Source organism: Oryctolagus cuniculus, chromosome 7, assembly GCF_051225735.1.
Source record: "Oryctolagus cuniculus isolate XC-2025 breed Fujian yellow rabbit chromosome 7, ASM5122573v1, whole genome shotgun sequence".
NCBI lineage: Eukaryota > Metazoa > Chordata > Mammalia > Lagomorpha > Leporidae > Oryctolagus > Oryctolagus cuniculus.
Genome location: NC_142873.1, coordinates 54,801,548 through 54,923,443, shown reverse-complemented (window position 1 = coordinate 54,923,443; position 121,896 = coordinate 54,801,548). Strand labels below are relative to the sequence as shown.

The 121,896-nt window shown below is 49.2% G+C and overlaps 1 protein-coding gene, 1 long non-coding RNA gene and 1 pseudogene across 10 annotated transcripts; 1 reads left to right on the top strand and 2 right to left on the bottom strand.

The window, feature by feature from the left end:
- The first annotated feature begins 263 nt into the window (after positions 1 to 263).
- Positions 264 to 54,715, top strand: MAB21L3 (mab-21 like 3). 7 transcript variants are annotated; one of them, XM_089336986.1, is made up of 8 exons: positions 33,849 to 34,193; positions 34,690 to 34,866; positions 35,590 to 35,818; positions 45,802 to 45,942; positions 46,813 to 47,104; positions 49,530 to 49,708; positions 50,177 to 50,371; positions 53,404 to 54,715. In XM_089336986.1, the coding sequence occupies exons 3-8, from the start codon at positions 35,771 to 35,773 to the stop codon at positions 53,635 to 53,637; spliced, it is 1,089 nt and encodes a 362-aa protein (XP_089193112.1). In that variant the 5' UTR covers positions 33,849 to 34,193; positions 34,690 to 34,866; positions 35,590 to 35,770; the 3' UTR covers positions 53,638 to 54,715. The 7 variants fall into 7 exon arrangements, with proteins under 7 accessions (XP_051712087.2, XP_089193112.1, XP_089193115.1 ...); XM_008264611.5 differs by lacking the exon at positions 33,849 to 34,193 and adding an exon at positions 34,405 to 34,540; XM_051856127.3 differs by lacking the exons at positions 33,849 to 34,193; positions 34,690 to 34,866 and adding an exon at positions 264 to 909.
- Positions 44,519 to 44,946, bottom strand: LOC138850567 (small nuclear ribonucleoprotein G pseudogene; annotated as a pseudogene). Its single transcript, XR_016237104.1, has one exon. The product of XR_016237104.1 is annotated as a small nuclear ribonucleoprotein G pseudogene (transcript).
- A 1,544-nt stretch (positions 54,716 to 56,259) lies between the features above and the next one.
- On the bottom strand, positions 56,260 to 66,963 carry LOC103350087 (uncharacterized). 2 transcript variants are annotated; one of them, XR_016237103.1, is made up of 5 exons: positions 66,339 to 66,963; positions 65,507 to 65,740; positions 57,381 to 57,570; positions 56,715 to 56,851; positions 56,260 to 56,493 (listed from the first exon to the last, which is right to left on the bottom strand). It is a non-coding gene; the product is annotated as an uncharacterized LOC103350087 (long non-coding RNA). The 2 variants fall into 2 exon arrangements; XR_016237102.1 differs by having other exon boundaries at positions 56,715 to 57,570.
- Between the last annotated feature and the right edge of the window lie 54,933 nt (positions 66,964 to 121,896).

Below are 121,896 nucleotides of genomic sequence, written 5' to 3'. Positions count from 1 at the left end.
CTCTTTTCCTTTCTGCCTGCCTTTCAAAACACAAATACAATTTAGAAGTAGGTGTCAAGGAAGGGTTTTTTGGGAAAGGAGACCTCACGCTGAGATTTCTTCTGGGTCCAAGAATTCCAAGCCACAAAGAATTTTAACTTCTAAGCTGTCCCTCTGGCCTGTGCTTTAATTATGCTAAAACCTATTGTCTGGGGAGAGGAAGCTTCCGCTATCTGCACAGGGCACATAAACATTTCCTCTTGGGAGTACCCTCTGCCTTATCAGATCAGCCACACTGCGAAGGCCCAGAGCAAAGTAGACCTTCCCAGGAGCCACCAACTTTTCTTTCACCTTCCTCTTCACATGTAAGTGAGGCTTAGTAGCTGCTGGCTTCAGAGTAGTTCAACATATTCCCCAAAGACACTTTGAGTACCCTCGCAAGTCCTCATCTGTGTTAGGAAATGTTAACAATGCTGCCTTTAATTTTGCTGTGAGGATTACTGAGAGACGCCTGTGTGTGAAATTCGAAGTGCTACAATCAGTTGTAGCAACAGAAACCGACAGTGATTTTAAAACAAAAGGTCGTGTTTTTATTGAACTGGCCGCAGTGGCATACTTTTCCCCAAAAATGCAATTGATGGGAAACTGTTGCAAGAAAACTCAAGCTGCTTCACTTGCCAACCAATAACGTAACTGAGGAAGTATGACTTTTAAAAGAACATTTCCCTCTTCTTTATTGTCTGTGGTTTTCACTACGGCCGTGCGTGTTGGCTGCCTTCCCCCAGAGGGAAGTGACTGCCCTCCCCTTTTCCCAGGAATCCGGGAGGAGACTGCAGCCTCCTGGCGGGAGCAGTGGATTATATAAAAACTGTCGCCTCTGACCCTGGCCAACAGACCTCTCTCTCCCTCTTTTGGACTCCGGTTGGAGGGGTAAGTGTTGGGGGCACAGGTAACTGGGACTGTGTGTGTGTGTGTGTTTGTATTGGGTCTGCGGCTGTACAAGGGAGCTGGAGAGAGAAAGCCAGGAGTAGTGACACGGGCTGTGTCATGCTCTGGAGAGAGGAGGATCCTTGAAAATTCCTTCTGGCCGCAGGGGTGCTCAGGAAGTGTGACCTGTCCAGAGCTTGAGCTTGTGTTTGAAGTAAGGAAACCTGAGAGCCGTGGTCCCTGCGCGAACAGGAAACAAGCTCAACCACACATCAAATATGACTCCTTAAGGTCTTGGGATTTCAAGGACAAAAGAATATTAGAGGGCTCAGTTCCATCTCGTGTGGGTTCTGTCCTGTGCCCTGTGCCCTTTCCACTTTATTCACTCCCCTAGCATCTCGACACCCTCTGCTCTGGATACCAAGTTTTAGTGCTTGTATATTATTTCCTCTTTTATGTTTATAAAAATAACATGTTCAATTTTTTAAAAAATGTTCGATAACACAAGGCTAAATGGAAAAGAAAAATTAAATGCAATCTTGCTGTCCAGAATTAATCACTCCTAACCTTTTCTCCAAGAATGTTTTGTGATTTTTTTTTCATTTGCCTATATATAATGAACGTTTTTCAGGAATTAAGAATTTTTTTTGTTTTATTTTATTTTACTTATTTGAAAGGCAGAGAGACAGAGAGTTCTCCCATTCACTGGTTCATTCACAAAATGCCCGCAACAGTCAGGGCTCTGCAAAGCTGAAGTCAGGAACCTGGAATTCACTTGGACCTCCCACCTGACTCGCAGGGGCCCAACCACTTGAACCATCCCTTGCTGCCTCCCAGGGTGCACAGTAGCAGAAGGCTTGGGTCAAGAGAGGATCCAGGACTTCCACTCAGCCACTCCAGTGTGGAGTATTGCAGGTATCCTAAGCACTGCCCCGCTTGCTAAGCCAAATGCCCACTCGTCTGTGGGTCTCTCTCTCTCTCTCTCTCTTTTTTTTTTTTAAGATTTATTTATTTATTTATTTGAAAGACAGAATTACAGAGAGGCAGAGGCAGGGAGAGAGAGAGAGAGGTCATCCATTGACTGGTTGACTCCTTAGATGGCTGCAACGGCCGACCTGAAGCCAGGAGCCAGGAGCTTGTTCTGGGTCTCCCACAAAGGTGAAGAGGCCCAAGGACTTGGGCCATCCTCTAAAGCTTTCCCAGGCCATAGCAGAGAGCTAGATTGAAAGTGGAGCAGCCAGGACTCGAACTGGCCCCCATATGGGATGCTAGCACTGCAGGCAGTGTCTTTACCCACTACGCCATGGTGCTGGCCCTTCTATGGTTCTTTTTAAGGGCCGCAAGGTCTTGCATTACATGGCTATATTATAATTTATTTAGCCAATGTCTAATTGCTAGATATTTTAGCTTAGTTTTTCCTTTTGTAAGTGAGGCATACAGAAGGTTGGCATACCTCCCTTGTTTCCTTCAGATAAATTAAGATACAAACTCACTGGGTCAATGGGGATGATTTTTAAAATTTTGATGAAATTCTTCATATGAAATTATAATGTCATTGTTAATAGATGAGGGCCAGATTTCCCATAGCACCCTAAAACACTACCTTTTTCTTATCTTTGGCAGATTATCAAATTATGGGTGGAGTAGATGAGGGGGATAGCTCATTGTTAAGGCTTAATTTGCATGTTTTGGTAACTAAAGTTGTGGTCATTTTGTTTATTAGCCATTTGTATTTCTTTTATGGGTTCCTATTCCAGTTCTTGGCTCATTCTATATTTTGAAACTTTTTTCCAATTTTGAAGTTTAAAATTGTTATCTGAAGTTTTTACCACCTTTGGCTTGTGGCACTCACATACACAAATTCAGATGAATGGTTATCTCCATCTTCTGACTCTTTTTATGGTTTTAAAAAATATTTAATTTCCTTATCTTTTCCTTATCTTCTCTGAGCGCCTGAGTGTTTTCTCTCCCAGGCTTGCTCATCTTTGTCTTGTCCCCACCAATTATAAATGCCAGCTTTATCTCAGGGCCTTGAGGACCCATAGCCGGGACAGTTGTATTTCCTTGGACAGAAGAAGGATTAGGTTGAAAGGAAATGGAAGTCAGGAGAATTCAACTTTATGAGTAGCATTTTGTCTGTTGCCCTTTTCAACAAAAGAAGAGCAACAAAACATGACAAATGTTTTGATTTATAAAGTCTGGATATGTGGACCCAGGAGTGTTTTCTGTGTTTCTTTGGTGCCCTATAAAAAATTTTATGGGAACTGTGTATTCCCTAGAAGCTGAAAAGAATCATCAGTAAACTGAGACCCATATTGTCTAAGAGACAGTTTGGGGAACAGTTTTATAGTGGTTTCTGTAGTGGTTTTGCTTAAAATATTCTTACTTTTTTTTTTGAGTCAATTTTTCTAATTGATTTTCTTCTGAAATGACATCTCTTGTTGAAATGTCTGATTTTCCTTTGAAATGTCATCTCTCAACCAGATTTGAAATTGCTTAAGTATTGGTGTAGCAGAGTAATTTTTCTATATCATTCTGATTTCTGTTTTGTGTACTATTATTTTCTTTACACTTGCTTGTCTTTGAGGGTCTTTGTTGTTGTTGTTTTATTATTATTTTTAAAATCCCCAAGTAGTTGGAGTTATTATGTTCATAATGTTTTCTTACTGTTTTGCTCTGTGGTCAGAGGATATAGAATGCTTAAGGTTCTCTTCGCTGTGATGTTTCACATTTTCTTGGAACATATAGTAAAATTGTCCATCTATTTTCATAATGCTGTACCTACTTGATCTGTCAAGGACTGAAAAGGGATGTGTTAAGACCTACCTCCTAGGACCATTGTATTCTTGCCAGCTTCTTTTTCTACTCAGTAATTTATGCTTTATATGATTTTTTATAAAGGATTTATTTGTTTATTTGAAAGGCAGAGAGACAAAGATCTTCATTTGCTGGTTCACTCCCCAAATGCCTGCAACAGCTGGGATTAGCCAGCCCAAAGCCAGGAGCTAGGAATTCCTTCTGGAGCTCCCACATGGGATGATTCTTGAACCATCGTCCACTGCCTCCCAAGTGCATTAGCAGGAAGCTGGATTGGAAAGGCAGAGTAGCCAGAACTTGAACCAGGTACTCCAGATGGGTTGAGGATGTCCTAAGCAGTGGCTTAACCCACTACACCACAACACCCACCCCATATATGGTTATTCTTCATATTTGAAATGGTACATAAAATATTTTGCTTGACTGTTGCATTTTCATAATCTCTATTGTTGACAACAGAAAATTGAGATATTTTCTCCAACAGTCTACAGCGATTTTAACTCATTGACATCTATTGTCATGATTGATGTTTTGAACTTCTGTCCTCTTATGTTTTTTTTTGTCTATTTCTTGCTATATTATATGTTTTTCAATCTTTTTCTATATGGATGGTAGACTTTTTATTATGTTAAAATATACATAGGAAAATTTACCATCTTGGGCCATTATTTTGGTTCAGTAAGCTAAGCTGCCGCCTGCAATGCTGGCATCTCATGTTGGAGCACCAGTTCAAATCCTGGCTGCTCCACTTCCAATCCAGCTCACTGCTAATGTACCTGGGAAGCCAGCAGAGGATGGCCCAAGTGTTTGGGCCCCTGCTACCCATGTGGGAGACTTGGGTGGAGCTCTGGTCTCCTAGCTTCAGCCTGGGCCAGCCCTGCCTCCATTTGGGGAGTGAACTAGCATATGGTGATCGATTGATCCATCAGTCTATTTATCTATTATCTATCAAATAAATCTGCCTTTCAAATTAACAAATGTTTTAAAAATTTATCATCCTAGCCATTTTCAAGTGTGCAGTTCTCTAACATTAAGAACATTCATACTGTTGTGCAGCCATCACCACCATCACTCTCCAAAATGCTGTTCATTTTCCAACACTGAAACTGCTCACCTACTGAGCCCCAAGTCCCCATTCTCCCTTCCTGCCGCCTTTGGGAACCACCATTCTAGTTTCTGAATCTGAATTTGACAACTCTAAATACCTCATATAATTAGAATCATACAATATTTTTCCTTTTTTTAAAAAAAGATTTTTATTTATTTATTTGAGAGAGTTACAGCAGTGAGAGGGAGAGACAGAGAGAAAGGTCTTCCATCCTCTGGTTCACTCCCCAGGTGGCTGCAACAGCCAGAGCTGCACCTATCCAAAGCCAGGAGCCAAGTGCTTCCTCCTGGTCTCCCATGCAGGTGCAGGGGCCCAAGCACTTGGGCCATCCTCCACTGCCTTCCTGGGCCACAGCAGAGAGCTGGACTAGAAGAGGAGCAGCTCGGGGGATGCCGGCACTGCAGGCGGAGGATTAACCTACTGCGCCACGGCACCGGCCCCTATTTTTCCCTTTGTGACTGGCTTGTTTCACTTAGTATAAAGTCTTCAGGGTTCATCCATGTGGTAGCGTGCTGTCAGAATTTCCTTTCTTTTTAAGATGTGCAGAATTTCGCTGCATGTGTGCATTAAATTTCTCAATTTCTTCACCATCAGTAGACACCGTTGTCTCCACCATAGCTATTGTGAATAGTGCTGCTATAAATACGGGCATACCGATGTCTACTGGAGGCCCTGCTTTGATTTCTTTTGTGTATATACTCGTAAGTAGAATTGCTGAAACATAAGGTAATTATGTTTAATTCTTGTTTTTGAGGACATGCTATGCCAGTTTCCACAGCAGCTGTACCATTCGCATTCCCAGCAGCAATGCACAGGTGTTACAGTTTCTCCACATTCTTGCCAACACTTGCTATTTTCTTTTTTTTAAAGATTTATTTATTTACTGAAAGGCAGAGTTTACAGAAAGAGAGAGAGTGGGGAAAAGACAGCCAGACAGCGAGCGAGCGAGCGAGCTTCTATCCACTGGTTCACTCCCCAAATGGCCACAATGGCTGGAGCTGGACTGATCTGAAGCCAGGAGCCAGGAGTTTCATCCAGGTACCCCGGGTGGGTGGCAGGGACCCAAGCACTTGGACCATCTTCACTTCTTTCCCAGGCACATTAACAGGGAGCTGGATTGAAAGTGGGGCAGCTGGGACTCAAATCTCACCCGGATCAGATGCTGGCTTTGGCTCTGCAGGCAGTGAGTGGCTTTACCCGCTACCAGCCCCTTTTCTTATTTTTTAATTACAGCCTTCCTGGTAGGTGTGGCGTGGTTTCTCATTGTGGTTTTGATTTGCATTTCCCTAATTATCAGGGATGCTGATTACCTTTTCTTGTGCTTGTTGGCCGTTTGTGGATCATTCTTGGAGAAATGTCTACTCAAGTAGTTTGGATATTTTTAGTTGGGTTTTGTTGTTGTTGAGTAGCAGGATTTTTTATATCTTCTGTATATTAATCCCTTATCAGACATATGATGGTGTCTCCTGTCCTTTACATAATCTCTTCACTTTCTTGACTATGTCTTTGATGCATGTGTTCAATTTTGATATGATCCAAACTCTCTATTTTGTCTTCCTGATTGTGCTTTTGGTATCATCTCCAAGAAATCCAAGGTCATGAAGATTTCCTCTGTGTTCACTGCTAAGAGTTTTGTAGTCTTAGTGCTTAGGTTTAGGTCATTCTTCTATTTTCAGTTAATTTTTATATTTTATGGGATAAGGTAAGGGTCCTACTCAATTTTTTTTAAGAATTTGATTATTTATTTGAGAGACAGAGTTACAGATAAAGAGAAAGAGAGAAGGAGAGACAGAAAGAAAGGCCTTCCATCTGCTGGCTCACTCTCCAAATGGCTGCAATGGCCAGAGCTGGGTCGATCTGAAGCTTGGAACCAGGAGCTTCTTCCAGGTCTTTCTTGTGGATGCAGGGACCCAAGCACTTGGGCCATCTGCCACTGCTTTCCCAGGCCATAAGCAGAGAGCTGGATTGGAAGGGGAACAGCTAGGACACAAATTGAGCCCATATGGGATGCTGGCACCATAGGTGGAGGCTTAACCTACTATGCCACAGCATTGGCCCTGTGGTATGTGGTAATCCAGTTGGTATGTGGTAATCCAGTTGGCCCAGCATGAATTTGAAGAAAATGTCCAGTATGGGAATGTAGTAGTTATATGCTTTCTGAATCCTTATATATCTGAAAGTGTTTTTGCTATCTTAACAAGTTGATTTTTAGTTTTTGTCTTCCTTCTCCTTCCTCCTCCTTCCTCTTCCTCCTCTTCCTCCTCCTCCTCTTCTTCCTCTTCCTCTTCCTCTGCTTCTGTTTCTGCTTTAGCTTCTGCTTCTGCTGCTGCTGCTGCTGCTTTTTGAAACGCAGAGTGAGAGAAGGAGAGAGAGAGATACAGGGAGAGAGGGAGATCTTCTATCTGTTGATTCACTCCCCAAATGGCCACAGCAGCCAGGTCTGGGCCAGGCCAAAGCTTGGGGCCAGGAACTCCATCCAGGTCTCCTACATAGATGACAGGGGCCCAAGTACTTGGATCATCCTCTGCTGGGACCTGGATCGGAAGCAAAGCAGCTGGGACTTGAACAGATGCCCTGATGTGGGATGCCGGTTGTCTCAAGGCAACACCAGTCCTGTATTCACAAATTAATCAAACCATTCCCATTTTGTCAACATGTTGGTTATAGTCAGTCAGCTGTTGCCATAAAGAAGTCTGAGGTTTCTCTGTCCTGTATGTTTGTAGAATTTTATGCTTATCATTAAATGTTATAAATTTGCTTGCACCTAACTAATTTTGTCTTTTTATTTATGTTGCAAGGTTTTGTGAGGTCATCATTCTGTGGAGTGAGGTCATTTTTTCCTGGAGAAAGCGTTCTTCTATTCTTTGTTAAATTGATTCTGTTCTATTTCTTGTACCAGTTATCTACGTGCTGGCCCTCCGTTTCTGTTCTTCACAACATTTTGCTCCTTTCCTTTGCGTTAGGGGAGGTTCCTCAAGTTAGGCTTCCACGTGGTTATATAGTGCAGATTTTTCTCTTTCTGTTTTTGTTTTAAAATCATTTTTTGACTATTTTATTCACTTTTCTCACACTCCTTTATCAATGCAGTCCAGTCCACTCCCTCTTTGTCACCTTGGGATGTCATCGTCGGCCTTTTATTTAGTCAGTTTCAGGTTTCCTGAATTCTGTTTACATCAGGGAACAGAAGGGGCCTGCATCTTCCTTCTTGGGGTAAATCTTTCATAAACAGCCTCATGCCCCACTCCCAAATGATGGTTTTCCTCTGTGGTTTAGGTCATGTAACCTTTTCACAATCTCATTCATCTTTCTTGTCCACTGATTTGTGAACGAAAAGAACAAACCCAGTCCTGATACTGGACAGACGGTTTGTTGGATTCTCATTGGACCCCCTCACCTGAATGCTTAGCTCCTTAGATTTTTTTTTTTTTTTTTTTTGACAGGCAGAGTTAGACAGTAAGAGAGAGAGAGAAAGGTCTTCCTTCCGTTGGTTCACTCTCCAAATGGCTGCTATGGCTGGCGCTGCACTGATCTGAAGCCAGGAGCCAGGCACTTCCTCCTGGTCTCCCATGAGGGTGCAGGGCCCAAGCACTTGGGCCATCCTCTACTGCCTTCCCGGGCCACAGCAGAGAGCTGGACTAGAGGAGGAGCAACTGGGACTAGAACCCGGGGTGTTGGCCCTGCAGGCATAAGATTAGCCTAGTGAGCCATGGCGCCGGCCAACTCCTTAGATTTTAACTTTGGTTTTGGTGATAAAACTTTTGCAGACTAGTCCAAGGCGCCCAGCCTCCAAGCATGGAGCTACAGAGCTGATGCTGCAGGCTGTGCCACCAGGGGAACTTTGTCTCCTGTAGGCATGGAGAAGCCTCCAAACCAGGGTCTAATGTCAAATTTCATTTTCTGTTTGGCCTGCCTGCCATCCCAGTGGTTTATATGGCAATAGCTGGGTTCCTGCCCGCTCACTCTCCCAACTATGGAAGGATCTCTTCGTGGATGGGCTTTCTCCCTCCAGCAATTTCCAGTGCCACAGCTCCTGAGACTGATGCGCAGAGAATGAAGGATGAATCGAGAAAGGTGCAGCACCTCTCCTCTGGCTGGATCCCACCCTCTCTTTTCAAATCAGGGAACAGGGGCCTGATTAGAACCCCTACATAGGCTGGTGCCGCGGCTCACTAGGCTAATCCTCTGCCTAGCGGCGCCGGCACACCAGGTTCTAGTGCTGGTTGGGACACCGGATTCTGTCCAGGTTGCCCCTCTTCCAGTCCAGCTCTCTGCTGTGGCCAGGGAGTGCAGTGGAGGATGGCCCAAGTGCTTGGGCCCTGCACCTGCATGGGAGACCAAGATAAGTACTTGGCTCCTGCCATTGGATCAGTGCGGTGCGCCGGCTGCAGTGCGCCGGCCGCAGCGGCCATTGGAGGGTGAACCAACGGCAAAAGGAAGTCCTTTCTCTCTGTCTCTCTCTCTCACTGTCCACTCTGCCTGTCAAAAAAAAAAAAAAAAAAAAAAACAAACAAACAAAAAAAAAACAAACCTACATCTATAGTGTAACATGTACCCTAGCATCACATTGCTATCATGGGGAATTGGCTCCCAATCTTGTGATGTGTATCCATTTGCAGTTCATGGCATGGTGATGGTGTCACTCCTCAGTGCCAATGTGAAAAAAAGGCAAAATATTGGTTTTCTATTCCACTGATCGTTTCAATTAGCTTGGTGTGGAAATAGAGGAAGAATTTTGATGTCTGGACTTGACATTTTAAATTTTTTTTCTAATTTATTTTATTTGTCTGAAAGGTAGAAAGAGACAAATAGACAGAGATCCCTTATCTTCTGATTCACTCCTGAAATGCCCGCAACAACCAGGGCTGATCCAGGCTAAAACCAGGAGCCAGGAGCTCTGTTCAGGTCTCCTTCATGGGTAGCAGTAACCCAACTATTTGAACTGTCACTTCTGCCCCCGGGAGTGCACAGGAACAGGAAGCTGGAAGCAGGAGAGGAGTTGGAACTTGAAATCAGAAAGTCTGATACGGGGTGCAGGCATCCCAAGCAGTGGTGCCTTAACTGCTGTGCCAAATGCTTGCCATTTTGCCGTTTAATTGGAAATCTGCTGCCATTCGATGGCCTGCTAATTTCTCCATTCTGATGCCTTCTTCCTTCTTGCCACTAGGGGGATTTGTTTCTAGATGCAAATGCTATCATTTCCTACCCAGCTTAAAAACTCAATGGCTCCTCTTCCCTACAGGTCAAGTTCAAAACAAGCTGCGTGTTAGACCCAGCTCTTATCTGGACACTGCTGATCTTTTTATTTATTTATTTATTTTTTTTACAGGCAGAGTGGACAGTGAGAGAGAGAGACAGAGAGAAAGTTCTTCCTTTTGCCGTTGGTTCACCCTCCAATGGCCGCCGCGGCCGGCGCGCTGCGGCCGGCGCACCGCGCTGATCCGATGGCAGGAGCCAGGAGCCAGGTGCTTTTCCTGGTCTCCCATGGGGTGCAGGGCCCAAGCACCTGGGCCATCCTCCACTGCACTCCCTGGCCACAGCAGAGGGCTGGCCTGGAAGAGGGGCAACCGGGACAGAATCCGGCGCCCCGACCGGGACTAGAACCCGGTGTGCCGGCGCCGCTAGGCGGAGGATTAGCCTAGTGAGCCGCGGCGCCGGCCTGGACACTGCTGATCTTAAAGGCCTTAAGCCATAGCAGTCCCACTGGACACCACCAACAACAAACAAACCCCTTCCAGCTTCCTTAATACCCATATTATAGGTGCGTTTGTCTTTTATAGACTATTTGACACTATGCTAAACTCTGGGAAAACAAAACCCTGTATGAGAAGTTCTACTTTGAAGGATCTTATAAGACTGATAGAGTAGACAGACAAGTCTCCCATCTGCTAGCTACTATGCTTTATGCAGGCAGAAAACACAGAGAATGCTTTAGGAAAGATGTCAAGCCTCCATGTTTTCTCTGTTTTTTAATTAAGATATAAATCACATACTATAAAATTCACTCTTTAAGGTATGTCAGTGTTCTAACATATCCACAAGTTTGAGCAGGCATCACCACTGTGTGGTTTCAGAATATTTTTCTCACTGAAAAAGAACCTAACCATTAGCAGTCCCTGTCCATTCCCATCTGCCCCTAGGCACTACTGATCACTCGTTCAGTTTCTTTCTCTTTTATTTAATAGAGACATGACTTATCATCAGTGGAATCAGAGGGTATACATCCTGCTATGCTTGACTTCTTTTACTTCCTGTAATGTTTTTGTTTCTTTTCTTTAAGATTTATTTTATTTATTTGAAAGAGTTACACAGAGAGAGAAGGCGAGGCAGAGAGAGAGGTCTTCCATCCACTGGCTCACTCCCCAGATGGCTGCAATGGCCAGAGCTGCACTGATCCAAAGCCAGGAGCCAGGAGCCCTTTTCCAGGTCTTTCCACATGGGTGCAGAGGCCCAAGCACTTGGGCCATCTTCTACTGCATTCCAAGGCCATAGCAGAGAGCTGGATTGGAAGCAGAGCAGCCAGATCTAAAACTGGAGCCCATATGAGATGCCGGCACTGCAGGCGGCAGCTTTACCTGCTATGCCACAGCACCGGCCCCAACTTCCTATAATGTTTTCAAGGTATGCCCATGCTATAGCATATATCAGCACTTTATTCCTTTCTGTTGCCAAATGATATTTTTCATTTTGTGGATATATCATACTTTAATTAACTCACTTGAGAGAGAGGAGAAAAGGAGAGAGAGAGAAATAGAATGACCTCTCATCACCTGGTTTACCCCCCGAATGCCCTCGACAACTAGGACTGAGCTAGGACTGGGCTGGACAAAGTCAGGAGCTAGGAACACAATCCAGTTGGATGTCAGGAACACAATTACTTGAGTCATCACTGCTGCCTCCTAGAATTTGCTTTAGTAGGAAGTTGGAGTTAGGAACTGGAGCCTTGATCAAACCCAGCTACTCCAATATGGGACATGGACATCTTAACTTCTAGGCTAAATGCTCATCCCAGATTCCTCACATTTTATTTATTCACTCATCAATCAAAGGATATTTGGATTATTTCCACTTTTGGTTATGAATAATGCTGCATGGACATTTTATGTACACATTTTTACATGACATATGTACTGTGGTCTAAATGTTTGCAATCTACCACATTCATATGTTGAAATCCTAACATCTTAATACCTAAGATGATGGGGGCTGGTGCTGTGGCATAGCAGGTGAAGCCTCCACCTGCAACACTGGCATCTCATATGGGTGCTGATTTGAAACCTGGCTGCTCCATTTCTGATTCAGCTCCCTGCTACTGGACCTGGGAAAGCAGCAGAGGACAGCCTAAGTGCTTGAGTCCCTGCGCCCACATGGGAGAGTTTGGCTGGAGTTCCTGGCCCCAGCGTGGTCCAGCTGTGGCCATTGCAGCCATTTGGGGAACAAACCAGTGAATGAAGATCTCTCTCTCTGTCTCTCCCTCTGTCTCTCTCTGTAACTCTGCTTTTCAACTAAATAAATAAACAAGTCTTCTTAAAAAAAAAAAATGGGGCAGGCACTGTGACACAGCAGGTTAAGCCACTGCTGGCATCCCATATGGGCACAGGTTCAAGTCCTGGCTGCTCCACTTCTGATCCAGCTCCCTGCTAATGTATCTGGGAAGACAGTGGAAGATGGCTCAATTTCTTGAGCCCCTGCCACACATGTAGGAGAGCTGTATAGAGTCCCAGGCGCTCGCTTGCTCTCTCTCTCTCTCTCATCCTCTCTGTAATTCTGCCTTTAAAATAAATAAAATAACCCTTTAACAAATACCTAAAGATGATGGTTTTAGGAAGTGGGACCTTAGATGTGTGATTAGATCATGAGGGCAGTGCCCTCGTAAGTGGGATTAGTGCCCTTACACAAAGAGTCTGAGAGAGCTCCCTTGCATGCTATATCTAAGGAATCATTACTGCTACAGAATCTGAAGATTAATACCTGTACAAATATTTTCTCCTGAATTTTATCGTTTTAATTCCTAGAGGTAAGTATTTGTTCCACTTCTAGTTAATTTTACATATGGTGTGGAAGACAGGCCCAATTTCATTCTTTTGTGTGTGAAAATTCATTGTCCTTGTACTATATTTGAAAAGATTATTCTCCTCCATAAAGTTATCTTGACACTATTGTTGAAAATCAGTTAACCATAGAGGTATGCGTTTTTTTCCCTAATTCTGAATTCTACTCCATTGTACTCTCTGTGTGAACTATGCCAGTCCCACACAGTCATGATTATAGCTGCTTTGTTCTAAGTTGCAGAAGTTGCAGTCAGAAAGCATGAATCCAACTTTGTTCCTGTTCAAGACTACTTTAGCCTTTCTTTGTTCCTTGAAATTCCTAGTGAGTTTTAGAATCAGCTTGTCAATTTTGCCCCCCCAAAAAGGTGACAGGAACTTTTATAAATATTGGGCTGAATCTGTAGGTCAATTTGGAGAGCATTGCCGTCTTAACAATAGTTGAGTCAGTTTTCCATTCCATGAACACAGACGGTATTTCTGCTTATTTAGATATGTTCCTATCACTGATGTTGTATAGTTTTCAGTGTACAAATGTTGTACTTCTTTTTAAAAATGCATTCCTAAGTATTCCTAAGTATTGCATTATTTTTGATGCTGCTATAAGTGGAATTGATTTTGTGTATGTGTATTCCTTAGGATTTTTTCTTTTTTAAAGATTTATTTACTTTATATTTAAAAGGAAGAGTGATCATATAGATAGGATCAAGTGTTAAAGTGATCATATAAATAGGATTAAGTGTTTGGTAATAATAATAGATAGAATTAAAAAGGAGTGAATGCTCCAGCATGGGAAGGAGTCCATTCAGCAGACTCATAGAATGACAATCGCTTTAACTGGATCGGAGGCGGAGGAGCCAGGACTTAAACTAGGCACCCCGACTCGAGGTGCAGGTGCCCCAAGCAGTGAGTAAATTCAGTTTTGTAACTGATCATCTCTATTGAGTGAGTCATTGCTTCCATATTTTCCTTTAGTTCTTTATACATAGTTTCCTTTAGTTCTTTGAACATATTTAAAATAACTGCTTTAAAGACTTGGTCTAATACGTATTGTGTCTGGGTTTCCTCAGGGGCAGCTTCTAACGATGGCTGTTTCCTGGGTATGGGCTGCCATGTCTTATTTCTTTGCATGTGTCATCATGGTTTTGTCGAAAACTGGAAATTGTCAATAACATAATGTGATATCTTTGGAAATCAGATTCTCCCTTCCCAGTGCTTGTTGTTGGTGTTGTTCCTGTTTGCTATTTGCTGTTTGTATAGTGACTGTTGGGAACTAAATCTGTAAAATTCTTTATTGTGTGTGTGGTCACAGAAGTCTTTCGTCATGTAGCTTAATTAGTTGTCATCTAATGATTGTACAGACATTCTTTTCACTGTCAGAAACCAGTAAGTTTCCCAGGCTTTGCCAAGAAGCCCTGTTATCTGCTGGGTCCTGTCTCTAACAAACAGCCAGAACTTAACAGCTGGGCCTCGGGCTTCACTTTGTCCTTGTGCAGAGACTCAAGTCAGCGGAAGAGTTCAGGGCCTTCCCAGGTCTCTGCTGGGCAGGTGTCCAGCCTTGGGCACACATGCAGTCCTACCCTGAGGTATGGTCTTCTGATCTTGGAAAAATGTCAGAGCTTTTCATAGCCACTGTGGATATCTCACGCCTTTGCTTTTCCTTTCAAGTTCTATGGTTATTGTATTGTTTGCCCTCACTTCTGTCCACTTGTTCAGGCAGCCATAAAGTTAAATAATTACTCCTAATTGTTCAGACTAATGCTTGAGGGAAGAGATTGTTTGCCACGGGGAGCAATGAGCCAGGTGAAACAGAGGTAGCAAATGAGGCCTCCCAGGGATGCACCCGCAGGGTCAAGGGTAGAATTCTGCAGGAAGGAGGCTTGGAAGGAACTGCAGCTCTGCTCTGCCTCCTCTAGAGACTGTTCAGGTGCTGGTTCTCACCGCGCCTGTGAAGGCTGCTGCAGAGCTGGACGGTGGATAGGGCACAAGTTCATGTGGTCGTCTTGTCAGGGTTCCTGGTTTTCTTGAATGAATGCTTCCCCTACTGCTGCATGTCTTTAATTCCCTCATTTCTGAAAAAGTTGATTCTGTGACTTTTTGCCGGTTTTCTCATGATTATTATGGGCTGGGGAACTTTTAAAGGTCTTTGCCATTGTCACTGACGTCACTGCCTGCCTGCTTTTGGGCCTGTTTTGCCTTCCTCGAGCACTCTTCCCTTCCTAGACAGCCCCCTGAATTCTCTCTGCGTTTTGTGACTCAATCTAAATTCCCCTTCTTCAGTGAAATTTTAGTTAATATGCCGGGAAGTAATGGTTTTCATTTGTATCTATTACCACTGTTATACTTATTATCATCCTGTGAAGTGTCTATGTCCTTCTCATCATTAACATGGACTTTGTATTTCCTGAGTTTGCAACTTTGTATTTGGTGCCAAGTTCAGTATAGAGCAGAGTATTACCAGTGTTCCACAGCTTCACTCAGATGCACACAGCTATCCTGAGAGACTTTATGTAAGGCTTATAGGAGAAAACATAAACTCCTGTTACCAAGAGAATGAAGCCGAGTTACTGGTAGACCGCCAGATGGCAGACAAGTGTATCGAGTATTTATTCTTCTGTCTGCCCTCCCTATCCAGCAGCCTTTCTAGGAGTAGCTGGTTCTTATTCAACTCAGGGTTACAGACCACATCAAGAAGAGTGACTGTGTCTCCGGCTGGGAGAGGAAAACCACTATAATTCCCTAATAATTTCAGCCATGGCTTCATAGTTCTTTAACTGGGTCATCTTCGTGAACCTGAAATAGTCACAAAAGATGTTTTGGTGAAAAACCTTCTAGACATGGAGAGCTGCGGATGTGGTTGGCCGTGCGCTGTATTTCACTTCCTCATTGATAGGGCCTTTGTATGATTAATCTGCAGCTCAGTGTCATGCTATGCTGCCTTTCCTCTTGGGCCATTTGAGCCTCATTTAATGATTGAGGCCTAGAGCTCGGAAGCTGAGGATTTATGTAATCGTGTTCTTAATTGGATGTTAAAGAGAAAACCGGAATCTAGATAGTCCTTGGTGCCAAGAGCCCAGGAGCCCTTGGTTCCCTCCCGTGCTAATGACTTGCTACCTGGTGCTGTCATATGGCAAGAATTTACCACGAGACAAGATCATTATTTGAAATAAAACTGCCTGAGCTGAGGATAAAGGCTTCCTTTTCCTTCTGATTAACTAACAGTGGCTGTCACGGTGATAGGGGAGAATGAGTTGGGAGGTGGCCGAGAGAGGCACGGCTTTGTGGAAGATGGGAGTTTAACTTCCATGTTTCTATGTTAACAGCCTTTCTTTGAAGAGGGCTTGCAATAGGATGTTGCCCCTCCTGGTGCTGGGTGTGGAATGAGGACAGTGAGTGTGTCCTCCCGCTCAGCAGGCAGACTTGGCTCTGCCTTTACCTCCTGAGACTTGGATTTGGTAGCAAGATAACAACCAGTGTTTTTCTACTAAGCCTAGGAACTAAAGCCAAATGCAAAACAGCTGTCTCACCCAGGCCCAGGCATTTGGCAAGGTGTCTCCCCTCCCCGCACCCCGCATTTTTATGATATGTTTAATAAACACTAATTGATGCACAGGTAGCAAACGTCACTCATTCCTTTTCTATTCTTTCCTCTCCTTGTTGCTGTTTGGTCTGGGTGGGCCGAGCCACTCGCTTTCATTGAAGGGGCACCTGGCCACAAAAGGCCAAATTTTATTTCCTCAACACTGATTGTAGATTATAAACTCTCATAATCCTATGGTAAAGTGCCACGTTTTCCTTGGCATTTGGTTTCCTCGAACGTGTTTCAAGAACAAATATTGTGGTTTCTGACCGGTGAAACTGAGCGGTGGGGTCCATGCATTCCCTCGGAGAGGAAGGACAGCACTGCCTCTGGGGGGCTTTCTTCACTTCCCGACCTGCCCAGGGAAGGCTTGGAAGAGAGCTTCTGCAGCAGGTTTCTGATTCACGTGCATCCATCAGAAATGACACGTTACCATCTCTGACATCGGGGGTACCTGCTAGGTTCCTGGAGAAATTTGCTAAAGGAGGAATTGGGCTGGTGCTGGTACTAGCTTCCTGAGGCTTCTGAGTCAAGAGGGAAGAGAAAGCCATCCCCAGCTTCTGGTGGAGGTGGGAAGAGGAGCAAAAATATGTCCCAGAGCGGCCAGCCCTGTGGCACAGCGAGTTAAAATCTCTGCCTGAAGCTCTGGCATCCCATATGGACACCAGTTCAAGTCCTGACTGCTCCTCTTCCAATCCAGCTCTCTGCTGTGGCCTGGGAAAGCAGTAGTAGATGGCCCAAGTCCTTGGGCTCCTGCACCCACGTAGGAGACCCAGAAGAAGCTCCTGGCTCCTGGCTTTGGATCAGCTCAGCTCTGGCTGTTGCAGCCATTTGGGGATTAAATCAGTGGATGGAAGACCTCTCTCTCTGTAACTCTGTCTTTCAAATAAATAAAATAAATCTTTAAAAAAAATGTCCCAGAAAAGCAAGGAACTCCCCCTTCAGAGGGCACCAGCTGAACGTGGATGTGGCCCCTGCCTCCGGAGACTGGCTGGTGACAGGAAGTGCAACAGAGGGCCAGGGCGGAGCCCTTCCGTTGTCACTGTGCTGGCTGCTCGTCAGCAGGGGTGTGTTGGTCTGCTCAGCTAAGTCACTGAACACCTCATACCAGGGGCTTCAACGAGGGAAGTTTGTTTTCTTACGGTTTTGGAGGCTAGCAGGCCAAGGTCAAGGTGCCGTCAGGGTTCAGGGTTGGTTCCTTCCGAGCCCTCTCTCCTTGGCTTGCAGACGGATGCCCTCCTGCTACGCCCTGGTGCAGCCGGTCCTCTGGGCTCCCACACAGCCAGGCATCTCTTCCTCTTCTTCTGAGGACTCTAGGTCTATTGGATTATCATCTCACTTAACCTTAAGTACTTGTTAAAGGCCCTGTCACCCAACAGCCATATTCTGAGGTGCCCGCGGTTAGGACTTCAACATGCAAACTGAGGGGTGTGAGTCAGTCTCTGAGACGAGGTGGAGCAGCTGGGACTCGAACTGGCACCCATATGGGATGCCTGCACTGCCGGCAGCAGCCTTACCTGGTATGCCACAGCCCCGGCTCCTAGACGATTGCATTCTATTTTATTCTATGCTATTGACAGCTTCTTTTTCTCTATTATAAATCCTGCTATAATTAGTATTATAGTTGGCTATCCTTGTATGTATATTTTCCAGTCCATTTGTGTATAATCTCACTGGGTCATCATGTGGGTAAAGTGGGTTAATATTTGTAGAATAACTAAAACACTGCCTGGCACATCAAATGTGTCTAATGTCAGCAATTATTGGTGGTATCATTATTACTTATACCTGGTCATTTTTTCTCTTGAGTTGGTTTCCCAAGTATAGAATTAGTGGAATATGTTTGTCTTCAATATTTTGATAGATATTGTCAGATTATTTGCCAAAAAACAGTAGTAATAATTCTTATTTATACCAGCAAAGCTTCAGAAGTGGCGTTTCCCTACATTCTTGCCAGAGGGAAGATTTTCTACTTTGTTTAGTATTTGTCCATCAGACAGATAAGAAGTGTGTTACTTTGTGTTGTTGTTGTTGTTGTTTTAAAATTTATTTTTAGTTGAAAGAGTAAAGTGTGTTAATTCAGTGCATTCGATACGTATCACATTGTGCAGTGATCAAGGAGAAGTAACATATCCATCGCCTCAAATATTTATTACTCTTTGGGATTAGAACATTTAAACCTTCTTTTGGCCATTTTGACATATATATTATCACACCTATAGTCACCCTGCTTTGCAATGGAACCCCTCCTACCTGACTGTAACTTCACAACTCATTGACCAACATCTCCCTTTCCCCAGCCACACCCCCTTCCCACCTTAGGGAAGCATGATTCTACCCTCTGCTTCTATGAATTCAACATTTTTCAACATTTTTAGATTCCACGTAAGTGACATCAGGTGGTATTTGTTTCTCTGTGTCCAACTCATTCACTTATCATAGATGTCTTCTAGGTTCATCCATCCATTTTGCACAAGTGACAGAATTTCCTGCTGTTGTTTTTTTTTTTTTTTCATTAAAGCTGAGTAGTACTCCATCTATGTGTATCTAATCTGTCTGTTCCTCTGTCTGCCTATCTGCCTTATGGATATAGCTGTGTGTATAACTCACATTTAAAATCCATTCATCTGTGTAAGGACCCTTAGGTTGTTTGAGAATCTTGGCTATTATGAATAATGATGTGCACTGACCATGGGAACGCACACATCACTTTTCCCCCTGATTTCAGTTCCTTTAGATATATACCCAGGAGTGGATTGGAGTGTTGGATCAGATGGTTAATTCTATCTTTAGTTTTTTGAAGAACCTCTATACTATTTTCCAAAACGATTGTACTAACTTACTTTCTCACCAACAATATGAAAGGGTTTCCTTTTCTCCACATCCTCACCAGCACTTGTTATCATGATCTTATACACAGGAAATACAAAAGACTCCACCAAAAAACTGTTAGAATATACAAATTCACAGTGAAGTTCCAAGATACAAATCAGTAGCATTTTTTTCACTATTGTTTTTTCACTATTGTAGTATTTCTATCTGGCATCCTACACTAACAACAAGGAGTCTGAAAAAGAAATCAAGAACATAATTCCATTTATAGTAACATAGAAAATAAAATAATATTTAGGAGTAAATTTAAGCAAGGAAGTAAAAGACCCATATACTGAAAGCTAAGAAACACTGAGGAAGGAAATTGAAGATGATATAAATAAATGGGAAGATATCCATGTTTGTAGGTTAGAAGAATTAATATTGTTAAAATGTCCGTACTTTCTCAAGCAGTCTACAAACTCATTGCAGTTGCCATCAAAATCCCATTTCATTCTTCACAGATATAGAAAAACTCTAAAATATATTTGGAAGCACAAAAGACCCATATAGCCAAAGCAATCTGCTTCAAAAAGAACAAAGTAGCAGATATCACATGCTGGATCTCAAAATATGTTACAAAGATACAGTAATCAGAAGAGCATGGTAGGGGCCCACTTTGTGGCCTAACAGGGTAAACCTTTGCCTGCAACTCCGGCATCCCATTTGGCACTGGTTTGTATCCAGCTGCTGCACTTCCAATCCAGCTCACTGCTAATGCTTCTGGGAAAGCAGTAGAGGATGGCCCAAGTTCCTGGGCCCCTGCACTCACGTGGGAGACCTGGAAGAAACTTTTAATTTGTATTTCCATATAAAAGAAAGTGAGATAAGAGAGAGAGAAAGAGAGACAGAGATCTTTTGTCTATGTTTTCTCCTGGAACATTTATCTTTTTTTTTTAAAGAATATTTATTTATGTATTTGAATGGCAGAGTGATGGGAGAGTGGGGAGGGAAGGAGAGAGGGAAGAGAGAGAGAGAGAGAGAGAGAGAGAGAGATCTTTCTTCTGATAGTCAACTCCACAGATGGCTATAACAGTCAGGGCTGGGCCAGGACAAAGCCAGGAGCCAGGAACTCCATCTGGGTCTCCCATCCGGGTCTCCCACATAGATGGCTGAGACCCAAGCACTTGGGCCATCTTCCTCTGCTTTCCCCAGCACATTAGCAGGAAGCTGGATCAGAAATGCAGCCAGGACTCCAGCCAGCACTCTAATAAGGGCTGCTGGTGTTGTAAGTACAGGCTTAACCAGCTGAGTCACCGTGCTTGCCACACATCTTTTTCTCCCAGTGAGAGTTTGTTGACACATATAGTGACCTTTTTCTTTATTTACCTTGTAAATATTTTATGCCAAACTATTATTTACCATTTTGTGGTACCTTTTGCCATACAACCAGTTTACATGTTTATATAATTACCCAACATATCATCTTTCCTTGTATAGCGTCTTGACTTCTTGACTAGAACCTTCTCCTTGGTTCTTAGATTATACATATATTCTCTTACAATTTATTTCAAGATTTAAAAGTTCTAAATGTATTCTACACTAGAAATACGGTGTGAGGTAGGGGTTTAACCTAAGCTTTCTTCAAGATGGAGAGGCAGTTTTTATAGTACCCTTTACTAAATAAGCTCTTCTTTCTAACTTGGTGCTTTCAGAAGAACGAAGAATGGGCATTGGAATAAGACTTTAGAGATGGAGGAGAGAGATAGTAGTCAGAGCTGACAGTTTTAAAGCAGACAAGCATCTATCATACAGGATCATGGAGGCATAAAGAAGGACTTTGGAACTTTTTTTTTTTTTTTTTTAAGATTTATTTATTTGAAAGGCAGAGTTACAGAGAGGCAGAGGCAGAGAGAGTGAGCAAGAGAGGTTTTTCATCTGCTGGTTCACTCCCCAGATGGCCACAACGGCTGATCTGAGGCCAGGAACCAGGAGTTTCTTCCAGGTCTCCCACGTGGGTGCAGGGGTCCAAGGACCTGAGCTATCTTCTACTGCTTTCCCAGGCCACAGCAGAGAGCTGGATTGGAAGCAGAGCAGCCGAGACTCAAACCAGCGCCCATATTGGATTCCGACATCGCAGGCGGTAGCTTTACCCGCTGCACCACAGCATCAGCCCCAGAACTTATCTTAGCAGTGCAACCTATTTAAGGGGGTTTTAGCAAGAAAGAGATGTGATCTAATAGAAAGTTTAAGATTGCTCTGGTTCCAGTGTGGAAATGGCACAGTGACAGGCAAGTAGGGAAGTGGAGAGAGACAGAAGTTAGAAGACATTGCCGCAATAGGCTAATCCTCCACCTGCAGCGCCAGCACACCAGGTTCTAGTCCCGATCGAGGCGCCGGATTCTGTCCCAGTTGCCCCTCTTCCAGGCCAGCTCTCTGCTGTGGCCTGAGAGTGCAGTGGAGGATGGCCCAAGTCCTTGGGCCCTGCACCCCATGGGAGACCAGGATAAGCACCTGGCTCCTGACATCGGATCAGCGCGGTGCGCCGGCCGCAGTGCACCGGGCACAGCGACCATTGGAGGGTGAACCAACGGCAAAGGAAGACCTTTCTCTCTGTCTCTCTCTCTCACTGTCCACTCTGCCTGTCAAAAAAGAAAAAAAAAAAGAAGAAGAAGAAGAAGACATTGCCATTTTCATAAAGATACGCTAAAGACAAAGAGAAGCAATGGCAGTGATCTTCAAGAGAGATGGATAGATAGACTGAAGAGCTATTTAAGAGGCAAACAGGATTGAATGGAAGATTAATTGTGGAAAGTAAGGGATAAAGATAACTTCAAGTTGGGGATCATGATGTTTCTTTTCTTGTTTTTCGTAAAACTGGAAGAAAAGCATATCTGGAGAAAAGATCAAGAGTTTTGTACGAAAGATATCAAAAGAATCATAAAGGAATATTGTGTAAAAATCTATGGTAATAAATTTGACAATTTGGAGGAAATGGATGATTTTTGAGTCAGTTGCCAACACTGATTCTAGAAGAGGTAGACAACTTAAACCCAGCAATAGCCTTGGAAATGCTAACAAGCAGATTTGTTAGTTTCGGTGGCTGGTTTGTGGCACTGCAGTGTAAATCGCTGCTCGGGGCACCGCATCTCACATGGAAGTGCTTGGAATTGAGTGGCATCTCCACCTCTGCTTCTGCTCCAGCTCCCTGCTAACGCATCTGGGAGGCAGCAGAGGATGGCTCAAGTGCTTGCGTCTCTGCCACCCACTTGGGAGACCCACGAGGAATTCCTGTTTCCCGACTTCAGCCTGGAACAGCTCTAGCTGTTGCAGGCGTTTGGGGAGTGAACCACAGCATGGAAGACCTCTCTCACTCTGCTTTTCAAATAAAGATTAACAAACACTTTAAAAATAGATCTTACACTTTTAAAAGCAGCGGGACGAAGTGCTTTAACAGCTGATTTGTATCTAAAGAAAAGACAACTCTTACTTACGCCATTTTAGTTTACTGAAAAGTATAGATGAATGGCAGAATTGTTTGTTTCCAGGCAGAAACCTCAAAACAAAGAGTGTGCCGCTCAGAACTAAATTGTGGCACAACCACACAATAGACTATTAAGTAGCTATTTGAGGAATGAATTTTGTCTACAGCAGTAAATGTGACAGAGTGAAGGGGTGGGGTGGGAAATTTTATATTATGTTTTTAAGAATAAAGTCAGGCCGGCACTGCGGCTCAATAGGCTAGTCCTCCACCTTGTGGCGCCGGCACACCGGGTTCTAGTCCCAGTCAGGGCGCTAGATTCTTTTACGGTTGCCCCTCTTCCAGGCCAGCTCTCTGCTGTGGCCTGGGAGTGCAATGGAGGATGGCCCAAGTGCTTGGGCCCTGCACCCCATGGGAGACCAGGAAAAGCACCTGGCTCCTGGCTTCGGATCAGCGCGGTGCGCCGGCCGCATCGCGCCGGCCGTGGCAGCCATTCCATTGGAGGGTGAACCAATGGCAAAAAGGAAGACCTTTCTCTCTGTCTCTCTCACTATCCACTCTGCCTGTCAAAAAAAAAAAAGAATAAAGTCAGAGAAAGTATGCACAATATTATCCTATTTTTTGTTGGGGAAAAAACATTAAAGCAAAACCTAAATGTTATGTGATGATATTAGCTTGGGTTTTTTTGTTTTTTTGTTTGTTTGTTTTTGCTGTTGTTGTTTTGTTGCTTTTTAAGATTTATTTATTTGAAAGAGAGAGAGAGATCTTCCATCTTCTGGAACCAGGAACCCCATCGAGGTCTCCCACAGGGGTGGCAGGGTCCCAAGTACTTGGGCCATCATCTGTTGTTTCCCCAGGCACATTAGCAGAGGGTTGAATCAGAAGCAGAGTAGCTGGGACTCAAACCGGTGCCCTGCCAATGTGGGATGTAGATGTCCCAAGGGGAAGCTTAACCGCGGCACCGTGATGCCTGCCTGGTGTGATTTTTAACTTTCCTTTTTCTATCTTTGAGTGGTTTCACTTGTTATTATTATTTATTTATTTATTTGACAGATAGAGTTAAACAGTAAGAGAGAGAGACAGAGAGAAAGGCCTTCCTTCTGTTGGTTCACCCCCCAATGGCCGCCACGGCCGGAGCTACACCCATCCGAAGCCAGAAGCCAAGTGCTTCCTCCTGGTCTCCCATGCAGGTGCAGGGCCCAAGCACTTGGGCCATCCTCCACTGCTTTCCCAGGCCACAGCAGAGAGCTGGACTGGAAGAGGAGCAACCAGGACTAGAACCTGGCACCCATATGGGATGCCAGCGTCGCAGGCGGAGGATTAACCCAGTGAGCCATGGTGCTAGCCCCTCACTTATATTTTGAGAATATGTTACTTTACTGATAAAAATGAAAGCTAGTTGGATAGATTTCAGTGTGTAGATTTTGAGAAATTTTCAAAGTCCCTATATGGAGATACCAAGACACTGTGAGGTCCGATTGGAAGAGAGGTGTGGGCCGAAGTTGGGGGGTGGGGACTGCTGGATAGGGTGTGTAGGTGCAGGGAAGTAAAATGCAGAACCAAGCCAGCAGGAACCCCAGTGAAGTATTCAGTGGTGGAAGAGAAGCCACCGAGAGAGAGAGCTGGAGCAAGTTGAAGCGCCACAGTGTTCTAGGGTGGTAGACCTGCAGTGAGCTGCTCGTGAGATGAACTTGGCTTTGGTCCAAGAGGTCTTCGCAGGTATCTCAGGAGCCGGCAAGAGAAGTGAGTCTCTCTCCATTTCCTTTCCACCACAAAAGACAATTATTGCCAACCAGTTATTGCTTCACAGAATTTTCCACAGCACCTTTCACAGTTTCTTAGCGTGAGAACACACCCTTACAGGTGTGGCCCTCGAGAATAAACACCATCAACCAAGAGTGGAGGAAGAGGGGGACAGTCCCAGGGAGAAGAGGGGGACAGCCCCAGAGAGAAGCCGATGCTTGGAGACGAGACGCTGAGAACACAGTTTTCCGGCTGAGGCATCGCTGAAACCCTGAGCAGCGCAGGTTTGTTTGGGAGGCCTGTGCTTGTGCCCACACCATCCAGGACCTCTTGGAGCAGTGCAGGAAAGTGGTAGAGGCTCTCAGACTGCTCCTCTCCCTTCCAGTCCAGCTGTCCTATCCTAGTTCAGTGCGTGATCGGATCACCTCTGAGCACGCCCCTTACCGTGGTCCCTCAGGGCCTCCACCTAACGTCCCATCCGGACGCCTGGGTGAGGGGCCGGGTGGGCTGAAACCCAGCCCGGTACTCACTTGCGTGGGCTGCTTCTTCCCAGAAGAGCTTTCCTTCCCAGCTAAGCATCGGCTGTCTAGGGACAGGATTCCCCAGAGGAGCTGCCTTTTTCTGTTTGCACGGTGATACGGAAGTGACCAGTAGCAACCCTGAGTCCCATGACACAGTGAACCAGACATAGTCTCTGCCCTCAGGGTCAGCCGGCTAGTAGGGATGGAAAATTCCACAGACAGCCAGCTGCGAAGTAAGCACTTTTAGAGCACAACTACTCTCAGTATCAGTCTGTTGTTCAAAGTCTTTTAAAGGCGCTCTATTGCCAACTTTGGCCTTGAGTTCAGAACATTGTGTCGTCTTTCCAAGGTTACCTGGCACCCTCCAGGTGAACTGCTTTGGCCATTGTCCCTGAGCGCTCAACTCTCTGCCTGTACTTAGGTCTGGCTGAGGATACCCAGCGCCACCTGCTCAACTTAGCCCTCTCCTCATCCGTGTGCAGTCAGCCTATTTTTTTTAAAAAATATTTACTTATTTATTTGAAAGTCAGAGTTACACAGAGAGAGGAGAGGCAGAGAGAGAGAGAGAGAGGTCTTCCATCCGCTGGTTCACTCTCCGATTGGCCACAACATGGATCCAAAAGCCAGCAGCATGGATCCAAAGCCAGGAGCCAGGAGCTTCTTTCAGGTCTCCTACGTGGGTGCAGGGGCCCAAGGACTTGGGCCATCTTCTACTGCTTTCCCAGGCCACAGCAGAGAGCTGGATTGGAAGAGGAGCAGCTGGTCCATATGGGATGCTGGCGCTTCAGGCCAGGGCGTTAACCCACAGTTCTCCTTTGGACAGAATCACTGTCTGGGCCAGCTGGGACTTGACCCATCAATGCACGGCCGGGGACACCCATTCCTATGCTTTGGCCTTGACTCTCCAGTTCCCTTTCAGGGAGGAACCTAGGGAATAAAAAGTGGTTGCTTATCTGGTACCTAGTGCCAGATTTGTACCAGGCAGGAGTGCAATGAGTTCAGTTGTGTATCTGAGGGTTCTTTTAAGATTTTCCAATGTACTTTCAAATATTTCTGTGAAATGCCCTTGAAATTATGTAGCTACCTTGAAAATATACATGTACCACCAAATGATTTATGTTCTAGTGTTCTAGTACTGCCTCTGACCTACATATATTTTTGATTCTTTTTTATTTATATCCTTCCTCCCTCAGCATGATACATCTTAATAAAGAAAGCCAACACAGGAATACATACATTGCAATCATTCTAATGTTTTCCTACTTTCAAACATTTATGTATTGAGATTGGATCTGTTTTCCAATTATGCAGATGAATGTTGGCAAAACTGGAGAACAAATAAAATAGAAGTTTCAAGAAATAAGTTCACCTTATTTTATTTAAATAGCATTTACAGCACCTGCACCTTTTTCTGATTATATCTAGCATATGCTTATTGTAGAGAATCAGTTAAAAACAAATATACTAAAAGTAAAAAAGTCCAATTATTCCACAACCCCAAAACAACAACTCTTGAATTATTTGTTCTCTCTCTCATTCTCATCCCTCCTTTTTCCTACATACTCTTAACGCTTTCCAGAATACCTGTTTATTAAAATATATCGTTCACAAATGATGCTGTCCAAGGTTTAAACAGAACATTGACATATCCAGCATGCCCTCCTGATGTCTCACTCATCATATTATATCTGATGAGTCTGCCTGGTTACCTACCTGCTTTTAAAGTTTAAAAATCACCATTAGCAGAGCCGGCGCCGTGGCTCAATAGGCTAATCCTCCACCTTGCGGCGCCGGCACACCGGGTTCTAGTCCCGGTCGGGGCGCCGGATTCTGTCCCGGTTGCCCCTCTTCCAGGCCAGCTCTCTGCTATGGCCAGGGAGTGCAGTGGAGGATGGCCCAGGTGCTTGGGCCCTGCACCCTATGGGAGACCAGGAAAAAGCACCTGGATCCTGGCTCCTGCCATCGGATCAGCGCGGTGCGCCGGCTGCAACGGCGGCCATTGGAGGGTGAACCAACGGCAAGGGAAGACCTTTCTCTCTCTGTCTCTCTCTCTCACTGTCCACTCTGCCTATCAAAAAAAAAAAATCACCATTAGCAGTTTAATAATTAGCAATATTTGAGATCTAACAATGAGAGTTCAAAACAGACACAGTTTGAGTACTTCTCACAATACCTGTATTTCTCAACAAGATAATACAGAAAATATAATCTATAAGGAAACTGGTAACTTCATTATATTTACATTGTAATCAATATCCTTGAGTAACTTTGCTTAAAAATTATAAATCTCATTTTTTGAATTTTAGTGCGAGGTTCTGTGCACTTCAACATGTGTGTAGATTCAGGAAAACCCCACCAACATCAGGATACAGACAAACTCCACCATCCTCCAAACTTCCCTGTCCCTTTGCAGCCACTCTGCCACTCCACGTTTACCCGGCAGCCCCTGAGCTGTTCTCTGTCACCACAGCTCAGTGTTTTTGAGAATGCCAAATAGTGTGTACACCTAGTATGTCACCTTTTGAAACTGGGTGCTCTCTCTCAACAGAAAGTCTTTAAGATTCATCCAAGCTGTGTGCATCAATATTTGTTCCCTTTGGTTGCTGCATAGGAGTCTATGGTATGGGTGTGTTACAGTTTGTTTTTCCCTCTTTCTTTGGAGGGACATCAGTGTTCTGTCCAGCTTATGACTGGCATAGATGAAACTGCCACGAACTACTCGTGCACATGTTTCTATGTAAACCAAGCTTACATTTCCTTAGAGTATAGGAGGGGACTTTTAAAAGCTCATGGAAAAGTGGAATTAGAAGATTAATTTATTTTGGTACAAAAACTGTTGAGATCCATGCATAGTTTTTTCATAATATGCACTTTCTATGAACATTTTGAAGACCAGTCAGATGCATGGATTTCAACATTTTTGCACAAAAGTAAATATATTTGAGTCCCACTTTTCCATGAGCTTTTTTGAAGTACCCTTGTATAGGAATAAATTGCTGGGGATCATATTGTAAGGACATATTTAATTTTCTAAGAAATTACCAAGCCACTTCCCAGAGTGCTATACCTTTCTGCATTCTTTGCAGAAATGTGTGAGTACTCCAGTTATTTTGTACACTTGTCAACACTTGATATTGTCATGTTTTTCTTTATTTTAGCCATTCAGGTCAGTACATGATGGTATCATGTTTCTAATTTGCGTTTTCACAGTGGTTAATGATGTTGCCCATCTCTTTATTTGCTTACTTGTCACCTTTCCATCCTCTTTGATAAAGTGTCTATCCAAGTCCTTTACCCATTTTAAAGTTATATTATTTGTTTCCTTATTTTGAGTTTGAGACTTTTTAGATAGTCCAGATACACACTCTTTGTTAGAAACATAGTTTTTAAATATAGTCTCATAGTCTCTATTTTGTTTCTTTATTCTCGCTATAGTATCTTTGGAAGAACAAAATTTTTGAAAATCTACTTTTATTTTTAATGGACACATTAGTAATTATACTTGTTTATGAGGTACAATATGGCATTCAGTGGATAATGACAGATCAGGTGTATGTATCTATCGCTTCAGACATCCATCATGTCTTTGTGTTGGGAATGTTCATGATCTTCTCTACTTATTCTGAAATATCCAATTCACCGTTATCAACCATAGCCATCCTACTGTGCCATAAAACATTAGGAGTTATTCCTCACATCCAACTGCACCCTGCAACCATTAACCATCCTCTCTCTGCGGCTGCTTCTCACCCCCACTTCCCAGGTTCCGGTAATCACTATTCCATTCTCTGCTTTTTTAAGACCAAGTTTTTTAGCTTCTGCATATAAGTGAGAACATGCTTGACTTACTTTACTTAACATAATGCTGTACAGTTTCATCCATGCTGTTGCAAAGACAGAATTTCATTTCTTGTAAATGGCTGAATATTCCATTGTGTGTCTATAATCACAACTTTCTTTATCCATTCATCCATCAGTGAACTACTAGGCTGATTCCATATCTTGGATATTGTGAATAGTGCTTCGATCAATGTGAAGTGCAGATGCCCCTTTGACATGCTGATTGCAATTACTTAGGATCTATATTCAGTAGTGGGATTGCTGGATCGTATGGCAGTTCTATTTCTGTTTTTTGGAGGAACCTGCATCCATACTGTTTTCCAGAAAGACTGCTAATTTACACTGTGTCCCACAGTGTATGAGAAGTTCCCTTTCTCTGTACCCTCACCAGGATTTGTGTGTGTGGTTTTTTTTTTTTTTTTTTTTTTTTTTTTTTTTTTTTTTGTCTTTTTGACCATAGTCATTCTAACCGGGGTCAGATGATATCTCCTTGTGGTTTTGATTTGCATTTCCCTGATGACTAGTGATGGTGTTTTCCACATAAATGCTGTTGGTAAATGTATATCCTCTTTTGAGAAATGTCTGTCTGATCATTTGCCCATTTTGAAATCAGATTATTTGTGGGTTTCTTTTTTCTTTTTTGCTGTTGTTTGACTTCCTTGTATAGCCTGAAAATTAATCCTTTGCTGTATGAATACTTGATAAATATTTTCTTCCATTCTGCAGCTTGTCTCTTCATTTTGTTGTGTTTTCCTCCGCTGTGCATTTGTGAACTTTTGCTTCTGAAGTCATTTCCAAGCAACCTATGCTCAACACACTGTTCTAAAGCATTTCCTCTATGCTTTCTTCTAGTAGTTTCATAGGTAGTGTTTTACATTTAAGTCTTTGAACCATTTTGACTTAATTTTTGTGTATGATAAGAGACAGAGGTCTAGTGTATGAGTATCCAGGGTTTTTAAGGTGCCCTTTATTGAAGAAACTTTCCTTACTCAAGTGTATGTCCTTGCTGCCCTTGTTGAAAATCAGTTAGCTGTAAGTAAGTGGATTTACTTCTGGAATCTCTATTCTTTTCCATTGTGCTATGTATCTGGGTTTGTGTACCATGCTGTTTTGGTTACTGTAGCTTTGGAATGTGTTTTGAAGTCATATGTAGCCATGCTCCAGATTAAGAGCACACTTTTTTTTTTTTTTGGATGAAGTCTAATTTAACAACATTTTTTCTTTTTTAGATCATCTGTTTGATGTCATTTCTCAGTATCCCCAGTCATAAGGATTTACCCTATATTTCTCTCTATGACCTTCATAATTTTATGTGTTTCCTTTATACCTACACACCATTTTGAGTTCATCTTTATGTAAGGTGTGAGCTTATATCAAAGGTTGCATCTTTCTCTGTGCATGGTGGTAGATGACCAATGTTCCACCAGCATCTGTTGAAAAGAATATCTTCACTGAGCTGTGTTTATACTCTGGCAAAGACCAAATGTGTATATCTGTGTGAGTCTGTTACTGGGCCTTCTATTTCATTCCACGGGCCTCTGTGTCTCTATCTTCAGTCTGGGTCTCCTTTAGCTAAAACACAGGCAAATTTTGCTCTGTGCCCTCAGCAGTGCATGGCAGGGAGGGAAAGCAGTTCCTGTGTTGCCCAAGAATTGGCAACAAGCAATTCCTGTCCCCTCCTCTCAAACACCTCAGGAACCAAGGTAAGCTGTTCGGTAAACTTACTGGGTAGCTTCAGGTCATAAGAAATAATGAAGCCAAGAGCCTGCTTCCTTGAATGCCCTTGTCACTCTCGGCTTTGTTCTGGTGGTGCCAGCTTTATAAAGTGCCAGCCTCACGTGGCTCAGGGCACAGTGAGGGAGCTGGCCCAGACTGAAGGAGAGGTTTCAGATGGAAATACAACCTTTTGTTTTTAACCAGGAATGAAGATTGGAAGACGGAAGCACCTTTCACTGTTGGATTTGAAAATGATGTGGCATCCAAGCCATAGCAGGGGTTTTATTACATTGACACTCGGTCTCTGTAAAAACAAGTTCTGGGTCACCTTCCAGCGAGAGCATGGGGAGGAGCCAGAATAGCTTTGTAGTGTGCAGAATAATGGACGGATGGACACATGACAGATGGACGCAGGGGCAGTCTGACCTGTCCCAGCCCACACTGCTCGTTTATACCAATCTGTCACCAAAACAGTTCATCTTCGCTGCACGGGAAGCTGGGGCTGACAGAACTAGTTGTTTCTCATTCTTTTTCATTGATCTCAGGCCATACAAGTGGCAGAACCATTGGTGTTAAGTTTTGTTTTCTTTCTGCAGACTAATGTTAGCAGACTACCCCCTCTTTGTGGCTATATTGAGATAATAAATGTGGTTAAGAAATGGTGTAGTTTTTATGGATCAGCTGGAAGCAGGACTTTTACAAAGAGAGATGGGTCCTTGGCCTTCAAGCTCCACATGACATGTTTTGATCACTGGGCAGATTTTCCGCATTCCTGGCAGTTTTGGCTGCAAATAGTGGCTTCCTTCAGGTGCAAAGCTATCTTATCCTGTTGTTGCTTTGGGCTTTCTGAGTTGAAATCTGCTTCTCCAAGGGACATTTCTCTATTCCCTGTCCACTTTTGTTAATTGTGTACACATTTACTTTTCTCACTTTATCTTATGCCTGTAGATAGGATGGGATTCAGTTGTGGAATGAGAAAAGGGCTGCTATGGTTTGAATATGATTTGGTCCCCACATGTATGCAGGAATTTATACCCCAGAGTCATAGGTTGATAGCATTAATCCCGTGAAAACTTAATCCCATTATGGTGTTGGGAGATGGAGCCTGTTGGAGCCCCTACGTCATTAGGGGTATGCCTTCAGAAGGTAATTCCAGTGAGAAGCTTGTTAGAGAAGCCTGGGTTTGGTACAATCTGTCTCTCTGTGCTTCCTGCTTTGCAAGATAATTCTTCCTCCACACGTGCTCTGCTGTTGCTATCTGCTCCCCTCACTTGATGCCAAACCAATGGGACTGCCTGACCTTGGCCTTGAACCTGCAACACTGTGAGCCAAATAAACCTTTTCTCTTTATAAATCTGGTTTTGCCTTGGGGATGGCCTTGTGGTACAGCGAGGGAAGCCACCACCATCTGAGACACTAGCATCAGAGCTCCAGTTTGAATCATGGCTGCTCCAGTTCCCATCCAGTTCCCTGCTAATGCACCTGGGAAAGCAGTGAGAGTGATCCAAGTGCGTAGGCCCTTGGTGGGAGACCCAGATGGAGTCCCAGGGTGCCTGGCCCAGGATGTTGTGGCCATTTGGGGAGTGAACCAGAGGATGGAAGGTATCTGTCTCTTCTCTCTCTGTTGTTATGCCTTTCATTTGAAGTAAATATTAAAAAAAAATTGTTGTCTCAGGTATTTTGCTGTAGTCACAAAAAGTTGATTTGGGGTCAGTGCCATGGTTAATCCTCCACCTGCGGCATCGGCATCCCATATAGGCGTTGGTTCTAGTCCCGGCTGCTCGTCTTCCAGTCCAGCTCTCTGCTGTGGCCTGGGAAAGCAGTAGACGCCAGGAGCCAGGTGCTTTCTCCCGGTCTTCCATGCAGGCGCAGGGGCCCATTAACTTGGGCCATCTTCCACTGCTTTCCCAGGTGCATTAACTGGGAGCCAGGACTCAAACTGGCGCCCATATGGGATGCTGGCACTGCAGACAGCAGCTTAACCCACTACACCACAGCACTGGCCCAAAGACAAATATCTATAAAGGTCCTTCCATGTGCCAAGTACTATGCTAATTCTTTTATAAAAGGCTCTTATATAAGTGAAGTAGCCACAGGTGTATTATTTAAATTTATAAAGTGATTTTATGTATCTTAAAATGTTTCATTAGAATGACTGTTTCATGTTTAATGCAATCCAATGAACATCCAATATTTTTTTAAGATTTCATCCATTTATTTGAGAGACAGAGTGAGAGTCAGAGTAAGAGACTGAGAGAGAGGCATCTGCTTGTTCACGCCCCAAATGGCTGCAGCAGCTGAAGCTGGGCCAAGAGCCAGGAGCTTCTTCCAGTTCTCCCATGCTGGTGCAGGGGCCCAAACACTTGGGCCATCTTCCACTGCTTTCGCAGGCAGTAAGCAGAGAGCTGAATCTGAAGAGGCATAGCTGGGACTCAAACATGCACCCATGTGGGATGCCGGCGCCACAGGAGAAGGCTTAGCCTACTGTGCCACAGCGCCGACCCTCCACTATTTCTTGAGGGTTACATGCTAGGCCCTGAGGCTTCCCTAACAGAGTCCCTCCTCTGATGGGTCAGCGCTGTGGGTGTCACCTGATGATTATCTCAGTCAGATCTTTGAGGCATCAGCTTTGAGTCAGCCCAGAATTACAGGCAGTCTGTGAAAGAGTAAACTGGAGTCTCACCCTGGTGGACTCCAAGACATCCGCACATTTGAGACGTTTGGGTCCCCTTGAAGTTCTCCATCACGGAGAAAATCCGTGGCAGACACTTCTGCGGAGCGAGGGCGTTCCGATCGTCCCAGGACTTCTCATGTTGACAGCTTTCGGGTCGAGACCTTTAAAAAATATGTTCCGGGTCTCCACAGCAGAAATACAGCCCAAACTGGTCCGCACTGTCTTACTTGCGTTTGGTGTGCATCATGGGACATGAGGGAGTTTATCGCCTGAAGAAGAGGTGGAATCTGGGCCAACTTTGAACCTCTAGTGTTCTGGCATACTGCCCTGGACATGCTATGGCCTGAACTCCTGCTAATCCACTGTTAGCCAGAGATCTCTTATCTGCTAGGAAATCGGTCTCCACCAGTCTGTCTGAGGGCCTGTATTTGCAGGACCACCCTGTATTTTGGAAGCTTTGCGGAGGTAAGGTGTGTCATACAATACCCCTGCTACCTGGAGCTGGCATCCTGGGGCGATCAGGCTGAAGCTAGCCGCCCAGAGCACCTGCTGCCCCTTTCTTCTCCCAGGCTCCTCAGGTGGCCCTGTTTGTTTTTTCTGCTAAGGTGGGGCAGCTGTCTCTGGGTCTTAGGGCAACAGGAGATTCCAGTTGTGACATTCTGAGCAGTCGCAGTACTGGAGCAAGCGAGATACAGCAGGCGAAGCTGCCAAAATGATGAAAGTTTGCACATCTGATGACGGGGGTCTGCGGTAACCATGGAGCATTAGGAAAGCCCCGCCCAAAGAAGGGGACTCCCAGGTTAATGATTACAGTGAAAGCAGACGTGAGGATAAAAAACAAAAGCACAGGGGGAAAAAACCGGGGGCTTCAGTGCTGTGAATTCGAAGTTCAGAAGGTTAGGCTCTTGTTTCATCCGTGAAAAACTGATAGTGTGGCACGATTGTCCAATGGTAAGAGACTCTAAAGGGGAAGAAGATGCTGGGCTATTTGGGAGCATTTGATATAAAAAGGAGATTATGGTTACGTAATGGAAAGTCATGGCAGTTTTAAGGGAGACCATTAGAGGGCCATGGGGAATGGTTTATAATATTCACTCCAGACGACAGATTTCTGGAAGGTCTCTGTAGAAGCTGACTGAAAGCTGGAGCTAATGAGGTGGGTGGGGCACGAGCAGCTGGGAGCCCCGAGGTGATCTAACCTGGGAAGATATGCAAATGCTGAGGCAGCCAGAAGTGGAGTGGAGCAGGCCCCCCGAGGCGCCCGACAGGTGCTGAGTCACTGGAGGCGGCACTCAGAGGTGGGTTTGGAGAGCCTCTTGCCTTGTTGGCTCACGAGGGAGCCGGGATGGCAGAGGCGCTGAGATTCCCTTAGCTCAGCTGCGAGCAGGCTCTGGGATGTTTACCAGCTTCGGGGAGATCAGGCCATTGTGATTTTTTTTTTCTGTAGTACAACTAGCCCCAGCCAGCCAGACCGGGAATTTACTGCCTGAGCTGTTTTCCAACATGAATTTTACCGGCAAAACATGAGTGGCTCCTCGACTCTCAAGGGGTCTGTTTACACTGACTTTATTTTTAATGGCAGCTTTCAAGTGGGAAGAGGGGAATTACATTTAAGGCTCGGCAGGTGAGCAAAAGGAGCCCTGCCTTACTGTTGCTCGTGTGTGTGTGTGTGTGTGTGTGTGTGTGTGTGTGTGGTGTGTGTGTACGCATGCTTCTGTGTGCGTGTGTGTGTCTGTGTCTGTGCATACTCACGCTTCTCTGCGTGTGTGCGTGCGTGCGTGTGTGTGTGTATGCACGCGCTCATGTGCCTGTGTGTGTATGTTTTTCAAAGGCTGACTGTTTTGCCCTAATCTGCTTGACGAGACCTGATCACTTGTTTGTAGGCATAATGGGGGTGCCAGGCCAGCTGTTTGGCAGATCCCTATTTGTGTACGGTACAGAAGGTAAATCAATCTGTGGGATTTTGTGGATTGGAGGGCAAGGGATATTTACTGTCAACAGGATACAGACACTGAGGTATAAGCTCCAGGGTGCAATTAGTGTCAGGACAAGAGCATATAACCAAAGGGAGAAGCCGACTACAGGGCTTTTCTGTCTTCAGTGAAACCTTTAAACTTGGGGTGGGAAATACAGCTTGGAAAATTGCCCTCTGGGCCAAGTATCAGGCCATAGAACTACCCAGGATAAAATTAGGCTGGACTCAAATTCATCAGCTCTCTCTTTTACATTCTTTTTTCTTTTTTTCGTTCCCAAAAGATGATAGCTGGAAATTAGAACTTGAGTGGAGAGTTCAAAAATTCATCAGCTCTCTCTTTTACATTCTTTTTTCTTTTTTTGTTCCCAAAAGATGATAGCTGGAAATTAGAACTTGAGTGGAGAGTTCAGAGCACCAGTCTCTAGTCTGTGTATACAAAGAAATTTAGCACCCAGAGACTGACATCACTGGGAAAGCTGCCCACAGGTGTTGCCATCCACTGAGGAAAAAAAAACAAGAAGTTGCCACCCTACTCCAGATTCACCAGGAAGCCATGAAATCGCTGCCCGTGGGAAACTTAGAAGACGGCCTGCTGAGTAAGGTAAGGACGGACGTGGGCTCCCCTCACCCTCTGCACTACACGCCCGTCTAACCTAGATCCAGAGGGATCTCGGGCAGCTTCCAGACGCACCTAAGAAGCCCCTCAGAAATGGAATCTCATCCCCCGGGACAGCGTGGAGGGACTTGACCTATGCCTGTCTTTGAGTTCTGGGGGTCAGAGGCGTGCTGGGTCTGCAACCTGGGCTGGGGCTCCGGCTCTGCCAGTGGCCCTCGTGTGACCATGAACGAGTCACGCAGCCTGCCTGAGCCTCAGCTTTCCTTCTCATTACGTGGGAGTGACCACCGGGTTTCAGTGGGGTCACCGAGGATGAGCAAGTGAAATTAAGACGCGACGGTGAGGAAACTGCTCGGTGTTCAGATCTCAGGACATTTTTTAGTATGTGTCAGTTAAGAGCTAGCTTAATTCTTCCATACAGAGTCAGAGCCTCTTAGGACGTCAGAGCTGAAAGGGACATTCAGTACTATCTAATTTAAGACTTAGAGTTGAAGCCAACCACAGTGATAAGTAAAGCACACCCGCTGTCTCTTAGGCAAAACCATTGACAGAGAGAATGAAGGGAAGCCTGTTATGGTGACAGTCACAGCACACAGAGTGGTTTCCGCGATTCCTCCTTTTGGGTGGGGGTATCGGGATGGAAAGGGTGTTGGCTGGCATCCTTTCATGGGTCCTGTATTTTCTGTATGAAAAAAGTCCAAATATTTCGGCCTGGTATGCAAGTAACGTCTATGGCTCTTCCCTGCCCTCTGCTTCCACTGCATTTCCAATAGCAGAAATTCTAAATAGTGCTCCTCAGATTGAGTTCAATCTGTGCACGTGATTTTGTTTTTGTTTTGTTTAAGATTTATTTATTTACTTGAAAGAGAGAGAGAGATCTTCCATCTGCTGGTTCACTCCCCTGGTGGCCATAATGGACAGGGCTAGGCCAAGCCAAAGCCAGGAATGAGGTCTCCCACATGGATGCAAGGGCCCAACCACTTGAGCCATCCTCTGCTGCTTTCCCAGGCCATTAATAGGGAGCTGGATAGGAAATGGAGCAGCCGGGTCTCAAACTGGTGCCCATATGGGATGTTGGTGTTGCAGGCTTTACCTGCTATGCCACAAAGCTGGCATCACAGAATCTATTTTAAATTTTTCAATTTTTTGGACAAACTTTTAGAATATGAGATTTTGCATAGAAATCCAGATTTCATCCTTGCTGTTAAAAAAAATAAATCAGGGGCCGGCGCTGCGGCTCACTAGGCTAATCCTCCGCCTAGCAGCGCCGGCACACCGGGTTCTAGTCCCGGTCGGAGCGCCGGGTTCTGTCCCGGTTGCCCCTCTTCCAGGCCAGCCCTCTGCTGTGGCCAGGGAGTGCAGTGGAGGATGGCCCAGGTGCTTGGGCCCTGCACCCCATGGGAGACCAGGAAAAGCACCTGGCTCCTGGCTCCTGCCGTCGGATCAGCGCGGTGCGCCGGCCGCGGCGGCCATTGGAGGGTGAACCAACGGCAAAGGAAGACCTTTCTCTCTGTCTCTCTCTCTCACTGTCCACTCTGCCTGTCAAAAAAATAAAAAATAAAAAAAAGAAAAAAAAATAAATCAGGACATCTGGTAACTGTAGGCCCCAATTTCTTGCCTGGGGACCCCAGGCTGGAGCTGAGTGAGTGAGCTGCCAGGCCTCAGGGGGCTCCCACTTCTGGCCTGACTCCTGCTCCTCAGCCCCTCCCAGACCCCCACCCCCACCCCACTTGTGTCCCCTGTTTCTCCTGATAGAAACTGTGCGCTAAGTAGTTCCTAGGTCTCAGTTCCTCCTTTCCACTTTATTTTGGGCTCAATATTCACCCTACAAATTCAGCTTAGAATTCAATTACTCAAGAAAGATTCTCCCAGGGGCTGGCACTATGGCATAGTGGGTACCACCTGTAGTGCTGGCATCCCATATGGGTGCTGGTTCGAGTCCTGGCTGCTCCACTTCCGTTCCAGCATCCTGCTAATGCACCTAGGAGAAGCAGCAAAGATGGCCCAGGTACTTGGGCCCCTGCCACTCATGTGAGAGACCTGGAAGAAGCTCCTGGCTTTAGCCTGACCTTGCACTGGTCATTGTGGCCATTTAGGGAGTGAACCAGCAGACAGAAAATCTCTCTCTCTCTCTCTCCCTTACTTTTTGTAACCTTGCCCTTCAAATAAATAAATAAACCTTTAAAAAAAAAAAAAGAAGAACTATTTCCCCCAACACTGGCACAAAATTTTTGTCCTCCAACGAAACGCCCATTATCATTAGCACAGATGCTGCTTATTTGGCAATTAGTTAGATATTGACCTGTGATACCTTTCCCAGAATTACCTTAGTTGGCGACTTAAACATTACTTTGTTTCCAAGTTTCTGGAGGATAAAACAGTGTTATCCCCAGGGTGTCTCACACACATGGTCAGAAGTATCTCCAGGGTTCATTGAAGATAAGGCAAGAGCAGTGTAGAAGATGCTGACTGATTGCGGCACATATAGTTCTTATTTAATCCAACCAATCACCAGCTCGTGGAGTCGACATCACTGGTCCAAAGTCGCAAAGGTGGTTGGTGAAGGTGCTGAGGGCTCCACCTGCTCTCCTTTTACCCCAGAGGCTGTGTTTCCTCTCCCAAGCCATTGGCACCTCTGCAGCCATGCACTGAGCACCTGCTTTGGGCAAGTCCCTGTGCTATAGCATGAGGGTAGGCCAAGGCCGGAGACATACAGCCTGCTAAATCAGAGTCTCAGCTTGTCTCAAAGACCTGTATCCTACCTGCAGATTCCGCTCATCCCTCCAGAGGGAGAAGGAGGAAGCTCCGTGTGCAGACAGCGAGGACAGCAGCAGGGCTGTCAGCGCAGTGCAGGAAGAGCTGTGGGGACAAAGCCTGGGTGGATGCAGAGGGTTTATCAAGTGCAGAAGTAAGGAAAGGGGTGGGTGAAGGGAACCAACCCCGTTCCAGCCTTTGAGGTGGGTGTCATTCTCAAGCACCTTTTGTTGTTGTTGTTGTTGGGAGAAGGCAGAATAGTTCAGTAGTTATGAATTGGGCTTTGGAATCCACTGCCTGGGTATGGAGCCCTGTTCTATGACTTACTAACTCTGGGACCCTGGACAAATTACCTACACTTCCACAGGCTGTTTCTCCATCTCTTACCTGGGGATAATCAAGACAGCCACCACAGAGGATTAGTGGGAGACTCCAATAAGCCTTCTCTTACAAAGTGGCCCACACACAGGAAGGACTTAGCACCCTTGGCTCCGCTGTGAGACTGCAGCAGGTGTAGCCTCTGAGACACTGGGTGGCCCAAGCATTTGGCTCATAGAAGACTTAGTGTGGAAAGGTAGGGACATGATGGTGGAAGACTCACCGTCTTCTCTATAAGTATTCCTGAATTTAAATACTCCATTCCTTTAAGTCGTCAGCCCCTGGTAGACAGAAATGATGACTTTTTCCCTTACAACCAGTTATTGGATTTAAGGCAGTTAAAGGGCTGACTGCCTGTTTCTGGAAGGAAGTTCTCAGCCTTGTTTCCCTGTGTACTCACCATGGAGGAGTTTTCACAGAGCACTTGCCTGTGGGTGGGACTGGCCCCTGAGTGGCATTCCCGACATGCTACTGCGCACTACCTCCCCAGCTCTTTCAAGGAAGCATGGCGTAAAGCCAGTGAGTCAGAGGGATGTTATTATAGGAAACAACCTTGAATTCCCATTTATATTTGTTAATGATTTTTAAAATTTATGCATTTGAGAGGTAGAGTTATAAACAGAGAGAGGGAGAGACAAAGGTCTTCCATCCGCTGGTTCACTCTCTAAATAGCCACAGCAGCCTGGGCTGGGCCAATCTGAAGCCAGGAACCAGGAGCTTCTTCTGGGTTTCCCATGTAGGTACAGGGCCCCAAGCACTTGGACTATCTTTTGCTGCTTCCCCAGGCCATAGAGGAGAGCTGGATGGGAAGAGGAGCAGCCGGGACTAGAACCAGCGGCCATATGGGATGCCAGTGCCACAGGCAGAAGCCTAGCCTACTAAGCGACAGTGCTGGCCCCAATCATTTATATTTGAAACAGTAAATGATGCAGAAACTTGAGCTACTAATAGCAGCTCGGGACTTGGTGTATAGCATAGGCCAGACTCTGAGGCTGGGGAGAGAGAGGGAAAGGTGGCCCAGGGAAGTGCCCAGGCCAGATGGGTGGCACCAGGACAGAACCTCGCTGAGGTCACTGCAGTGGAAGAGGCCATCTAACAACATCTAACACATCAGCTTCTGCGCTGATGGATCTACAAATGCAGTCTTTGAAAGGGCAGAATGTACCTTTGTTCACCGACCTTCAGAAGGGAGTGAAACTTGGACACCCGAGGTTCAAGTTTGCCCCTAATGTGCTTTGATTCAGTTTTCTTGGATTATTGCATTTGCCCCTTTACATTTGTTTCAAAGATTTGCCGTGACATAAATTGGTGACAAGGCTCCCTCTCAGACCGCGACTGGGACTTGGCTTGCCTCCTTGGGAGGCTGGGCTGGGCTTGTGCCGGGGCTCTGCTGCTGCTCAGTCCTCCTCCTTTTACCCGGATCAGTGTATACCTGTAGAGCTCCGTAGAGCTGCCCTGGGCCCTGCGCCCTGCTGTTCCCCACCCTGCCAAGGAATCCTCTTGCTCTGTCTCTGCAGGCTTGTGGTCAGGCGGGAGCGCGGGAAGATAGAGCGGGTGCCGAATTGGGTTTGCAGTGTGAGGTTATGTAACAAGAGGTACGTGGGACAGAGCCTGGAAACCCCTGGCATAAACTGCTTCTGGGGCTGCTGCGTAGCACCGTGACCCTGTGGAGCTCAGGGCGAGAGATGTGGGGAGGAAGGGGGCTGTGGCTCACCTCACCACCAGGAGGCCCCACCCCACTCCCTCGGCTTGGGCACCATGGGCACAGGTTTATCCAAGACAGAGCGGCTCTCCCCAGAGCTCTGGCCCAGGCCTGGCCTCACTGTCCATCCCCTGTTGTCTGGCCCCCTTTGTGTATCCAGAACAGTCCATGCCTCTGAACTCATGACTTCGCAAGCCTTGACTCCACACCAAGGGCTTTTGTATGCTCAGGATGAGGACAGAGGTGCTATCGCTTGTGGTGCCTCTGGACCTGGTGGTGTGGCGCAGTGTGATGGTGAGGGAAGTTGGACAACCTGGGCATTCCTTTCAGTTTTACTTCTAACTGCTGCTGCGATGTTAGCAGGGCCACCTCGCTGCTCTAGGCCTCTGTGAGGTGACACCACACACACCAGCTTCAGAGATCTCTTCCCATTCCACCATCTCGAGTCTAAATGTCAGCAGAAGAGATGGAAGAAGAAGAAAATCAAATCCAGAATGTGTGGCTCTAGGTCCCAAAAAATGCATTCCCTTATCCTGACTTTCACCTTTGGAAGTCAAAACAGGTCATAAAGATGAGCCAATGACTTTATGTAATGATGGAAAATTATAGGTGCCTCCCAGGATGTGTGTGATCTTGTCCTTGCCACTAAGAAAACCCCAGCTCGAATGCCGGCACCACGTGAAGACAAGTGCAGCGACGAACTTTCCAACAGGCTGCTTACCGTGGGTGTTGGTGTCCTCCCCTCTGGCCCCTTCTCTTGAGCTTTTGTCTGTTAGGAATGATTTCAGGGTGTGCCAGTGTAAAGGATGGCTCTCGGTTAGCTCAGGAAACACACGTGCTGTACACAGTCATCACTGTGTTACTGGCACTGAAGTTCTGTGGGATCACACCAGTGGACTTGGAAGATCTGGGGAGTTAGCCTTGATCTTGAACACATTCTGAGAAGCTAGCCATTAGAGAGTACTTTTTTCGGACCACTCTAACTGTACTGCTCTAAATGGATCATTCTTGTATTACTTGTAAGTATCTTATGTTGCATCTTCCCACTGTACCTGATCATATTTGCCATCCTGGAACTGGCTCCATGTTCCCTAATCTGCCAAGCTGGCCAAAGCATTCGCTATGCAGGCTGGAAAATACAGCCCACTACTGAAACTCCCCTTGCTCTTTTAGTCCTCTCCTGTTCTTGCCTAGCAAACTCCAGCCCTAGTACCTCCCCTGTTACCTCTGGAGGACCGAGAGGTGCTGGAGAACATCTCATGGCTGAGCCCTTAGCTACCCACAACTCAAATGCCCACCCACAGCTGAGTCTTGGTACTGCCTGTCCAGTTTTACACCTATGCCTAAGCAGTCCTACATCCCTTAGGAAGCTGTTTGAACAGGCTGTCGCCTCCCTTCCAGCTCTCCACCTTGTGCTCAGCCCCTGGCCCCATGTCCTACCCCAGGCAGCACATCCCGCACCAGACAGGAAATCACTCAGATTCCCACCATTCCCCGCCCACTTACCTGCATCTGAACTTTATCTCTTTCCTTCCTTCTGACACGCCTGCACGAGCTCTTCACCCAGGGCTCTGGATTTGCATGACTGGTTCAGTCTGGGAAACTCTGACTCAGTGGTCTTCCCTTTGCTGAGTCTTCCTTCTCCAGGGACTCTCTTCTCTTAGCATTTAACAGTGTTCAAGTCCACGCATCCCTGGAAAAGCTTGTTGGTGCTGCCGTTGCTTGATTTTGTTGTGTTTGCTTCCATAGCCAAGCTTCTTGGAGGGGTTGCTCGTCTCTGTCTTCACCTGCGTGTGTCCCGTTTGCTCTGGACCCACCACCCAGCACCCTCTGTTCGCCACCGTACCAACCCTATTCCAGCTGCCAAAGTAGACACAGTTGTCGAGCATTCTTGAAATGCATCTCCCTGAATTCTCAAGCCCTCTTGCTGTCTGTTCCCCCAGCGCACTGCCCTCCTCCAAGGCCGTCTCTGCTCAAGCAGCATTACTGGAACACTACAGCTCTCCTGCGCCCGTCATGCCTTGATACCTGCTGTTTTCTCTTTCCAGGACCATGCTCGTTCCTTTGTCTTCCAAGCTAACTCCTACCAACTTTTCAAGATGCAACTCTAATCTATGCTGCCTCCACTAAGGCCCCTCAGTCTCCAACCTAATGCTTTTCTGGGTTCCCCCATAACATCCTGTGCAGATCTCTAGCTAGCACGAGACTGCAGGGAGTTCAATTTCTACTTTATTTGTCTTGCTTGTCCATCCATCTGTAAAGCTCTTGACAACATGCCTGCTCAGAGCTCAGCATGAAACAGATGTTCAACAAAAATTGGGCAAGTGGCACTGAATCACAGCACATAAAGGGAGTCCTACACTGGGGAGGACCCATAATCATAAGCCTGGAAGAGGCCCTTCCTTTATTTTTGGCACAGCAAATACCCTTCCCCTCTGTGGTCATCTTTTCTCTCCCAGTTGCACAGGCTGGAGGATGCAGCCTCTCCAGAGGTTAACGGTGTCCAAGGAGGGCACTCTTGACCCCTGCGCCCATGATGAATGCAGTGGGATGACATCACCGGCGTGCAGGGGGTGGGTGGCTGCTGGCAGCAGAAAGAAGACGTCGGCAGCTAGAATAGACTTGGTCCCCATGTTTAAGTCAGGTGAGACACCTGGATGTTGAAGACAATTTTATGTATGTCACATATTTTCTAAGAGGCTATGAGCTCTTTAGGATCAGGGGCCTCACCTTAGGTTTGTTTGTTTTTTAATTACTCATTGCAGTATTAGGTATCTGTGAAGTGTTGGCTTGATTTTCAAAGATAGTCCTCTGTGTGGGGTTGCATATATAAAACAAGCCTCAGCCTGCTGGCTGGCTCAGCCGTCTCCGCTGCACTCAGTGGCACCCAAAGCAGCCCCAGGATGCCTGCCCACACCTGTGTCTGTCTCCCCCATCACCCCAACTCCCACTGTCAGTGGGCGGCTGCATTGTCTCATTCATTGTGGGATTAGTGGCAAGCATGTATACAGCAGGCGCTCCATGAATGTATCTTTGTGAAATGACCCTGTGTGTGTCATACAACACGTGTGCAAGTAGATCCACACTCACTTTTGCAGTCCATGCACACATGTACACACACAGTTGGTTCATTGGTGAGTAGGAGGCCTGTGGGCCCTGATGACTCACTAGTTGTTGACTTAGATTAGGAAAACACATAAGAATTCTCTGGGACTTGGGCTTTTTTGAATGACTGTCTTGATCAGTTTCTGGGCATCTCAGACCTGCTCTAGAATATGTAGACATAGCCATCATTCCCAACTCAGAAGGCTCATGCAAATCTATGGATGATGGGGCCGGTGCTATGGCGTAGCGAGTAAAGCCACTGCCTGCAGTGCCAGCATCCCATATGGGTGCCAGTTCAAGTCGCAGCTTCTCCACTTCCCATCCAGCTCTCTGCTATGGCCTTGGAAAGCAGTGAAAGATGGTCCAGGTTCTTGGGCTCCTGCACCTGTGTGGGAGACCTGGAGGAAGCTCCTGGCTCCTGGCTTCGGGTCAGTGCAGCTCCGGCCGTTGTTGCCAATTGTGGAGTGAATCAGCAGATGGAAGACCTCTCTGTCTCTCTCTGCCTCTCCTCTCTCTGTGTAAAACTCTTTCAAATAAATAAATAAATCTTAAAAAAAAAAAAAAAAGAAACTCCATGGATGAGCACTGTAGCAAAGAGCATCTTCCAGTTCAGAAGAAGTTTGCGGATTCCCCCATGCCTTCTTTCCCTTGGATTGCTCTGTCCCTCCTAGAGTTTACAAAACACTTCCTTGTGTTTCTCACAAACATCGACTTCCCTGAACTTCAAGTATCTTATTGCTGTTCAGTTTTCTTTTTTTTTCTTTTTTTTGATTTTTGACTCACAAAAGTTTATTTAACAAAAAATTTAATATGAAAATGTACATGACCCAACTTTTACATCATAGTAAAACAGGTCCTTTGGAGAGGGAACACGGGTTTCTTTGTTGAACAGTCATACTCGTTTCAAGGCTTCTAACATGATGATACTATTTCCTCGTATTACCACCATTCCAATATTGTTCTGTTGTCCACTATTTGCCATCTCCACACATTCATCTATCACGAGGTTCATAAAGGGATCAAATCCCCATAGGATTCCCTGGACATGTCTGCCACCATTTAATTTCAATGACAACTTCTTGTCCATAAACTTTTTCAACTCGGGAGGGTGAGCTTTGCTCATGGTGTCTGCTCCAAGCGCTGAGATTCTGCTGTTCAGTTTTCTATGGGAACTCCCCAGTTCTCAGTGACTCACCGTGTAGAGTCGAAGAATCATCAGTGTGTGCCTATTGCAGCGGCAATAGGAGGGGGTGAGAGGCGAAGGGAGCCGTCATTCATGGACAGCAGCGGTGGGGAGCTATCTGCTAGGTGTGTACCCACGTGAGACTGTTGGCCGCTCAGCAGCCTGGTGAGAGGCGTGGTAGGCCATCCTGTGGTCCCACCACGGTTCACCAGTCCCTTCGTGTTGGTCTGGCCCCTGCTGTGCTTTCCAAGTTCACATCCGATCCCTTGCCTTTTCCTTTGTCAGCCTCCAACCATGGTGGCCTGCCTGCGACCCTTGTGTGAGAAGCCTGGGAGTCTGCCCTCTCAAGTTGTCTGCTTGGCTCCTTCAACCAGCTCCCTGGGGAAGGGAAGCCTCCCCTGGGCACCTTTTCTAGAAGTCCTTCTGTTCTCTAGTCCGTTATCCTCCTTGTTTCCCATGCAACTTGTAGGAAGGTGTCTGTGTGTGTGTGTGTGTGTGTATGGTGCAATATCAGGTATATTTTCAATAGAGAGCAAGTCTCTTTATCTTGTTTGCTATTGTCTTGATTACTAGTTTTCCCTAGCACCTGGTCTGGCACCTGCCTGTGGTGGGAACTAGATAAATACTGAACGAATGCATCCTTCTCAGAAGAGAACACTGAGCACTGACAGATGTCTCAATCGGAGTCAGACCTACTGCATCTGCCCCGGAGTTCTGGGAGAGCAAGATCTGTGCCCTAGACTCCTCCAGCCACCTAGTTCTATGCCCCTGTCTTGTCACTTCCTGATGCCAGTGTCTCAGGGCCCACCCAGGAAATAACCACCTTTGCTGATCTCTTCCATCCAGGTAGACCTGAGGCGCCAGCAGGTTGCCCAGACTGTGGAGGAGGTGCAGAAAGTTGTCCACCGTCTGACCACAGAAATCAGCCACCAAGACATTAGATTTCAAGCCGTGCCTTACTGTGATACCCACAATGGGAACATTAAGGTAAGCAAGGCTCACTGTCTCCAAGTGCCTACCAGCAGAGCAAGGACGCTGGATGGGTGCAACTTGGCATGTGACAGGTGCTCACCCCACTAAGAATCTAATAAGGCTTCCTGTTTCTGCAGGTGCTCTTCGTCTTAACCATTTGCAGTCTCATTTCATAGCTGCTACCTCATTCCTAGCTGCTAAAAACCAGCCTTAGAGAAGTAAATGACTTGATCAGGCCACACTAGCGCCAGCACTCACACCAAGGCGTCTGAGTCCAAGCATATTGAATTGTAATGCCTAAAGCTCAGTAAAGTACACGTTCCTTTATTAAGCATCTACTTAGATTAGGACATGGTGGGGGAACTGAGGACTCTGATGACAAAGTAGTTGAAAGCCACAGTGTATGGGTTGCAGGTGGGGAAGGAAGTGGACGTGTCCTTCAGACACCACAGGGCAGCCTTGCCATTCTCCTGCTGAGGATCCCACCCAGCAGGAGGGACCGGGGCAGGGCATGACCACCTGCCTTTGCGCAAGACTGAAGTGTGCGCAAAAGCCATTCTCAGAGAAATGACCTCACTCTAGCCTGTTAAAAACCTTGTGTTAAAAACAAGATAGTGGGGCCAGCCTTGTGGTCCACCCCCCACCCAGAGTTCCAAGTCTGTTTCAGTCTTTGTACCTGTGACTCAGGAAACCAGCAGTCCCAGCAGGTAAATTTCCCTGCCCGCAGCGTCACAGTGGGTTCCTGGTAGAACAAAGACCGAATCCTCTTGCAACATCCATGTCTCGCTCTCTGTCCGCCTCATCACATTGCTGAGCTGTGAGTGGTACGTGAGCTGCCGACCTCTAAGTCTGTGAACTCACAGCCGCTCTCTCTCCTGACCCTAGGTTTTGGCCCCCAGCCACTTCCTCGTCACCGTCCCGGTGAGAGGCCTGGCTGGGTACCGGGAGGCCAGGGAGCAGCGCTGGCGGTACTACACCCTGCAGGGCACCAGGCTCCCCTGCCCCTTGCGGGACCCAGAGGGTCTGCAGCAGTGGCTGGCGGTGGAGCAGTTTATGAAGAGCCTGTGGCAGTGGCATGAGGCCGACGTGAACATTGAGGGGGACATCGTGCCCGCCAAGGTCCTGCAGGTGTTCCAGAAGCTGGTGGAGAATGCCATCAGAACCTGTCACCTCTCAGGTGAGCTGATCAGGGACCAGCACGGAGCAAATGGGTGGCGCTTTCCACGTGCTCTCAGCCATGTGGACGTCACCTGAGACAGTTGTCACGTGCTTCCTGCATCTGTTTAAGCCCCATAATGTGAAGGAGCTCTCTTTTTGCTTTCTTTTCTGCTGGGACACAGGGAAGAGTGGAATTCGTACTTAGCAGACACCCGCTGCATTTAAGTAGATCACTGCTCGGGCACAGAGCTATGCATGCTGTCCAGGGTGGTGGCTTCGAAGCCAAAGTGTACTTTTTAAATAATGCACATTTTTCACAAGCCCCAGAGCTTTATCTGCACCCTCCATCTGACTGCCACTGGACACTGCTAAGTGGCACCGAGACTCAAAATCCAGAAGCCAAAAAGACCAATTCTGGTTGCTAACCCCCAGATTTTAAACTGCTGTATAGTGAAGCAGATGCGCATCACACACACACACACACACACACACAATCCTTGTTGTCATATAAGGTGAAAGGTAAACTTCAAACTGCAAACAGGGGCTCGTGTTCTGATGGATAAAAAAGAACATTCATAAACCAAGAAGAAAAAAGATGAGCTGACCAATGGAAATAATGAAAGTACAACAAAAGAATCACACACACACAAAATAGATGGCTGATAAAAATCAGAAGAATGCTCCATGCAGTGTGTGTTTCCAGGAGCATACATGAAAATACCTAACAGATTGACAGAGAGGAAAAGCGTGAGTGGGTTCAGAGTGGGGCGAGGCAAAACAGATCTTCTCATTTATTCCTCGAAATTCTTGGTGCCTCATTTTTCGTGGGTAGTTTGTCCATTTTTTTTTTTCTTTACAATGTGTTTATTTGGCGATTCAGCAATTCCAGCTCTAGAAATAATCTCAGTGGCTCACAAAGGACACCTGGTGAAGTAAACTTTGCTGCCCCTGCCTAGGGGACTACGGTGCAGCCCCCAAGAGGAGAGAGGAATGCTTGCACACGAGTCCAAGTGTGAGACAGGTGCCTGCTCCGTAGTGAGGGGACAAATAAGACTGCCAAGCAGTTCGCACCTCTGTTCATGTGGAAAGAAAAGGATGCATTTGTACTTGTGTTTGTCTAGGCTGAATGTTTCTGGAAATTTCCCTAGTGGCAATCCTTCATGTTTAACGAATTTTTATATAGAGGACGCCTTCACAGATTATTTAATCCTCATAGCAACCCTAGAGTACGAATTCTTTTTCCTCCCTAATTTGCAGATGAGAAAACTGAGGCTTAGAGAGATGGCGTGGCTGGCCAAAGGCCACACATCCAGGCAGCAAATCAAAGTGCAGAAGCAGGGTGTGGGCCAGGCAGGGTGTGGGCCAGGCAGGCTGGCTCCGGCACTTGCTCTCCTCGAGTACTCTGCGACATCATCAACAGTGAAAGTGCAAATGTGAGATTCAAGCCGGGCCAGGTTGGCGAGGTGCTTTAGGCAGATGATGGGCCGGTGCCAGAGAGCAGCCCGGTCCTGGATCGGATGCAGATAGAAGCCCTCCATCCCACCCCAGCTGCCTTGAGAGCCGGGTTCTCCTTTCGAACAGCCTCACACAATTAGGGAGCTCTCATTTGCTCCTTCGAGCAAGGGAAAGCAAGATAATAGATCTCAGATTCAAGACAGTTTGTGTTTATCGGCAGTGAAGGCAAACAAACCGAAAGGACTGGATCATTTGAGAGAAGAAATGCGAGCTGAGGACATTCTGGGCCGGGAGTGGAAGACCTCCCAGATACACTCATTTTCTCTCCCTCTCGTTGCCTGGTTAGAAATCAAGGCAGGGAGGGGCTTTTTGGCGCGCCCTGGGCCCTTTAAACAATGGCCCTGACAGGCTTTGAAGTGTTTCATGATTACAGGGGCTGATGATGATAAATACGTCTGCGGCTAGTCTGGCTTAGTGGATGATGGGAGCAAATACCATGCCATCTAAGAGACTGGGGCTTGGATAGGAGAACAGGTTAGCCGAGCTCCACCAAGGGCATGTGACTAAATAAGGGGACGCAGGCTGTCCTCAAACAGTGTCAGAACTATGGGTGAAGACAAGTAAAACAGCATTGGCCATCTCTGCATTTCCAACAGCCGGGCGCCTGGGTGGAAGGGAGAAGGCTGTCGAATGGCTAGAGTTCATTTCGCAGGAGCGAATCCTCTGCTTCTTATTCCCTAACTCTCTCTCTCGGTTGCCCTTCTGAAAAGAATGAATTGATATAAAAGAAAGATACAAAAGACTGCGGGCGGTGGGGAGAGAAGGAGAGCCCGCCCACCCTGAGGGTCCCCGGGATGCTCACACAGGGCGCACCATGGGGTTAAGCTGGTCGGAGCCCCGGCCCCCCGCCCCCTGCCCTGAATGCTGTGCGGGGCGAGGCTGTCCCTTCTCACCGGCCCTGTGCTCACCCTGTGCTCATTGCCCCGCAGGTAAGGTCAGCCTGCTGGCCAACCGCGCTGCAGTCTGGGTTGCCGTGGAAACGTCCGCCTGCCAAGTGGAACTGGAGCTGGCCCCCATGGTGGAGATCCCCACCGCCTGGTCCCAGAAAGCCCAGTGGCCTCGGTGTCTGAAGCGCTGGCCCTCCCCGGAGAAAGTGGGGTGCATCAAGGTAGGAGTGGGGTGGGGCCCAGCTCCCCCGAGCAGAGACCCCAGCAGCTGCCCGGGCACAGCATTAGCGCTGTCACCAGGTCACTGCTTCTTGAAGTTCGGCCTGCATTAGTAGCGGCGGCACCTGAGAAGTTGGTAGAAATGCAGGGTCCAGGGCCCCGCGCTGGCCCTGCGGAGTCTGCATGGGGCTCCGTGCAGGGCCGGGCAGCCTGTGCTCTGCCCGTCCCAGGGGAGATTCTGATGTGCGCTGTAGGTGATCTTCAGCAGAGAACGCAGGCGGAGCCTTCTCCTGCCAACGGCCCCACCCAGGCCGGCTTGTGTCTTCCTCAAAGTGGGTCGTCTTGTCGCCTTGTAGGAGGCACCGCCTTTCCCGTAGTGGGTTCCCCAGGCTGGAGGCCTGCTCCCGGAATGACTTTTGACATGGGCAAGCCGCTGCCTCACTCCTCTGCCATGTCTCTCCCCCGCGCAGTCGTTTGGGTTCGATCTGCTGGCCTGCTCAAGTTACCACTGGCACCTGAGCTTCCTGCAGGCCGAGAAGGTGCTGCTGCAGCAGCTGGACGAGGACGGGGGCTGCCGCAGGAGGTGCTTCCAGGTCCTGAGGCAGCTGAAGGAGGACGTCTGGTGTCCAGGGAGGCGGCCGGTCATCACGGCCCACCACCTGCAGGTGAGCCGCGGCGCCCCCTTGTGGCCACTCGGATGGCGAGTGTGTGAGATCAATTTGAGAAGAGGCATGGTCTTCCTAGATGCCTCCCACAACTTGGGATTCACTTCGGCAACGTGCAGCCTCAGGCCATGTGTGTGTCCACCGCACCCTGCGCAGGGCAACACATCCTCTGTGTCCCTTCCTTCCGTTTTCTGTCCCTCTCTTCTCTCCTCCACTCCCCACCTCTTGAGACCCAACATCCTCCCCCCCTTTCTTTTTTTGTATATCAATGATAGTTCCTTGATATTGTACATTGACACACATTTGTATGTATTTATGGGGTACAGTATAATTTGATTCATATATGCAATGTGTAATGATCAAATCGGGGTGATTAGTGTTTCCTTGTTTTCCTCTGCGGGGGGAGCTTTGGACTCTCCCAGCTATTTGGAAATAAATGATAACTTGCTGTAAATCCACAGGCACTCTGCTGGCCCGTGGAACCCTAGAACTTCTCTTCCTGTCTAACTAGGGTTTGATATTGGTTATCCTGCCTGCCCCCCTACCCTGCCCAGCCCATGGGGACCACTGTTCTATGTCTGCTCACAGGAGAAGACGTGCAGTGTCTGTCCTGTGTCTGGCTTGTTCCACCAAACGTGGCATCCACCGGTTCCATCTGCATTGCTGCACACGCCAGGATTTCATTCCTCTTTATGGCTGAGTGTCTAACACAGGTCTTCTCCACCCTTTCACCTGTCAGTGGGCACCTGGGCTAATTCAGCACTTTAAACAGTGCTGCGAGGAACCTGGGCTTGCAGGGGGTTCTGATACGCTGTCCTCGCTTCCTTTGGATGTATTCCCAGCAGTGAGATTGCTGGTTCGTATGGTGGTCCTGCTGTTTTCTGCTGTTTTGAGGAGCCTTTACATGATCTCTGTGACAGCTGCAGTAATTTATGTTCCCACGAGTAGTATGGCTGAGAGTTCCCCCTTCTCCACATCCTTGCCAGGATTTATCTTTTGTCTTTTTGATAATAGCTGTTCAAGAGGATATTACGTTGTGTCTTGTTTATGAAAACAATTTTTCATTTGTCTGCTTGAGAGACAAAGACAGCAAAGCAGATACACACACACACACACACGGAGAGAGAGTGAGAGAGAGAGAGAGAGAGAGAGAGAGGGAGGGAGGGAGAGAGGACTTCCATCCACTGATTTACTCCCCAGATTTCTGCAGCAGCCGGCGGGGCGGAATCTGGGAACGGGGAATTCAGGGCAGGTCTCCCACAAGGGAGGCCAGGACCCAGTGACTTGAGCTATCCCTGCTGCCTCCTGGGGTCTGCATTAGCAGGAAGCTAGAGTTGGGAGCTGGCGACAGGCAGTGTAGTCTGGCGCTCTAATATAACTGGCAGTGGCTGATCCACAGGCCACGTGCCTGCTCTGTTGTTGTGTTGTTGGTTTGCATTTCCCTGACAAGTGGTGACGCTGAGCATTTTCCCTACACTTAGTGACCATTTCTCCAGCTTCTTTTGAAAAGCGTCTACTTAGATAATTTGGTGTCTCTGAGTCCCATCGTTTATTTTTTTGCTGTTGAGTTCTGACCATTAATCTCTCGCCAGATGTGCGGTCAGCAGGTATCTGCTCCCGTTCTGTAAGCTGACTGTTCACTACGTTGCTGGTTTCCTTCCTTGTACAGTTTCTATGCGCTATGAAACCGTTTGTCCACTTTGAGTTTTTGCTGCCTGTGCTGTGGGGATCTAACCGGCAACATCTCTGCCTGTGCCAGTGTCTTGCAGTGCTTCTCCTGTGTGTTCTCCGGGCAGTTTCAGGTCTTCCGTATACGTCTTTGGTCTATTTTGAGTAATTTTGCACAGTCAGAACCGGGGATCCAGTTCCATTCTTCCTACTATGAATATCCGTTTCTAGAGTAGACCGCCCTTTCTCCAGGACGTTCTCGGTGCCTTTGGCAAGAGGAACCAAACCTTATGGGCCAAACCATCTGAAGGACTAAATGGGGAAGATTTTGGCATAGTTGAGAGCAGAGAGAACACAGATTAAGATTCACCAGGATCATAGTGGCTGTGGAGGGGCAGGGAGAGGGGACGGAGTGGCTGGTGGTAAGAACTGGCGCAGACTCGCTGGACAGCTGCTGCGGAGGCCTGGGAAGGTTCCGTGTTGTCGTGGAAGAGCGTGATGACGTTGGAGATGAAGATGCATGGACTTGAGAAATGCAGGCAGGAGGATTGGCAGGACCTGGCTGGGGTGGGAGGTCACGAGAAGGGTGGCTCCTGGGTCTGTGTCTTGTACAACCGGCTGGAGAGGCGAGTCTGGTGGCCCATCCGGTTTGTGAGGAAAGACTGGGAGTTCGCTGGGGACAGGCTGAGACACAGATCCCTGAGAGACACAAAGCCAGGAGGTCAGAGGCCAAGTTCCAGCTGGAGGAAGTGCTGGGCCCCTCCCCTGCGCATTCAGGAGTCAGAGCCTCCTCCTGCCCCCCCAACTCTCCACCCCCCCACCCCCCCCACCCCCCCACCCCCCCACCCCCGCCCCGTCGGGTCGTAGAAGGGACGTAGAGCTGGAGAGTGGATGTGGGGGAAGAAAAGGGCGGGGCCTGGCCTGCGCCTCCAGGGAGTGGATTGAGGCAGGCAATGGCAGGAGAGAAGTGAGGACAAACGATGGAGCTGGCTGGACTTCCAGGGAGGTGCAGGGCAGGAGGGAGGCGAGGGAGCTTTGAATGAACAGGTGGAAAGACACTGAGGCAGAGCTCAGTCAGCTTCTGGGAGGTGGGGGCCTGAGAGCCCGGGGAGGGATCAGTCTCAGCCGGGAGGGGGCAGGTGCAGCCAGTGGGGCTCGGCAGGGTGAGGGGTTCTACTGTCCCTGGCATCGGCTGGGAGTGGGGTGCTGCAGAGGGAAGACCCCTGGCCATCCTTGGAACGCCAGGAGGACCGAGGGCCCAGCTGAGGTTGGAGCTCAGGACGGGTCCCCTGAGCCTTCCCCGGCCCCTGGGCCATTGTCTCTGCGGCTGTGACCGCGGCTCACCGCGCCTCTCCCTCCCCCAGACGGTGCTCTTCTGGACCTGCGAGAAGTACCCGCACCCCAAGGACTGGCAGGGCTTCGGCACGGCGCTCCTGCGCCTGGTGAGGAAGCTGCACAAATGTGTGAGCCAGCACTTCCTGAAGCACTACTTCGTCCGCAACACCAACCTCCTCCGTGGGGCCAGCGCCAGCGAGCTGGACGCCGTGGCCCAAAAGCTGGCCGTCTTCCTCAAGAACCCCCAACTCGGCCCGCCCTGAGCCCGCCCTGGCACGCCGCCCTCGGGCTCCATCCTTCCCCCGGCCCCCGGAGATGGCGTCGGGGCAGAGAACCGGGCCAGCGGCCAGCTGGTGGCGCTGCGGCCCTCGCTACCTCTCTTGGGGACGGCGCTCAGCCACCGTCCCTGAGCCACAGATTCTGAACCGGTAACCGGTCGCCCGTGCTGTTCCTTGTCCCTTGCTCAGGCTCGGGTCGCCTGGCAGTGGCAGTGGCCTGCGCTTCTGTCCCTCCCCGAGTCTGCTGCAAACACGGAAGGCATTTCCATGACTTGTGAAAGTCAAGGACCAAAGTGCAGCTCGGCCTGCTGCGGGCTGCGGGCTGCCGGCCGCAGCGCTGTCTTTGGGGCAGCGATGGAACCTTCCTCCCGTGTATGGAGCGGACTTGGTTCTGGGATCCGTGTGGAGCGACCTCGGTGTCACTCACCCCTCCGTACATCCGTTGTGCGCCTCATTCAATTCACTCACCAAGAAATGCTTCCTGGACACTGTGGCGACAGGGCGGAGCGAGCACTGACCGGGCGGGGATGACGCCGCCTGGTGGTGGGGACGAGAAGTGAGCCACAAATAGATGCACACAGTGACTCCTGAAGCGTGGAGCTGGGGTCCCGCAAGGATCCCGGCAGGTGAAAATGCACGCAGCGGAAGGGCAGGGTAGCCACAGGCAGGCCTGCAGGTCTCGGGCCACCTGGCCCTGCCCAGCGGGTGACGAAGCAGGGTTGTGATCTGAGATGGACGGCGTGACTTCGGCCCTCTCCCTGGAGCAGAGGGTGTGGTGACGTGACCTGCTTTCTTCGAGAATGTTCTGGTAACTGCGTAAGGAGGGCCCGAGGCCCACACAGCAGTGCACGCTGAGCAGCCAAGCGCCAAGCGGGAGTCCCCAGCTCTTCTGGCCCTTAGTGTTTCTCCAAGGGTCGGGCTCCTGTTTGATTTTTGAGCATCTCCCCCAAAACATACCTGTGTGTGTGTGTGTGTGTGTGTGTATGTTTGTTGCAAAGTGAAGTTTCTGAAACCATGAACCAATGATTTTGTTCTAATAAAAATTCATACTTAAGGTGAAAATAATTATTTTTCAAAAGAGCTGTAACCCTAGGGTGGGGTCCCTGGGCTATCCCACAGGAGATCGTAGCTTTAAGATGTTGAGAAAACATCTTTTCAAACACGCAGTGAGTCCGCAGCTGTGGAAAACACGGGCTGCAGAACCCATGTCCTGTGAAACCGTCAGAAGCTGCGTTCTGATTCTCATATTCGGGACCCTTGGGGAACATCACTTGTGAGAAGGTAGCAGGTGTAACAAGAGGAAAAGACCCTAAGCACGTTTTTAAAACCCCCCACAGTTACAAAACACGAGAGGGAACTTCACCTAAATGCGCGCGTGTGGGGGGAGGCGGTTTACACACTCCAGTCTGACTCCTGTGGATTCCTCTCTTCCCCCAGAGACCTGCGGGTTTTGGACGCTGCCCATCATCAACCGATTCCCGAGTGTTGCCTCTGCTGACCAGCAGAGGGCAGCAGGGGACCACATAAGGAAAGAGGAAGGTCCCGCCCACGCTCTCCCCCAGAGCCCAGCAGGTGTCACGCTTCTTGGCCCGGGATAGACAGGACCAGGTTCCTCCGAAAAGGAACAAGGACAGTGGGTTTCAGCTGATGCTAAGTTGTTGGCCGTCCCCCGCCATTTTAGCCATTTTAGATTCTAGTCTTTGTGCTTGATGCTCGGATTTTCAAGAGGTCCCTACTAGAGGCCGGTCCAGCCCGGACACTGGAGCGCCCAGCTCCATTTTGTTGTGTGGGACGGGTCAGCCGAGCTCCGGAAGAGTCGCGTACTGTTACTTCTTTATTTTACGGTCTCCAAAAGGCCTTCGCCATCATTCTGCACTCTTCCGGGGGCAGGGCTGTGTTTAGTGGTGGAAGGATGGGCCGTCGGCCTCTGCGATTGGCTGGCCTTGCCCTTCAGCTCTGACTCTTGACTTCGCTGCGTTTCCATGACCCCCTCCCCGCTGGGCATCATTTGGCCTGAATCGTGCCCTCCACACCCCCCATCCCCCATCCCCAGCACCCCGGAGTGTGACTTTACCGAGGTGACTACGCTAAAATGAGACCATCAGCGTGGGGCCCTAATCCAATCCGAGTGGTGTCTCTATGAAAAGGGCTCAGCGAAGGGCGCGGGGATGTGCACGCGCAGGGGGCGCCCACTTGAACACAGCAAGAGGGCGCCCTCCACAGGCCAAGGAGAGACCTCTCTGCCTTGATCGTGGCCTTCCCCACTCCGGAGGTGGGAGACCACGCCTTCCTGCCGTTGGAATCAGCCGGCCTGTGGTGTTTGTTCCGGTGGCCCTGAGAAACCGGCAGCAGGAGAAAGCGCACAGCTCCTCATCTTGATGGGAGGAACACATGGAAAACTGCATATAAAAAAGCTCTCGGTCTAGCACCTGGATTATGCATGCCTCCCGGGCGGGGCCCCACGCCCAGGGCTGCCATTTCTGATCGCCCCACCGCCCCGTGCAGGCCTCCTTCCTACAGAGAACACAGGGCTTCAGAAAAGCCTGCAGCCGCCCCCACGGCTGAGTCCATCACTCATTCCCTTCGCCCCCATTTTTTAAAATGTTATTTATTTTTAAAGTTTACTTTTATTTATTTGGAAGGCAGAGAGAGAGAGAGAGAGAGATCTTTCATCGAGTCCCGGCTGCTCCACTTGCGATCCAGCTCTCTGCTGTGGCCTGGGAAAGCAGTAGAAGATGGCCCAAGTCCTTGGGCCCCTGCACCCACGTGGGAGACCCGGAAGAAGCTCTTGGCTCCTGGCTTCTGGCTTCAGATTGGCCCAGCTCTGGCCATTGTGGCTATCTGGGGAGTGAACCAGCAGAAGAAAAACCTCGCTCATTCGCTCTCTCTGCCTCTCTGTAACTCTGCCCTCAAATAAATAAATAAATCTTAAAAAAAAAAAAATATTTGCCTAAACCTTGGAATTCTCCTAAGTCCCTCCCCCCCCCCACCACCGTAGGTACTCATGCTATTACCAAAGTCCCTCCCCCCATCTCCCCCAACTTAGGTGCTCATGCTGTTACCAGGAGCAAGGCTGCTCAGGAGACATGCTGCAAGGCGGTCAGGTGCATTTAAGACACTGGCAATCCTGGGAGGTGGGGGCCCAGTGGTCCAGTTCTCAGGCTAGCAGGCGGGCTTTTGAAGGGAACACGAAAGGGAGCTGGAAGGGTCCAGGAACAAAAGGAACAAAGGACAAGGCCAGCTGCCAGGCGATAAGGGGCAGGCGGGAGCCAGCGTGGTTCCCTTCCTCCTGCAGCCATAAAGCCGGTCTGCTCTCATGTTGGCCAGAGCCAGATGACTTTGCAGCCTCCGCCAGCTTTCTCAAGGCTGGTGTCTGGAATGCGCAAGCAAGCGTAATTTATCTGCCAGGTTAAACATAAATCTGATTAGTCCCCAAGTCAGCAGTGAGAGCAGCCATTTCTACAGTGGGAGGGGAAGGAAAGCAGGCGTCCTATGGCTGCTGCAATGGTACCCCAGCCACCCTGCCACTCTTCTGTGAGGTTTTCCCACCTGCTGGGTTTGGCTGAACTTCAGCCCCCAGCGATGTGCGATGCATCAGTATTGCTTGTCTAAGAGAAGAGCTGCTACATGCGACTGTAAGATACCCCGGGTTGTAACATGCATCTCCATTGTAAATCAGAACATGAAAAAGAGATGAAGTCAGAATCACCAGAATGTGGCCTACAAACCTCCAAAACAATGCGCTTTTAGTTCGCCTGTTTCTGAGCTTCACGCAGAATCGTCCGGAATGAAGTCTTCTGTGATTGTCTTGTTGTCCACTACGCATTAGAGACTCCTGTGCGAATGCAGTGGAAGTAGGTTGCTCCTTTTCTCTACCGTATAATGTTCCACTGCAGGACTCTGTCACACTTGATATTTCTGTAATTGGGAAGTTAGATTATTTCTGGTTTCAGTGGCTTGACTGTTTTTGTGTACATCATTGTACATGTCTTCAGATGCACACAAGTCTTTTAACTGTATATATAGAAGAAGAAAATTTAGGTTCACAGAATATACAAAGGTTTAAATTTACTAAGTCATGTCAAAATACTGTCCAAAGCTATTACATTGATCTAAGTTCTCCATTTTAATGTAGGTGAATTTTTAATTGCTTTCTCCATTATAATAGAACATGTTGTGCATATTGTTTGAGAAATCTGTTCTAAATATTTTATTTACTATTTATTTTCATTTTTGTTTTAGACAGAGAGAAAAAGAGAGATTTTCCATGCACTGGTTCATTCCCTCTGAGTCTCCCATGTGGGAGCCACATGGGACCCAGGTACTTTTGCCATCATGCACTGTCCCCCAGGGCACACCTTGGCAGGAAACTGGAATAGAGTAGGGACTTGAACCCAAGGACTCCAGTATGGGGTGTTGGTATCCCAGGCTGCATCTTAACGGCTGCACCAAACCCATGCCCAAAGAAATCGTCTGGAGGTCGTGGTGACAGGCTCCTTGTCATCTTCCAGAATTTTACAGTTGTATCCCTCACCAGAGTGGGAGGGGCTCCTCGTGTTTCTGTTCTATTCCAATAACACCGGGCCATCTCTTTGCATGGAAATTTGTTGTAACTCACCTTAAAAACTGGTTAGGCCGGGGCCGGCACTGTGGCGTAGTGGGTGAAACTGCCGCCTGCAGTGCCGGCATCCTATGTGGGTGCCGGTTCAAGACCTGGCTACTCCACTTGTGATCCAGCTCTCTGCTGTGGTCTGGGAAAGCAATAGAAGATGGCCCAAGTCCTTGGGCCCCCACACCCACATGGGAGACCTGGAGGAAGCTCCTGGCTCCTGGCTTCGGATCAGCATAGCTCTGGCCATTGTGGCCAATTGGGGAGTGAACCAGCGGATGGAGGACCTATTTCTCTTTCTCTCTCTCTGCCTCTCCTCTCTGTGTAACTCTGACTTTTGAATAAATAAATAAATCTTTAAAAAAAAAACTTGTTAGGCTTCGTGTTTTCTTTGTCAGAAGATTTTTTTAACTATTGATTCATTTATTTTAAGGATTGAAAGTATATAGGATTTCTCTTTCTTCCTGATCAGGTGCTGTTCATTTGTTGTTGAATTAGAATTTCTTCATTTCCTTTTTTCAAAGGAATCAAGCCCAAGTCCTTGGGCCCCTGCACCCATGTGGGAGATACAGAGGAAGCTCCTGGCTCCTGGCTTCAGATTGGTGCAACTCCAGCCATTGCGGCCAATTGGGGAGTGAACCAGTGGATAGAGGATCTCTCTCTCTCTCTCTCTCTCTCTGCCTCTCCTCTCTGTGTGAATCTTTCAAGTAAATAAATAAATCTTTAAAAATAGAAATAAAATGATAAAATAGAAATAAAATGACTAATTGCTGCTGATTTGGGGACTAATCAATTGTTTTCAAATTTACTACTATAGAGGTGTTCATAATTCTTTATTATTTAAGTTTGGATGCCTCTGTATTGATCTTTTTTTTTTTTAAAAGATGCTTTTATGCCCTCAAGGGGACCCAACAGGCCAGTCCACTGCAGTGGCTTTCAGTGTAGAAAGCCTGGGCTTCAGCAGAAGTCCGCTTGTGAAGAGCCCTGCAGCTCTGCCAGCTAAGAGTTGGATCACTGGAAATGGACCTGCCCTGGAGGCGAAGGACGCCCAGGTCAGAGCCACAGATCTTGCTGGCTCCAAGCTGAAAAGCCCTTCACTCGGCCCAGCTTCCAAAGTGACCACTACAGCTGAGGAAATGGCCATGTAGGGTCGGCAACATTGCAGGCAGAACTGTAAATTTCCTGTTAGAGATGCCACCTGCCTTTACCTGGCCAGCTCTCCTCCCAGGCCAGCTAGGTAATGGAAGTCAACAGGGTGCCTTCCCCAAGGAGGTTCCCACCTCCCTTAGGATGTTCCCTATGTGATTAGATAGATGGGTCTGGGCCTCTTAACTTATAAAGCCTAAAGCCCACCAGATTATTATCAAGCCCCTTCTGTTAGTTTCTATTGGCCTCTCAATCAGAAAACTTATTTGCAGCTTAGACAGCACCTTTCTTAGCTCCTCTAATAATGACTCTGTCCTTTGTTCTAGACCCTGTCTAGCCCACTTGGGTCTCGTTCCTTTGTAATCATAACCTCTACTCCACCACCAGTGGCTCTACTCCCAACCTGTGTGTACTGATGGTCCTCTCTCTCCTCCACTTAATGTTGTATGATTATTCAGAATTTTTCTACAAACCCCATTACCTGCAAAAGTGGCCTCTCTCCCAATCTTTGCTGGAATCAGCTTTAAGCCACATCTATCAAACTGTCCCCACAAGGGTCCAGAGACCCCTCCTCCCCCATTTCCTCTCCTCTATGAAATCCTCTCATTACCTGGTAAATACTACTCTTAGGACTCTTAGGATCATTGGTTACTATTCTCACCCTGTCTTTGTTTGTTTGTTTGTTTGTTTGTTTGTTTGTTTTTGACAGGCAGAGTGGACAGTGAGTGAGAGAGAGAGAGAGAGAGAGACAGAGAGAAAGGTCTTCCTTTGCTGTTGGTTCATCCTCCAATGGCCGCCACGGCTGGCGCGCTGCGGCCGGCACACCGTGCTGATCCGATGGCAGGAGCCAGGTGTTTCTCCTGGTCTCCCATGGGGTGCAGGGCCCAAGCACTTGGGCCATCCTCCACTGCACTCCCTGGCCACAGCAGAGAGCTGGCCTGGAAGAGGGGCAACCGGGACAGAATCCGGCGCCCCGACCGGGACTAGAACCCGTCACCCTGTCTTTTGTACTACAGTGTCTAAGTGTTTACAGCAGGTTATAATGGAACAAACGAAGGCCTTCAGCAACCAAGCGGTCAACCAAATGCTGCTACGGGAATGTACTCGGCTCCCCACCCAGGAGACAGTGGCTTGAGACATCGCCCCATGCCAGCGAAGAGTACCTCATCGCCCCATGTCAGCAGGAAGTAGCTCTAAAGACAGATCATCGTCCCTCTACCCCTCCTGGACTTCTAGGACTAAAATAATCCCATACAAATCCTGCTTTATAAAAAAACAAAAGGGGGGAATGTTAGGAAACTGGCGCAGTTTTAGCCAGGTGGCCACATGGCCCAATCTCTGTGGTCAAGCTCCACTCCTTCCCAATGGGATTGGCTGCTCCTGCTTCCCTGCCCGCCCTCGGACAAAGTTTTAAAAGGGCCTGTTCCTGAACACGTGCTCTCTCGGTTCTTTTCTCTTGGCTCTCTCTCTCAGCTCCTCTCCTCCTCTCGTCTCTCTTCTCTCTCCTCTCTCTCTCTCTTACAGTCTCCTTCTCTCTTTTTCCCTCTTCACCCCTTCCCTCTGGTCTACTGAAATTTTCCCAATAAACTCTTTCCCTTAAAAAATAAAATAAAAAAATAAAAAGATGCTTTTATTTATTTAAAAGGCAGAGTGACAAAGGGAAAGAAACACACGGAGACAGAGATAGAGAGAGAGAGAATCTTCCATGCTCTGTTTCACTCTCCAAATGGCCGTAGCAGCCAGGACCAGGCCAGGTGGAAGCCAGGAGCCAGGTGCTCCATCCTTGTATCCCACTTGGGTGACAGGGGTCCAACACTTGGACCTTTACCTTCTGCCTTCCCAAGAAGGAGGCTGGGTTGGAAGCAGAGCTGTCAGCACTTGGACCAGCACTTGGACATGGAATTCTAGCATCACCGCGGCAGTGTAACCTCCCATGCTGCAATGCTGGCCCCTGTATCCATCTTTCTTGATAAATAATTATCAAGAATAAATTGCTGATTTTGTTGCTCTTATCTATTGTATGTTTCTCTATTACATTACTTTCTGCTCATGTTGCTGCTTTCTATCTACTTCTTTAGATTTTTTGAAATTAATTTATTTTTCTGAAAGGCAGAGTTACAGAGAGGCAGAGGCATAGAGAGAGAGGTCTTCCATCTGCTGGTTTACTCCCCAAATGGCCATAATGGCCAGAGCTGAGCTGATCCGAAGTCAGGAGCCTGGAGCTTCCTCTGGGTCTCCCATGCAGGTGCAGGGGCCCAAGGACCTGGGCCATCTTCTACTGCTTTCCTAGGCCATAGCATAGAGCTGGATTGGAAGTGAAGCAGCCAGGGCTTGAACCAGTGCCCATATGGGATGCCGGCACTGCAGGCAGTGGCTTTATCTGCTATGTCAGAGTGCCAACCCCTAGATTATGATTTTTTCTAAAATATTTATTTGAAAGAATCACACAGAGAGAGGGAGAGACAGAGAGAGAGGTCTTTCATCCACTGGTTCACTCCCCAAATGGCTGCAATGGCCAGGGCTGGTCCAGGCCAAAGCCAGGAGCCAGGAGTCAGGAGCTTCTTCCGGGTCTCCACATGGGTGCAGGGGACATCTCCTGCTTCCCCAGGCACATTAACAGGGAGCTGGATCAGAAGTGGAGCAGCTAGGACATATGGGATGCTGGTGCTGCAGGTGGCAGCGTAACCCACTACACCACAGCACTGGCCCCTTTAGATTTATTTTGACGTTCTTTTAAATTCCCAGCCTTTCTTGTAATTATAAAAACTCCTGTTAACCTCGTTTTTGTGGACCGACACAGCTTCTCATATGTTGTATTTGCAGCTCCTTTCAGTTCACTTATCTTCCAATTTCTATCATGATTTCCTCTTTGATTCATGAAATATTTCCAAAGACACTGGTGTCCTAGTTCTGTTTGTATGATAATCGGAGAAGGTGGTCTAACAGACCCATTCCCTTGGCGTCTATTCACGGCAGCATTTTAGCCTAGCACTTCTTCCTTACACTACCTGTGTATGAACAAGGTGTGCTAGGTCAGCGTCATGGTTAATAAACGTCAGAGCGTACCCTGTTCACATTCCCTGTACCCTACAGATTATCTGGACTGCATTTCCCAACATTCACTGAGAGAGCTGTTTGTAGCCTCCCACTATGGGGATGGGTGTTGTGGTACAGTGAGATAAGCTGTCACCTGGGACAATCACATCCCGTGTAGAAGTGATCATTCAAGTCTCAGCTACTCAGTTTCCAATCCAGCTTCCCACTAATGTGCCTGAGAGGCAGTAGACGGTGGCTCAAGTACTTGAGCCCTGGATACCCACTTTCGAGACCTGGATGGAGTTTCTGGTTCCTGGCTTCAGCCTGGCCAGGGCCCAGCTGTTGCAGGCATTTGGGGAATGAACCAGTGGATAGAAGATTCTTCTTTCTGTATCTTTTCCTTTCAAATAAATAAATCCTTTTTAAAAATTTCTGGTTCAATTTCCTCTTACAGGTCTATCAAACTTTGGCTTAATGTATTTTGGTACTATGTTATTAGGAACATAGAGGCCTAGAATTTTGGTATATTCCCAGTTAACTGAAGCTTTTATCATTTCATTTTAATTTTTTTAAGATTTATTTATTTACTTGAAAGATTTACACAGAGAGGAGAGGCAGAGAGAGAGAGAAAGAGAGAGAGAGAGAGAGAGAGAGAGAGAGAGATCCTCCATCTGCTGGTTCACTCCCCAATTGACCACAATGACTGGAGCTACACCAATCTGAATCCAGGAGCCAGAAGCTTCCTCTGGGTCTCCCACATGGGTGCAGGGGCCCAAGGACTTGGGCCATCTTCTACTGCTTTCCCAGGACACAGCAGAGAGCTGGATTGGAAGTGGAGCAGCCAGGATTCGAACTGGCACCCATATGGGTTGCCGGCTCTGAAGGCGGTGGCCTTACCCATTATGCCACAGTGCCAGCTCCCACTTTTATCATTTTAAAGTAAACTTTATTGGGGCCAGCGCTGTGGCATAGCAAGTAAAGCTGCCGCCTGCACTGCCAGCATCCCATATGGGGGCAATTCGAGTCCCGGCTGCTACACTTCCGATCCAGTTCTCTGCTATGGCCTGGGAAAGCAGTAGAAGATGGCCCAAGCCTTGGGCCCCTGCACCCACGTGGGAGATCCAGAAGAAGCTCCTGGCTCCTTGCTTTGGATCAGCACAGTTCCGGCTGTTGTGGCCAATTGGGGAGTGAACCAGCAGATGGAAGACCTCTCTCTCTCTCTCTTTCTCTCTCTCTTTCTGCCTCTCCTTCTCTCTGTGTAACTCTGACTTTCAAGTAAAATAAATAAATCTTTTAAAAAGGTAACCTTTATTTTTTTTTATTTTTTTATTTTTTGACAGGCAGAGTGGACAGTGAGAGAGAGACAGAGAGACAGAGAGAAAGGTCTTCCTTTGCCGTTGGTTCACCCTCCAATGGCCACTGCGGCCGGCGCGCTGCGGCCGGCACACCGCGCTGATCTGATGGCAGGAGCCAGGTGCTTTTTCCTGGTCTCCCATGGGGTGCAGGGCCCAATGACTTGGGCCATCCTCCACTGCACTCCCTGGCCACAGCAGAGGGCTGGCCTGGAAGAGGGGCAACCGGGACAGAATCCGGCGCCCCAACCGGGACTAGAACCCGGTGTGCCGGCGCCGCTAGGCGGAGGATTAGCCCAGTGAGCTGCGGCGCCAGCCAAAAGGTAACCTTTATTTATTTATTTTTAAATATTTATTTGAAAGGCAGAGTTACAGAGAGAGAGAGAGAGAAGGAGAGACACACAGAGATCTTCCATCCCCTTGTTCACTCCCCAAATGGCCACATTGACTAGGGATGGATCAGGCCAAACCCAGGAGCCAGGAGCTTCTTCTGGGTCTCCCACATGGTGCAGGGGCCCAGACACATGGACCATCCTCTGCTGCTTTCCCAAGCACATTAGCAGGGAGCTGGATTGGAAGTGGAGCAGCCAGGACCCAAACCAATATCCACAAGGGATGCTGGCATTACCCTCTACAACACCGTCCCCAGTAGGTCTTTTTTGAACATTTTTAAATGTTTTGCTTAAATATTGATTTTGTCTCATATTAATATAGTGGTGTCACTTTATTTTGGTTTCAATTTATTTGATTAGTATATCTTTCTTTCCTTGAACTTTCAATCTATTTATATCACCTTGTTTAAGAAACAGAGTTTGTGTGGAATAGCTGATTTAAAAAAAAAATCCTCTCATCTAGTAGTTGAGGTCTCTTGACTACATATTTAATCCATTTATATTTATTCTGATTAATAACACACTTGGGTTCATTGCAACTTTAATTACATATGTTCTACTTGACCCAGTTTATAAATCTTCCTGTGTCTCCCATCCCACACTCTTGCTTTTTGTGAAGTTTAGGCTGTTTTCTCTTTTTTCCAATTCCTATTTTCCTTCTGATTTGGAAAGTACATACTTTGTCCTTTTAATGGTTACCATGGATGTTGATATACATAGATTGAATTCTATAAAGTCAAATTCTGCAGATTCAAAGTTAATCAAGGAGCAAGCATTGAGCCTAGTGGTTGGCAGGCTGGTTAAGGTAGCTTTGTCACACACTGCCTAGTGGTTGGCAGGCTGGTTAAGGTAGCTTTGTCACACATTGCTGTGCCTGGGTTTGCTAGCAGACTCTGACTCCTGACTTCAGCTTTCTGCCGATGCAGATCCCGGGAGGCAACATAGTTGGGTCTCTGCCACCCATCGGGGAGACCAGGTGGGGCTTTGGGCTCCTGGCTTCAACTCGGCCCAGCCCCGGCTATTGTGAGCATTTGAGGAATGACCCAGTGGATGGGAGCACGCACTCTCTCTTTCTCTCTGTCTCACAAACAAAAATACAAAAGTTAGTAAACACATTTAAACAAAGGAGTTGGCGCCTATCATCACCCCCCTCACACACACACACACACACACACACAACCTGCTGCTGTCTTTCAGGATTTTTACTGGCCTGTTTGTCACCACCCTACACACATGCACATAAATACATTTTTACTATCGCCATTTTTTAAAATTCTATTTTCTTATTTTATCACACAGTCGCCATTATCCTCCCCTACCACTCTTCCTTGCATCGCAGGCTGTCTGTAGGGGTCATCTTCCTGCAGCAAGGAGAGAGGCACGGTGGGCCCGGTAGCCGCTTCTGTCCCTTCTGTCTCTGAGTCATTACCATTCCTTCCCTCTCATCCAGCCCACTTTATTTTTGACAGCGTAGCTTTCTTTTGTGAGCTTCTGTCTTCTGTCCACAGACTTCGTACCCAGGAATCTGCTGTCAGGACCCAACCCACGAGTGCCTGCGGACGAGAGACCCAGTGAGCAAGTGCTCCCTTCCAGAGAGTTGTAAAGCCATAACGCACCAGCACAGGGAATGCGGGCCTCGCACTCAGAGGGCCCATGGCCGCCTCCCTCTGCCTGGCGATGAGGGAACCCAGGATGGGAGGTGGTGCGGGGACCCCAGCACATGGAGGCAGGCCTGCGAAACCAGGTGAGCGAGGAGGGCTGACCAGGCCGGGCCACTAGGCGTCCGGGGGTCCAGTGGGAGCTGGGCTCCGGGCGCCATCCTCGCGTGCCTCTTCCACGACGTTGCTCTTGGCCCCACAGTGAGGAGTGAGGGCCCTCGAGAAAGCACTCTCTGTGACCTGCGTGCCCCTTGTGCCCTGGTCACGGGCTCTTGAAGGTGTAAGGAGCAGCAAGCCAGAGGGGAATGAGCGCACTCCCGCGACTGCACGGGGCGTCCAGGGACACCCACGCGGGCGGACTGGGCTGGAGGGCGAAATCTGAAAGGACGAGAGGTCCAGGGCGCAGGTAGGGGCGGCTCCGGGCCGCGCTGCGGTGTGCGAGCAGCAGGGGGCGCCCGCCGCTGGGCTCGGCGTCTGCCGGGGAGGTACCTACCGCCCGCGAGAAGGTCGCCGGGGCCGGAGGCCGAGGCCCAGCGGGGCACTGCGGGGCTCTTGGGCTCTGCCGCCGGGAGAGGCTGCGCCCCCGAGGCCAGAAAGGCGATTTGAAACCCCGACGCTTCCTGGGGTCCTTCTTTTCAGGCGCGAATACTGATGGCACCGGGGAGGCAGAGCTGGGGGCTCCGCGGGACGCAGCCGCCTGCCAGCACCGTTACACTCGGAAGGGCTAAGCAAGCCGTGCTGTTTGGGGCTCCTTGCCCTTGGCCGGTGTCCACGGAGAGCCTCCCCCCACCCCAGGCGCCGAGGGAGGAGAGTGGAGAGGGTGGGTGGGCGAGCAGTGTCCGGGAGCGCGCCGAGCTCTGCGATTCCGTCTGTGCGCCCGGCGCCTGTTCGGCAGGTCTCCTAAACCCATTCCGCCCAGGAGCAGCTGGAGGCGCCCAAGGTCGCCGGATGGATGTGGGCGGAATCATGTTCTTTGTGCATTCCTGCGAGTGGCAGGAGAGACGCCGGACTCCGGCTCCAGGTGGAGGCCTGGGCTCTTCCTGCTTGGCAGGCACCAGGGAGCGGGGGCTGGGCCGGGAAGGGCCTCCACATGCCCTTCCCTGCCCTTGTCTCGACCTAAGCATGGGGGGAGGGAACAGGAAGACACTCCTACAATTGGCCCTGGGCTAAAATTTTCTGGTTGTACCTTTGAACGCTATTTTAAAAAAAAAAATCCTCAAAACTCATTTTGGAAAGTTAATCATTCACTCTCTGGGGGACCAGATGATCTTTGCCACATTTTTTTTTTTTTTTCCCTGAAAGCCCTAGAGCTTCCAAGGGGACCAGTGTCCTTCAGAAGAAGACGGAAGAGAGGAACGTGGGGTCCAGGGAAAAGCTACGTTTCCCTCTTGCCCTCCCGCTCCCTGGAGCTTGGACACACTTTCCCAGGGACAGCTTCTGTCTGAACACTGGAAACAGATTGGTCTTTGGCTGTGGCTGTGGCTGTGAACAGGAGACCAACACAGACCAAACCAGATGAAAGTCCAAGCCACCTCCATGCGCACCTGTCTCCTCGGGGCCCTGCTGTCGCCTGGGCAGCCTCTGAGTTGGCCGACAGAGAAGACTGTGTCTTCATGTCAGTGAGACCCCTGATCGACCCTGCCGCTTACAGGTGCACTTGAGGAGCTTTTCTGTTAAAAGAGAAAGTTGCTAATGATGCAATTTCAGCCACCTGTTCAGCCACCTGAACGTTAATTGACCTCCAGTTAAGAGGCAAAGCGGACAAGCTGGCTGTGTCAGCCTGCGCTCTTTATGGAGCAGCCGCTGAGTGGTAGATTCGGAACTGGGGTTCCATGGGTGACCATGAGGCAGGAGCTCCTGCTCACGGGGAGCTGGCTGCGGGCAGGTGACAGCATTCAGAGCCAACAGGAAAAGGAGAGTGAAGTGTCACAGAGGAGCAAGGGATCTGTTGCATCGCTGACAGTCTGCTTGCAACACAGCCCTTTGCCCTCAAGGGGGAGACTCAGAGTCTCACTGATCTTTGTCACCTCCTAGGTGCCTCACAACATCTGGGCTGTGTCCTAGCCCCTCAGTGTGGTTCTGGAAGGGAGCAGTAAGAAGAAAGGCGAGGATTTGGAAACCATTTAAGCAAACGCTCTGGGCTAACCATGGAGCCCCCTGAGCATTTTTCCTTACTTAGAATGAAGATGAAAAAGGACATTGTCTCGTGGCATTTGTCTCCTTGGCACTCCCTAGTGGGGGGTGTTGTATGAGAGGCTCCCTGAAGCCAGGAGGTACAGCCCAGGACAGGGGAAGAGGACTGCAGGGTCCTGGGACTCCACCCTGTGCCACAGCAGTATCGCTGAGCGATGGGGAGCAAGTCCCTTAATTCCCCGACGTCTTCATCTGCAAGATGGAGATCCTAAAACCGGCCCCATGGACTTGCAGTGCCGAATGAGTGCACGAATGGGAAATGGCTTGAACTGTGAGATGCAGCTCCCGGCAATCATAAAATGGATTGGGAATCGATCATCATGCGGGCTTGTGCTTTGCTTGGAGGACACTAGAACAGCAACTTGTCAGATACAGTGATCTTTAGAAATGCTACTTGTAAACCTACCCCTCTGGATCCTTAAGGAAGAAAGATTCCTGGGCTCCCAGGATACCATCAGAATGCCTGAGAGGCAACTACGTTCCTGCTTACCCATCCTTTAAATGTCCTCCCACGCTCACTCCTCTTCTAAGTATTAGGATGTGTTGCCTCAGGCCCCGGAGCCAGCCAGTTGCCTTCCCTGAAAAGCGTGCCCTCTGCCTCCTGCTCCCAGGAAATTGGCACGAGATGACGTCATCTCTCGCCCTCGGCTGCGAATTGCCAGCGCACGAAATGGGGCTCCCTCACACCCTCCACTCACCTGGCGTGGTTGGCACGGACCCTGCACATCTTACCCTTGGCCCGCCGGCCCCTGCAGCACAGTCTCAGCCTCAGAATCCATTCAGCCCTGACACCTGCCTGCCGGTCCTGCTCCCTTGGGGTTGGAAAGCTCACCAGTGGCAGCCTCAGGATGCTTTAGCCAGGACGAAGCTTCTCGAAGCACAGCATCACTGCAGCAAGATGTGATCTCAAAAGGGCAGGGACTGCACTGGTAGGAAGTAACTCACCCTTGCTTGTCCGAAGTCTCAGGTCCCGAGTTGTAGCTAAAGCTCCTGCAGTGTCTTGAGCTGGCATCCACTTTAACAGTAAGTCCCCTAAAAATACCTTCTCTGACAAAAATGGGCTAAAGCAGCCACTGGGATGCGTACCCTTCTGTGCACTGGATGAATATCATGGAATTGAAAGAAGGGGAAGAATGTCTAAGCCCACAGCAAGCTCCCACTATGGCATTGCTCACTAGCGTGCTCCTGGCATGCCACACCCCTCACTCACTCATAATCACTTCAGTGAATCCCCAGGGGGTGTGACTCCCGGTTTCTTGCTCTCTCCCATGAGGCCTAGAGCCACTGATCTTTGGCAGAATTGCTCCTGGGCTCATTTTCTATCTGGATGGTGGAGAATTTCGTTTCCATCTGGGGTGATAAGCACAGAGCCAGGGGCGGAGAGGGGAGGCGGATAGTGGGAGAGTCTGCCAACAGGGGCCTTCCACCCAAGGCCCGCACCTGTAGCATGAAGCCATCTCACTTCTCTAAGACAGTTTCCCCATCTGTAAAAAGGAGACCAGCAGTCTATACCTCTAGCTCCCCGTTAATGTGCCTGGGAAAGCAGTGGAATTTAGCCCAAATGCTTGGGTCCCTGCCACCCATGTGGGAGACCCCGATGAAGCGCCTGGCTCCTGGCTTCAGCATGCCTAGCCCCAGCTCCAGCCACTGCAGCCATTTGGGAAGTGAATCAGCAGGTGGAAGACCTCTCTTTCCTTCTCTCTAACTCTGCCCTTCAAGTAAATTAAGTAAATCTTTAATTTTTTTTATTTATTTGAGAGACAAAGAGACTTTTCACTGAATGCCTGCAACAGGTGCCACTGGGCCTGGGAATTTATTCCAGGTCTTCCACATGGGTAGCAAGAACTCAGTCACTTGAGCCATTACTGCTGCCTTCCAGAGGTAACTCGGAGCCGGAGCTGGGTACCGATCCCAGGCAGTGTGGAGTGGGACTCTGATGCCTTAACAGGCATCTTAACTGCTTAGGCCTGCTGCCTGGCCCACATGGTTGTTGTTGAGTGAATTACGTAAAACGTATTTGAAAGAACTCTGGATTAAAAATGCTAATTACTATTATCACAGACACACACACAAATCACACAAAAAATTTAATTTTATTTGAAAAATTAGTATACATTAAAATTGACTGTTTCGTGTGTGTGCAGTTCTATAATTGTGTGTGTGTATATATATATATATATTTGTGTAACCATCACCACAATGAGAATATAGAAGAGTCGCTTTGCATCATTTACTCTTTGACGGACATTTAGTCACGGTATAGTATCATTTTAATGTATTGCTTGATTCAATTTGCTGTGTGTGTGTGTGTGTGTGCGTGCTAAGAATACTTAACAAGAAATCCATCTTCTGCCCTTGCCATGGCATAGTAGGCTAAGCCTCCACCTGCAGTACTGGCATCCCATATGGGCACCGATTCACATCCTGGCTGCTCCTTTTCTGATCCAGCTCTCTGCTATGGCCTGGGAAAGCAGCGGAAGACGACCCAAGTGCTTGGGTCCCTATACCTATGTGGGAGACCCCGAAGAAGCTCCTGGCTCCTGCCTTTGGCTTGGCCCAGCTCCTGCTGTTTAAGCCATTTGGAGAGTGAACCAGTGGATGGAAAACCTTTCTTTCTCTCCCTCTGTCTGTCTGTAACTCTGTCTCTCAACAACAGCAACAAAATCTTCAAAAAAAAAAATACAGTATTGTGAACTATAGGCATGATGATGTATACTGGCTCACCAGCACTTACTCATCTTGCATAACTGAAACTTTATACCCAATGAATAGCAAAGTCCAATTTCCCTTAAGGGATATTGTTCAGAAGTTTTCTTTTCTTGTACTGTCTTTGGTTTTGGTATCAGGTAATACTGGTCTTATAAAATAAGCTAAGAGGTATTTCCTCCTCTTCTATTTACTGGAAGGATTGCGTTCCATCTCCCTGAAGAGAAGTAGAATTCATCAGTGGGACCATCTGGGTCTGGAGATTTCTTTTTCAAAGGAGTTTTAGGCAGCGATTCAATTCTTCACTTGTGATAGGACTATTCACACTTCCCATGTCATCGTGGCTGAATTTGGGCAAGTGGAGCATCTCCTCGCAGTTGTCAGATTTGTGTGTGTGTGTGTGTGTGTGTGTGTTCATAATCGTCCCCGATTATCTACTTCACATCTGCTGGATGGGTAGTGATAGTCCCTCTTTCATTCCTGATATTGGTAATTTGTGTTTTCTCTTTTAACTAGAGGTCTATCAATTTCATTAGTCTTTTCAAAGAACTGCCTTTTGGTTTTCTTGATTTTCTCTATTGCTTTTCAATTTTCAACATTATGGGTATCTTAATTTCATTTCCTTCCTTTTGATTGCATGGATTGCTTTCTTTTTAGTTTTGTAACTTTTTTTCCCTCAAAAGTTGGGGGGTGGCGGAAGTTCTTTTTAAAAATTTGCAGTTACAGAGAGAGACAGAGAGACAGAGAAAGACAGAGAGAGAGAGAGTTCTTCCATCTGCTGGTTCACTTTACAAATGGATGCAATGGCCAGGGCTGGTCCAGGAACCAGGAGCTTCTTCTGGTCTCCCATGTGGGTGCAGGGACCCAAGCACTTGGGCCATCTTCCACTGCCTTCCCGGGCCACAGCAGAGAGCTGGACTGGAAGAGGAGCGGCCAGGACTAGAACCGGCGCTCATATGGGTTGCAGGCGCTGCAGGTGGAGGATTAACCTAGTGCACCACAGTGCCTTTCTTTTATTCCTATGTAAATATTTTTCTATAAATTTCCCTTTAAGAACTGTTTTAGGTACATCCCATAAATTTTGGTATGTTTTTGTATATATTCAGCTCAAAATATTTTCTAATGTCCTCAAGACTTCCTCTCTTACCAGTGGATTACTTAGAATTTGTTTTTTTAATTAATGTATTTTTAAACTTTTATTTAATAAATATAAATTTCGAAAGTACAACTTTTGGATTTTAGCGGTTTTTCCCACCATAACCACCCTCCCACCCACAAACCATCTCATCTCCTACTCCCTCTCCTATCCCATTCTTCATTAGGATTCATTTTTAATTATTTTTATATACAGAAGATCAACTTAGTATATATTAAGTAAAGATTTAAAAGTATTTTGTTTAATCACCAAGTGTTTTCAGGTTTTCCTGAAGACAATTTTCTAAACATTAAACCTAGGAAAGTGCCAGAAATCTAAAGAAGCCATTTCTTAAAACACCAAATAGTTTACTGTACAAACCGCAGGCTAGATGCTAATGAGGGTTCATAAGGTAGCAGGTGTACATGCTGCTGCTGCTGTGTGTGTGTGTGTGTGTGTGTGTGGTGCATGGTAGCGCGTGGTCAAGGTCAAAGGTATTGACTTGGTCTTGAGAATAGTAGAGATTCTGTTGTAAGGGTTTAGGGAAGGGCCATTTCTAGTTAGGGGGCTTGGCTGGCATAGTATCCTGTTGGCCCCTCGCCACTGTGCCCGGCCAGGCCGGCTGCCTCGTGGCCCGCACAATCCACACACACCGACCGGGGAGGGAGCCGACCTGTCTCGCCAGCCTGAGGCGCCTCCACCAGCCAAGGCAGTTCCTGAAGCCTTTAGACAGTTAACCTTTCATTGTCTCTGGGCCAGCAGAGGTGAAGCAGGAGAGGGTGACAAAATACAGCAAATATTGAAAGAGCACTTGGCCTCCCCCACACATCCTGCAGCCTCCTGGAGACATCCTGTGCTTCTGTTTTGTCAGAGGTCCGGTGTGAGTGTGGATGTCTCGGGCGGCACCTGAGGCGGCCCCACGTTGTAAAAGGGAATGCAGTGAGCTTCAGGCTGCCGGCCTCTGTGCTGCACTGTGGCCAGGGAAACGCTGGAGTCCCAGAGGCCGAAGTGGGGTGGAGTGGTGGGGGTGGGAGAGGAAACAGCCCCTTCACTTCACTGTCTGAGGGAGCAGAGCGGGAACTGCAAGGTAAAAATAGCGCCATTCCTTTGAGACACATGAGCCATCAACCCACAAGAAAGCCTTCTGGGCGAGCGAGAATTAATGAGTCAAAAATACTACTAACCACGTCTTTTCCATCCTTCCTGATGTTTGTATATTTCATCTCCTTTCCCATTTTTTTTTTTTTTTGGAAAACCTGACTTTTAGGATCTGCTTTCTGTACCTAGAAAGAACAGACTAAAACCAATGTTTCTGACATTTTTGGAACTTGGATTTTTCCATCCATTTATTTTGCATTTGCACCATTTTGTTTTTACTGAAGAATGATTGTGCATCTGTTGGTGATATAACCAAGAGGAAATATTTCTTTTAAGTCTTTGGGCAGGGGGCTGGCACTGTGGTATAGCAAGCTAAACCTCTGCCTGCAATGCCGGTATCCCACATGGGCACTGGTTAGTGTCCCTGCTGCTCCTCTTGCAATCCAACTCCCTGCTAATGGCCTGGGAAAGCAGTGGAAAGTGGCCCAAGTCCTTGGGCCCCTGCACCCATGTGGGAGACCTAGAAGAAGCTCCTGGCTCCTGGCTTCAGATTGGCCCAACTCTGGCAGTTCCATCCATTTGGGGAGTGAACCAGCAGATGGAAGACCTCTCTCTGTTGGTAACTCTAACTCTCAAATAAATAAATAAAATGTTTTTTTAAGTATTTGGGCAAACATTAAAGTTGCTAGGTTTAATTTATATAAACTTTTTTTTTTTGCTTTCAAACTTTTATTTAATGAATATAAATTTCCAAAGTACAGCTTATGGATTACAATGGCTTTCCCCCCCATAACGTCCCTCCTACCCGCAACCCTCCCCTTTCCCACTCCCTCTCCCCTTCCATTCACATCAAGATTCATTTTCAATTCTCTTTATATACAGAAGATCAGTTTAGCATACATTAAGTAAATATTTCAACAGTTTGCTCCCACACAGAAACATAAAGTGAAAAATACTGTTTGAGTACTAGTTATAGCATTAAATCTCAATGTACAGCACACTAAGGACAGAGATCCTACATGAGGAGTAAGTGCACAGTGACTCCTGTTGTTGACTTAACAAATTGACACTCTTGTTTATGGCATCAGTAATCACCCTAGGCTCTTGTCATGAGCTGCCAAGGCTATGGAAGCCCCCTGAGTTCACTGACTCTGATCATATTTAGACAAGGCCATGGTCAAAGTGGAAGTTCTCTCTTCCCTTCAGAGAAAGGTACCTCCTTCTTTGATGACCCATTCTTTCCACTGGGATCTCACTCGCAGAGATCTTTCATTTAGTTTTTTTTTTTTTTTTCCCCAGAGTGTCTTGGCTTTCCATGCCTGAAATAGTCTCATGGGCTTTTCAGCCGGATCCGCATGCCTTAAAGGCTGATTCTGAGGCCAGAGGGCTGTTTAGGACATCTGCCATTCTATGGGTCTGCTGTGTATCTCACTTCCCATGTTGGATCATTCTCTCCCTTTTTTATTCTTTTTTAAAAGAAAATCATTAATTTCTTACTGAATTTCTTTGGGGAAGTGACTTAAACCCTCAAAGTCTCAGTTTCCTTATCTTTGAAACAGAGATTCTAACAGCTACTTCAGGGTGTGATCATGACATGGGAGGGAGAGCCATCTTGAGAGCCCTGGCACAGACGGGCAAGCGTGGAACCACTGGCGTGATCATGTACTGCATGAACAGGCTCCCAAGCGTTATGAGATGCTGTCACAATGCACGCAAAGAGTGTCTGGCCCCACAGTGAACAGTTAATACGACCTCTTCTCCGGCAAATACCCAGTCTGATGAAAAAGAGTAAGTGTACAGCAGAAGGAGATTTTAAGAACCAGATCCTGATCTCTGTACAATCAAGACATCCTTAGGGGTTGATATTTTTGTGGTGCTCTACAGGGCATGCATCGTGACTTTCGGATTACTGAAATCGTCCCCAGAAACAAACAGGAATGTGAAGAAATGGAGGGAGTGACAGGTCGCCCGCGGCTGATGAGGGCTAGACACAGGCTGAAGCCCAGTGTTCCGTGTGTTCTAGCGCAGGGCCCTTCGGCTGAGGGAGCTACGCTGAAACCATGCCGGATGATTAGTCCCTTCCAGTGGCAGGTGCGTATTTCCATTTTCCTACAGGCAGAGCGCTCCCAGCACTTGAGTGCTATGGGATTGGTTTTCACGATAAGCTTTGCCTAATTTACTGAAGTGAGTAAGCTCCAGATGTCTAATGGGGTTGAACCAAGGGAGAGGCAGGGGCCAAGCAGAGCTGCGTGCTGGTTCAGAGTCCTCAGCGGATCGTCCAGCTCCTGCCCTTCTGATTCTCCAGGGCACCCCAGGCCGCCCTGGTAGACATCACACAATACAGGGAGCTGCAGCAAGCCTTGGGGCACTGCACCTCCCTGCCGAGTCTCCGAGACTCCGAGACGCCTGTGCCAGCTATCCCAGGAAGAACCTACCAGGGTCCTCGCCTCCAGGGTCCGGGCAAACATTCTCATCCGTGCTGCCTCTGATCTTACGATCGCATCTGAGAAGGAATTGGTTCTCTAACTTCTTTTCTTTTGGTGAATTCCCAAGGCCATTTTTTTTTTCCTACCAGAAAGTGGTAGAAAAGAAGCAACAGGGGGGCCGGCGCCGCGGCTCACTAGGCTAATCCTCCGCCTAGCGGCGCCGGCACACGGGGTTCTAGTCCCGGTTGGGGCGCCGGATTCTGTCCCGGTTGCCCCTCTTCCAGGCCAGCTCTCTGCTGTGGCCAGGGAGTGCAGTGGAGGATGGCCCAGGTGCTTGGGCCCTGCACCCGCATGGGAGACCAGGAAAAGCACCTGGCTCCTGGCTCCTGCCTTCAGATCAGCGCGGTGCGCCGGCCGCAGCGCGCCGGCCGCGGTGGCCATTGGAGGGTGAACCAAAGGAAGACCTTTCTCTCTGTCTCTCTCTCTCACCATCCACTCTGCCTGTAAAAATAAAAAAAAAAAAAAAAAAGAAGCAACAGGGAGCCAGCTTGTGCCCCTCGCTAAGTTCTTCTTGCAGATTGGGGGACGGCCCTGTGCACTGTTGGGTGTGCAGCGTCCCTGGCTCCAGGATACCACATGCTGCCCACCTCCTGCCCCCAGTCATGGTGATAACTAAAATCTACTAAACGTTTTGTTTAAAAGGGTCTTCCCTGGCCAGCGCCGTGGCTCACTAGGCGAATCCTCCGCCTGCGGCGCTGGCACACCGGGTTCTAGTTCTAGTCTGGGCGCTGGATTCTGTCCCTGTTGCTCCTCTTCCTGTCCAGCTCTCTGCTGTGGCCTGGGAGGGCAGTGGAGGATGGCCCAAGTGCTTGGGCCCTGCACCCCATGGGAGACCAGGATAAGTACCTGGCTCCTGCCATCGGATCAGCGCGGTGCGTTGGCCGCAGTGGCCATTGGAGGGTGAACCAACAGTAAAGGAAGACCTTTCTCTCTGTTTCTCTCTCTCTCACTGTCCACTCTGCCTGTTAAAAAATAAAAAATAATAAAAAGGTCTTCCCTGGTGTGGGTGTTTCCCGCAGTGGCTTAGCTGCCATTTCAGACACCCACATCCGTGTCAGAGCACCTGCTCTGAGTCCTGGCTCCACTGCTTCCAACTGAGCTTCACTGCCAAAGTGAACCCTGGGAGGCAGCCGGTGAGGCTCAAGTACTTGGGTCTCTGCTACCCACATGGGAGACCAGAATGCAGTTCCAGGCTCTTGACATTGGCCTGGCCCAGTTCTGGTTGTTGCAAGCATTTGAGGACTGAACCAGTGGATGGAAGATTTCTCTCTCTCTCTCTCTCTCTCTCTCGCTCTCTCTCAAATAAAGTGAAAATAAATTGTAAAAATTAAAATTATAATAACAAATCTTACCCAGTGACAATGAAGCCAGCAAATCAGGAACTGCAGGCATAAAGGGGCCCACAGCTGGCTTTTGTGTGACCCTCAGGCTATGGATGGCTTTTACATGCTTCGAGGGTTGGAGAAAAGAGAAGTGCCTGCCTGTGGTCTGCATAGTCTAACATGTTTACTCTCTGGCTCTGTATAGGAGCATTTCACAGCTCAGCAAGGACCGAGCACAGCCATCCTTCCAGGTGCTGGGGCTATTGTGTGCTTGAGACATTGCTGTTGTCCTAAGGGAGCCACAGTCATGTGTAGGAGAAAACAGGTGCACTGCAATAGCACGTGCGAAGACTGGATCACATGCATGTTGTTCCAGAAGCACGAAGGGTTGGGGGGGCCCAACTTGACCTTGGGCTCAGGGCATGTGGATCAAGGGAACCTTCCAAGAGGAGGAGGGGGTGAGGTAAAGCTGGAAAGAGAAGTAGGCATTAGCCAGAAGGGTGTAGTGAAGCTGGGGAGAGGCGGGGAGGTAGGAAAAATAGCCCAGGAGAGAGAGCGAGAGAGCGAGCGAGAGAGAGAGCACCTCTATCAGTGGATCACAAGATGGGGTGTTAAGAACTGAAGCCAGGGATGGGCATTTGCCCAGCCATTAGGATGCTGGTTAAAATGCCCATGTCCCATACTGGAGTGCTGGGTTCAAGTCCTGGCTCTGATTCCAGCTTCCTGCTAATGCATACCCTGGGAGGCAGCAAGCGATGGCTCAATCTAGGCTCCAGCCTGGTCTAGCCCCAACTGTTGTGGGCATCTGGGGAATGAATCAAAGGATGACAATTCTGTCTCTCAGGTAAATAATATTTTTAAAAATAAAAGAAAAAATAGAACTGAAGCCAGAGGAGAAGCAGAGGCCAGTGCCAAAAGACCTTTGAAAAAACATTGATTTATTTATTTGAAAGTCAGAGTTACAGAAAGAGAGAGAATGAGATCTTCCATTCGTAGGTTCACTCCCTAAATGGCTGCAATGACTGGTGCTGGGCCTATCTGTTGCCAAGAGCCAGGAACTTCCCCTGGGTCACCCGCCCTGCCCTGCTGTGAGGGCTGGCGTCCCACAGAGGGGGACTCGCTTCCTGCCCTCCGCTGGGGGTCACCCTCCAGCGCCTCTGCCCCAGCCTCCGGAACTTTCTTAAGACACGCACAGAGCCTGCCAAGAGTCAGGGGAGTGAATACTAGTTTGGAGCAGACAGTGCCCTCCCCCGCCCCCGCCCCCGCCCCGGCTTTCTCCTGTCCACCCACCCACAGTGCTCTGTGGAGCCCCTCTGAGGCTTCTAAGCTGGTGTGGATCTGGGATCCAGCGCTTGGGGGAGTGCGGCAGCTCTCCGTGCCCAAGGCTCGGAGTCTGCCTTCCCCTAGGGCTGCAGCCTGGCGCTGGCAGCTGGCCACCCCGGCCAGCCCTTGGCCTGTGCAGGCTGGGCACTGAAGATGCACTCTCTCGGTGCTCTGGGCTCCCTGGAGCAGGAGCACATTATCTTTGATATTATTATATAATAATGAGAAAATGTTCCTGCGGGCTGTGGCTTTCTGGCTGAGCGCACGGCGCTCAGGGAGGAAATATGGTTACAGGAATTCGGCTCGTGTCTTCCCTCCTGAATATCAAAGCTGACAGCACCGAGACACAGTCTGTGGTCATTGCCAGATCATCGGCCTGCTGCACCCCTCCCGCCTCTGGCTTCGGCTGCTCTTGCCCGCCAGGCCTCACCCGTCAGCCGCCCTCCTTAGGGGGCTTACAACGAGCAGCACCTGTTGGAGCACTAGGCTCCAAGGTCCTCATTTCATTCCTGTAGTCCTAGGAGTTGGGTGCCCTATTGTTCTTGTTTCACAGGACAGGACAGGGAGGTTAAGTAAGGTTAAGAGGTTGAGCTACTGGGTGGCAGAGCGCAGATTCACAGCCAGGCAGTTTGGACCTGTCATTTGTGTTTTTAACCCCACGATATTGAGACTAAAGATGCGGTGCGTTTTCTATGTGGCTCTAGGTATGGAATGAATTATGGGCACCCGGATGTGGGCATCCAGAGCAGGAGCTGCGTGGGGCTCGGGGATACTGTTGATCAGCTTTGACTGCTCGTCCATGTGGACAAATGACCCCCCTACACACACACACACCATGAAGCTTCTGGCTATTCAAAGCTCTGCCCGGGCTGCGTAGGTAGCCTCACGGATTGAGTGCTGTGTATTCCTTTGGGGGGGTCCAGCTGCTGGGGGTTCCCAGAGCTGCCCAGAGCCAGCCTTGGTTTGAGCAGCCGAGCTATGGGCAGCCAGCTGCTATATACCTGGGCTGCAGGCCAGCTGTCCCGGCATGGCCGGCATGGGGCCATGCAGACCCTCCCCAGGAACACCCAGCATCCCTCCGTCGCTGTGATTTCTGGGGTGGGCCTGACTGGGGGCACAAATGAACTACTCACTGTGTATCTCCCCAGGGAGACTTTGTTGTGTCTTCACTTCTGCCTGCTACAGTGTGTGCACAGTGGGGTCGTACATGGTATGTACATTAAGTGTTGTGTGTCCTCGCGTGTGCACATGCAGGCACGCTCCTCGAGGCTTTCACCATGGGTGATGGACAGCTGCCTAACACTGTCCCCTTAGCTGCTCTCAGCACCCCCAGCAGTAGTCCAAGGTCACAGGGGCACTGCCCCACAGACACAGGCTGCTTGGTTCTCTGCCGGCTTGATTTGGTTCCTGGGTAAAAGCCCCTCCCACATTTCCTTTCAATCTCCCCCTCCACACGTTTGTGGGCCACATCAGAAGGGAGTGGAGAACCATTTGATTCAGGGCAGTTTTGGACCCAACAAAAGGGCAGGGCCCAGGAGCCCCTGTGGCCGCGGTGGGACTGTACCAGTGGTTTCTGCGTCCTCGTCCTCGGGGAGGCCATTCCCCATTCTTGTCACTCTGCCTCTCAACACTGACTGCAAGTGGGTGGCTGCTGGTCTTTTCTGGGTCTCTGGGGGCGGGGGGATCACAGACCACCTCCCCACTGGCATGGCATGCTGGAAGAATGGTGGGCTGTGAATGTTTGGGGTCTAGGAGAGGAGAGGGAGATCCTGAGCTGCCAGTGGGCTCTTTGGGGGAGGAGTTACAGGAGCCAAGGGGCCCCCATGGGAGATGGTCCCTGTACCCTGGCGGCCAGGAAGCAGCCACAGGTTGTGTGTTGGGGGAGGGTGGCTGCTGCTGCACCACCACTCCCTTCAGCATCCCTGGCCCAGTGTCCCCAGCCTGTGTAGCGGCCGTCCAGGCCACGCAGGGCCAGGGTGAGAATTGATGAGTCCCTCCGTGGGAAGCACCTCCAGCAGGGTCGGCCCCGGCGGGCCGCACCCCACGACTGGCCATTCTGCAGCAGGCGTCCTCCCTGGCTCTGCTGGCAGGGGGCAGTGGGCAGACTGGTCTTGAGCCATGGCTGCATTCCCACTGCCCTGGCCTTCCTGGGCGCGCCCAGCGGGTCAAGGCGACCGCGGCCAGAGGAACAGCTTGCTCTGGCCTCCCCTGCAGGCTAGTCTTAAAGGTCGCAGAGCAGAGACCCCTACAGAATCGGTCTCCGGTGACAAGGCCAGCAGACGCGGGTGCTAAAAATAAACCTTAATAAGATTTTGAGTGAACACTCTTCAGCAGCCATTCGGATCACGATTCCTTTTCTCTCCAGGAGCAGCGCGCCCCATGCAAAGCCAGCCGGCTCTCCGCAGGGTTTGCTCGCCCGGGTGCCCCCTCCCCCACTGAGCCCTGCAGGGTGTGGCTGGCTGCGCCGGCGCCCCGCAGGGCAGGGAGCAGGAAGAGGCCGCCCTGCTTTGCCACATATCTCTGGCACCGCCCGGCACGTGGCTTTGGGAGGGTGGTGTCCGGGGGGCCGCCCGCCGAGTAGGTCAGGTTTGCTGGAGGGGGAGCCGGCCGGGACCGCTGGGGCAGCGCGGGGCAGGGTTGGGGCGGTGGCCCAGGGTCTCGCAGCCTGCACAAGCAGGAGGCACCGGAAGCTTGCCAGCCACTGCGGGCTGCAGGCCTGTCTTTGCTGCTCCTTCTCCCCGCGGGAGCCAAAGAGGGTCAGAGGGGTGCTGGGCTCGCTGTCTGCAGCAGCGTCAGCCTCCTAGTGGGGCGCTCCGCACTGGGCAAGGCCCCAAGGGGCTCGCAGAGAAGGAGAAAGGGCGGGGGCGGCGGGCCAAGGCTGAGGAGAAGGGGAAGGAGGAGCCAGGGGAGGGCGGGCAATGGGGCGACAGCGGGCACTTCCCCGGCGCTGGCGATCGCACCCCGCGCTGTGGGGGTCGGGGCCCGCCGGTCCCCACGCTGCGGCACCGAGTGGGCGCCGGAGCAGTTGGAAGGGCGGTCTGCAGGGCTGGAGGAGGAAGGAAAGCGCGAAGAAAAACAAAGGTGCGGGAGATCGTGGCCGCCGAGCCCCGCCGGGTTTAAGCGACGCCGGGCCTCGAGGGTGCGGGGCCGGCTGCCACCTGAGCCCCGAGCGCGCTCTGGGGGGGAAACCTGCTCGGCAGCGCCCCCTGCCGGCCGCGCCCTGCGCGAGTGGCGCTTTCTCGCCGCTTCCCATGGCCAGGTGGCCCGGTTGCATGGTTTCCTTCCCGGAGCTGTGGATGCAAAAGATGCATTCTCCCATAACGAACACAGGTGGCTGTGCCAGTGGTCACAGCTGGCTCCAGGCTATGAGCACAGCCTGAGGCACTGAGGGGAGGCAGGGAAATACCCACAGCTTGGAAGGGCCGGTGGGCTCCAGGAGCCTCCTGCTCAGGAAAGCCCCACCTTGTAATCCTCAGAATCACCGCATCCGGCAGCTAGTATTAGCCCCTTTTTACAGATGGGAAAACTACAATTCAAAGGGGTCAGGTAATTTGCTCACAGCCACACAGCCAGTGGCAAGATGAGCTGGGGTTTGAACCCGGCTCTTCAGACTTTATCAGATCCGCCTGCACACCAGGTAGGCAGGCAGGCAAGCAGGCAGTCCCTGCTTCCGCCTGACGGTTCCTCTCTTTGGACCCCTGGCTTGTGGGACCCTTGGGCCTCCATACCTACCACTTTTCTGCCTTATAATGAGAATGGTCTGGAACTAAGGCAGATTGACGTTCCTGTCACTGATGGTCCCCTCTCCCCCATTCACCTTTAATAAGCTTTAGGTTAAGGGTGGAGGTTGTTAAGGGCATTGATTGAGGTGGCTGCCAGGAGTGCGGAGCTGGACTGCAGGTGTCTCCCGGAGCACAGGTGAGGCTCACCGGCCCACCTGCCCCGTGCAGTGCTCAGTGCCCTCCCAAGTGCCGCGCCTCTGTCCCAGAGCAGGAAGCCAGGACTTCTCAGGGATTCTGTGACGTGCTCCAGGCAATGCTGCCAATGAGAGCCTGAGTCAGGACCCAAACCTACTCATTCATCATGTGTCTTCTCTACTGTTTAAATATTGCTTTAGGGGGCATGTTTTGTTGTTAAGCCATTGCTTGAGATGCCCGCAATCTGATATCGGGGTCCTGCGTGGAGTCCCACCTTCACATCCGGCTTCCTGCTAATGCACCTGGGAGGCAGCAGGTGATGACTCAAGTATTCAGGTTCCTGCCCCCCACCTGGGAGACCTGGATGGAGTTTCTGGCTCCTGGCTTCGGCTGTTGCTAACATTTGGGGAGTGAACAGGTGAATGGAAAATATCTCGCTTGCTCTCTTGCTGTGCCTTTCAGATAAATAAAAATAAATAAAATAACAACATTGAAAGCTAAAAATAAGAGTTTTGCTGTGTGCAGCGATGTGGAGGTGAGCTGGGATTCTTCCCGTCTCCCTCTTGCTTATGGTCATAGTGGGGCAGACAGACGTGAAGACGGATCATTGCAGCCAGGTGATGTAGGGACCGGGGGCAGGGCCACAAACACCAGATAAATGGCTGGACCACCCAAAGGCAGCGGGTGAAGAGGGAGCAAAGAAAATCTTCCTGGGATGGGCGTTTGGCCTGGCAGTTAGGAGACTGGTTAGGACTTCTGCACTCTGCACCCAGTGTGCTTGGGCTCAGGGCCTACCTCTGGCTCCTGACTCCAACTTCCTGCTAATGCAGAGCCTGGGAGGCAGTCACCATGGCTCCAGTGATTGGTTCCTGCCACCATGTGGGAGACCTGGATCAAGCTGTTTCTGGCTTTGGCTCTGGCTATTGTAGACATTTGGGAAATGAACGAGTGGATGGGAGTGCTCTTTCTCTCTCTCTCTCCATAAGTAAATAAATAGATCCATAAAATTGGCAAACAGCATAAAAAATAAAAGAAAGCCTTCTTGAACGAGAACTGTGGATTCAGATGCCCTGCCGTCCATCCCGAAACACGGTGGCATGGGGGACTGGATGACTTCCGATTGGGCCCCTCCAAGTGTCTCTGGCCTGCCTTGCGGGGGGCCAGCAGAATCGACTGCAGTGTGCTGAGGGTCATGAAGCACCTGCCCACCCCTCGTGTGTGCGGGCAGCCTGGACACACCACAGCCTTCTGTCCTCCTGGCTCTCCTAGTTCAGCAGGGGATGATTTTAAATACACCTGACTTGAAGAGCAGGATTCAAAGGGTGGGAGCCCAGCAGAAACAGGGAAACCAGATGAGACCCAAAGTGCTTTCAAGGTGTTTCTGGTTTGCAGGTTTTAAAAGCAGAAGGAAAGGCCGGCGCCGCGGCTGACTAGGCTAATCCTCCGCCTTGCGGCGCCGGCACACCGGGTTCTAGTCCCGGTCGGTTGCCCCTCTTCCAGGCCAGCTCTCTGCTATGGCCAGGGAGTGCAGTGGAGGATGGCCCAAGTGCTTGGGCCCTGCACCCCATGGGAGACCAGGATAAGTACCTGGCTCCTGCCATCGGATCAGCGTGGTGCGCCGGCTGCAGCGCACCAGCCGCAGCGGCCATTGGAGGGTGAACCAATGGCAAAGGAAGACCTTTCTCTCTGTCTCTCTCTCTCTCTCACTGTCAAAAAAAAAAAAAAAAAAAAAAAAAAGCAGAAGGAAAGTGTCGAGGCTGCAGTATTTACATAAGAAACACATTGAGAAAAAGAGGCTGTGAGTTTGGAAGTGTTCTTATTATACTGCACTAAAAATCTCCTTGGGGATGGGGGAGGTTTAAATTAGTTGGAGAGAGGAGGAAATAAAACCCCTGTTTTCAAAATGCAAATCTCTCCCAAACTAAAAATTCCACCTTAGGCCGTGGCCGTGCTGACGCAGCTCCGTGCAGGCAGTGGACAGAGGCCTCATTGTGTGAGGGAAGGCTCCACCTTCAGGCTTTCATTACCATTCACCAGCTCCTCCTACATCCGCTTGACAAGTCCCAACATTGAACTTGGTTCTAAATCATAGACCTCAGCACAATTCACAAGGAGGTCCTTGTCCTGCCTGGTTGTGCATTTTGCTGCAGAAATGCATTCACACGCCCTTGAATTGACTGGAGAAATCAAAGCTAGAGGGAACAACACACACACCATGCACCTGCCCATGAGATAAGGATCCAAGAATGGTCGGGCGGCTGTCTGATCTCCAAGCCTGTCTCATGAACACGTGTAAAAAGTCTGTGGAAATGGGATGAAAAGATACATTCATTTCTGGTGCAAAAACTTGGAATTCATGCTTAGGTTTTTCATAATAAAATTGTTTTTCATGAAATTGTTGAAGACCTCTTATAGGTACAAAAGTTTGAAATTTTTACACCAAAATGAACATCTTTTAATTTTGTTTTCACAAACTTTTTGAAATATCCTCCTATGCATGTATTTACATATATTTCTCTGACATCTATCAAATATTTGCGTGCTAAACCTTGTGGAATCTCAAACGCAAGGATAATACTGTTAATACCACGTTCCAGTTAGCTATCGTTGCATAACAAACTACCCCAAACTTAGTGGCTTACAAGCAACTCATTTTATGAGGCATCGTGATTGTGTGGGTCCAGAATGAGAGCAGGGCTCCGCTGGGTGGTTCTCTTGCTCAGGGTGGCATGAGCGGAGGTCACTGGGTGGTACTGAGCTAGTGGAGGCCGGGCTCCAGTGTTCCTCACTCCCCTCTGGCACGGGGGCAGAGTTGGCTGCAGGGGTGGGCTCTGTAGGTCCTGCTTCCCCCATGGAGAGTCAGGGTCCTCCAAGTAGTCTCTTGAGCAAGGTGGTCTGACTTCCCACACAGCAGTGTGGGGCTCTGCCACCAACAGTCCAGGACATGCAGCGCTGACACTGCCAATCTCCAGGAAAGAAAGGCCTTTTTTGGAATTCCAGCTTTCCCAGTTTCTTCCTCTCTCCCCGTTCCACCTCCACCCTGACTCAAACACCCACTGGCGCAGTCACTTCTGCTGCAGTCTGTCACTGGCCAAAGCAAATGGCAATGCAGCCTGGAATGGCGGGGAGGGGAGGTAGCCCCCACCTGCTGTAGGACAAGGATCAAAGGATGTGGTGGCCGCCTCTTATCCACTATAGCCAGTGTCCACACAGCCTATCTTTAGACTTATTTATCCACAGATAAGAACAGCCTGCCTAGAAACACAGAGCCTGAGATTTGAAAGGGACCTCAAAGGTCTCCCAGTTCACATCCTAGTTTTACAGGTAAGGTGACTGAGGCTTGGACAGACCCAAAAGCCTGGGTCACATGGCCACCGTCTACAAAGGTGGATCTCGAGCCCAGGTGTTCTGACGCCAGATTCAATAAGCTAGCAACTCCTGGGTTCATCACCCAGCACTCACACAGAAGGCAGAGTTCTTGGTGTCCAAGACTTTATAACGCAGTAGTTAGAAGAGTCTAGAAATAACCTCAGTGTAGGTAAAATAAGAACTGCAGATCACATGTCATGAAATCCCACTGAAAGACAAGTCCAGTGTGGTTAGGGATTTTAAGAAGGGATTTCTGGAAGATCTGAAGCATCATAGGGGTCTCCAAGTATGGGGGAAGCTTTTGATGACACTGGCCTGTGAAAGGGTGTTCCAGCCACAGCTCGTGTGAGCAAAGGGAACGAGATGGGGTAGCCAAGGAAACGGGGGTTGCAAGCTGGGATGTGTGTGGGGCAACAGTGAGATATGAGCCCCACAATGCTGGGCTTGGATGTCAGGAGCAAGGACTTCATTAAGGTGCCCTCCTCTGGCTGTGAGCCTGCCAACCCGAGTCCCTGGTGTGCAGGCTCACTGTTCAGCTACTTGAACTGCTTCTGCAACAGCCTGCGGTGGTTTTTCTCAAGACGCTTTCTTGTTAACTCACCCACCTGAGCAAGATATGCTTCATGTTTAAGCTCAGCCATTTTCAGTGCCGTCTGCAAATTAGAATCTCCACGAATGTGTTAAAAACATCCTTATGGGGCCCAGCGCCGTGGCACTGTAAGTAAAGCCTCCGCTTGTAGCGCCAGCTTCCCATATGGGCACTGGTTTGTGTCCTGGCTGCTCCACCTCTGATCCAGCTCTCTGCTAGTGGCCTGGGAAAGCAGCAGAGGACAGCCTGAGTATTTGGGTCCCTGCACCCATGTGGAGGCTCCTGGCTTTGGATTAACCCAGCTCCAGTCATTGCGGCCATTTTGGGGAGTGAACCAACAGATGGAAGCCCTCTCTCTCTCTCTCTCTCTCTCTCTCTCTCTCTCTGTAACTCTGCCTCTCAAATAAATAAAAACATCTTTTAAGTAAATATCCTTATGCCTGGTCCCAATTCTATAAATGGCCAAGTTAGATCCTCTGAGGCCTTACACACGTCCTGTTTTTTCTTTGATAAATTTCCCAAGTGATTTTACAATTTTGTTTTCAAGCTCCGGTCTGATGGTTCACACCACACATGGGCCACATCCTGGAGCTGCGAATTCAATCCAGGTCTCCCACGTGGGTGGCAGAAACCCAATTACTTGATCCATCACCTGCCGTCCCCCAGGGTCTGCGTTAGCAGGAAGCTGGAGTCAGGAGCTGGTGCTGGGTACTGAACCCAGCCAGGTACTCTGATGTGGGACATGGGCAGCTTAACAGCATGTTAACCACTAAGATAAATGCATGCCACTCCCTGGGTGATTTTAGTGTGCTGGATCAATTGTTCCAGTGCACACCCGGATCACCCAGAGAGCTTCCCAAGACCCAGACTCCCGAGTGCCATGCCCTAGCCGCCGTGCTGCTAGTCCCTGGCCCTCGCCGTGACCGTGGGCTCTGACTCAGCACTGGCCCCTCCCACGTCTGAATCCACTCTCTTGGTAATTCCATCCTTGAAGAGAGGCTGCAGCCCGTGTGGTGCACAGCCCTGCTGTTCAAAAGGAGGTCCCTGTTAGACACGCACAAGCCCAGGCTGCCCCAGACCTACCGAGTCAGAATCCGCATTTTAGCACAGCACCCAGGCAGGTGGAAGGCTTGTCTAGTTTTCCCTGGCTGCCTCCCAGGGCTTGTGGGGAGCGCCAGTTTCCCCAGATGAGCCGAGGTCTGCAGGCACTGCGGCTGTCTGCGGGAGCCAACTGAGGCGACTGTGGCGCATCAGCCACTATGAATTCGGGTAACAGCAGCTCTGCTAAGGAAAAACAAGCTTGTTTTTGTCTTGTAGCCTTTTGCAGGAAGCGCTTCTGCTTCCTACCTTCATCCAAAGTCTAGGTGACTGACTACCAGCTCTCTCTCCGTTAAGACCCAACTCCAGCACAGTAAACAGAAACGAGCTCTGCTAGCTAACTCTCCGGGGTATCCGCTACTGCAAATTTATCTCTTTCAAGTGCTCTGATAGTTGGCCCCGGCCCAGCTAAGATGAAGCTGCTGTTTTTGATTCGGGTGTTGATTGCCATCTTCACACCGCTCTGCTGCTGCACAAAACTAACTGCTCCCAGTTGGCTCCTGGTGTCTCGCCTAAGGGGATTTTCCTTCTGCTTTACCACCTGGAGAGCTCCTGCTCCATTCTGATCCAGATTTTACCTAGTGGGTTTGGAATTTGCCTATCTTTTAGGGTGGCTGGCTTCAAACCAGCTCTGGCTTGCATCACTGATGGGAAGCTGTGGTGATGAAAGTCTTCCTAACCCCCTTCCAACATGCAAGTCTCCTGCCTTAGCCTCAGATCCATACACCCTTTGAATTTGTTTTGGTGGAGGAGTGTGGCCGGGGTCAGGCGCCCCCCCCCCCCGCCCCGTGTCACCTCCAGCTGGGACCCTCTGTTGCCTTTGGGTCATCTCATGATCTATTGGATTCTCCCAAACCCTGAAGTGCAGTCTTTCCCAGCAGAGAGAAAACTCACCTGAAGAGGCCACTTCAGGCCACTTGCTAGTGCAGGCACGGATTCAATGCCACGCTGGCCAGGCTCCAAGCAAGACAGTTCCACATGGAAATTCTCGGCGCTTTCACAGGATGCTGTGTTTTCTTATTTTTAACAAAAGAACATCATCATCCGGGGATGATGCAAGGTTTTGGCTGTTGTGAAAGGAGAAAGTTGCATCCATGCCAGTAAAAGAGTGAAATCCCCTGATGGAACAACCAGTTTTCTCACCAGGGCACAGGTGGTTATACTGTAGCTAGACACAGCCACCGAAATAATCCTACTCCAGCTGACCAGGCTGTTGTAACCAACCATATCATCTCGTGGGAGGAAAGGAAGGGGTGAACTGGTTTTAAGAGTGCATACCTGGGCCGGCGCCACGGCTCACTAGGCTAATCCTCCGCCTAGTGGCGCCGGCACACCGGGTTCTAGTCCCGGTTGGGGCGCCGGATTCTGTCCCGGTTGCCCCTCTTCCAGGCCAGCTCTCTGCTGTGGCCAGGGAGTGCAGTGGAGGATGGCCCAGGTGCTTGGGCCCTGCACCCCATGGGAGACCAGGAGAAACACCTGGCTCCTGCCATCGGATCAGCGCAGTGCGCCGGCCGCGGCGGCCATTGGAGGGTGAACCAATGGCAAAGGAAGACCTTTCTCTCTGTCTCTCTCTCTCACTGTCCACTCTGCCTGTCAAAAAAAAAAAAAAAAAAAAAAAAAAGAGTGTATACCTGTGTCACCACGTTTGAAAAAAGAATGCAAAAAAAAATCAGTGGTTGTGAACTTGATCAATCAGGGAGAAATTGCATTGCTATAAGAACTTACACCAGTTTCTTTAATTCTTAAAAAAATATTTTTTATTTGAAAGAGAGAAAGAGAAAGATCTTCCATTGGTTGGTTCATTCCCCAAATGCCCACAACAGCAGGACTGGTCTGGCTGAAGCCAGGAGACTGGAACTCAATCCAGGTCTTCCACGTTGGTGGCAGGATCCCAAGTACTTGCGCCGTTGCCTGCTGTCTCCCAAGGTGTGCATTAGGAGGAAGCTGGACCGAAAGCAGAGCCAGCAGTAGTACGCAGGCACTCTGATATGGGAGGCTGGCATCCAAAGCTGTGTCTTAACAGCTGTGCCAAATGGCCACTCAGGTCTTTTAAATTCTAAGGAACCAGGACTTGGGGAATCTGAGAGGAGCTGGAGAGCCTTGAAGGAAACCGGCTGGCCAGGTGTCTCAAGACAGCATCACCTACAGCAGGGTGATACAGCCCTGCCTGTTTCTTGGCCTTGTAGACCCAGAAGCTCAGTCTGGAAATATAGAGTTGGTAGAGCTCTGTGAGACTGACTATGACTAATCCAACTCATAGGAATCCAAGGTATAACCTAGTTGCCAGCTTGTTGATTTTTTTATTTAATAGGAACTCCTCTTGCCATTAGTTAATCCATCATTTTTTGAATGTCTACTAGGACCTCAAATTTCCTGTCTTCATGTTGTATCCATTCTAGTGGGGGAGATTACTGTAGTTTGAATACTATTTCTCCTTCCAACTCATGTAGGGGTTAAAAGCCCAAAGTCTTATGTTAATGGAATAAGTGGAAATTTAATCAGACTGCTGCGTACGGAGATGAGGCCTTTGGAAAGAGATTAGCTTTGATTGGGTCCCTAGAGTGGAGCCCTCAGATTGGACCCTGGGGGCTTTTTAAAAAAATTATTTATTTATTTATTTGAGAGGTAGAGTTATAGACAGTGAGAGGGAGAGACAGAGAGGTCTTCCTTCCATTGGGTCACTCCTCAAATGGCTGCAAAGGCCAGAGCTGTGCAGATCTGAAGCCAGGAGCCAGGAGCTTCTTCCAGGCCTCCCACATGGGTGCAGGGGCCTAAGGACTTAGGCCATCTTCCACTGCTATAGCAGGCCACAGCAGAGAGCTGGAGCAGCCACGAATAGAACAGGTGCCCATATGGGATGCCGGCACCGCAGGCAAAAGATTAACCTACTGTGGCACGGCACCAGCCCCATCCTGGGGCTTTGTAAGGAAGAGGAGAGAGACCACACAGCCAGGGTCACTCCAGCCATAACTTGCTGTGGCCACGAGGCATCCCCAAGAAGCCTGCATCTTGCTGTTTGGACTTTGAGGCTCCAGAACCATGGACCAAGCCGAGTCTCTTTTCTTTATAAAGTAGCCTGCCTCAAGTGGTTTGTTACAGTAACAAAAAGCTGCCAAATACAAGCGTATATATGAAGGTACTTCAAAAAGTTTGTAGACAATGGAATTTAAACATAAGCTTACTTGGGTGCCCAATAATTTGAAATTCATGCAGTGTTTTTTTTTTTTTCTCAGTATGCATTTTCTATGAACTCTGTGGAGACTCCTTATATATGACAAAGCAAGTAGGTATATGATACATCATATGCGCTATGAGAAAATTAGAGTAAGGGGATGAAAAAGTGTTGGGTGGAAGCATGGGATCAGGGCTGCGTCAGGGATAGCCCTCCTGATAAGGAGACATCTGAGCAGAAAGCTGACCGGGCTGGACCCAGCGTATCTGCAGGAGTCCTCCCAGCAGAGCGCCCATGAGTGGTGAGACAAGCGGTGTCTGTGTGGTGACAAAGGTGGGGGTGGGTGGGTGGGAGCGGCAGCCCTGCAAATCCCTTGCAGACCTTCCTAAGGCTTTTGGCTTTGCTCTGAGGGAGATTTTGAGTGGACAGACTCTGATTTACATGTTAACAGAATCACTATCGCTGGTTATGTTGCAAATAGATGGTGAGGCAGGCAAGGGAGGAAGCCGGGAGACCCTGAAGATGCTTCTGTAACAAGGGAGGGGAGAAATGAGAATGGCAGGACCAGCTGCAGAAGCAGCCATGGGAAGGGGTCGGATTCTGGCTGCATTTTGAAAAACTGCAGGGTTTGTCCCATTGGTTTGGATGTGGGACGTGAGAGAAGAGTCAAGAGTCATTCCTAACTTTTTGGCCTAAAGAACTAGAAGAATGGAGTCTCTGTTTGCTGGATAGGAAGAAAAATCCAGGGTGTGTGTGTGTGTGTGTGTGTGTGTGTGTGTGTTGCTGGGGCAGAATCAGAAAGCAGCTTTGGAGAAGTCAGCTTTGACATGCCCGTTATGAAGCTGGAGATGGCACCTAGTTCCGTGGGATATGCATGTGTGGAGTCCACTGGAAAGGGGGAGGCTGGAGATAGAAATTTCGGAGTCATGGCATGCACGTCACATTTAAAGTGCCAACGCTGGATGCCACTCCCCACTGAGAAAGTGCACACAGGCACAGGAGAGCTCCAGACGTTTAGATGTCGATGAAAAGGAGAAAACCCAGGGAAGAGGCCTGAGGAGGAGCAGCCAGGGAGGGGGTCATGGCCAGAGGTCGAGAGTAAAGTGACAGCTGGGTCACAGACTGCTAACCAGCTGAGTACCCAGACAACTGAGACTTGACCACTGGACTTGGGAACTGGGAAGTCATTGCTAATCTTAACAAGTGCAGTTTCGACGGAGAGGTGGGAACAGAAGTCTGATTGGAGGGCCAGCATTTAGCCGAGAGGTGAAGACATTCAGATCCCCCCTCGGATGCTGGGAATCAATTGCCAGCTCCGTTCCTGACTTCAGCCTCCTGCTAATGCACGCCCTGGGGGGCAGCAGGTGAGGGCTCAACCTCCTGGGTCCTTGCCTCCTTCATGGGAGACCCGAATGGAATTCCCAGCTCCTGATTTTGGCCTGGGCTAACCCTGGCTATTGCAGATGTCTGGAGAGTGAATCAGCAGGTGGGAGATCTCTGTCTCTGTATCTCTGCCTGTCAAAATAAATTTTTAAAAAATTTTGCTTTAAAGATTGGGTATAGAACTCAATTCTAGATGAAATGGTGGGAGGAGAAGGCTGCAGGGAAGGCCATTTAGTGGATATTTCCTCAGTCTTCATCGCAAGCCCAGGGAAATGCTCGTTTTCCCTGCTGCTGGGCCTTGCTGTCCCAAGGTGTGCTGCCTGGGTGTGTGGCAGGTGTCTTACCAGGGAGGAAGACAACCTGCAGCCAAGGCTGAGAGGTGAGCAGGGAAGCATGGAATGGAAAGAACTGGGACCCATGACAACAGTGTTGAGCCCCTGGATTTACTGATCAGAGCCTCCCTTTCTCTGGACTGTTCACACTTGGTCTCCCCAGTGATAGTATGATAGCCTCTTCTTGGGCAGGCGTTGTGCTACAGCTGGTTAAACCACGGCTTGGGACTGTGCCATATTACTGTGCCCAGCATTCAAGTCTCACCTCTGCTTCTGATCCAGCTTCTGGTTGGTGCGCACCTCAGGAAGCGGCAGATGAGTGCCCAAGCACTTGAGCCCCTGCCACTGCTGGGAGACCCGGATGGAGTTCCTGGCTCCTGAATGGCCCAGTCCTGGGCCTTTGGGGAGTGAACCAGTAGGTGGAGGATTTTTTTTTCTCTGTCACTCTACCTTTCAAATAAGTAAACACCAAAACAAAACAATAGCCACCTGTTGTGGTTGTTACAAAATCATGTCTTTGAGACTATAGGGGGTTTCAGCCAGTTCCTGAAGGAAGTGGAAGTAACAGTTAAACATTTTTGAAATCCTGAAATCCGGGAATTTTTTTCATACTACACTTTTTTTCCAAAAGTCCATATGTATTTTGGTTCAAATGACACACTTTTTTTTAACATGCGACGTTCAGAAAGGGAAGCACACGGACGCTGAAGGCAGTGATGTGTTTGTGACTTCCTTAGCATATTCCTGGGTCTCAGCTGTCCTGTGCTGCCCTGCCGGATACCACCCCATCCGTGGACGTCATAGGCGGAGGCCCTGCTGTGGTGGACACACTTGCCAGGGGCAGCCTGCAGCCCAGCTGGGCAAAGACGCAGCCCGAAAGCAAGAGCAGATTCCATGACTCAGAGCACAGCTACCCTGAGCCCATCTAAGGCTTCCTTCCACCTATTTAGAAACTCCGCAGCCTGTTTCAACTCTCCCCAAGAGCAGAGTTCATTCCATGTGAGTGCGCCTTCTGCAACAGGCAGAACCACCTCTGCCCTCGTGATCTTCCTTGATGGAAGGCACCCTCCATACTGAGTGCTTGGGTGTCCCCTGTAGGGTCACTTTGGGTGACCTGCCCCCTTCGCTTGCTAATTCGTGCCCCCTGGAGCACCATCCCATGACCCCAGCCATTCAGCAGCAAGAGTTTATGTCCTTGGTTAGCATTAAGTCTCGTTCTCAAAACGCCAGTTAGCCCTGTCCATTATCTTCAAACTCAGCTCACAGATCCCATTATGAAAGTGCTGTGTGTGCATTTGGCATTGAAAGAAGCCATACCCCTTGGCCTAGAAAACCTGCCAGCGTAGCCTGGCCAGGTCATACTTGGATGAGGGACCTTCTAATTCTCCACCAAATAGACTGACACTTAGGCTGCTGGCACGTTGAACATGATTTTATTTCACGACCTTATTGGCGCCACTTCATTCCTGTACTGAACATCACTGGCTCAGTCTCCGCCCCATGTGAGTCTCCTCAACCAGGGAGCCATCAGAAGAGATTGGCAAGGCCGCCCAGGGGAGGAGACATCATAAATCCACATGAGCTGGAGAGCAGTAAGAAGGAGAGAACACATTGCATGCTGCCACAGCCACAATAAAAAGGTAACTGTGAAACAATAAAACAATCCAGTGGAGCAACAAGACACAGCTGGCCACCGAGGGCAGGTGACTTGTGGATGCTTGGAGGTCTGCCCCACACTTGCCTTCATGGTGCAGGCAGAACAGGGCAGCTCCCGGATGGGGGAGCCCCCCTACCCCAGGCACCTGCAGGAACCCTGTCTCAGTAGGCCAGCCTGCTGTGATGCACAACTGTAGCCTCTGTGGAGTCGGGAAGGGCCAGGACCCCTTCCTTGCAGGAGCCAATGTGTCTCCAGCAGGGATCTCATTAACACAAACCAAGGGGGCTCATGTTGGGTCCGGCATCTCTTGGGGCACGCTGGCTGGGTGTTTAGGCTCTGTGCTCTTCTTCTAGGCTCTGAGAACCGAGGCAGGGCCTTGGTCATCAGTGCATCCCCTAGAATGAGCCCGGTGCCTGGCACGGGTCCATTCTCAGGGAAAGTTTGCTGACTTGAAGGCCTAGGTCAGGGTGGGCAGGCTGTCCCTGTGAAGGGTCCAGGTGACTGCTTTGGGCATGGTGTGCCAGGTGAGCTCCAGAAGGGGTGTTCACAGAACACATGGAGGAGCGTGCAGGCGTTTGGCACAGCGGTCGGCACAGCCAGGGTCCGAGTGCTGGTTCTGCTCCCGAATCCAGCTTCCTGCTAATGTGCACCCTGGTAGGCAGTGGTGATGGCTCAAGTGCTTGGGTCCCTGCCATCCATGTGGGAGACCGAGATGGAGTTCCTGGCTCCTAGCTTGGGCTGTACCTAGTCCTGGGGGCTGTGGACGTTTGGGGAATGAATGAGTTGATGGGAAATCTCTGGCTGCCTGTCTCTCTGCCTTTCATATAAATAGAAGTATTTTAGAAGTACATGGAACATGCATACTAAGAAAAAAATTATACATGGATTTAAAAAAATTAGTACCAAGGGGCTGGCATTGTGGGGTAGTGGGTTAAAACCCTGGCCTGCAGTACCAGCTCCCATATGGGCACCACAATTCGAGTCCCGTCTGCTCCACTTCTGATCCAGCTCCCTTCTAAAGGCTTGGGAAAGCAGCAGAGGATGGCCCAAGTGCTTAGGTCCCTGCATCCACTTGAGAGACCATGAAGAAGCTCCTGGCTCCTGGCTTCTGATCAGCTCAGCTCCGGCCATTGTGACCATTTGTGGAGTGAACCAGCAGATGGAAGACCTTTCTCTCTCTGTCTCTACCTCTCTTTGTCTTTCAAATATTTATTTATTTATTTTTTGACAGGCAGAGTGGACAGTAAGAGAGAGAGACAGAGAGAAAGGTCTTCCTTTGCCGTTGGTTTACCCTCCAATGGCTGCCGTGGCCAGCGCGCTGCGGCCAGGGCACTGCGCTGATCCGAAGGCAGGAGCCAGGTGTTTCTCCTGGTCTCCCATGGGGTGCAGGGCCCAAGTACTTGGGCCATCCTCCACTGCACTCCCTGGCCATAGCAGAGAGCTGGCCTGGAAGAGGGGCAACCAGGAGAGAATCCGGAGCCCCGACTGGGACTAGAACCCGGTGTGCCGGCGCTGCAAGGCGGAGGACTAGCCTAGTGAGCCGCGGCGCCGGCTGTCTTTCAAATAAATAAAACAAATCTTAAAAAAATTTATACCAAAATAAATTTGTCTTTTAGTCCCATTTTCCCATGAATTATTTGAAGTACCCCATACTGCAGCTTCATCTCAACTGTGAAAGCAACCACAGATAAGGAAGGAGTAGGATTATGATCTGATAAGACCTTGTGTTATGGACACTACATATGAGAGTCACATAACTTTCATAGGCCATAAAATATTCTTCTCTTGACTTTTCAACTGTTCAGAGATGTGAAAAACCATTCGTCGCTTACAGGCTATATCCGCGAAGCAAGCCAGATTTGGTCAGGGGCTATGAAGCATCAAAGAAGGCCATTTCCTGTTTCCAGTGGGGGCTACACATGGGTCTTCCATGGACACATTTTGATCTCTTAATGGCAATAGCCCAGAAGCTGGGTCACCCCCATCCCTCCATGGACTGTGTGAGAGGTAGCATAACGGCCGTGGTTCTGGACCCCAGGGAGTGTGAGGTAGGCAGTCTCCAGGTTGCCATAGTAACTGTCTGGGTGCTCCCAGGGATGCTGCTGCTTCTGAGTAGCAGAGAAGAGATGGCGATCGTCAGTGGTCGGAGCTGACTTGTGTACCCTCTCCACCCACAGCGACCCCCTGGCACATTAGACCACAGGAGGCTGTGAACTCGGGGGAGCTGGCAGAGAGCACGAAGAAAGATGACAAGGGGGGACAAAGGCGTCACTAATGTTAATGTTTTCCTGTCAACTTCTGTGTGTTTTAGCATATTTTAGTTTATCAGTTTACTTCACACACTTTGTTCACTTATTCCTCTCAGCCCCTCCATGAGGAAGCCATAGTTGAGGGAGCTTTGGGGATGTACGTACTGTCTCATATGCCTCTTTTTTTCTCCCTCAATGTTCATTTATTTATTTACTTGAAGGGAAGAGTGATGGAGAGAGGGAGAGAGAGAGAGAGAAAGAGAGAGATTGTCCATCCATCTACTGGTTCACTTCCCAAGTGGCTATAATGGCTGGAGCTGGGCCAGGCAGAAATCAGGAGCCCAGGAGCCCAGAGCTCCATCCAGCTCTCCCGCGTGGGTGGCAGGGGTTCCAGTCCTTGGGCCATCTTTCTCTGCTAATGCTTTATGAAGCATTAGCCAGGAGTGGGGTCAGAAGTGGAGCAGCTGGGACTTGAACTGGTCCTCGGTCTATATAGGATGCCAGCACGGCAAGCAGCAGCTTAGCTCTCTGTACCACACTGCCATGCCCCCATATGCCTCTTTAGAAAAGCTTATTAATTATTTATATGAAAGGCAGAGAAAGAAGGAGGGAGAGAGAAAGAGATAGAAAGAAAGAGAGAGAGGGGAAGAGAGAGATAGAGACAGACAAATATCTCATTTGCTAGAACTCAAGTGATATGGGAGAAGTAGGCAGGAAGTTAGGAATAGATGAGTTGGGAGATTTCCCCACCATTCTTTCTCTGGAGCCTTGTGCTCTAACTGTACCCCTTGCATGTCAATCCAGCGTGTCCACTTTCCCATGATGCACCTGCAGCTCCTACACAGGGAAGAAGAAGCCACTATGCTGGCCACGTAGAAGTTGAACTCCACATGGAGGTGCCATGAAACTCCCAGAAAACTTCAATGCCACCCAAACTCCACTCCACGTGTGTATTCAGTTAGAGGATGCCCCTACCCCTAAAGAGAGCTGCTGCATGGGGAAGCAGACTTTTCTGGCTTTATGCCTTTGCTGTTGGCCCTTCTCCCAGGGCTCTCCTAACAGGCATTTTTCTAGCCCTCTCATGGCAGATATCTCTCCTTGAGAGTTTGCACACACTCATGCATAAATATATTCTCTTTCTTTCTCTCTCTCTCTCTCTCACTGTAGATCCTACTCTTCTTTGTGTATCTTGCATACTCCTCTGCTTTGAAATCTTCTCTCACACGGTGGAAAGGACTTGGAATAAAAGCTGGGGAACATATTACCATGACACATTTGGGGCACTCTCTGTTTTCTTAGGCACATTAGCAGGAAGCTGGATCAGAAGTGGAGTAACCAGGACTAAAACTGGCACTCAGCTATGGGATGCCAAATGGGGCCTTAATGTGCCATGCCACAACACCTGCTCCATGTCCCACCATCTTTAAGTGGCAGAGGCAAGATCATAGCTGGTGTTCTTATCCAAAGTTTATTTGTTCATTTATTCAGCAAACAAGTTTTGAGTGCACCAAATATTGCACGCGGTGAATATAGGATAAGATATGGTTCCCGTCCTTAGAGCATCTGTCTAATGCCGTTGTACCCCAGCCTGCCTTGGTTTTGACATCCTTGGGAGAGCTCATTCATGAAGATTCCTCATCAATCTATATGTCTGGGACAGACAGCAGATGGAGCAGGAACCTTGGGCCAAGCTCCTTCTCACCTCCTCCTGCCCTGTTCCAGTATCGGGGCTGAAGCCCAGCCCCATTTAGTTCCCTGCGATGAAAACTTTATCAGGCCCCAGTATTGCTCTCTGCCTACAGTTCTTCTGTGAAGAGTAACTTATAAATTAAGGGAGTGACACCAGGGTAAGGCCAGAGCCACGACCCTGAATTACAAGCACTCAGGTTGCCGCTATAATTGACATCTCCATGCTGGCCCCTCTCTCTGGGAGCTTCCAAGGAACTCACAGGCCCCGATCAAACAAAGTAGCATCCCATCCACCTGTAGACCCTGGATGGACCAGAGCCCACCTTTGCCATTTTAGAAAGAACCAGGCTGGCCCCTATCACCGACCAATCAAAGAAAGGCCACATGCTCTGTGAACCAATCAGAGGCCCACATAGGAGCTGATGGCGCACTGCCCAACCTCCATTTTCCCTCTAAGATTCACAGCCTTGGATCCCTCTGGGGGTCTGGGAATGGAGTGATAGCTGCCTTTGCTCTGCGCATTGCGAATGAACTGCTTTCTCCAGCCACCCCAGGTCAGTGATTGGCTTGCTGTGTGTCAGGTGAGCAGACCCAGTTGTGGGGGATCTGGGGCAATTTCTTCAAGTTTTGGTGGTGTTCAATAACAGGGCCAGGAAAAGGCTGATCCCAGAGAGGAACTTCCTTTGGTTCAGGCTGATGGGGACAATTCTAGAAGAGGAGTTGGTGTCAGAATTCAATTGCGTAATCCCAGGGAGTCCGCAGGCCCCATTGTGCACCCAAGAACCTCTCATTAAAGTCTGCCCCACTGAATTGGAACTGACAGCACAGCAGAGCACAGTGAGCAAAACCGGACACTTGCACTGAGAATCCTAGGTTGCTGTGACCCTAAGCAAGTCACTGAACCTCTCCTCTCTGGAAACGGCAATGGGGCCGTGGGAGCTGGGTCTTCTGTTCCCCTTTCCGCCATGAGCACTGGAGCCTAGGCCAGCCCCCGGAAGCAGGGGGTCCTGCCTTGCCCAAGAAGCTGTGCTCTTGGCCTTGCCCAAGCGGCTCATCGAGTGGCTGCAGAGTTCTAGGGCTGGCAGCCCGGAGTGTGTCCCCGGGTGCTGGCGGTGCCTCCTGAGAAGGACCGGCGCATTCCCAAGCGTTGAGTGCCTGGGCGTCTTGCAAGGTGCCTATCTCTCTGCCTTCTTCCTGCCAGAGTACCTGAAGTGAGTCTACTCTGTGGATGACTTCAACATGAAATTCACATGCAGCTGTTTAAAATCTCATTGAGGGGCAAACCCTGACCTGCAGCACCGGTAAACCATTTGGGCGCCAGTTCGAGTCCCGGCTGCTCCACGTCCGATCCAGCTCTCTGCTATGGCCTGGGAAAGCAGTAGAAGACGGCCCAAGTCCTTGGGCTCCTGCACCCAAGTGGGAGGCCCGGAAGAAACTCCTGGCTTCTGATCAGCTCAGCTCTGGCCATTGCAGTCATTTGGGGAATGAACCAGCAGATGGTTCACTCTCTTGGCTCTCTCTCTTGGCTCTACCTCTCTCTGTATCTCTGTCTTCCAAATAAATAAAATAAATCTTAAAAAAAAATCTTAACGAGTCCAGTATTTTGTTGACAAGTGACACTTGCAGGGGCTAGGGGTGGTTTTAAGCCTCCAACCTGTTCTCTTGTTTTCCCCTGTGAACCCATGCTGTCCCCTGCGTGGAGTTCAAGGACCCTTGTTCAGTTCCATCTGTCCAGTTGAGTCTCGACTCTGTCCCTGCCTCCTCCCGGGGAATGGTGCGGTCTCCGCCCACCAGGCGGCCATGGTTGCCAGGCCACAAGGCTCGGAAGAGGATTCTTGAGTTTTTCTGCCTGGATTGGGACTTCTGCCCGATTTCCATGGTTTCTTGCTTCGGTTAGATGTGGGTTTTATTGAATACTTCGATTTTAATAGCTGATTCCTTTGCTTGTGCTTTGGAATTATTTATTTGGGGGCTGATGAGTCTGCCTTTGGATCTGAAGTATGAGATCCCTCCTTGTTTTGGGATTTACAGCCCAGCTGCTCTAGACCCACAGAGCTTTTCCATTACAGTCTCCTCTGCCAATATTTATTGCTCGAGTCACCGTCTGCCCATAAGCTACTGTCTGCTGCATCTTCTGGGAAAGGAAGTTTACGGTCTCCTGGCCCCGGGGTGGTGACGTCACCGAGGCACTGAGGCACTGTTTCCATCCCGAGTGGCACAAGCCGGAGGCTCGAGCCTCTGAGAGATGGCCAAGGCGGGGGTGGGGGGGAGCCGAGCGGGTTTACCTGCACAGAACCCCACCCCCCCGACCCTTCCCTGCCCTCCCTGTGCCATCCCAGCCACCACTCAGTGTGGCCGGGTCATGACAGGTTGGTGACAGCTCTGCAGAGCCAGCCCCAGAGCTGGGATTGTGAGCCGGCGCCCGGAGGAGGGGTGAGTGCAGTTCTCAGCTCCAGCGCCCTGACATCACAGCCGCCCCCAGGCTCCAGCGCAGAGCCTGCACCTACCGGCAGGCAGTTGGCTGGGTACAGTTTGCTTCCACCACTCTCTCATCTTTTCCTGTTTGCCAGCTTCTCTCTTGTCTGGTTTTTCCAAGAGTTTTGGTGCCGTCTCCACGTCCTCACCTCTCATTCACTCCTCAGCCTGCTGCGCTCTCCTCCCCTCTTCTCCTGAGCTGACCACGGAGCTCCCCGCTGCCCGGCTCAGTGGGCAGCCTCGCGTCCCTGGCCCTCTTTCTGGAAGAGGTCCCCATGCGGTCACACGGGGCCCAGAACTCAGACGGGTCCCGTGCTGGGGTTAGCACTTTCTCCCTTGTTGCCGTCTTCAGACTGACAGTTGTGAGCAAGGATTATGCCTTCTCGGTTTGCATTGGGCCTCACAAGTTATACAGCGGGCACGGGGCTCGTCTGCACCATCGAGCCTCCTCGCCCCCAGCAGAAGCCCGGTCTGTAAGTTACGCCTGGGAAGCCTGTGGTCTCACAAAGCCCTTTCTTCGTCACCCATGAGGGATCCAGTTGATGACAACACTGGTGGAATCTGAGACTTATGGTCAGAAATTGACCTAGAGGTGACCGTGTAACCTAGATCTCACCAAAGAAAGGAAACTGAAAAACTTTTACATTTCTGGAGTAAGTCCACAGACTCAGTTGGGCTGCCCCTTTCTCCTTTGCCCCTCCTGAGGATGTGGGCACAATACCTGGAGGTCTAGCATCTGTTTTATGACATGAGGAAATCCAATAAACCAGGAATGGAAAAGAGGGAGAGAGAAAGGACTGAATCTCTTGCAGCACTGTGTGTACTGTGTCAGTCTTAGATGACCCCCCTCTGGATTTTCTGTCATGCACCAAACAAACAGCAGCATCAACCCCACTCCCCACTTAAGAAGCATCTCTGCGGCATTTTCTTTTTTTTACTTATAGTTAAATGTCTCGTAACTGCTAATACCTCTCCATAACATTTGTAAAAATTGAATTTATTTTATTTTGAGAGGCTGAGAGAGAGATTGCAAGAGAGTTCATGCACAGATTCACTCTTCAAATGGCTGCAATAGCCAGGGTCAGGCCAGGCCAAAGCTGGGAGCCGGGAACTCAATCCGGGTCTCACACATGGTGGCAGGGACCCAAGCACTTGAGCCACCATCTGCTGTTTCTGAGGGAGCCGGAATCAGGGGTGGAGTTGGACTCAAACCCAATATGGCACTCCAGCATGGGATTATGGGAGGCAGGCACCCCAACCGGCACCTTGTCTCTGTGCCGACACCTGCCCAGTCTGCAGCAGGCAGTGCAATGCCGTCCGTTCCCTCCATCCAGAACACTCTCTCCCTGGCCCGCGTGACTTCCTGACGACTTCTCATATTCCGTCTCCTCTGCTCGGTTCTTGGTGCACTCTCGGGTAAGACTTAGCGATTGGTTCTCTGATTCATCACTGGGTATTTGCCGAGTGAGCGTGTGTGTTAGGCTTTGTACTAAGCGTGGCAGGTGGAGCCAAGAAGACAGACGGGGGCACCTGTGCCCCTGGAGGCTTCCATTGGCCCAGCCACTGTCCAGAGACCAGGGCAATCTCATTGACCATCTCAGCTTTCGCCTCATACAGTGGTCGCAGTTCAAAGGGCAAAGTTGCAACTGTTTAAAGATTGTAGCTGGCTTTGTTTTCCGTTCTACCATTGGGCACCACTCCGTTCCGTAACTCAAGGGCCTGGCTCACAAGGGAGTGGGAAGCTGCAAGAGAAGTGTGTTCAATACGCAGGACCCTCGCTCGGCCCACTGTGTCCCTGATGCACTGTCGGTGCTCAGTGAGTGACAGTTATTGCTATCCTCAGTTCCCTGTGCTTGCCCTATGCCACACTGGCTTGGAGTTTTCTGAGATAGCAATGAGGCTCTTTGTGGTCCTGTGCGGTGGCTTGTGTGGGACACAGCAGGTCACTGGAGCCCTGGCTGTCTCTCCCCATCCTGTCATCCCTCAATCCAGTATCTGAGAAGGGCCTAGCATGGGGGTTTATTCTTAGTACCTATGTAATGGTCACTCACCAGGTAGCGGCACTGAATATGCAGTGGTGCACACACGCCTACCCTTCATGGGGCTCACCGTAGGCTAATGGAGAACAGCTATTTTTTTAAAAAGACAATTATTTATTTGAAAGTCAGAGGTACATACAGAGAGAAGCAGAGACAGAGAGAGAGAGAGAGAGAGGTCTTCCATCCGCTGGTTCACTTGCCAATTGGTTGCAACGGCCGGAGCTGCATTGATCTGAAGCCAGGAGCCAGGAGCTTCTTCCAGGTCTCCCATGTGGGTGCAGAGGCCCAAGGACTTGGGCCATCTTCTACTGCTTTCCCAGGCTATAGCAGAGAGCTGGATCGGAAGTGGAGCAGCCGAGACACAAACCAGCTCCCATATGAGATGCCCGCACTGCAGGTGGTGGCCTTACCCTCTACACCACAGTGCTGGCCCCCAGGAGAACAATTATTAAAAAAGCAGTAACCGTGGTGATGGGGCGGGGCTACAGGGAGGTACCGGAGTGCCTGGCCCACTTCTGACCTGGGGTAGACAGTTAGAGGCCGTGAGAGCCAATCCCGAAGTTAAGAGTTGACAAAGAGCTGAAGGGCAGGGAGGCGCTGGGAAGCCGAGGCAGCTCCACTTGGAGATTACTGCCTACGAAAGGCTCGTTGGAGAACCTGATGGAATTACAGCAGGGCTGGAGCGCTCAGGTGGGGAGAGTGGCACCACAAGCCATGAAGCCAGAGAGGCAGGCAGGGGCCAGGTGGCAAAGGGCCTTGTAGAGTGGTTGAGAGTTTGGGCTTATTTCTGGGGCCAAAGAGGAGCCTTGGAGAAGGCCTGGATGGGGCGGGTGTTTTAGAAGGACCATTCCAGCTGTGCTGTGAGGAGTGCACGAGGCCGAGCTGCCTGGAGGAGGACCAGCCGGGATGCTGTCACGGTGACGTAGAGAAACGCCGGTGGCCTGGACGAGGGTGGTGGTTGAGGGATGTTGGTGCCTTTTAGAGATACTGTGTGGTTATAGCCAGCAGGATGCGGTGGCTGGTTGGATATGAGGGGGAAGAGAGGAAAGAGTCGAGAATGCGTCCGGGTTTGTGACTTGTGTCACCATCTTGTTTCTATATTAGTCTTGTATCTGGCAACTGTTCTGACTTTCTTGGTAGTTCTGAAATGGTGCCTTTGCTTAGATTTTCTTCCTAGATAATTGTACTGATGCAAACAAGGATAGGTTAGCCTCTCCTCTTCATTTTTATTGATGTAGGATCCATGAGCACTGAGTCAGGAAAAGGCATTTCAGGCAGAGCCGCAAGCGAGGGGGTCAGGTGCAGCACGACTATTGAGAGGGGTGAATAAGGAAAGTCAGGACGCAGTACCCCCTCCATGGCCTCCACTGCCGTGGTCATCCAGGTCCACTGATGAGCACAGTGTCCTAGGGCAGTGGAGGGGCAGGTGACGGGGCGTCAGGCATCCTGTAAGCCTTTGCTTCTGCCAAAAGCCCGAGTAGCATACACAGCCAGAGCGAGAATGGCAGGGCTTCTCCCCACTCCCATCTGCAAATCTTAAGCAAAGGGTCTCATTGCTCAAGTATCGGTGGTGTTCCGAGCCCTGAAGGTGAAGGGGTATGAGATGAGGGGCTTCCGGCTTCCTGCCCTGTGAGAAAGCGCAGGTGTTGTTCCTGTAAAAGCAAGTTGGGAACACATACCCATGAAAACCAGTATCTAGCACAGCTTTGCCTTACGTTTCTCATCTTATCTCTGTGTGCAAGATGTCCACTCCTTCCAATGAGGCAAACTCTCCGAGTTCTCTCACCACTCTCCCCCGCATAGACGGCGTTCCAACCGATGCAAACATGCGTGCAATCTTCCAAACACGTTTCCATGCCTTTGCGCTTGTGGCATCTACTGTTTCAAAGTTACCTCTCTTCTGCCTGTGTAGACTCTTCCCATTCCTCCTCTACCCTCTCCCTCCCTGCCCCACACCTGCATCAGGCAGGGTCAATCTCGGTCTCCCCAGTTTTCCTACCGTTCTTGGTTCTCAACTCTATTGCAGAGGATTTTTCCATTGATGTCGAAGTGTCCATCTCTCCTAGTTGGCATACAAGCATCCCAAAGTAAAAGACCAAGACTTAGTTCGCATTTAAGTACCAAACACCTACTACAGGGCTTAGAACCTAACAGGTGCTCTCTTGTGATTTCCGGACTGTGGAAGAAAAACTGTGTTTTTCCATGTCTGGCAGGGCTTCCCCTGGGATTGTGCGAGGAGTAGCTACCTTCAGAAACAGGCATGCTGTGTGTTCCAGAAAGGCAATGTGACCAGAGATACAATCTTAGGACAAAAATTCCCATTGAATGACTTACCTACCAATGCTAGCTTCACGTTAGAAATTCTTATTTGTTATTTCTGTTGACACTTTCCCTACCATCTATCCTTGCTTCTTACACTTGTAGTGCTTCGATCCTTCAAAATACAGTTGCCATGTACCATTATCATTGTCTCCACCAGATGAAATCAACACAAAGGTCATTTAAGCTGTTGGGAAGATATTGGTCATTACCTACCACTGACAGGAACACTGGCATTGGCATTGAAGTATGGACAGAGAATATTGTAATCAATGCCTATTGACACAGACTCAGAGTTTGAAGTGTCCTCAGAGGTCCAATCCTTTTGTTTACATGAAAATGGAATTGAGAATTTCCCATGATTCCTTAGCACCATGAAAAATTGATCAGCAAACTCATCGAGCGAGCTCTGGCCTCAGGAAAACCTTTGCCAGCAAACCTCAGAGACTTCCTGGCACCAATACAGCATTAGGTGCACAAGAAGTAATGAAGCAAATGTTTTCAAATGGGTTCTTGGGTAACGTTTCCCCAAGGTAACGAGGACAATCTGTGTTTTCCTCTGTGGTAGACAGCGCACATTGGCTGACTCAGCATCCATTCCCAACCTCATTTTCTCCCGTCCACCTTGCTTATAAAACTCAAGGATGCTAAATACTCTCTCAACTCATTCTACCCCTGGAGTGACTATGTGACAGTTTTGGCCAGTGAGAGGTAAGCATAGCCAGTAGGAGCTCTCTGTGAAAGTTTTGATTTCAAAATCAAACTAAACCCTTTTTTTCCCTGGAGGCCCATGGTATTTTTGAAAAGATTATTTATTTATTTGGTCGGTAGAGTTACAGGGAGAGAGGGGCAGAGACAGATAGACATCTTCCATCTGCTGGTTCACTCCCCCAATGGCCACAAAGACCAGGGTTGGGTCAGGCGGAAGCCAGGAGCCAGGAGCTTCATTCAGGTCTCCCACGTGTGTGCAAGACTCCAAGGATTTGGACCATCCTCTGCTACTTTCCCAGGCACGTTAGCAGGGAGCTGGATTGGAAGTGGAGCAGCCAGGACTCCAACCGGCACCCCTAAGTGCTTAACCCAATAAGCCACAGCGCTGGCTTTACCCATAGCAACCTTCTTGTGCCCTAAGAGAAAGGCCAGAAGGGTCACAGCTATTAACACCACCACCTTCTGCTTCCTTACTTTCTGTTATGTGAAAGAAACAAATCATCCGTAAGCCACTGGCTTTCTGTTACTCGTTACTCGCTCCTAAGTGCTTTTCTACCCCCAACCCCCTTTTTAGGCTAAGATCTTTGCCCAAAACAGAAAGGATACATCTGCATCTACCAAATATAGCAAATGAGGAAACTATCACTATCCACAATACCTGTTTTTTTTTTTTTTTTTTTTTTTTGACAGGCAGAGTGGACAGTGAGAGAGAGAGACAGAGAGAAAGGTCTTCCTTTGCTGTTGGTTCACCCTCCAATGGCTGCTGCGGCCGATGCACCACGCTGATCCGAAGCCAGGAGCCAGGTGCTTCCTCCTGGTCTCCCATGTGGGTGCAGGGCCCAAGCACTTGGGCCATCCTCCACTGCACTCCCGGGCCACAGCAGAGAGATGGACTGGAAGAGGAGCAACTGGGACAGAATCCGGCGCCCTGACTGGGACTAAAACCCAGGGTGCCGGCTCTGCAGGCCTATTTTTTTTTTTTTTTTTTGACAGGCAGAGTGGACAGTGAGAGAGAGAGACAGAGAGAAAGGTCTTCCTTTGCCGTTGGTTCACCCTCCAATGGCCGCCGAGGCTGGTGTGCTGCAGCCGGCGCACCGCGCTGATCTGATGGCAGGAGCCAGGTACTTATCCTGGTCTCCCATGGGGTGCAGGGCCCAAGCACTTGAGCCATCCTCCACTGCACTCCCTGGCCACAGCAGAGAGCTGATGCAGGCCTATTTTTAAGCTCAGTTTTATAACATTTTCTTGTAACCAAGTTAACCTAAGAAAAATTGACTGCTGCAATGACTAGATAACATTTGAAAGCCAGAAGAGCAATGCTTGTTGCAGTTTTCAATCTGACTCATCATTCAGCCTATTTCTTGATTTTGTTTTGGTTGCACAGCATTGAGAAAGCCCTAATTCCCCCAAATGAGTGGTTGCAAACAGAAAAGTCTCTTTGCCCTGCAATTTCAGGTCAGAAAGATGGAGTGAGGAGTGTTTGGATGGTTCCAATAAGAGCCATGGGACCTGTTCTCATTCCTTACCTGGTGAATGTCCAAACCAAAGGGAGGAAGTTAATGAGTAGGTTCTTGAACCAGGTAAATATATATTCATTGTTCCAAGGAGGATACAACGTAGCGATGGGTCCAGATCTGGGAGGCAAACTCTGAGTTCAGCTTCCGGGCCCACCACTGTCTGGCTGACTCCTTCTCTCCACATGGGCAGATTCATAGGAACTCCCTTACAGGTTGTTGGGTGGTTTAAATCAGTTTGGTTAAGACCCTAGGGTAGTTCCAGAGAGGGTAACGACCAAATGTTAGCAGCTGTGACATCCAAAGATGCCTCCGGTCCCACCCCACCCCCCAGCCAGATATTTACTCAAAAAATTAAAATAGACAAATTTGTATTTCTTGGAACATATCTTTGCTGACTAATTATCTAGAATTAACCCAGAAGGTTCACTTTGCCAAAGTGAACTTATTTAGCCTTTAACCGGAGAGTGAAACATTCAAATCTTTCAATAGGTTTTAAAAGTTTGCATAATGTGACACAATCCCTGCTTCACAGAACTTCTGCAATTGTTATTTTAAAACTGATTATTGGGGCCCAGCATCAATGCACAGCCGGTTAATCCCCCGATATGGAAGACCAGGATGGAGTTCTTGGCTCCTGGCTTTAGCCTGGCCCAGACCTGACTATTGCAACTTTGGTGAGTGAACCACTGATTTATCTCTTTTTATCTGCCTCTCCCTCTCTCTCTGTCACTCTACCTTTCAAATGAATAAATTAATTAATCTTAAAAAAAAAAAAAACCTGATTCTTGTGCCATGATCACTCAAGGTACTGAGCCGAAGTGGATTGTACCTGGTATTTAATTTCATAGGACCCGTGTATGCTGTATTCAGTCCTTATGTGTAAGATTTTGTGGGTAGTCGGCACTGTGGTGTAGTGGGTAAAGCTGATACCTGCAGTACTGGCAACCCACATGGGCGCCGGTTCAAGTCCTGGCTGCTCCACTCCCGATCCAGCTCTCTGCTATGGCCTGGGAAAGCAGTGGAAGATGGCCCAAGTCTTTGGGCCCCTGTACCTGCATGGGAGTAGCTGCTGGCTCCTGGCTTTGGATCAACACAGACTGTTGTGGCCAATTGGGGAGTGAACCAGCGGGTAGAAGACCTCTCTCTCTCTCTCTCTCTCTGTGCCTCTCCTCTCTGTGTGTAACTTTGACTTTCAAATTAATAAATAAATCTTAAAAAAAAAATTGTGGGAACAAGTATGGGAAGATCTGCACTAAAAAATCACTCTAATAACAGAGAAAGGACCAGTACTTACTACAACATTCTGAATCAGTGGCCCTTAAGGTAATGATAAGAGTTACACACAGAGAAGCTCTGAGAACTGAAAGTATAATTTAATGCACGGTTGTCTGTAGTTTGTAGATGTTTGACGTATAAAATATTCAGCTGTGAATATCTTTTGGATGGAAGAATTTTCCGTTGTAAAAGAAAATTCTAAGTGAACTTGAGTCAAATATTTGTAGGTTTGTCAGGCATCCATGCGTAACTATAGGGTTCTATTGGTCACCCAAATAAAAAGCCCAGAAGTCCTTTTAAAGTTTGCAGTTTGGGGTTAGCGGGTTAACCCGCAAGAGCTGCCTGGATTCTTCCTCCTCCGCTCGCTGACCCAGTTACACTGGCCCTCCATTTCCTCTAAGGTGAGTGTATCTCAAACATGGCAACTTGGTCCTACCCAAAGACATTCTGCAGAAGAGGGTTCCCCAGCACAGGCTAGCATGGATTAGGCTATTGCTGCCAACAAGTTAACTGTCAACTCCATTCAAAATAGCGTGCTGATCGCAAAGAAGCACCAGTCAAAATCCCTAACCCACTGACAGCACTGCTCCCAGGAACAAAGTCAGGACGAGCCAACATGGCGGGAGACTGCGGAGTGAATGCAAGGGTCTAGATGCTTCTTTCTTTACCCTGTTCCAAGTTACTCCCTCCTACCCCACACCTCTGCAATACCCCCCCAACCCAGCCACTGGCCCTATGTCCAGCCTTTGACCACTGGTTCCCTGGATGGATCCAGTTCAAGTTACTCATATCCTTTGGGGCAGGTGTCAGCTCCACCTGCCTCTCCATGGTATCCATCTTTGGTTCTCCACCTCTTTCCTATGCTTACTGTGGGGAGCAACTGAGACTAGACTAGGTTACTGGAATTAAGACTTATTCTATGCATTTGCTCTCCCACAATATGGCGCTGAGAGGGAGCAAACAACCTCTATGCAGCTGCCTCATCAGTTTGATAAGCTGCAGGAGCTGATCCTGCTCCTGATTGGAGGAGAGCAGCGTGCTCGGCGTGTGGGTAGCAGAGTTGGGATTGGTGGAAGAGGACTATGGAGGAGGAGAGAGACAACATGCACCAGGAACATCTGAAGGAACACCTGAGGAACATCTGAGCAGCCCCTGAGAGAGCCGGCCGGCGGTGTGCCGCTCCTCCGCGGAAGCAGGGAAAGCGGTGGGGGATCCCGCCCCTCCACGGAGGCAGGCGGCAGCTAACCCAGGACGGCGTCGTTCCTCCACGAATGAGGGAACTGCAGCTAACCTGGAAAGGACCGGCAGCAAACCCAGGAAGGGCCGAGCAAAAGGAACAGCGCAGGGTCCAGTGTCGTTCCTCCGCGAATGGGGGAGCGACAGCTTACTTTCTTCCAAGGGGAGAGTGCCACCTCCCTCACTTAGTTCTTGGGTTTTCAGAACATTCTTTCCTTCCTGTCAGCTGAGAGAGAACAAAACTGACTGTCCGAGTGCAGGGGCGAACAAAGCTGGCGCTTGTCTCCAAGGATGTGGCCGTCAGTGCACGGAACTCTTTGGGCGTCTCCCAAGGTAACCAGAAAGTTGACTTAGAGGGATAAGGAGATTTCTTTGGGAGAAAATCAGATTTTATTGGACACTGTGGAGCATCAAGACTGTGCCACACACCAGTAATTAAACAACAAAAAGCTATTATCAGGGAAGCATGAAAGAGCTCTTCTCAGAAATGGCAAAGCTGTAATGCTGCTGCCACCAGTACAGCTGTCCCCTGGGGCCCAGGGTCCTCGTTTCTCAGAGATGTGCCTGTGGGATGACAGTCCACGCCTGGCACTCAGAACTGCCGGGAAGGCCAGTTTCTCTGCATTCCTTGACCATGAACAGAGCACGGTCCTCCAGGGTTGGACCCTGCAAGGTGCAGGGATGTAGGGGAGGGTGCACTCCTGAGTTTCTTCCACAGCCACCAACCCCAGCTTCTCAAAACAGGGTCCTGGGCGCGCAGCCCCTCCTGATACCATAGACCCCCGGGCCCTGCCACGTGCACCTTCTACAATTGGAGAGACTGATGCCAACTGATTTTCCCATTTCCCACCCGTCCAGAGGGAGAGATTTTGGGGTGGAGCCTGGGCAGCCAGCCCGTGCCAGGCACCCAGTGGGGAGGGCAGCAGTGGGGTGGCTCACTCCCAGCCTCGGTGTCACCTCAGGCTGCTGTTTCCCATATAAAGGCCTCGGCCTGTCCGCGGGTCTGCTCGGGGTCCCTCTGTGTCACTCAGCTTCAGGAAGGGAGGAAGAGGGAAGATCTGTTGTTGCCAGTGGCTCATCCTTCCCCTCATCGGCCAATTGCTTCCTGCATTAATGACTGCTCCCTGGGAACGCGCCGGCTCCCTGGCCTACGCTTACATAAACACGCAGATTATTGTCCTAACGACCACATTCATCTTCAGAATCATCTTCCCAGAGTCTTTGTGGCCTTGATACGGGCCTTCTGCTCGGCTCACTCTGTCTGTAGTTCTGGTGTGTGCCGAAGGCGTCCGATTTTTTAAACCATTCTGTTGGCTTCCACTGATGGGGACGGGGGGCTTCCAGATACTGACTTCTTCGTTCCTTTCTTACCTGGTATGATTTTTAGGGGCGAAGTGGCTGTGGTTGTTTTGTTGTTGGCCTTTCGGGGCTGTACTGAGATGCTTTCTGCCACCTGCTTCCTTGGTGTGAGTTCCGATTTCCATGATCAACGCCCAGGTTCTGTCCCTGTAATGTTCATGCTGTGACGGCCTTCTTCACATTTTCCTGTTATCCTTCGTTATTTTGCTGCCTGTCTCTGATGAGGATATTTTGGGCTTGTCTAGGTCCCGCATATAAACTTGATTCAGGAGTCTCAAAGCCTGCCCGTGTTGGGTCCCGCTGCTGTCTTCTGCAAGCTGTGTGGCCCTCGGTTCACCTCTTTGATAACTGCTTCCTTCCACGAGGCAGGGAGAAGCAAGGCACCTCTCCTTGCCCTTGCAGAGGCACGTTTTCAAGATGACATGAGCTCACAGATGACAGAGAGCACTCAGAACTTGTGTAAAAATCATGTTTAATTCCCACGTGTCCACTGTGACTGCCCGCCATAGGGCTAAGGCCTTTGTGTGTTCATTTGTTTCATCTTCATGGCAATGCAAAGGGCATGGTGTCCTCACCATCCACATAAAATCCACAGGGGTAATTTGAGCCTTAGAGACATCCAGGGGTTGGTCTGAGATCAGTGGGTAAAAGGTGAAGGATTAACCTAAGTGTGTTTGGCTCCTTTTTTAAGATTTTATTTATTTATTTGAAAGTCAGAGAGAAGCAGAGGCAGAGAGAGGGAGAAAGGTCTTCCATCCGATGGTTCACTCCCCAGTAGGCTGCAATGGCCAGAGCTGTGCCGATCTGAAGCCAGGAGCCAGGAGTTTCTTCCGGGCCTCCCACATGGGTGCAGGGGCCAAGGACTTGGGCCATCTTCAACTGCTATCCCAGGCCATAGCAGAGAGTTGGATTGGAAGAGGAGCAGCTGGGTCTCAAACCAGCGCCCATATGGGATGCCGGCTCTTCAGGCAAGGGCGTTAACCCACCGTGCCACAGCATTGCACCCATCCCTCCACCAACTGTGGACTCTTAACAACTACCCCATCCTGACACCACCGAAACCAAAGATTCTATCATTCATCTAGCTGCTGGAGGAGTCTGGATAACCGACACTCCAAGAAATCTAGGGGTTGGAGGCAGTGCAATTCCTTGCAGGCTCTATGAGGGACTGCTCCTTGCATGGTGGCCTGGACAGGTTGCCAGCGTTTTGCCTGTGTTTGTAGAATCAATACTCATGCTATCGACAAAGGGGACAGTGTGCTATAGAGGTAACTAACCTTGTTGGTGATAATAGAAGCTAAATGGTGCTTTGGGCCAGTGAGTGTGCAAGGCTTCTACCTAGTGTGAAGAGGGTGAGCTTGGATAAGAAAACCATAAAGGACTCTTTGGGTTACAATAATAATGAGTCAATATTTAATAATCAATTAATTAATAATTAATAAAAGCCAGAGTTACTACTTAGTAAGTGCTGACTGAATGCCAGGGCTCGCCCTAAGTGCTTCACAGTCAGTCCTGCCACAATTCTAGGAGGTTCCTGCTCTCATCCCCTTTCCGTAGATGAGGGAGTGGAGTGCAGAGCCAGGAAACCATACTCTCAACCGCTCGGCTCTCTTCCTCCTCCGACTTTCGGGAATTATGTTCTTCATGGCTTTGGATGGTTGGGGAACCACATCTACATGCTTCTTTACTTAGCTTGCCAAATTTTTCCTACACTAGATAGAAAGTAGTATATATATATTTTAAAGATCCCATCATAGTGCCTAGATCATAGTAGGTGCTTAATAAAATTTACTTATCTGGTTTTTTCATCATTAAAAATTATATGAGAAAGGCACAGAAACAGACAAAAAGAAACCAAGACCAATTGAAAATAATGAGGCTGCAAAACCCACAGAAATAATCTGACTCAGCCCTCCTGTATGATCTTACTAGATGCTAATCCAAACACAAAATACAATATGAGCCCATACAATTCTCATCCACACTAAAACAACAGCAACCAAAAAATCCTCCTGGTTTCAGAAACTCGATTATTGACTTTGGCAGTGCTTTCTCCGTCTCTTCATGCCAGTGAAGTCATTGGGATTGAATTGAGACAGGCAGATGTACAAGGAGAACCGAGACAAAGATGCTGAGCAGTGGAAATCAGCGACCCGCAGGGCTGATCCGCTGCCCAAAGCCACAACAGCTCCCCGGAGGAATCCACCACTCTGGCCGGTGACCAGGCCTCGCCGTGGAAGCTGCTAGGCAGGTTTCTGGAGGGAGCTCCCTGGGGGCAGGGGCCTGACAGCTGTGGGAAGAAGGAAAAGGGCGCCCTTTCTGTTGCAACAAGCAGCCAGGTCGGCACCCACCAGGGTGAAGAGGAGAGGCTTTGCCAGACTCACTGTCCTGTCCTCCCTGGTTGTGGCAAGGGAAGAAGAGGGAGTGGGGTGGGAAAGAACACAGTGACAAAGAAAAAGTGGCTTAATGAGCCACAGTTCGAACAGTGGAATATTCCCTCTCTCCCTTGGTGGAGTGGACAGTCTGGAACCTGTGAAATGGACAGCTGATAGCGTGTTGAGCCGCAGAACTAACAAGTCTGCCCCAAGTGTCAGAATCCCACTCACTACAACGGCAGCGATGTTCAGACACCGGCCTGATGAAACCCCCAGGTTGCCCTGCAAGCCACTGTGACTTCCTGTCACCTCCTCCAGCCACTCAAGCCATCTCAAGCAGCAGCCTCTCCACCCTCTCCCGCTTCTTTCCACCCTGAAGCTTTCCATTTGTGTTCTCTATCATCTGCCCACTGAGCCTGAAGCACAGAAGCCACAGCTTAAAGTCTGGGTCCAAATCTGAGAATGGTGGCACCTTTGAAAGTCTGGGTGAGGGGGCCGGCGCTGTGGCGCAGCAGGTTAAAGCCCTGTCCTGAAGCGCAGGCATCCCATATGGGCGCCAGTTCTGGTCCCAGCTGCTCCTCTTCCAATCCAGCTCTCTGCTGTGGCCTGGAATAGCAGTGGAAGATGGTTCAAGTCCTTAGGCCCCTGCACCCACGTGGGAGGCCCGGAAGAGGCTCCTGGCTCTGGCTCCTGGCTCCTGGCTTCGGATCGGCACAGCTCCGGCCATTGTGACTACCTGGGGAGTGAACCGGTGGATGGAAGACCTCTCTCTGTCTCTACCTTTCTCTGTGACTCTGTCTTTCAAATAAATAGAATAAATATTTTTAAAAAAATTCTGGGTAGCAGGTAAGGTCACCACCTGCAGTGCTGGTATCCCATATGGGCACCAGTTTGAGACCCGGGTGCTCCACTTTCCATAACGTGCCTGGGAAAACAGGTGGGACTGGGGCTCCTGCCAGCCACATGGGAGATCCGAAGAAGCTCTTGGCTCCTGGCTTCAGCCTGGCCGAGCCCCAGCCATTGTGGCCATTTGGGGAGTGAACAAGCAGATGGAAGATCTCTCTCTCTCTCTCTCTCTCTCTCTCTCTGTGTGTGTGTGTGGCTCTGACTTTTAAATAAATAAATAAATCTCAAAGAAAAATTAGTTGAGTTGTGTAAGTATTTGTTTCCCTGGGTGAATACTTTTTACAAAAATAATATAATGGTATATGTATATGTTAAGCACTGGCTGTGTGAGACACTCTCATAGGTACTTAGAGAGCTGAGGATACCTGTGCAGTTCTAGCGGGGACAGACCTAAGAATACTGACATAGGAAAGCACCCGAGGAGAGCTGACAATGTGAACAGCAAACATCAAAACAAACAATAAACAATAGCACTGTGTGGGAGATGAGAATATGCAGGGGAAGAATCAAAATGTCAATATATTCTATCTGTAAGAGAAGATTCTGCATCCAAGGAAAGAGAACAGGATGAAACAAAAAAGGAACATGTAGGGGCCAAAATGTAATTCTTGCAAATAAAAAACATGACAAGAGAAAAAACACAGTAGCAAATATCACAGGGAATACAGCAAAAAATCAGAGAGAAAATTGGGGAGAAAACAAGAGTGTAAAACAAGTCCAAGAAGTCCAACAATTAAATAATAAGACTTCAGAGAGAAAATAGAAAGGAAAAAATTATAAGTGAAATAGCTTTTTAAAATTTTCCAGAGAAAAGGACCAAAGTTTAAAGCTTCAAAGAATACATCCAATACCCAACACTACAAATAAAAATGGATGCACATTACGGTTGGAAAATTTCAAAAACTTGGGGGAAATAAGACTCTGCAAGAGTCCAGAGAGAGAAAAAGTCACATACAAAGAACTGGGAATTAGGATGGCTTTGGGCTGTCCCGGTAGAATCGCTGGAGGCAAAAAGAAAATGAAAGCAATGAATTCAAAGTTCTGAAGGAAATTTTCACCAGCATATGATTCTATACCCAGCCAGACTATCAGTCAAGCAGGCTCTTGGAACAAAGATATTTTCAGACATCGTCTCAAAAATTTACTTCCTATGTAAACTTTCTCAAGAAAGGGGAAGACATAGGAACTGACATTTCTGCACAGGAGAGAAATAAAGGGTATTCCTGGGAGGAGAGCAAACAAAGATCCCAGAACCATCCATGCATCGGCCACACCAGGCAACAACCCGGGCTGGAGCAGCACCAGCCAGGGAACAGACCTGTTGGGGCTTTGTGTCTCTGAGATGCCCAGAGCCAGTGTACTGGCTTTTCAACCCACAGACAGAATGCCCAGATTATCCTGACCCAAGTCATTCACTGTGTGCTCTCTCTACCCTGTGCTTGTTATCTGTGTTACTTTGTTTCACTCCCGCAGAACTCCTAAGAGAGGAAGCAGGTCAAGGTGAACTTAAGAGAAAAATATATATTAGTCCATTTTCCCTGACAATTTTCCTATGGAAATGTCATAGAAGCCAGCATGCACAAAAATAGTAAAGGAATATGGAAGAAACAGGAGATAAAAACCTCACTACAATAACAACAATATCCACTATGGCCCACAATTGGTATGGAACTCTTCAGCTTCTTGAAGCATGAATAGGAACTCAATCCTTTTTTTTTTTTTTAATTTTGTTTATTTATTCAAGAAACAGAGAAAGACAGACAGAGAACTCCCATCCACTGATTCGATCCCCAAATGTGCTCAGCGGCCAGGGCCAGGCTGTGGCCAAAGCTAGGAACTGAGAATGCAATCCAGGTCTCCCTCATGCGTGACAGGAATCCAATTACTTGAGCCATCACCGCTGCCTCCCAAGGTCTGCATTGCAGGAAGCTGGAGTCAGGAGCTGAGTTGATACTCACACTTAGGCACCCTGACATGGAATCCAAGCATCTCCACTACTCGGCTAAATGACCGCTCCCAGGAATTGAGGCTTCAAGTGTTCACACTCCACCCTCACTCCTCCCCACACCATGCTCAGCTAAGGTTGCTGTTTGCTTGTATTCCAAGCTCATGTGCTATACTCAACTGCTGCTCCCTGAGTGAGGACAGAGTCTTTGACATCAAACTGTTTGGCCTGGTTTATCCCTTGGGGTATTTGGAAGGATAAGTTTGTGGAGCCCAGAACGTTCCTGGCATTTCCTTTCTTCTTTTGGTAACAGGTGCCCATGAGGCTTACACTGAGGGGATACTCAAAGGATTTGAGAACAAAGAGCCAGCGTCCCATGACCTGCTATCACCACCTAGAATGGAACGGCCGACCCTATTAAAAGGCAGCTTCTTCGCTTGCTGAAGTCTGTCCTAGCTCGGCACCCCACTGCACTGGTGCGATGTGTTCACTGAAGTGTGCGATGTGTTAACATAGCACTATTGCTCTTTGCATCCATGTCTCCTTCTTGACTGAGGTCTTTAAGGCAAACTCCATATTGGATGATTCTTCATATCCTCCTACCTGCCCAGGGCCTTGCAAAGTGCCTGGCATTGAGTAGCTCTTCAATCTACGTGTAAGATAACAAATGAGGAAATAATTGAGCTATGCTGATTTCATAGACAACAATGTGTGTACATCATGTTGATGGCATAAGGCAATTCTGCCCATTCTTAGAAACTATCATATCATTAATATTCAAAAAAATCTCATGAATCTGAGTGTAAGATGAGAAATCCTCCTAAACTGGTGACAATCATAGATTATGAAACTATTTTTAAAGAAATTAACTTATTTTATGTTCAAGAATTTAAATGAGGTCAATAAGGAGTTATACAGAAAGTCAGTGGATAGAAGGAAGAGGTGTTATTTCCATAGCAATTGTTAACACATCAGTAGATGTGAGGTTTCTTGAAGGCAATCATTTTTTTTTCATTGTTTTAAGCATTCTTTGTAGAATTACTTTTTATTGAAAAAGTTTAGAGCCCTCCAGACAGCTCATACATTACAAATGTATAAACTGACACAAACACATTGGGAAGGACCAGCGCTGTGGTGCAGTAGGTTAATCCTCTGCCTGAGACATCCCATATGGGCACCAGTTCTAGTCCTAGCTGCTCCTCTTCCCATCCAGCTCTCTGCTATGGCCTGGGAAAGCAGCAGATGACCAGGTCCTTGGGCTCCTGCACCCAAGTGGGAGACCTGGAAGAAGCTCCTGGCTCCTGGCTTTGGCCTGGCCCAGCCTGGGCCATTGCAGGTGTTTGTGGAGTGAACCAGTGGAAGGAAGACCTTTCTCTCTGTCTCTCCCTCTCACTGTTTTTAATTCTACCTCTAAAAAAAATAAGTAAAATCTTAAACACACACACACACACACACTGGCAGTATTTATCCAGTGGGAGGGAAGGAAAGGGGACGGAAGGGAGGGAAGAGAAGAGTAGACAAAATCACATAGAGATGAGGTCAGACTGGTGGTTACTTGGGGTGGATTTTGGGCTACACAGGGCCAGGAGAGATCCTTCTGCTGTGCTGGAAATATTCTGTATGCTGGAGTCATGGTTTCAAGCATGTATTTATATGTAAAAGTTCCTCAAGCTGTATACTTTTTGTGTCCTTGACCTCAAAAATTGTATCTCAATTGAGAAATAACTAAACACGCTGGGGCTCTGTTCTAGAGGAGAGGAGCATCAAGGATTAGCACAAAAATGCCTAAAACAGAGTTCGTGCCCTGGAAGAGATGAAGAATTAATTGTGAAAAATGAGACACGCACTCTGAGGGCTATCATGAGGCTGAGTGTGACAGCAGCAGGTGAACTGCAAGGTTACAGAGAATAATTATTTGAAAGTCAGAGTTACACAGAGAGAGAAGCAGAGGCAGAGAGAGATTTCTTCCATCTGCTGGTTCACGCCCCAGATGGCTGCAACGGCCAGAGCTGCTCTGATCTGAAGCCAGGAGCCAGGAGTTTTTTTCGGGTCTCCCATGCAGGTGCAGGGGTCCAAGGGCTTGGGCCATCTTCCACTGCTTTCCCAGGCCATAGCAGAGAGCTGGATTGGAAGAGGAGCAGCCAGGACTTGAACTGGCACCCATATGGGATGCCGGCACTGCAGGCAGCGGCTTTACCCACTACGCCACAGCGCTGGCCCCGGGTACATAGACTGTTCTTTTTGTCTCAAAGATACATGCTCAGCAACTGTATTTCTAGCACCACCACTGGAGCTGTTTCTGAACCTAATGGCGATTGCACGGAATTGTGCAAGGTTGAAACTGCAGTGTGTGGAATGGTCCAGAATCCCCCTCCAGGGCAGATGCTTCCTGTTCTGCTGAGATGGCTGCAGCAGGACAAGGGCACAGACCTTTGGAGTTTTAAGCAGGAAAAAAAAATCACTGCCTGAGAGAAAGGCAAATACTGCACAATCTCACTCATGTGTGGAACCTAAAAATGTTGATCTCACAGAATGTGAGAGCAGAATGATGGTTCCCAGACACTGGGGCAGGGAGGGAGGGGGATGGGAAAAGGTGGTTACCAGGCATTAAGTTACCTTTTGACTTGAGAAAAGCTTTGGCGTGCTATTGCACAGTAGGGTGCCTGTTGATACCGATAATGAATTTTGGATGTTTTCACTCAAAAAAGGATGCTAACTGTTTGAGGGGATAGTTAAATTTATACTGTATTCAACATTGTCTGATTGGGGGGAGGCATTATGGGGCAGTGGGTTAGATCTCTGTGTGGGAGGCCCCCATCCCGTATCTAGGCACCAGTTCAAGTCTCAGCTGCTCTGCTTCCAATCTAGCTCCCTATACTAATGCGCCTGGGAAGGCAGCAGGTGATGGCCTAAGTATTTAGCTTCTTGCCACCCACATAGGAGACATGGGGTATGCTCCAGGCTCCTGGCTTCAACCTGACCCAGCCTCAGCTGTTGTGGGAATTTGGGTTATAAACTTACAAATGGAGTATCTGTTGTGTGGTGTGTGAGAGAGAGAGAGAGAGAGAGAGAGAGAGTGATCACCCTCTCTGGCACTCTGATTTTCAAACTGTTTTATTTAAAAAAAAGAAAAAAAATAATAACCCTGTATGATTTTTGCACGGGATGCGTCACGGCACCTTACCCCATAAATATGTACAATTCTTACGTATCAGCTAAAAATAAATAGGAAAAAAAGAGAAGTGTTAGAAAAATCCTGCCTGCTGAGAAGTTCTTTATTCCAGTGGTTTCCTCGCCGCCTCCCCCAGCTCAGATGAAGCACCCTGGAAAATCACACAGCTAAGGTGTCCACAGGACGTGAGCCCACATGGCACATGAACCGCAGCATGGGCCAGAACATAAGGCCTGAGGGTACAAGGTTCTCCTCTAGGCCCTGCCAAGTGCTGGCTGACCTTCCTGGTGGCCAACTCAGGGGGTCACAGGGCACCCCACACAGAGGAGAGCCAACCAAGCTTTTACCTGAAATGCCCCCGGGATAAGTGAGTTTCTTTCTTACTTTTTAAAAAAGATTTTTTTTATTTGAAAGGCAGAATTATAGACAGAGAGAAGGAGAGACACACAGAGAGGTCTTCTCTCCTGTGTTTACTGGTTTACTCCCCAAATGGCCACAACAGCCAGAGCTGGGCAGATCAGAATCCAGGAGCCAGGAGCTTCTTCCAGGTCTCCCATGTGGGTGCAGGGGCCCAAGCACTTGGGCCATCTTCCACTGCTTTCCCAGGCACATTAGTAGAGAGCTGGATCAGAAGAGCAGCAGCCGGGACTAAAACCGGAGACCGTATGTGATGCCAGCAACACAGGTGGAGGCTTAGCCTACTGCGCCACAGCATGGGCCTGGAGTCTCTTACCTGATGGAAACAAGGTAACACTTCCTTTCCCTTACCCTGGAAGTCCTCCTGCTCAGGTGTCACTGATCGCTCCCTAACCCTGTGACCCTGGCACTGTGTGGACATGGCTTTTAGGACGCCCCAGAGGCCTCCAGCAGCGTGTCTCAGCCATCACTTTCCAGCTGCAGTAAAGACAATGTCTGGAAGAAGGCTCCGCACGGAACAGATACTGGAAGATGCTGAGTCATGAAAAGAGCTGCCTTGCTAGGAGGGCTCCGTGTCTTGCCAGGAGCCCGGGATGGGGGCGCTCCCCCAGGAGGCACTGCAGCGCAGGCTGGGATGAAACAGAGGAGTGTGTTTCGGCCCTCGGCACCCAGCCTGTGCTCAATCGCACCAGCTGGTGCTGCACTTGTTCCTCTTCCTGAGCGGACACTCGGTCCAGGTGCACGGCCCCCTGCCTTCGGGACACTGCCATGCCCTGCGAGGACAGGGTGCTTGCACAGGAAAGAATGCCCTACCGTTTCCCTAATAGGAGGAGAGAGAGAAGGCAGATGGGAGAGGAAAGAGAGATAATGCTGTATCTCAGTTCCTATTTTATGCCAGGCATGGCTATAGGTGCTTTTTGGCGTGGATTATAGCCTTTAGCCTTCACCATGATCCTGTGAGGGAGAGCAGGGGCCCAGCAGCAGTGTATGTGGACTTCAAGGCCAGGCCTGTTGGAGCCCAAAGCCTTAGGGCCAAAGCCCTAGCCCCTTGTGACTCCACCACCACAGCTGAGGCAGGACCTCCGCCTTACTGCCTTGTCCCCCACCCCCAGACTCCTAGGCCAGGAGCAACCCTCCCCCAGGCCCCTAAGGCTCTCTGCACTCCCAGGCCCCGCCTTTCCTCTTCCTGCCCCAGCTCCCTGCAGGAAGCACAGGACAAGATGGCAGCGGTGACTCATCCTGGGAAGAATACCGTCTCCAGCAGGGGCAGCTTGAATGGCACAGCTGGACTCTCTGACCAGGGAGGAATGTCCCCTGGGGCTTGAAGTTGCCATGAAACAAAGGCAGAGGTAGTAGCACCAGGGGGGGGGGGGGGAGGGCTGGAAACTGGGAGAGCAGCAGCCTCCAGGGTCAATGAAAGGGATCCGGACTTCTCTGTGACTGTAATTCAAGCTGTTTGCAATGTCAGGCAAATCCTGGGCTGCTTATTCACTCTGAAGTTTGTTTAGCCAGGAGCCTGCCTTTGCATCTGATGAATGCGCTCCACCTCACAGGTCAGATGTGCCCAGCTGAGCCCTAAACAGGTTGCCCTGTGCAAGGCAGCAGGAAACCCACCCACCACAGACTTTGTGTCCCAAGTGAATCCTCCTAACAGACAAGGCGTGTCACCTTCTGTTTCCAAGGCATGGCCAACAGCCAAGAGGGGGACAGGGACAAGCAGGCATTGTTCAGGTACTGGGGGGTGCTCACCAGACAGGCACGTGCACAGCGTTTGGCCAGTCTGTGTTCCTGCACACACTTTGGGCTCGCTATCCCCTGGGTGGAGGGCAAGCAACGTGGCCAGGTTCCAAGATGGGGAAGGGGGCCTGCAGGTGAGCAGGCCAGAAGGAGAAGGTGGGGCTCTGATGGGGAGGGCAGCAACCACCTTAAAGGGCGCCACCCTCCCTGCGTGTCTTGCTGTTTGACCATGGTTATGGAAGGAATTGCGTCCCCCCAAATACATGTATTGAGGCCCGGGCCCGTTGTGTGACTGTATGCGGGGACATGGCCTGTGAGGAGGGGATCAAGGCTAAATGACGTCCTAAGAGTGAGGCCCTGATGCAACCAGAGAGCTTGTTTCTCCTCCTGCTGCCCGGTGAGGACAGCTGAAGGCTGCTGGCTGCGGGACAGAGCGAGCGCCCCCACCAGGGCTCCCAGGGAGCGACCCCCTGGACTCCCCAGCTCCAGAACTGTGAGGACTGGGCGTCTGCTGTCTCTTCTGGCAGCCTGAGCGCAGAACAGCTGCTGCCTGATGAAACCACTCCTCAGTCTCCCAGGCTCCGGTGATGAATTCCCAACCTGCCACGATTTCACCTTGCGCAGTAGCTACAAAGAGGCACTCACGGGGAATCTGCTCAGGGGAGCCTTGGCTCGTCTCTCCCTGGCCTGGCCACTGGGGAAGGCTCTACAAGGCCCAGGCCTCCCTGTTCTGGGGAAAAGGAGCGGCTTTGGGAGACTCTGCCTATTCCAGCCGTGATCGTGACGGTCCTGGGAAGCAGCCCTGGCGCCCCCTCACCCCAGCCCATCGTCCAGGCTGGAACTAGGAGCC

What these genes read in the sequence shown, in the direction of transcription:
- MAB21L3 (XM_051856127.3), top strand. Translation starts at nt 35,771, where the DNA reads ATGAAATCGCTGCCCGTGGGAAACTTAGAAGACGGCCTGCTGAGTAAG. An exon ending in CCCACAATGGGAACATTAAG is followed by an intron (nt 45,943 to 46,812) that starts GTAAGCAAGGCT and finishes TCCTGACCCTAG; the next exon opens with GTTTTGGCCCCCAGCCACTT. An exon ending in CAGAACCTGTCACCTCTCAG is followed by an intron (nt 47,105 to 49,529) that starts GTGAGCTGATCA and finishes ATTGCCCCGCAG; the next exon opens with GTAAGGTCAGCCTGCTGGCC.